This window comes from Saimiri boliviensis, chromosome 1 (genome assembly GCF_048565385.1).
Source record: "Saimiri boliviensis isolate mSaiBol1 chromosome 1, mSaiBol1.pri, whole genome shotgun sequence".
Lineage (NCBI taxonomy): Eukaryota > Metazoa > Chordata > Mammalia > Primates > Cebidae > Saimiri > Saimiri boliviensis.
The window spans coordinates 51,320,221-51,464,399 of record NC_133449.1 but is presented as its reverse complement, the minus strand read 5'-3'; the positions used below and the strand labels follow the sequence as shown (position 1 = coordinate 51,464,399).

The 144,179-nt window shown below is 42.7% G+C and overlaps 3 protein-coding genes and 1 non-coding gene across 7 annotated transcripts; 1 reads left to right on the top strand and 3 right to left on the bottom strand.

Annotated features, from left to right (window-relative positions):
• Positions 1-5,132: 5,132 nt before the first annotated feature.
• LOC120362297 (small nucleolar RNA U13) lies at positions 5,133-5,233 on the bottom strand. Its single transcript, XR_005578251.1, has one exon. It is a non-coding gene; the product is annotated as a small nucleolar RNA U13 (small nucleolar RNA).
• An 11,483-nt stretch (positions 5,234-16,716) lies between these two features.
• KRCC1 (lysine rich coiled-coil 1) lies at positions 16,717-40,938 on the bottom strand. 3 transcript variants are annotated; one of them, XM_003942518.4, is made up of 4 exons: positions 40,704-40,937; positions 25,873-25,978; positions 24,527-24,685; positions 16,717-18,091 (listed from the first exon to the last, which is right to left on the bottom strand). In XM_003942518.4, exon 4 carries the CDS (start codon positions 18,067-18,069, stop codon positions 17,290-17,292), a length of 780 nt encoding a protein of 259 aa, XP_003942567.1. In that variant the 5' UTR covers positions 18,070-18,091; positions 24,527-24,685; positions 25,873-25,978; positions 40,704-40,937; the 3' UTR covers positions 16,717-17,289. The 3 variants fall into 3 exon arrangements, with proteins under 3 accessions (XP_003942567.1, XP_003942568.1, XP_039318167.1); XM_003942519.4 differs by having other exon boundaries at positions 24,527-24,624; XM_039462233.2 differs by lacking the exon at positions 24,527-24,685 and having other exon boundaries at positions 40,704-40,938.
• A 9,001-nt stretch (positions 40,939-49,939) lies between these two features.
• SMYD1 (SET and MYND domain containing 1) lies at positions 49,940-94,828 on the top strand. Of its 2 annotated transcripts, XM_003942517.3 has the most exons (10): positions 49,941-50,159; positions 68,927-69,103; positions 71,498-71,711; positions 74,635-74,765; positions 77,187-77,225; positions 80,553-80,742; positions 84,775-84,867; positions 88,277-88,440; positions 89,786-89,954; positions 91,785-94,828. In XM_003942517.3, exons 1-10 carry the CDS (start codon positions 50,023-50,025, stop codon positions 91,941-91,943), a joined length of 1,473 nt encoding a protein of 490 aa, XP_003942566.1. In that variant the 5' UTR covers positions 49,941-50,022; the 3' UTR covers positions 91,944-94,828. The 2 variants fall into 2 exon arrangements, with proteins under 2 accessions (XP_010328657.1, XP_003942566.1); XM_010330355.3 differs by lacking the exon at positions 77,187-77,225 and having other exon boundaries at positions 49,940-50,159.
• A 9,602-nt stretch (positions 94,829-104,430) lies between these two features.
• FABP1 (fatty acid binding protein 1) lies at positions 104,431-110,130 on the bottom strand. Its single transcript, XM_003942516.4, has 4 exons — positions 109,937-110,130; positions 107,953-108,125; positions 105,928-106,020; positions 104,431-104,553 (listed from the first exon to the last, which is right to left on the bottom strand). Exons 1-4 carry the CDS (start codon positions 110,001-110,003, stop codon positions 104,503-104,505), a joined length of 384 nt encoding a protein of 127 aa, XP_003942565.1. The 5' UTR covers positions 110,004-110,130; the 3' UTR covers positions 104,431-104,502.
• Positions 110,131-144,179: the final 34,049 nt, after the last annotated feature.

Sequence of the window (144,179 nt, the reverse complement as noted above, 5' to 3'; positions counted from 1 at the left end):
CTGGAAGCCCCCATGCCTCCCTGGTCTTAGCTGGAATGTCACCTTCTCAGAGTTTTAACGACCCTCCCCATGGGACACCCTCTGCCCCTTCCCTGCTTAATTTTCCTCCATGGCATCACCATTTCTAATAGAGTGCTTTAAGATATTGAGATATCTTGAGGGTTTTGAGACAGGGTCTCGTGCTGTTGCCCAGTCTGGAGTGCAGTGGCGCCATCACGGCTCACTGCAGCCTTGACCTGGGGTGAAGTACTCGATTACTCAATTACTCCCACCTCCACCACCTGAGTATCTGGGACCACAGGCGCACGTGACCACGTCTGGTTCATTTTTTTGTATTTTTAGTAGAGATGGGGTTTTGCCATGTTGCCCAGGCTGGTCTGGATCTCCTGGGCTCAACAATCCACCCATTTTGGCTTTCCAAAGTGCTGAGATTACAGGCATGAGCCACTACACTCAACTGAGATGTTAAGATGCTGGTTCTCTTCGCTGGGCGTCGTGGCTCATGCCTGTAATCCCAGTACTTTGGGATGCCCAGGTGGGGGGATCACCTGAGGTCGGAGTTCAAGACCAGCCTGGCCAACGTGGTGAAATCCCATCTCTACTAAAAATACAAAAATTAGCCAGGTGTGGTGGCACACGCCTGTAATCTACTTGGGAGGCTGAGGCAGAAGAATCACTTGAACGCGGGAGGCGGAGGTTGCAGTGAGCCAAAATGGCGGCACCACTCCAGCCTTGGCAACAGTGAAATTCTGCCTCAAAAAAAAAAAAAAAAAAAAAAAAAGTGGGGGCTGGGGGGCCGGGCGCGGTGGCTCATGTCTGTAATCCCAGCACTTTGGGAGGCCGAGGGGGGCAGATCACGAGGTCAAGAGATCGAGACCATCCTGACCAATATGGTGAAACCCCATCTCTACTAAAATACAAAAAAATTAGCTGGGCATGGTGGCGCAAGCCTGTAGTCCCAGCCACTCGGGAGGCTGAGGCAGGAGAATTGCCTGAAGCTGGGAAGCAGAGGTTGCAGTGAGCCGAGATTGCACCACTGCACTCCAGCCTGGCATCTGGCAACAGAGGAAAACTCTGTCTCAAAAAAAAAAAAAAAAAAAAAAGAAAGAAAGAAAGAAAAAAGAGAAAAGAGAAAAAAAAATATCCTGGTTCTCATCCTGCATTTCTGCTGAGTAATGCTGATACAGCATTTCTCCCTAGCAATGCTGATACTGCTCATACCCAGACCACGCTTTGAGTAGCAAGAACCTAACAATGAAATGTTTATATTTGGTCTGTTTTCTATCCTACCACACTTGGATGTAAGCTCCTCATAGGTAGAGATTCCTTGACTGCTGTTTCCTCAACAAGTTAAATTGTGCTTGACGTAGATGCTTAATAAATACTCGCTGAGTGAATACATGAGTGAAGAATGGCCCTGACCTCTCCCGAAATGTTCAGGCCCACTAAGAGAACCCCAGATCCGAGGAGTCCTACCACTTCAGCCGTGCCTTCCACACAGCCTCCTCTCATTTACCCCTCAGCTGTCTTCCTTAACAACTAGCCATCCAAACGCTAGCACGAAAGAGAAACGTCTAGTTCACTTCTTACCTGGAATCACTGCCATGCATTAGCTTACTGAGCGAAATTTCCACAAAAAAGATGTAACCCTCACCTCCTTAAGACTAGAAGTCGTTGGGGTCGTGTAAGTAGAGGTCCTGCGGGCCCCACAGAGTGCAGAGGCCTACCTGGTTAGAACTCAGAAGGAAGTCAGGAGCCCTAGCACTGTGGAGAACGCTTTATACTCTGAGCTTCAGGAGGAGAATAATCCCAACTTCCTGAGCCGCTGCTCACCGGTCCCAGGAAGCAGGAAGCCACACCCCCTCTTTCGCCCCGCCTCTTTGATGTCAGGCCCGCTCATCCCACAGCTCCACTCTCGGAGGAGCAAATCCAATCACAGACACTAAAGTGATTTAGGAACACCCAAGTTAATCGCCTTGGAACGCAATCAGACTATAACCTAATCAGTGTTATTAAATCCTGTCTGAAGAGTTTATCTTGAAAACAATTTAATAAAACGCTAATTCTTAATTTGTGAAATACCGCATACCTGCAAAAATGTGCACAAAATAAAAATCTACAGCACAACGGTTTATCACTAAGGCAAAGTCCATCCAACCACCATTCAGGTCAGTAAACAGAACTGAGCCACATGCCAGATGCGTCTCTTTTCCCTCCTAACCTTCACTGTCTTTTTGTCTCCCACTAGCCTGTGTCTTTTAGGAGAATCTCATTGTTACTTTTCTGGATAGTTTATTACTTACATGTAAGTCTCGAAATGCTATCGTTTTGCCTGTTTTTTGGATTGTACTTTATATAAATGGAATTGTACACTGTACTTTTTTGTACAGTGTATTTCTGAATTTTACCACGTTCATTTTCATAGCTATATGATATTTTGTTCTTAAATATATATATATTTCATAGACTATGTATGTGTGCATTATGTATATATGTGTGTGTGTATATATACAGATAGATAGATGGATACTAACAGATTATTGATCTGTTCAAGGGCATTGTGATTGTCCCCAGTCCAGGCCGTTTTAAACAACACTGTCGTGAATATTCTTGTATATACTTCCTGACATACATAAAGTTGCATTAATACAGAGGGTTTACCTAGGAGTGGGATTTCTGTGCTACACAGCATGGTATATTCAGCTTTACCAGACATAGTAATACCAAAGGTTTTTCAAAAGAGGTTAATATCATTTTTTTTTTTTTTTTGAGACAGAATTTTCTCTTGTTGCCCAGGCGGGAGTGCAGTGGTGCGATCTTGGTTCACTGCAGCCTCCGCCTCCCAGGTTCAAGCAATTCTGCCTCAGCCTCCTGAGTAGCTGGGATTACAGGCGCCCGTCACCATGCCCAGGTAATTTTTTGTATTTTTAGTAGAGAAGGGATTTCGCCATGTTGGCCAGTCTGGTCTCAAACTCCTGGCCTCAAGTGGTCCACCCACCTCAGCCCCCCAAATTGCTGAGATTACAGGTGTGAGCCACTGGCCAGGCCATTTTTCCTTATCTATCTTCTATGAATGAGCCCTCTGCTGGCTCTGTGTGTTGCCCTGTATTTTCATTCCCTGGGTGGTGGTATCTTGTGGCGAACATTCTTAATTTTAATGTTGTCAGACTTAGCAATCACACTTACAGGGTTAGTGCTTTTTAATATCATGTTTAAGATATATTTTCCTAATCCTAGACTGGGGTTTCTCCATGTGGCAGTGTAGACATTTTGAGTGATATAATTCTTTGTTGAGAGGAGCTGTCCTGTGCTTTATGGCATGTTTAGCAGCAACCCTGGCCTCTACCACTAGATACCAGTGGCAACTCCCTTCCCTCAGTTATGACAACCAAGAATGTCTTCAGACATTGCCAGAAGTCCCCACGTTTCAGAAACATTGCCATAGATCATAAACATATTATATGATGCCTTATAAAGGCTTCATAGTGGGTCAGCACAATGACTCACACTTGTAATCCCAGCACTACGGGAGGCCAAGGTGGGAGGATCACTTGAGGTCAGGGGTTTAAGACCAGCCTGGCCAAACCACACCTCTATTATAAATACAAAAAAAAATTAGCTGGGCATGGTGACACATGCCTGTAGTTCCAGCTACTTGGGAGGCTGAAGCAGGAGAATCGATTGAACCCAGAAGACGGAGGTTCAGTGAGCCAAAATTTCACCACTGCATGCCAGCCTGGATGACAAAGCGAGACTCCATCTCAAAAAAAAAAAAAAAAAAAAGGCTTCATGGTGTCTGGGCGAGTTGGCTCACACCTCTCATCCCAACACTTTGGGAGGCTGAGGAGGAAAGATTGCTTAAGGCCAGGAGTTCCAGACCAGCCTTGCCAACATGGCAAAACCCTGTCTCTACTAAAAATATAAAAATTAGCTGGTGTTAATCACAGATGCACACCTGTGATTCCAGCTACTTGGGAGGCTGAGGGAGGAGAACTGCTTTAACCTGGTGGGAGGAGGTTGCAGTGAGCTGAGATTGTGCCACTTCACTCCAGCGTGGATGACAGAGTGAGACTCTGTCTCAAAAAAATAAGTAAATAAAAAATAAAAGCTTCATAAATACATAATTCAACTGGAATTGATTTCTGTGCAAGCTGTGAGGCAGGCATCCTACTTTATTTGTTTAAAGATATGGTGGGGGGAACCCAAAGGGTTTGTGTTTTTTCTGTTCTCTAAACAATCAGAAGACTTCTGTGACCAAATGTATGGTTTTTTCCCTACACACCAAGCAAACAATAAATTCTGCAGCTGACACCAGCAGGTACCTTCTCATCGAATTCAGTTCTCACACTCTCAACCTAGAGATGGCGTCAGGTCCCACAGGTTGAGGACTCAGTCCCCAAGACTGCCCCTGCCCCCCAACCCCACCCCTCCACTTTGGACGCCCCAGGCTGTTTTACTTGTGCCTCTGATCAACCAGCTATGAATTAGAGTTCCCAGGACCTCCTTCTTAGGTTCAGTTAATTTGCTAGAGTGGCCCACAGAACTCAGGGAAACACTTACTTATAGTTGCTAGTTTATTATAAAGTATATTAGAAAGGATATCTATGAACACTAGATGAAGAGATGCCTAGGGTGAGATATGGGGGAAGGGGGTGAAGCTTCCAGGTCCTCCCCAAGCTCCTCCCCAGTGTGTCACCCTCCAGGAACCTCCATGTGTTCAGCTGTTCACAAGCTCATATAAACCCTGCCCTTTTGGGTTTTTATGAAGGCTTCACTACATAGGCATGATTGATTAAACCACTGGCCAATGGTGATCAACTTAGCCTTCAGCCCCTCTCCCCTCCCTGGAGGTTGAGGGGTGGAGCTGAAAATCCCACTCCTCTAACCCTGCCTTGGTCTTTCCAGTGACCAGCCCCCTTCTAAAGCCACCTAGGGGCTGCCAGCCATCAGTCAACTCATTAGTACACAAATATATCACTTTGGAGATTCTAAGGATTTTAGGAGTTGTATGCCAGGAAAGGGGAAGAAGACCAAATATGTATCTCACATTATCATATACCATACTTTTCCAACACCATTTATTGAAGTTTGTCTTCCTCACTGCTCTGAAGTTCTTTGTTATTTTTTTCTCACATTGGGCTGGTAACAGGCAGACCTTACAAGGTTTGAGGGAGGCACATCCCACACATGAGTGTGAAAACCCAATGCTCACGCTGATGAACTGCAAACAGATCTGACTTTGTTATTCAACAAATGTCCATTTGCTCATGGTTCTGCTTCTGGTTTCTGTATTCTGTCATATCTTTGCACCAGTACCTCTCTGTCTTCATTGCTATAGTTTCATGAGAAATCTTTATATTTGCTAGAGCAAGTCATCTCCCTATTCTGTCTTTCCGTATTCAAGTATGTGTGTGGATTTCTCTAGGCATTTTGTTTATATATAAACTTTTTTTTTTTTTTTTTTTTTTGAGACGGAGTTTCGCTCTTGTTACCCAGGCTGGAGTGCAATGGCACGATCTCGGCTCACCGCAACCTCCGCCTCCTGGGTTCAAGCAATTCTCCTGCCTCAGCCTCCTGACTAGCTGGGATTACAGGCAAGCGCCACCATGCCCAGCTACTTTTTTGTGTTTTTACTAGAGACGGGGTTTCACCATGTTGGCCAGGATGGTCTCGATCTCTCGACCTCGTGATCCACCCGCCTCGGCCTCCCAAAGTGCTGGGATTACAGGCTTGAGCCACCGCGCCCGGCTATATATAAACTTTAAATCTGGCTCATCAATTTCTGAAAACACTTGTAGTTTTGCCGGGGGCTCCACTGAATCTGTAGGTTAATTTGAGGAGAACTGACATCTTTCCAACGTTACAACTTTCAATATATGAACGTGGCTTATGCCTCCATTTATATGAGCATGCTTTATTCTTTTATGATCCCAGAAGACGGACTTTGTCCACCAGACTTTTCCTAGTCCCAGAATCTTGAAAGGTCACATATTTTAAGCTCAATGCTACATATGATGCTTGTGCAATTTGTGGATTTATGTCAGATGTAATTTCTTTTAAAAAATTTTTATTTTTATTTTCATTTTGAGACAGGGTTTTACTCTGTCACCCAGGCTGGAACGCAGTGGCATGATCACTGCTCACTGAAGCCTCAATTTCCCGGGCTCCAGTGATCCTTCCACCTCAGCCTCCTGAGTAGCTGGGACCACAGATGTGTGCCACGGGCATCCATACAAGCGCTGCCCCACTCACACTCCTTAAGGCTCTTACAGCCCAGGAATAAACTTTGGTGTGGAGCATTTATATGCTAAAGAGATCACTTTCTTGCTCATTTTATCCATTATTTCCAGGGCTCTCTCTTGTCCCTAAGCTGCTCCTGTGTCTGCAGTTTCACCCTGAAGGGCCAAAAGTTCCAATAACCAAGTAAAGCCCATGCTTGCTTAGCCCACAAAGGGAAACAAGTACTGCACACTTCCCATTTCAACATTTCTTTTGGGGGTACCAGGGAATAAAACTCCCTTGTACTGGTTTTATTATTTATTTATTCATTTATTTATTTTTTAGACAAGGTCTGCCTCTGTCACCAGGCTGGAGTGCAGTGGAGCTGTAACAGCTCACTGCAGCCTCAACTTCCCTAGGCTCAAGTGATCCTCCTACCTCAGGCTCCCAAGTAGCTGGGACTACAGGTGCTGGGACTACAGGTGCACACCACCATACCTGGCTAAGTTTTTGCTTTTTTTTTTTTTTTTTTTTTTTAGATGGAGCTTTGCTCCTTACCAAGGTTGGAGTGCAATGGCGCGAGCTTGGCTCATCGCAACCTCCACCTCCTGGGTTCAAGCAATTCTCCTGGCTCAGCATCCCAAGTAGCTGGGACTACAGGCGTGTGCCACCATGCCCAGCTAATTTTTGTATTTTTTTTTTTTTTTTTTTTTTTTAGTAGAGACGGGGTTTCACCTTGTTGACCAGGATGGTCTCAATCTCTTGACCTCCTGATCCACCCACCTCCGCCTCCCAAAGTGTTGGGATTATAGGTGTGTGCCACCACGCCCAGCCGCATTTTTTTTGTCTCTAGAGACGGGGTTTTGCCATGTTGTCCAGGCTGGTTTTGAACTCCTGGGCTCAAGTGATCTCCACGCATCCACCTCCCAAAGTGCTAGTGTAGCAGGAGTGGCCTCAAGAAACAGACCTCTCGAACACTGAACTGGGTAGGAAAGGGTGATTTATTCAGCCAGGAGCAAGGTGGCATAGTTGCCTAACAGCCAAGCTCATTTAACAAAGGAAACCTCTGCCTTTATATAGGCTTACAACTCTAGATATTACATGTGAGGGTCTTGGGTTTCCAGTTTTTGAAATTGCATGTGAAAAGGTCTTGGTCTTACAACTCTAGAATTTACATGTGAAAGGGTTTTGGGCTTAGGAGTAGGCCTGGGTTATAGTGACTTAGGTGGGGGTTGATTTTAAGTAAAAACAATGCCACAAAACAAACAAACAAAACAGTGCCTTCTGGAAAGATTCCTCCACATCATGCCTGCTATCCATAGGAGGGCAATTATAGTGGCACCCAGTTTGCCAGCCTTTACGTCTATTGAAATGCAGTGTGGGCTGGGTGCAGTGGCTCATGCCTGTAATCCCAGCACTTTGGGAGGCCGGGACGGGCGGATCATAAGGTCAGGAGATCGAGACCATTCTGGCCATGGTGAAACCCTGTCTCTACTAAAATACAAAAAATTAGCCAGGTGTGGTGGTGAGTGCCAGTAGTCCCAGCTACTCAGGAAGCTGAGGCAGCGAATCACTTGAATCCGGGAGATGGAGGTTGTAGTGAGCTGAGATAGTGCCACTGCACTCCAGCCTAGTGAAAGAGCAAGACTCGGTCTCAAAGGGGGGATGGTCTTAGATGCTTAAGGGTGATTAAGGGTCTCCTTCCTTACTAGGAGTACAGGCTTGAGCCACCATGCCTGTCCTGTCCTGATTTATAACAAATGAAGTGAGGCTGCTATGCAGCTTTTCTATTGAAAAATAAGTATGCAGTTAGATTTCCCTGACTGTTCTTTCCTCAATGTGCAACTCATTTCCCCATCTCCTTTAATCTTGTCATAATGTACGCAAGGATGATTTAACCCACTTCCACCAACAGCAGAAGAAAGTCTCAAAAACACCACACTTTACCAATCAATGGCTGTGTCCTCAAGCCCATAGGAGTAAATAAGTTTTGCAAATGAAATTTTATTTTACCTATAGAAAGACTAAAGATTTAAAATCCAGAGTGCAATTTGTTGCTTCTACCCAAGATCAAAGGTAGTATCTGTGCTTATTAGTATAATATCCGACACATCCTCTAGCTGAGGACAAAATAGTAAGTGGGTTTTAGGAGCAGAAGATAGTGTAATCTTGCTTCATCCACTAGGTGTGTGGGTCCAACACTGCAGTAACAACCAGATCAACAGTGCTCCAGATAAGTGATGACTCCAGTACGGCTCTCCATTTTAGTATGAAACCTGCCTTTTTCCCTTTTATTTTATTTTTTATTTTTTGAGATGGAATCTCCCTCTGTCACCCTGGCTGGAGTATAGTGCTCTGCTCACTGCAACCTCTGCCTCTAGAGTTCAAGCGATTCTCCTGCCTCAGCCTCCCACGTCACTGGGATTACAGGCATGCACCACCACGCCCCAGCTAATTGTATTTTCGGTACAGATGGGCTTTCAACATGTTGGCCGGACTGGTCTCTAATTCCTGACCTCAGGGGATCTGCCCACCTTGGCCTCCCAAAGTGTTGGCATTACAGGCATGAGCCACCATGCCTGGCCTTTCCTTTTTATGTTTTTATTGAGATGGAGGCTCACTCTGTCGCCCAGGCTGGAGTGCAGTCACAATCTTGGATCACTGTAACCTCCACCTCCTTGGTTCAAGTGATTTTTTCTTAGCTGGGATTACAGGCACCCACCACCACACCTGGCTAATTTTTGTGTTTTTAGTAGAAATGGGGTTTCACCATGTAGGCCAGGCTGGTCTTGAATACCTGACCTCAGGTGATCCGCCCGCCTCAGCCTCCCAAAGTGTTGGGATTACAGGCGTGAGCCACCACACCCGGCCTCCTTTTTATTTTTGTTATTTTTTGAGACAGGGTCTTGCTCTGTCATCCAGGCTGGAGTGCAGTGGCACAATCATGGTTTCTCAACCTCCTGGCTTCATGTGATCCTTCCACCTCAGCTTCTTTTTTTTTTTTTTTTAAAGATGGGGTTTCACCATGATGGCCAGGCTGGTTTTGAACTCCTGACCTCAGTTGGTCCACCCACCTCAGCCTCCCAAAGTGCTAGGATTACAGGCATGAGCCACCATGCCCAGCCCCACCTCAGCTTCTTACATAGCTGGGACTACAGGCATGAGCCACTATGCCCAGCTAATTAATTATTATTATTTTTTTTTGTAGAGTGCCAGGGGCAATGGCTCATGCTTGTAATCCCAGCACTTTGGGGTTGGGAGGCCAAGGATCGCTTGAGCCCAGAGTCCAGATCCCAGGAGTTTGAGACTAGTCTGGGTAACATAGGGGAAACAACCCTCTCTACAAAAACAAAACAAAACAAAAACCATATATATATATATATATATATATATATATATATATATATATATATATTTATTTTAAATAAAAACTATATATATATTTATAAAAATATAATATTTACAAAAACCATATATATTTACGAAAACTATATTTACAAAAAACTATATATATTTACAAAAAACATATATTTTACGAAAACTAATATATGTGGGTTTCCTTCAGGGCTTGCAGCTGGATCAGGCCTGTCAGAAGCAGTTCCTGGGGTGAACTCTGGCATCCAGACAAAGGGAATTTGGTGGTGTCCAAACAGAGAAGCCCTGGACTCTGAAGCCCCAGAGGGGGTGTTATAGCCATGCTAACAGCTCTTTTAGTCCTGCTGTCAGCAGTCTGACAAACAGGGCCATGTTAACAACGAACTGGGGTATGTTAACAACTCTGTCAGTCCTGTTGCCCTGCTCCCTCTGGAGGTTCCCTGGCTGGCCTGGCCCTGCCACTCTTTCTCATGTCAAGGGGCTGCTGCTGGGTGCAGACAATGGTGAAGGAGGTGTGGAGAGCTATGGTGTTACTGCCTTCTTCATACACTTCACTGACACTGGAAGGGTGGAGAAGACATTTATGAAGCAATGTAAACAGCTCTCAGCAGAGAGGGGATGTGAGGGTGGTCACTGACCTGAAGTCAGGTGGTCTCTCTCCCAGTGTGGCTGGGTCTGGGGCTTTTATGGGCTCAGAAGTGGGGAGTGCATGCTGATTGGTTTATGAATATGTTTAAAAGGTTAAAACAGAGGCACCATTCAAAGGTGGACATGACAGTGTAGAAAACCAATTAGGGGGCAGGGTGTGGGGGCTCACACCTGTAATTCCAGCATTTTGGGAGGCTGAGGCAGGTGGATCATGAGGTCAGGAGTTCAAGACCAGCCTGACCAACATGGTGAAACCCTGTCTCTACTAAAAAATACAAAACATTAGTCGGGCGTCATGGCATGTGCCTGTAATCCCAGCTACTCAGGAGGCTGAGGCAGGAGAATTACTTGGGAGGCAGAGGTTGCAATGAGCTGAGATCACACCACTGCACTCCAGCCTGGGCAACAAGGTGAAGCTCCATCTTAAAAAAAAAAAAAAAAAAAGAAAAAAGAAAAAACAAGAAAACCAATTAGGGAAGGGTAGGTATATGTAAAATAGGTGAAGGGTGGGGATCGGGCAGAGGAAAGTGCACCAAACAGGAAAAGAGGTTCTCGATTCAGTCTGTGGATTTATCCAAGATTTGTAGCTTAGCTTTCAGTCTTTAAACTGCCTTTGGTTTCAAAGTTGGGTTTCACTGGGGACACACTGCTAGCTGCCTAGGGGTTTGTCTGCCTCCTGCTGCTATCTTTTCATTTTTTTAAATTTAAAAATTTTTATTTTTTTTAAAAAAAGATGGGGTTTCACCATGATGGCCAGGCTCGTCTTGAACTCCTGACCTCAGGTGATTCACCCACCTCAGCCTCCCAAATGCTAGGATTACAGGCGTGTGCCGCTGCACCCAGCCTCCTGCTGTTATCAAAAGTACTAAAGTAATGCATCTAGCCTGAGGGCTGCCCCTAGTCCCACCAGCAGAGGTTTTTTTTTTTTCTTTTCTTTTTATTTTGTATTAATTAAAATTTTAATTCAAAGGGACTAATATAGAGGGTTTTTTTTTTTTAATTACCACATATGTTGAGTATTCATGCTATGCCAAGCACTTCCCATATATTTTCTCATTTAATCCTCAAAATAGCAAGGGTGATAGCCTTATCCTGTAGGTGAGAAAGCTGAGGCTCAGAGAAATTAAGAAACTCACATGAGGTCATGTGGTATGTGAGTTAATTTTTGCTGCATCATAAGCCACCCAACTATTTATGATTTCAGACAGCTAACACTTGTTTCTCAACAACTGTGTGGGGGCTGGATGGCCAAGGGGCCTCATATCTGAGGGACAAGAGGAGCTCATCATCAGCTGGATGATGGGGATGCAACCACAAGTCTCATTATCCAGCAGCGCTTGAACACAGGGGTTGAGTTCCAAAAGCAGCATAAGGGCAGCAACATAAGAACCTTCCAGTGCAGGGTGTGGTGGCTCAGGCCTGTAATCCCAGCACTTTGGGAGGCTGAGGAGGGTGGATCACCTGAGGTCAGGAGTTCAAGACCAGCCTGACCAACATGGTGAAACCCCCGTCTCCAACAAATAAATAAATAAAATAAAATAAAATAAAAGAATCTTCCATGTCTCACTTATGTTATATCTGCTATTCTCCCATTGGCCAAAGCAGGTTACAAGGGCATGGCCAGCCAGTAGGGAGGGGATAACCAAAGGGTGGAGACAGGGAGTGAGAATTGCTGCCATTTTCTCCAACAAAGAATCTATCATCCATAACTTGTAAGTGTACAAATCAAAACCAAGTCTGTCTTACTTGAAGGTTCAAAACTGTCTTGGAGCTACTGTCCAGGGTTTAGGAATCCAGAACATTCCACACATTGCCTAAGTCAACAATCTGTTGCATACACACACTTGCAACTGTTTTGCAAATGTATATGGATCTGATTGTCATTGATAAAATGCAAATTAATTTAGAAGTATTAATCAATTCATAGAATAATTTTGTTGTGTTTTCTAATCAACAGATATTTACGTAATTTCAAAGCAGCTCTTCACAAAATATTTATTGGTTACAAAAGGAAGTCACTTCACAGTGGAAGAATCTGGCAGGTATCACGTTAATCAGTAACAAAAATGAACATCATCAGTAATAGGACAAATTGCAATCGTGTGTCTCCTGATAGTCCAGCAAGAAGAACACAGCATCACTTCTATGATGTTCCTAACAATAATACATAATTGGAATCTCATCCTAAAGCAACACATTCAAATTAAGAAAAATTCTACAAAATAATTGGCCTATAACAGAAATGTAAAGGTCATGAAAGTCAAGGAAAGACTGAAGAATTTGTTCCAGACTTAAGATGAAAGAGACATGAGAAATAAATGCAGTGGTGATTCTGAACTGGATCCTGACTTGGCAAAACTTGAATAGAAATGTATTAATGGTAGAAATGTATTAATGTTGATTTTCTGATTTTGCTAGCTATATTTAATTTTTATAGGAGACAGTCCTTGTTTATAGAAGACACATAGTATTTAGGGGTTATAAGGAGTCAGGTCAGGAACTTTCAAATTGTTCAGCAAAAAAAAAGTTCTTTGTACTTTAATTCCAAGACTTCTATAAATTTGAGATTTTAAAAATACTTAAATAAAAACTCCTTTAAAGTCTCTCAACATGCTGACCTAGTAATAGACTTTTAAATTTGTTTTTATTTTTATCAAGGTTTCATGTGCCCATAGTTTGAAGTGTTGAATCATTTTTATTTATTTATTAAAACATTTTTTAATGCCACTCCATTCAGAGGTAGTGAAGTCTGTCACTCAGGCTGTAGTGCAATGGTGCAATCTCGGCTCATTGCAGCCTCTGCCTCCCAGGTTCAAGCAATTCTCCTGCCTCAGCCTCCCAAGTAGCTGGGATTACAGGAGACTGCCACCATTCCCAGCTAATTTTTGTATTTTTAGTAGAGACGGGGTTTTACCATGTTGCTCAGGCTGGTCTTGAACTCCTGACTTAGGTGATCCACCCGCCTCAGCCTCCCAAAGTGCTAGAATTGCAGGCATGAGCCACTGCGCCTGGACTGAAGTGTTAGTTTTATGTCTTTTTTCTTTTTAAGAAAAGTAGTTCCCTTATCTCCACTTTCCCCCCTTTCCTGTATCTCAGAGACAACTGCTTTCAGCTGATTATTTTGACAGATATGACCTTCTTTCCGAATATTGCTTTTTTTTTTTTTTTTTTTTTGAGACAAGGTCTTGCTCTGTGCCCCAGGATGGAGTGCAATGGCGCTATTGTAGCTCACCACAACCTTGAACTCCTGGGCTCAAAATGATCCTCTAGCTTCAGTCTCCTGAGTAGCTGGGACTACAGGCACATGCCACCATACCTGGCTAATTTATTTTTGCAGAGACAAGGTCTCAGTATGTTGCCTGGGCTGGTCTCTAACTCCTAGGCTCAAGTGATCCTCCCGCCTGGCCTCCCAAAGTGTTGGGATTACAGATGTTAAATCAAGTTTAGCCTAAAGCTGCCTCCTTATATATTTAAGCTTGGCCTAAAGGTTTCTCTGTATATCGTGACAAGTGGAGGTCTAAACCGACTACACTTGTGCCAATCACTGAGTTTTGGCCAATCAAATGTAGCCAGTGGTTCAAACCATGTTCAGATAAGGCAAATGCCAAGCTGCAGCAATCCAGCTGTTTCTGTAACTCACTTACATTTTCCATAAACCTTCCACCATATGATTGCACTAAAGTGTCCAAGCCTACTCTGGCTGGGAAGGCTGCCCAATTCTCGAACTGTTTACTGCTCAATTAAACTCCTTTAATTTGGCTGAAGTTTTTCTTTTATCACAGGTGTGAGCCATCATACCAGGCTGTCCTAAATTTTTAAAAACTATTAAGTCATAGTTACTTCCTCAAGACTGTCATCATCACATACTTATAGTGTGTCCTTGCTCAATTTTTATTGTTTTAATTTAAAAATTTGAAAAAGGATCTACATGCTCTACTCAGTGTAGTTCAGTGGTGTGCTGCTAACTACTGAACCATGGAACCTATTTTGTTTTTGTTTTGAGATGGAGTCTTGCCCTGTTGCCCACGCTGGAGTGCAGTGGCACAATCTCGGCTCACTGCAACCTCCCCCTCCCAGGTTCGAGATTCTCCTGCCTCAGGCTCCAGAGTAGCTGGGATTACACGTGCATGCCACGGTGCCTGGCTAATTTTTTTGTAGTTTTTAGTAGAGACGGGGTTTCACCATCTTGGCTAGGCTGGTCTTGAACTCCTGACCTCGTGATCCACTAGCTTGGCCTCCCGAAGTGCTGGGATTACAGGTGTGAGCAAGTGCTCCCGTCCTGTGTGCTTGGCAACCGGCTCACGTGAAACGATTATGGAAACCTGAAACGACCCACAATCCGCCATCTGTAAACTGGAGAACGAGGAAAGCCCATGGTGTAATTCAGTCAGAGTGTGAAACTTGGGGGTTAGGGTGGCGCTGATGGTGTACACTCTGAGTGTGAAGGCCTGAGAACCAGGAGCACCAATGTCCAAGGAAAGGAGAAGATGGATGTCTCAGAAAAAAAAAGAGTAGGCAAATTTGCTCGTCTTCCTCCTTTTTGTTGTTTGGGGCCTCAACAAATTGGATGATGCTCACATTGGGAAGGCCATCTGCTTTACTAACTCACCAATTCAAATGTTAATCATCTCTTCTGGAAACACTTTCACAGACACACCCAGAAACATTTTACCAGCTACTCAGACATCCCTTAGCCCAGTTGAGGCAACACACACAATTAAAAATCACAGACTGTTAAAAAAAAAAATCGGGCCGGGTGCGGTGGCTCACGCCTGTAATCCAAGCACTTTGGGAGGCCGAGGTGGGTGGATCACGAAGTCAAGAGATCGAGACCATCCTGGTCAACATGGTGAAACCCTGTCTCTACTAAAAATACAAAAAATCAGCTGGGCATGGTGGCCCGTGTCTGTAATCCCAGCTACTCAGGAGACTGAGGCAGGAGAATTGCCTGAACCCAGGAGGCAGAGGTTGCAGTAAGCCAAGATCCCGCCATTGCACTCCAGCCTGGGTAACAAGAGCGAAACTCCGTCTCAAAAAAAAAAAAAAAAATCACAGATAAGAAGAGTCAGAGTATCAGAGTATACATGATAATAAAAGCTTAAATAATAATGACCTTATCCAGTATTTATGTTTTCAGGCTAAAAATTATATTTTAGAATAAAAAATGGGAAGAGCAGATAACTTTTGTTTGTGAATTTCCATCTCCCTAACATGGTAAAAGTAATTTTAGCAAAACAATTTTAATGTTAATATTATAATAGACATGTAAACACAACATTGTAGAATACAAAGATAATTTTTTCTGTTTTCTTTTTTTAAGTGGGGGTTGAGAATTTTCATTTCACAGAGTTTTCTTGTCATCCAAGGCATTTTTAGAGGCCAGTCTTTCTAGTCATATTTGATAATGAGGAAGATGAAGTAACTGACTTCCCCAAAGTCACATAACTTCATGGCATAGCTGAGACTAAACCTCTGGGATTCAGATTTCCAGGCCATCGGTCTTTCTATGACAAAATGGTGATGCTTAAACACCTGAGATGCCTATCATAAAAAAAGTCATTATTAGCATGAAAACACTGACTAGAACAGAATAATTTAATGACATTTTATATCTTATAAACTCCTCTCTCTTCAGTTTTAACTATCTGAAAAAATTGTGGGCATGTCAGAAGCATGTGAACCAGAGCAACTCCATCTTGAATAGGAGCTGTGTAAAAGGCTGAAACCTATTGGGCTGCATTCCCAGATGGTTAAGGTACCGTGGGCCACAGGATGAGATAGGAGGTCAGCACAAAATACAGATCATAAAAACCTTCCTAATAAAACAGGCTGCAGTAAAGAAGCCGGCCAAAACCTACCAAAACCAAGGTGGCCAAGTGAGTGACCACTGGTCATCCTCACTGCTACACTCCCACCAGCGTCATGACGGTTTACAAATGCCATGACAACCTCAGGAAGTTACCCTATGCGGCCTAAAAAAGGGATGCATGAATAAGCCGCTCTTTGTTTAGCATATCATCAAAAAATAGTCATAATGGAGAACCAGCAGCCCTCAGGGCTGCACTATGGAGTAGTCATTCTTTCATTCGCTTACCTTCCTAATAAACTTGCTTTCACTTTATTCTGTGGACTTGCCTTGAATTGTTTCTTGCGTGAGATCCAAGAACACTCTCTTGGGGTGTGGATTTGGACACCTTTCCTGTAACATCATTCTGACGACCACTGAAGGGAATATAGTGAGGAAATCCCCAAACCAAAGGCCAACTTGGGGTAAGTGGTGGGGTCCTGTAGCAGTCAGTCATAGATTTCTGCCTTAAAAACCAGGTTCAAATATGAATAAGCAAGGTATAACAGACAAGGAATTTTAACAACTTAGATCTTGCCTCTTAAGTATAAACTGCCAAGTTATTCTCTTCTTCTCCCAAGAGAAAAATCATTGTTAAATTGGAAAAGATTGACACAGAACAACATGTAGAAATTATAATACTTTATTATAAATATTTCCAGAATATAAACTGATTTTGTATCAATATTCTTTGAAACTTTAGAAACTCGATGTAACCTAAGCTTATTATTATTATAATGTATTTCATTTTCCACTTTCCAGCTTAGAAAATACACTGCAAGTTAGATCTAAGAAAGGAGAAAAAAATTGCCATAGAGAAAAACCAATAAACATAAAATACCCAACTCAAAACTGTAACAAACTCAATCTAGAAATAGATTCTGCAAGGTCCATTAATCCTCTTAAAATAAGTAACTTCCCAAGAGAAAATAATTCCACCATCAAAGCAATTTGATTAATAAAAGCAGAGCCACTTTCATTAAAAGAAATTACACTTGAGAAAAACGTAATAACGCTTTTAGAAAATGAGGAAAAATAATTTCTATGTTGGAGAGCAAGCATGCTAAACACTTTCTGTTCGGCCTTTGTTAGAAATTAAAGATCATATTCATAAAAGACAAGTGATATGAACATGGACATCATAAAACCATGCTCTCAACTATATTTTCAATTTAACTTTGGGAGAACCAACTTTGAAAGCTTCAAAATCCAAGAATAGACTGGTCCCAAAGCATTTCCTCCTCTGTCCTTTCTTGGCCTTGTTCCTTTTTCTTTTTCGTATGCTTACGTTCCTCTTTCTTATAGACTACATCTTGGCTTTTTTTCTCCTTCCGATTCTTAAGCTTTTCTGTACTGACATGTATGGTTTCTGTTTCTACCTCTGTTTTCTTTCTTTGGATGCTCTTGTGTTTGTCTAAATCAATTTCCTCACAACTTTTTTTTCTCTTATGCTTGGCCCGCTCCTCCCCTGATTTTTCTCTGCCTTCCTCTGGGTGCCTTTTCCTTTTCTGATGCATCTGTTTGTGACTGGCTTGATGGGTACCGGTACTGTTATCTGAGGAGAAGTGCTTATAAACTCTAGATTCTACACCATGTGAGCCACAAATATATTCTTGCTGATTAAAGTTTAAGGGTACTGGTTTTTCTGAGAAACAGTTCCTGGTGAACTGACAGTAGCTCAAAGAGTCTTGTCTCAATCTGATGTCATGGGCTGGTAACCACTGAGGCAATTGATTTTCCACTGTTTGTGAAATATTGCATGATCTTGGGTAGGTCTGGATGGTTTCAGACGGGAGTCTTTGACTAAACATTCTATACGTGCATCTGGAATCAACCTCTCCTTTGTACCCACAGGTTTCCAAATAGTCTTCTCTCATCTTTCTGAAACAAGTCTTTGGCTCTAAGCCTCTGGCTTTCTGTACTTTAATATAATCTTCAAGTTCATCTTGAAAAGAGTCATATGTCTTCTTTGAATGCTTCATTAGGTTGACAAAATAGGATGCTCTGCAAAGAAGGGAAAAAATTCTTACCAGATTATCTTGTCCTGAGTATTTCCTTTGCTCTTTTTTTAACTTTTTTGTCTGAGATTGAGTCTCGCTCTGTTGCCCAAGCTGGAGTGCAGTAAGGGCACATTTGGGTCACTGCAACCTCCGCCTCCCAGGTTCAAGCATTCTCCTGCTTCAGGCTCCCAAGTAGCTGGGATCACAGGTGCGCGCCACCACACCGAGTTTTTATTATTTTTAGTTGAGACAGGGTTTCACTATGTTGGCCAACCTGCTCGAAAACTCCTGATCTCAAGTAATCCACCCGCCTCAACCTCCCAAAGTGCAGGGATTACAGGCATGAGCCACTGCACCCGAACTCCTTTGCTCCTGAAAAGCTTTGAAAAACAAAGCAGCTCAAACAAATTACAACCTAGTTCAGCATAAAAGTTGAATATCTTGACATTATATGCCAAAACGTAGCATCAAGATGGTCAGATACCTCCCAGGTCATATACCAGTAACTTTACCCTTCTCAGAAGTGGGAGGAACAGGGCAGAAAGGAACTGATACACATGATGCTGTCATAGGGCTAAAATGTGAGACAAGTAGGGATGTATGGATCGGAACCACATATCCATGGTGGGTGGCTTGATATGAATGTAAAAATAATTTCTCAAGTTCTCATGAATTGGTTTCCTGTACATTAGTTTCTAAGAGAAGTAAAAACCACAGATAAAGAATTTGATTTTTAAAATCTTCGGTTTACTCAAGATAAAATAAACATACTCACCTGATCAGAGTACTGTTAAGACTTAACAATAAAAAGATGTTTATAGAACGGTTTGGGAAATGAAAAATTCAGTTATAAGATGAGAACTACTTTTAGGTATCAGGTATGAGGGAAGATGAAGAAATAGAGTTCTGTATCTTCTATGTAGGGCTTGGATTTCATTCCACTACTTCTGATTGGTGAAAAAAGCATTCTAGAATGCCTTTTGGTTTGTTCTCAGAGTACTGAGGAAAAAGGAAAGAAACGGGTAAAAACTGAACAGGGGATAGGACTGATGTCTAGAAAAATTTCAGAAGAAATTTACAGTAGATATATCATTTTTGTTTGCTTGTTTGATTTTTTTTTGGGGGGGGGGCAGCAGGACTGTTCCTGATTCTCTTTCTTTTCCTCACCTCGAATCCTGAATAAATACAAATATAGCAGAAAATGTACTTACTATGAGATTACAATGCCATATATATGTGTGTATATATATTTATATATATACACACATACATATACATACATATATATTTTACATACATACATATATACTCACACATTCTGTCTCTCTCTCTTTCTCTCTCACACACACACACACACACACACACACACACACACACACACATTTTATTTATTTATTTATTTTTTTGAGACGGAGTTTCTCTCGTTACCCAGGCTGGAGTGCAATGGCGCAATCTCGGCTCACCGCAACCTCGGCCTCCCGGGTTCAGGCAATTCTCCTGCCTCAGTCTCCTGAGTAGCTGGGATTACAGGCACGCGCCACCATGCCCAGCTAATTTTTTGTATTTTTAGTAGAGATGGGGTTTTACCATGTTGACCAGGATGGTCTTGATCCCTTGACCTCATGATCTACCCACCTCGGCCTCCCAAAGTGCTGGGATTACAGGCATGAGCCACCACGCCCGGCACACATATATTTTTGAGATGGAGTCTTGCTCTATAACTCAGGCTGGAGTTCAATGGCACGATCTTTTACTGCAACCTCCACCTCCAGGTTCAAGTGATTCTCCTGCCTCAGCCTCCCAAGTAGCTGGGACTACAGGTGTACACCACCAAACTCGCTAACTTTTGTATTTTTAGTAAAGGCAGGGTTTTACCATGTTGGCTAGGCTGGTCTCCAACTCCTGACCTCAGGTGATCCACCTGCCTCAGCCTCCCAAAGTGTCAGGATTACAGGTGTTAGCCACTGTGCCCGGAATGCCAATATATTTTTGGCGATATATTTTATCTCAAAAAATTAGGAGGGAGTATATCCCATGTATAACTGAACATTTCTTCCCTTTAGCAGAAACAAGCCTGGTATAGTCCTCTAGAGTCTGATTAATGATCAGCCAGTTTTTTAAATTTGGAAATTTGAGGTTAAAAAGAAAATGTAAATGAAGCCTAATTTGACAAGTTAGAAAATATAGTTCTGTTCAACTTAAATAGTATAAAAATCCTGACTAATGTAACAAATATTTGCTTAAAGATGGGCAAACTATTTTAACCTATACTTCAGAAAAGAATATACGCAAATGACCAATAAGCACATGGCAAAATGTTTAAAATCATTAATCAGCAAGTAAATGTGAATTAAAACCACAATGAGATACCACTATGCACTTACTAGAATGACTAAATGAAAGACTGATAATACCAGTGCTGATAAAGGATGTGGAACAGCTGGAACTTTCATACATTGCTGATAGGAATGTAAAATGGTACAACCACTTGAAAAACAGTTTGGCAGTTTCTTAAGAAATTAAACATGAGGGGTGGGGTTAAAAAAAAAAGAAGTTAAACATATATTTACCACATGGTGCAGTTATTCTACTTCAAGGTATTTACTTAAAGGAAAAGGAGATACAGTCATGTACTGCATAACAATGTTTTGGTCAACAATGGACTGAATATATGATGGTGGTCCTATAAAATTGGAGCTGAAAAATTCATAGTATGTCATAGCACAATGCATTATTCATGTGTTTGTAGTGATGCTGGTATAAACAAATCTACTATACTGCCATATAAAAGTATAGCATATACTATGTACAGTACATAAGATTTGATAATAACTATATTACTAGTTTATGGTTTATTTACTATATTTTACATTTTATTTTAGAGCATACTTTTTCTCCTTATTAAAAAAAAAAAAAAAAAAAAAGTTAACTGTAAAACAGCCTCAGGTAGGTCAGGAGGTATTCCAGAAGATGCCACCATAGGAGATGATAGCTCCATGCATGTTACTGTCCCTGAAGACTTTCCAGTGGGACAAGATGTGGAGGTGGAAGACAATGATGATCCTGACCCCTGTGCAGGCTTAGGCTAATGTGTGTGGTTGTGTCTTAGCTTTTCATACAAAAATTGAGTAAGTTAAAAAAAAAATACAGCCAGGTGGGGTGGCTCTTGCCTGTGCCTCTAGCACTTTGGGAGGCCGAGGCAGGCGGATCACTTGAGGTCAGGAGTTTGAGACCAGCCTGGCCAACATGGTGAAACCGTGTTTCTAGTAAAAACACAAAAATTAGCCAGGCATGGTGGCACATGCCTGTAATCCCAGCTGCTTGGGAGGCTGAGGCAGGAGAATCGCCTGAACCTGAGAGGTAGAGGTTACAGTGAGCCAAGATTGTGCCACTGCACTCCAGCCTGGGCAGAAGAGTAAGACTCCATCTCAAAAAAATACAAATAAAAACAAAAAAGAAAACATAAAAAAAGAAAAAAAAACTAAGAATAAAATAGGAAAAAGGATAACGATATAAAGAAATTAAAGTACTTTTCTTTTTTTGAGACAGTCTCCCTCTATTGCCAGGCTGGAGTGCAGTGGGATCCCGGCTCACTGCAACTTCCGTTTTCCGGTTTCAAGCAATTCTCCTGCCTCAGCCTCCCGAGTAGCTGGGACTACAGGCAGGCACCACCACAGCTGGCTAATTTTTTTATGTTTTTAGTAGAGACGGGGTTTCACCATGTTGGCCATGTTGGTCTTGATCTCTTGACCTCGTGATCCGCCTGCCTTGGCCTTCCAAAGTGCTGGGATTACAAGCGTGAGCCACCTTACCCGGCCTAGAAATTAAAGTATTTTTGTGTAGCTCGAAAACGTGTTTTAACCTGTTATTACAAAAGAGTAATGAAGTTAAAAAAATTTTTTTTTTAATTTATAAAGTAAAAACACTATAGTAAGCTAGGGTTAATTTACTACTAAAACAATAAAAATATTTAAAAAATAAATTTAGTGGGCTGGGTGTGGTGGCTCATGCCTGTAATCCCAATACTTTGGGAGGCTGAAGTAGACGGATCACCTGAGGTAAGGAGTTGAAGACCAGCCTGGCCAACATGGTGAAACCCCGTCTCTAGTAATAATATAAAAATTAGCTAGGTGTGGTGGTGGGTGCCTGTAATCCCAGCTGCTTCGGAGGCTGAGGAAGAAATGCTTGAACCTGGGAGGCAGAGGTTGCAGTGAGCTGAGATTGTACCACTGCAATGTAGCCTGGGTGACACAGAGATACTCTGTCTCAATATAAATAAATAAATTTGGCCGGGCGCGGTGGCTCAAGCCTGTAATCCCAGCACTTTGGGAGGCCGAGGCGGGTGGATCACGAGGTAAAGAGATCGAGACCATCCTGGTCAACATGGTGAAACCCCGTCTCTACTAAAAATACAAAAAAGTAGCTGGGCATGGTGGCACGTGCCTGTAATCCCAGCTACTCAGGAGGCTGAGGCAGGAGAATTGCCTGAGCCCAGGAGGCGGAGGTTGCGGTGAGCCGAGATGGCGCCATTGCACTCCAGCCTGGGTAACAAGGGCGAAACTCCGTCTCAAAAAAAAATAAAAATAAAAATAAATAAATAAATAAATTTAGTGTAGCCTAAGTGTACAGTACTTACAGTCTACAGCAGCATATAGTAGTATCTTAGGCCTTCTCATTAACTCACCACTCACTGACTCACAGCAACTTGCAGTCCTGAAAGCTCCTCCATTAATGGTAAATGCCCCATACAGGTGTACTATTTTTTAATCTTTCATACTATATTTTTACTCTTTCTTTTCTGTTTAGATAGGTTTAGATACACAAACAGTTACTATTTGTTATAACTGCCTACGGTATTCAGTATGGTAACATGCTGTACAGATTGTAGCCTAGGAGCAATAGGCTATACCATCTGTATCAACTTGTGTAGTAAGTTATATCATCTGGTTTGTGTAAGTACACTTTATGATGTTTGCACAATAACAAAATCACCTAATGACACATTTCTCAGAATGTATCCTAGTCATTAAGTGACACGACTGTGTGTCTATACAAAGACTTGCACATGAATGTTCATAGTAGCTTTATTTGTGATAGCCTCAGAAAGAAAAGAAACTCAAATGTCAATCAACAGATGAATGGATTAAACAGTGGTATAACGATACAATGAAATATTATCAGTGATAAAAAGGAACAAACCAAGTTGATACACATGACATGAGTGAATCTCAAAATAATGAAAATAATTATAATTCTTTTTTACTATACAAAATAGTGATACACTGGGCATAGTGGCTCATGCCTGTAATCCCAGCACTTTGGGAGGCTGAAGTGGCAGAACTGCTTGAGCCCAGTTCAAGATCAACCTGGCTAACACAGCGAGAACCCATTTCTAAAAATAAATAAATCAATAAATAAAAAGTAACAGAAGCTTGACAAAAGAGTACATATGATATGATTCCATTTACATAAAACTCTAGAAAATGCAAAGTATAATAACAGTAGTTGCCTGGGGAGAGGTGGGAAGAAAGCATTCTAAAGCGGCATTTTCTTAGTGGGGTGGTAATGGATACGTTTATTCTCTTAATTGTGGTGATCATTTCATGGCTATGAGGTCAGGAGTTTGAGAACAGCCTGGCCAACACGGTGAAACCCCATCTCCACTAAAAATACAAAGAATTAGCTGGGCATGGTGGCAAACACCTGTAGTCCCAGCTACTAGGGAGGCTGAGGCAGGAGAATCGCCTGAACCCGGGAGGCGGAGGTTGCAGTGAGATGAGATTGAACCATTGCACTCCAGCCTGGGTGACAAAGGAAGACTCTGTCTCAACAACAACAAAAAGAAGTCATTAATAAGATTAAAAAGATGTTGATAATTGTTGAAACTGGATGATGAACACATGAAGGGTCATTATGCAATTTTCTCTATTTTTGAGTATGTTTGAAACTTTGGTAATAAGATTTTACTTCACATCTACTAGGTGGGCTATAGTCAAAAAGGATAATAGTAAGTGTTAGCAAGAAAGTAGAAAAATCAGAAGCTTCATTCATTGTTTGTGGAAATGTAAAATGGTGCATCTACTTTGGAAAATAGCTTAGCAGCAATTTTATCAATTCCACCCAGTAATTCTACCCATATATAGCCAAAAGAATGAAAACCTATGTCCATGCAAGAATTTGTACACAAATGTTCACAGTAGCATTATTCATTACAGCTAAAAAATAGAAATAACCAACCCAATGCCCATCAACTGATAAACAGATAAACAAAATGTGGCATATTCATATAATAAATATTATTCAGCAGTAAAAAGGAAGTGCTGACATATGGTACAACATGAACGAAGCTTGAAGACATCACACTATGTGAATAAAGCCAGCTCCAAAGGACCACAGATGGCACAGAGATGAATAAAGAGGTGAATGGAACCTAACTTACCCTTATCAGGCTGAGAACTTGGTGGAGAAATCTGATCATATTCACCCAGTTTTTCAGCATGAACTTTCAAATAGTGAGACTATACAGTAACTGGTGAGCTAAAAACCATGATTCAGAAATTAAAAATCAATTTTTGTTCAATTCTCCACTCTCATTCATCTGAAATCAAACACAATCTTGTCACAAAGATTAAATAATTTAAAGTTTATAATTACATCAACACAGACTAATCTGAAAATTCCACCCTGTAATCCCGGCACTTTGGGAGGTTGAGGCAGGTGGATCACCTGAGGTCAGGAGTTGGAGCCCTGCCTGGCCAACAAGCTTAAATAATTATAAGCTTGTTTGGCTCAGAGTACACTGAACTAAACTATATTATTGGTGCAGTTAATTAGAAATCAAGTGGCAGGCCGGGCGCAGTGGCTCATGCCTGTAATCCAAGCATTTTGGAAGCCAAGGCAGGCAGATCACCGGAGGTCGGGAGTTCAAGACCAGCCTGACCAACATGATGAAACCCCGTCTTAAAAAAAAAAGAGAAATCAAGCAGCAACAGGAGGCCTAAGGTAAAGACCACCCGAGAGCACAGTAACACCTGGGAACACCTCTGGTGGTTGCAGAGCAGGTAATACTGCTCTGGTCTCACTAATGCCTTCTTAAATTAACATGGAGACTGCATGAAGGCCTTGTAAAGAGGGTTTATGCAAAGACCTCTGAGGAGGGAGGCGACCTCTGCTCACAAGATCGGGGAGGGTCTTTGCAGAAGGGAGCTGGCAAGGAGAAAAGCTATGCAGGGCAGAGATCACGGAACACCTCAGGCTCTGCCACTGTTCTCGGAATATGGAGTGATTTTAATTGCTCTATGTCCTCAATGCTATGCACTGGGTGTGGTGAGACCCTGTAGCTCCTCATCTGATATACTTCTGATGCAGCTGCACTCTGATAACATTGGTGATAAACTCAGAGCACTAGTTTGGTATATCTTAGAAGGGTCTCAAGTGCTCTTCACAGGCTATCTTACTTACTTCTTTATCCTCCCCTTCCATGCCCATAAGATCAATGAGATTATGCATATAATAAAAGTGTTTGGAGCCTAGAGCTGGGGCCAACATGGTTCCTATGCCTGCATTTGTCCCCTAGACCCATGCTGTAAATTTTATTTGTGTCTCTGTCTTTATTTCCTTTTCTCAATCCCTTGTCACCGCCAGGACTAAGGGCACCCACGTACGGGGTTGGGCTGGTTCCCAACATACTTTTCTTGTAGTGATTAAATAAGATGACATATATGAAGTTTACCCACTACATTTAAAAAGTGACATTTGGACATATTCTTTCTATTTTCAACCTACCTCATAATGTAAAATCCTTTGTCATCTGAACTGTAACACTACTCCACAGACATCTTTTATAAAAGGTATCTGTAAAAGTCCAGTCTTTGTTCACTCAATGTGATATCTATCAATAAAAGAGAGGTAAGACAGAAGATTAGTTAAGATAATATTTTCAATCTTCAACTACTATATTTCATATACCATCTCAAATCTTAATTTTCTGAGTGCTTGAAAGGACAGAGTAATACATTTTTGTTCATTAGAATGAAAATTTTAATTTGAAAATATTTAGTGAGACTCTAATATTTAATATGTTAACATATTTTTATTTAGTCTACAAAATACCATTCTGAAGAAAAAGTTACTGGGGCACCAGTACTGAAAGCTAAGAAATCCAGTCATGGCATTTTATGCTTAATGCTAACAGTTAATTTTTTTCTTTCTTTCTTTTTTTTTTTTTAACGCTAACAATTTCAAAAAATGCAGTCTATTTTAAATTAGCCAATGATTCTAGACACATTACCAGTGTCATCTAAGAATCACATGGAGGAATCACAAATCATCTAAACAGGGTCTGGCTCTGTTAACCAGGCTGGAGTGCCAACTCAGCTCACTGCAACCTCCACCCCCTCAAACCCCACCCCCGGCCTCAAGTGATTCTCCTGCTTCAGCTTCCTGAGAAGCTGGGAATACAGGTGCATGCCACCGAGACCCACTGATTTTTGTATTTTTTGTAGAGACAGGGTTTTGCCATGTTTCCCAGGCTGGTCTCAAACTCCTGAGCTCAGGCGATCCACTCGCCTTGGTCTCCCAAAGTTCTGGGATTACGAGGCATGAGCCACTGAGACTGGCCCACAAGTATCTTTACCTATGGTAGGCAACCTTCTTCCATGTTTGGTACAAATACAACCACACAAATTTTACTAAATAGGGTTCAGAAAAGCCCTTCAAAGCTACAGTCATATTCATATATTAGCTTCTACAACTTTTGCTCTAAGTGTTTCTCACTTAATAAATAATCTATGCCAAAATTATTACATTTACACTGGTGTCTATGTTTCAATCTAAAGTTCCTAACAGCTAAAATTTACTTTATAGAAGTTTACCAGTTTATACAGTGGGTGCCAATCATGTAACACCAAAATTGTACTTTTTACGCAGCAGTTTAAATGGATGAGTTAGAATCATATGCAATGCCATGGAAAAATGCCCATGATATATTAAGGGGAAAAACAATACGTAGAACTCTATTAATCAATTGTTCAATCATGAAATCCAATTTTAGTATAAGCAACCCAACATATAAAGCCCCAACTTATATATATGAATTTACTGTAGGAGGAGTTAATGCATTTGGCCTCCAATCTTCCTTTCCTGGGGAAGAGGGAGAAGAAGACAGTGACATCCAGACCTCAAGTAAAGAGCCTAATGATGGCGGGTGTTGAACAATGAGAACACATGGACACAGGGAGGGGAGCATCACACACTGGGGTCTGTTAGGGGTGAATAGGGGAGGGACAGCAGGGGTTGGGGAGGTTGGGGAGGGATAACATGGGGAGAAATGCCAGATATAGGTGATGCGGGGATGGAGGCAGCAAATCACATTGCCACATATGTATCTATACAACAATCCTGAATGATCTGCACATGTACCCCTGAACCTAAAGCACAATTAAAAAAAAAAAAAGAAAGAAATTCATCAAGAAATATAAATATGCTGTCACTTTTAAAGAAAAAAAAAAAGAGCCTAATGATATCTGCTAGGAGGAAAAGATCTTACCCCTAAAATGCCCTTAGCAAGATGTCCCTGGCTAAAGATTACCTGTAGTAAATAAACCCAGAATCTATAAGGCATCTCTCTCTGAAGAATGCCACATAAGCTATACAACTCTCTAGGGTATAATACAGAGATGAGCCACAGTTTAAATATTCCCACTGTGTGAGGCGATCTTGTGAACCTTACTGAGAAACCTTATCTATTTATTCTGGGCCAAAGACAAATGTCCAAAGTGGGAGTATTAGTCTGTTCTCAAACTGTTACAAAGACATACCTAAGACTCGGTAATTTATAAAGGAATAAATTGACTCACAGTTTTACATGGCTGGGGAAGCCTCAGGAAACTTACAGGTGGAAGGTGAAGGGGAAGCAAGGCACCTTCTTTTCAAGGTGGTAGAAAGGAGAAGTGCTGAGTGAAGGGGGAAGAGCCCCTTATAAAACCATCAGATCTCATGAAAACTCACTATCATGAGAGCAGCATGGGGAAAACTGCCCATTACCTTCACCTGGTCGCTCCTTGACATGTGGGGATTATAGGGATTACAATTCATGATGAGATTTGGGTGGAGACACAAAGCCTAATCATATTACTTGGTCTGAGGAGCCATCATTCATGTATTAGATACATTGCTTCATTTGAGTCTCCTGACTGCCTGTATTCTTGAAATAATTAGTAAACCTGATGAGTTTGATTTGACAGTCTGATCTTGTGTGTTAGCTCAGTATCCACAGGAAAAAAATCTGAATAGATATACACTAAACTCAATGGAGTTTGAGAAATGGAAAACTGGGTCAGAAAATGAGCCGGGGCAAACATTTAACATATTGCTCTTTGAACATCCCTATAATTTTTGCAAAAAACATGTATGACTTTATACTTAAAAACTCCATAAACATTTAAGTTACACTGAAGATCTTCAAACTAATCTTAATATTAGTGCCAGTGTATGGATTAAAAAGATTTGCCTAAAAATATTATGTGCTCAAGATAATTATAAATCAGAAACCTTTTAGAAAGGACTTGGAAGAGTATTAAAAATGTATCTCAGGCTGGGCATGATGGCTCATGCCTGTAATCCCAGCACTTTGGGAGGCAGAGGTGGGCGGATCACTTAAGCCCAGAAGTTTGAGACCAGCCTGGCCAACATGGTGAAACCCCATCTCTACTAAAAATACAAAAAATTAGCCAGGTGTGTTGGCACATGCCTGCAATCCCAACTACTCGGGAAGCTGAAGTACGAGAATCTCTTGAATATGGGAGGTGGAAGTCACAGACAGCCAAGATGGAACACTGCATTCCAGCCTGGGCAAGAGAGTGAGATTGTCTTAAAAAAATTAAAAAAAAAATCTCTATTATATATCTCAATTATTTCTGAGTTGTTTTAAAATATAGGACTTAATTACATTTGACTCTAAGGTCAGCAAGGTAAAAAGATTAATACAAAGCATTTTCAGAACTTCTCTTGATTCACAGTTAATGAACAAAAACTGACATGGTGATGCGATGGTGACTTTTTTATTAAAAATCTTGGTTTGGTGTGGTGTTTTGTGCCTGTAGTACCAACACTTTGGGAGGCTGAATTCAGAGCATTGCTTGAGGACAGGAGTTTGAGACCAGCCTGGGCAACACAGTGAGACCTCCGTCTCTACAAAAATAAATCTTTAATAAGAACAGGTAAATACTATCTTTCAGTGACATCCAAATCAGTATACATGGAAAGTTTACTGATGACTAATTATTTAAGCTCAAGATATCTTAAGACAGAACAATGATTTCCTTTCTGGTTTAACTCTTAATATCAACCAGACTTCCCATTTCTAAAAGGTAATGTTGTAAGCTGAGGTAAGAAACTTGGGGTTACCTTTAACTCCTTTGCCAACTAAGATCTCTGTTAAATAGCAAAATATTATCAAGCTCAAAATCTCAGCCATTTTTCTCCCGAGTCATGTCTGTTCTAGCTTTATAATAATTTCAAGGCTACTCTTTCATTTTTCAACTCCTATAACATTATTTAGTTCAAGTTCTCCTTGCTTTTGGACTTTATTAAATTTTATCACTACTTATTGATTTTGTCTTCGAGGTACTCTGTGATGAGTACTGCAGGAAAGCATAGGAAAAAAGAGATGAACTTTATCAAATGCCCACTGTACGCCAAATACATTATTATTTCAGTTTTTTTACTTCTGCAAGTTATTTTTTTTTTTTTTTTTTTTTGGCGGGGGGACGGAGTTTCGCTCTTGTTACCCAGGCTGGAGTGCAATGGCGCAATCTCGGCTCACTGCAACCTCTGCCTCCTGGGTTCAAGCAATTCTCCTGCCTCAGCCTCCTGAGTAGCTGGGATTACAGGCATGTGCCACCATGCCCAGCTAATTTTTTGTATTTTTAGTAGAGACGGGGTTTCACCATGTTGACCAGGATGGTCTCGATCTCTTGACCTCGTGATCCACCCGCCTCAGCCTCCCAAAGTGCTGGGATTACAGGCTTGAGCCACCGTGCCCGGCTTGCAAGTTATTTCTCATAAAGATTAGGATATTGGAATTTAAAGAAATTAAAATATGTTACCACATGTGCTATTTGGTAAAGCCAGATATTATTATTATTATTATTATTATTATTATTATTATTATTTTTGAGACGGAGTTTCGCTCTTGTTACCCAGGCTGGAGTGCAATGGCACCATCTCGGCTCACCGCAACCTCCGCCTCCTGGGTTCAGGCAATTCTCCTGCCTCAGCCTCCTGAGCAGCTGGGATTACAGGCACACGCCACCATGCCCAGCTGATTTTTTGTATTTTTAGTAGAGACGGGGTTTTTTCACCATATCGACCAGGATGGTCTCGAACTCTCGACCTCGTGATCCACCCGCCTCGGCCTCCCAAAGTGCTGGGATTACAGGCTTGAGCCACCGTGCCCGGCCAAAGCCAGATATTATTAAACTTTGGTTTATCTCAACCCTTTCCCTTACATACACTTAACTGTCCACACATTGGGAATAAGTGAACAAGACAATTGTTAATATTGAGGACTTTACAATTTTGTAAAAAATGAGATGCAAAAAACTATGATGCAAAACAAAAATCTGTAAAGTGCTGTAAGACCTAAGAAGATATAATGTGTTCTTGCTGAGGGGTTTGTGGCGAAGAATGGATTTTGAATGGAGCCTTAAAGAGACAGGTAAAATTTAGAGAAAAAAAATGAGTGAAGAGAGGTATTCTGGAGGAGAGGGCATTAGAAAAGGCATTTCTGCTTTAGGTAAAACAAAATATGCATAAAAGTAGTGAAAGATAGTGCTAAAGGTGGAATGATGCTAAATCATAATAGGCCTTATTGGGACATTTGGATTTAATTCCGCAGTCAATAGGGGAAGAAAAAGAGACTCAAAATGGGGATATTGACAGGAAGCTGTTACAGGCAAAAGATTATTGGGCTGCACCAAAAGAGCGGCAGAGCTAACAAAAAGAAAGGGAAAAATATGAGATATTCTAAAGGTGGAATCAAATTTGTGATAGCTGGGAAAAGAGCAGATAGAAGGAAGTGTGGGGGCAGAGACAATTCTAAGGCTTTGATCCTGGGTAAAGTTATCTTTAACAGAGAGATTAAGGAAGAGAAAGAAGAGTTGTTACTGTTGTTGTTATCTCCCAGAAGGAGGAAAGTAGGGAGTGGAATGAATAAGCATTAAGCATTCAAAAAGACAAATGAATTTGATTTTGGAACAAACCTGGATTCTATCAAATTCATAGTTTTACATCTCTCCTTTCCTGTTCCATTCTTCTATGTGTTTAATTCCTGTATGTGAAGCTGGGTTTAAATAACTTGTAGATGTTTTATGTACCTTGAAATTCCTTACAAATTAAAACAATTGGGCCCCTGAACTAACTGAACATGTATCAAACTTCAGTACACATGACGGGTAAAAGGAACTAGATGAAAGAAAGCTTGGTAGTGAACTCTAGGCGTTTGTAGAAATATTTCCTCAGAAAATTTTGACATCACCTCTCTTTTACTCATAGTGATTACTATGTATTCACTAATATAAAGGTTGCAGCCACCATGCCTCGCCTAACTCTTGCACTGTATGAAATGTTTTTCAGATCTCTTATGTTTGATGAATAAATCAACTGAATCTGAATGAAAAATTTAATAAAAATTTTCATGCCTCACATAACCTTTTGTGATATGGTATTTAATAATATGGAATAGGTTTTTTTTTTTTTTTTTGGAGATAGGGTCTCACTGTGTCTCCCAGGCTAGAATGCAGTAGCGTGATCTTGGCTCGTTGTAGCCTCTGCCTCCCAGGCTAAAGCAATCCTCTCACCTCGGCCTTCCAAATAGCTGGGACTACAGGCATACACCACCATGCCCGGCTAATTGTTTGTATTTTTAGTAGAGACGGGGTTTTGCCATGTTGCCCAAACTTGTATCAAACTCCTGAGCTCAAAGAATCTGCCACCTCGGCCTCCCAAAGTGCTGGGATTACAGGTGTGAGCCACCATGCCTGGGTAGCATAATAGGTTTTAAAATATTTATTAAATATCTTTAATCTTTGAGGAAAAAAGTTTTATGAGCAAAATTGGGATATTAATTTGGTTATATTTTAGGTGTCAGTAGCTTCTTTCTTCTTCTCCTCTAAGAAATATATCAAACTAACAACATGGTTCTATACTTTTCAATCTAACTCACTAAGATACATTGAGACATTTGGTATCTCTCCATTATTTGCACCTTGTTTCTCTCAGCAATGTTACTTCATTTTCAGTGTATTTTATTATGTATTTATTTTTTTGAGATGGAGTTTCACTCTTTTTGCCTAGGCTGGGGTGCAGTGGCGTGATCTCGGCTCACTGTAACCTCCACCTACTGGGTTCAAGCGATTCTCCTGCTACAGCCTCCCGAGTAGCTGGGATTACAGGCATGCGCTACCTCGTCTGGCTAATTTTGTATTTTTAGTAGAGACGGGTTTCAACATGTTGGTCAAGCGGGTCTCAAACTCCTGATCTCAAGAGAACTACCTGCCTCGGCCTTCCAAAGTGGTGGGATTACAGGTGTGAGCCACTGCACCCAGCCTCAGTATATTTTAAAAGTTATCTAAAAGTATCTTATTTTTTATGTGAAGGCCTATGAATGCAGTTTTGTTTTTTGATATAACAGTAAATAGTTTTTTTTTTTTTTTTTTGAGACAGAGTCTCGCTCAGCTGCCCAGGCTGGGTAGTGGCACCATCTCAGCTCACTGCAATCACTGTCTCCTGGGTTCAAGCAATTCTCCCGTCTCAGCCTCCTGAGTACTTGGGATTACAAGCACTCACCATCATGCCTGGCTAATTTTTGTATTTTAGTAGAGACAGGGTTTCACCATATTGGCCAGGGTGGTCTTGAACTCATGACTTCAGGTGAACTGCCTGCCTTGGCCTCCCAAAGTGCTAGAATTACAGGTGTGAGCCACCGTGCCCAGCCATTTTTTTTTTTTAATCTCAATTTCTAATAGCTTTTTGTTAGCATTTAGAAATACTATTGATTTTATATATGGAACTTGTATTTTACTCCCCTGCTTAACTCACTTAACTACTCTAGTTGCCTTTTCCTTGATTCTGCAGGGCTTTCTACATAGATGATCATATAATCTGCAAATAAAGACAGTATTATTTCTTAACAATCTGTAAACCTTTCTTCTTGCCTGAATGTACTGGCTAGGCGCTCTAGTACAATACTGAATAGAAGTGATGAGAATGGATATCCTTGTTTCATTCCTGCTCTTAAGGAGTTCTGTAATCTAATACTATTCTAATCTTAGGAAAGACAAGGCAGAGCACAACGCTAAGTTTTGGGAGACTAGGCAACTGATTCTGTTATCTTTGCCCAAACATGCTGTTTGATTCCTTTTTTTCTCCAGAGGTCAAATCCTATTTAAAGTGTTTTCAGAGACTTTAATTGGGGTAATAATGCAACCCAATACCAGTCAACATCATGAATATTCTTTGCTATAATATAATGCTAGTTGTTAACCTTGCTTTTTTAGGAAATGAGATTAGTACCTGACCTACAGTTTGCCATGTTCTAGCTACTTCACATTAATTACAAAAATAACTGTTTCTTATGGCATATTCTCAATGACAAAATACAAATGAAGTAACAAAATCATTAATTGGGAGTATGTTTAGTATCAAATTTATATTTTTACTTAAAGTTAAGCCTTTGAATGACAATAATCCTAAGTACTCTACGGCTAGCTAGCTCAGGAATCATGCTTGTGAAGTTAGTTTTATATGGATCCAAAGCAGATATCCTACATCAAATGCCTTCAAATGTGCACCATTCCTTCTAATGGGTTAGGTAATGTGAATGGGTTTGTAAGAAGGGGGAAGTGTAACAATGCTCATGTCCTTGGGAAGCTGAAGTAGGTGGACTGTCTGAATTCAGAGTTCCAGACCAGCATAGGGAATACCGCGAAACCCTGTCTCTACTAAAATTACCAAAAAAACCCAAAAAACAAAAAACAAACTAGCTGGGCATGGTGGCATGAGCCTGTAGTCCCACCTACTTGGGAGACTGAGATGGGAGAATCACCTGAGTCTGGGGAAGTCAAGGCTGCAGTAAGCTAAAATTGTGGCTCTGCACTCCAGCTTGGGCTATCTGAGTGAGAACCTGTCTCAAAAAAAAGCAAAAACAAACAAAAAATGAGATCAATGCTTATGTCCTAACATATATATAGAGAATATAGTAGGAAGAATTCTTGGTCATTTTAACATGCTTAGTCAATATTTTCACTTATTGACACCTAATAAAGGCAACAAATCTGAAACTAACAAATAATCATTAATGTTTCTCCATACTCCTCTCTAATCATTCTTCCCAGCTGCCAACATCAGATTTACAGTAACATAATGTGCTCTGGTGTGCTTGTAGCAAACATGTCATGTGCAGAGCACATATTTATGCAAAACAATTAACTACTCCTGATATCTTAGGAGTCTAATCCCTATTTAAAACTCCATTTTCTCCAATTACTCCTTTTCTCCCTAATTTCATTAATAAATACTACTACTGACCCTACCGACCCCTTTATTTATTACTATTTTTTTGAGACAGAGTTTCACTTTTATTGCCCAGGCTGGAGTGCAATGGTGAGATCTCAGCTCACTGCATCCTCTGCCTCCCAGGTTCAACCACTTCCCCTGCCTCAGACTTCCAAGTACCTGGGATTACAGGCCCGTGCCACCAGACCCAGCTAATTGTTTTTTTTTTTTTTTTGTATTTTTAGTAAAGATGGGGCTTCACCGTGTTGGCCAGACTGGTCTTGACCTTAAGAGATCTGCCCATCTTGCCTCCCAAAGTGCTGGTATTATAGGCGTGAGCCACTGTGCCCGACCACTACTGAGCCCTTTAAAAGGGCTGGCCTAATTCTTCTGTATACCCTTAGTACCAGGTATAGTATGTGGCACCTAACAGGAGCTCAAAAATGTTTTCTGAATAAACTTAAATTATTAGCTAGATTTTCTTACGTTGTTTGACTTGAGTCTCTGTTTAATATCATAGAAACAAAGGAAAATATTTTTAGGCAATTGCTGTGTAAACGAGTTAATTATTCAATAAGTAGCCAGAAATGTCCTTCACTCCAAAACTGAGTCAATTTTTTTTTTCTTTTTTTTCTTAAAAGCAGGTAGATTACTTGGTATATTCTCTCGAGTTTTTGTAAAAAAAAAAAAAAAAAAAAAAGAAAGAAAGAAAAAAAGAAAAGCAGGTAAAGCTGGGCACAATGGCTCAAACCTGTAATCCCAGCACTTTGGGAGGCTGAGGTGGGTGGATCATTTGAGGTCAGGAGTCCAAGACCAGCCTGGTCAACATGGTGAAACCCCGTCTCTAATAAAAACACAAAAATCAGCCAGGCCTGGTGGTACATGCCTGTAATTCCAGCTACTTGGGAGGCAGAGGTAAGAGAATTACTTGAACCAGAGAGGCAGAGGTTGCAGTGAGCTGAGATTGTACCACTGCACTCCAGCCTGAACAACAGAGACTCCAACTCAAAAAATAAATAAAAAACAGGTAACCAAGAATTTTTGTTTGTTGCAGTTTTGTTTTTACTATGGTTACTCAGGAATATCATTATTTAGTGAAACTTGTTTTAACTGTCAAAAATATTTGAGAAACTTCACTGAATAAATTACAAAGTGTCCTGGAAAATCTTGACACCACAATGATAAATTCTAAGTATGTGTAGTTCTTTTCATTTAACTATGGAAACATGGTGCTTCTTTGGGTTTTTGTGGTTAATTTTTCCATTTCCTATTTGTAACCTTATACCTTCTATATCTTCTTTACCTGTCAATTTATTTTTATTTTTGAGACAGGGTCTTGTTCTGTTGCCTGGTCTAAGGCATAGTGGTGTGATCACAACTCACCATAACTTCGAACTCCTGGGCTCAAGCAGTCCTCCTACCACAGGCTCCCAAGTAGCTGGGACTATAAGCATGCACTGCTATGCGTGGCTAATTAAAACAATTTTTTTTGTAGACAGGGCCTATTTTGCCCAAACTGGTTTCAAATTCCTGGGCTCAAGCAATCCTCTGGCCTTGACCTCTCAAAGTGATAGGATGACAGGCATCAACCACAATGCCCAACCTTTGCCAATTTTTAATCTTTACTGACATTTGCTCATTATCAAGATCAATACAGAGGAGTTCCTCAGAAACTATAGGTATAGGTGAAAATGGATTATTAGATGTTCTTCAAATCAGTTTTAATGGTCCTATCAGAATTTTGAAAGTGAGGGTAGAATTTCAGTAACTGGAAACATAATTCTTTGATACCTTTGGAGGAATCTGCTAACAAAGTCTTTAAAAAAATTCTAGCTAAGTGCCAAGCAAACTTTTTTCCATCTTGGCAATTATTTAAAACTTTTATAAATACCTAAAATAAAAATACATTGAGTCCTAGTAGTGTTTCAGGTAGTGTGACATATCAAATATTTGCCAATTGTAAAGTGGCAGTAACTGAAACTTTAATGAAGGCTATTTACCATAAGTGACAATAGGTAATTTTTTAGGTAACAATTATATTCTGTTTTTCAAATTCTAGTGAATAGTCTCAACCTTAACAGAGATTACTCTGAATGTTGCCTGAGATTACTCTTTGAATGTCAGCCATTATAGGCCAAAGTTTCATATGCTTTATGAATTACTATTTTAGTACCCAGCCATGTCAAGCCATGGAAAGAACATCAATGCAGATGTGTTAAATCAGTCCATAATTTTAAAGCTGTAAAAGACCTGAGTTTGGTTAGTGCAGGGTTCTTCAAACATGACATTACTGGCATTGAGTAGGATAATCCATTGTGTGAGTGTGGGAACTGTCTTGTGCATTTTAAGATGTTTGTGGCCTATACCAAGTAGATGCTGGTAGTACCTACATTTGCTCACCATGTTCCTTGTGGGTTTAGATGATAATCCCAAATGCTGAAATCCCAAAAGACTAAAATCCCAATTGCAGAATAGTTGCATCATGTTAGGCCAGCTTTCACAGACTATCTCTGTGCAACTGCCCATAATCTACTCCTGTAATATATTTTCTCACTTGCCAATTTTTTTTTCCACTATTTTGTCAGATTAAAAAAATAATAATTTACTATGCTATGTATTTCACCTTTGTATCATTTCCAATACTGGAAGTGTAAACTGCAGACTTTTAGCATTCTAATTTGTCTTATGCATTTTTTGTAAATTTGACTTCATGAAAGTACATTATCAGAACACTGACTTCTTTTGCCTATCTGCATTTTTGAAAGTAAAAATTTCTTGAGGTTTCAGCTCTTTGGGCAACTGCGTAAGTGAATAGTGACCCTTTGTAGTTTTTGATCTATCTCATCAAAAGACTTAGGTTGTTTGTCACAGTTTCAGATGGCCAGTCACAAAGCTGGGTGCACACAACTACCAACCATAGTGATATGCTTTTATACATTTCCCTTTTTGACCTAGTTCTTTATAAACACAGCTCATCTGCTCATAACTGTTATATGCATGTGACTGTCAGCATATTTGAAGGTTTATTTGCAAAAATGTTACTATTGCCTTTTATTCTGTAAAATAACCTATGAAGTGTTGTCATGTTTTTGTTTCTTAAATTCCCCTTTAAAAATCTAAATAAACATATTTTAAATTAAAAAAAAAAAAAAAAACTTTTCCCAGATCTATTGTTTTCAAGATTTTGGTCTTCTGTGATTGTGATTTTGGGGATTTGAGACTTTAGGAATTTCAACAAAAAATTTGGGATTGTGTCTTTTGCAATTATGATTGGCTCTTGTCCCTCTCTGCTCAGTGATGACAACCTAAAATATCTCCACATTGTTAGAGATCTTCTGAGAGGTACAATCATCCCTACTTGAGAGTCACTGGGCTAGTCCAATTCCTCCACCCACAGATGACAAAACTCAAATCCAGAAAGTCTGAGACTTACTCAGGGTCATTTAGCTACAGGAGAAACTAGCACTAGAACCTATAACTAGTCAGACTCCTATTCCATTTTACCACCTTGAAGTGGAATACAAAGGTTACTGCTAGTATTGTGTGAACTGACATCTTTTACAGTCTTTTGCACACATTTGAAGTCACTGCAAAATCAAAAACAAAAACAAATGCTGAATCTGACAAAAAGCTTTTTCCATGAGAAGCTGTTTCCAAATCTTACTGTGGTCTGGTCATGGGAGCCAAACTGAATTGCAGTCCTTAAACTGTGCAGGCTTATTTATCAGTGAGAGGCAGGAAACTTGTTGTAAAAGCAAAATATAATCTAGGAGATTTTATATTTTAAAATCTCAAAAAATGATACTACATCCAGGCTGACTGAAGACACTAAATCTAGTCTTCCAAAATCGCCTTCATAAGAGAATTTAATAGAACATCATTTGGTTGCAATGACTAATTCCCATTTTTAGTGAATAGAAAAAGTGCTTACAAAAATGTTTTAAGAAATTTGCAGTATTTTACTCTTCTGCCAGTTCTCCAAAGTCAACTGACACAAAGCCAACTGTGTAAAATATTATGGGATAACACACAAAATACGACATCATGAAAAAGGATAAAGAAGAAATTAATATTTTTATGGGGTTATTATAGTGATAGGTGTTTCTTCTGGGAAAAGGAAACTAAATTATTCTACAGTATTCTGGCTCCCATCATCTTTCACTCTGAAGACAAAAAGCAACATAAGGCACAGCAAATACTTTTTTTTTTTTTTTTTTTTTTTTTTTTAAGATGGGGTTTCTCCATGTTGGCCAGGCCAGTCTCAAACTCCTGACCTCAGGTGATCCGCCCACCTCGGCCTCCCAAAGTGCTGGGATTACAGGCGTGAGCCACTGCGCCCGGCCAAGGCACAGCAAATACTAAAAATTTTGATATTGAACATGGCTGAATGTTTAGGTCTTCTGCAGTGGAATCAAGCAATATCAACTAAAATCATTCCCAAAATTGCTTTAAGCCTTATCTCATAGTTTGCAACCAGAAGGCTCTTTGTAGACATATAGAACTATTACAGCAGGAACTCAACCATCTTAGATTAAGATGATTAATAGCCTTTTCTGTTAGGGAATATGTGCTGGAGAACTACAAAACTCTCCACACCCCTGGAGAATTGACTAAAATTTAACATGGCCTCTAAGCCTAAGGCCAGATCAAGCCCACTTTTGAGTTCCTGTTGGAAAAGCCAGGCTGTCAAAAAAAATGGTAGTGTTTGTTCTAGCCAACACCTAGTAACAGCTCCCTGACTTCCCTTTTAAAAAGCATTTACTAAAAAGGGCTCACAACCGCGAATACTCCTCTGTTCCTTTGAGGTGTCTGTACCTGTTATAACTCAGGAGTGTCGTCAAGGACCTGGAAGCCATTGCTCTGAAATGTAACCAGGAAGGATGGGGCCTGACTCCCAGTCTCTGCGGGAGGACAGTATTTTATCTTAGATAATGTCCAGATAGGAGACACAGCTGGCCTACTTGCATTTATACACTGACCAGCCCTTTGTAATTTTTCACCTCCCTGACTCTACTTGAGCCCTCTCTTCCCCCTCCCTACGCTCTCCTTCTCCCTTTAACTCGGAGTCACCTCTGTGAAAATCGGAATGGCCCTCACTCTTTCCCCCACACTGTCACTAGTTTCGGAATAAAATCCTTTTTCAACGCTTTCATGTCCAGCTTTGTATATCTCTAACATGGGTAGGTACATATTAAAACTCGGCTGGGCGCGGTGGCTCTCGCCCGTAGTCCCAGCTACTCCGGAGGCTGAGGCAGACGGATCGCTCGAACCCAGGAGTTGGAGGCTGCAGTGAGCTATGATCGCGTCACTTCACTTCAGCCGGGGCACAGCGAGATCCCTGTCTCTAAATTAGAGGATTAAACACATACGCACACAGACACACACAGAGCGAGATCCCCGTCTCTAAATTAGAGGAACACACACACACACACACACACACACACACACACCCCCCGTGAATCAAGATGGACCTCTGAATCTTAGGAGCTTGTCTTACAGGGTCATATCCTCAAAAGCCTAGGCAACTATTCAAGGTGATCCCCTCAGATCTCAGCCCCTCTTCTCTTCCCCCAGGGGCCCCGCCACGTCCTGCTCTCCCCGGGGCCGAACTCCACCTCTCCCTACGTGTCCTACGTCGAAGCCTCTGCTTTCCAGGATGTTGAACTTCCACGGAGGCTTACTCTTGTCCACGTCCTGGGCTTTTGGGCTTTTTTCTCCGTATCCCTCGCCCCTCAATGGCTGAGTTTCCTCCTCAACCCGCCTTTCCTTCCCCTGACGCTCCAGGTCTCGATTTCAGCCTAGCCGCCCCTCGTTTCCCACTCCAACCTCGGCTTCCTCCGCAAGCCGAGCGCCCCTTCCCTCCGCACGCCACTCGGAAGCCTTGGCGCCCCGTTCCGGGTGCGGCGACCGGTGAGGGGTGCGCGGGACTCCGGCCACGCCCTGGTCGGCCATTTCGCACACCCGGGGCGCACCCGGCAGGCTGGGCGCGCGGGCCTGTCCTGTGGCGCAAGAGTTGAGGGGCTGAAGACCGGGCCGCCCCCGCCGCCGGGGCGGGAACTCACCTTCTCTGAGGCAGGGGCGGGCGTCTACAACTACTGTCCCCCGCCCCGCCAACGCCGCCGGCCAGGGGATAAGCCGCGGTGGAGGTGGCGGAGAGGCAGGAACAACCGCTGCCGCCGCCGCCGCCTCCGCCGCAGAGCAGGCGGGATGGGAGGAGGAGGCGGAGACCCGGCTTCCTGAGGGGAAGTCGCGGCCACTACCGGCGGATGACTGGACAGCGCATTCGCCATGGCGGCGAGGCGCGCTACTGCGCTTGCGCGGCCGGCTCCCAGGAGGCCCCTTGAGCCCCGTCTTGCCGCTGGCTCCGCCCCTTGCCCGGCAGTTCCTGGCACTGTGGTCTCGCTGGCGCGGCTGTTTTTGGTCCTATCCCTCTGCCCTCCTTTTGAGGGGCAGGAAAAGTTCGTAGGGCCGCTCACCTTGGGAGAATGAATATAAAGCCAACTGATTAAAAAAAAAAAAGTCTGGAAATTTGCGTTTCATCCCCAAAGTATCTCAAAAATACATCATCTGTTGCCTTATCAACGCCCAAATATAGGTTCGTATACCAAAAGCACAGTAAGCCAAACACCGACACATTCAGTGCTTAGGAGCGGGGGAAGGTTTATTGCATTTGGCCAAAGCGAGAGGGTGAGAGAGGCAGTCTTTCAAATACCGACATGCCTTTGAACGGAACGGGGGGCTTTTATGAGTAGGGTAAGAATACAGGGGGTGGGATCCCATGATCAAAGCTGTTTCCTCCCTGGGACTCCAGATCTCATTTGTCCCAGTCAGACTTCTGGACCATCAAGAAGGTCTGCGTGACCTAAGGGTCATCGTTGTTTTGTTTTGTTTGTGATAGGGTCTCGCACTGCCGCCCAGGCTGGAGTGCAGTGGCGCGGTCACCGCTCATTGCAGCTTCAACCCCCGGGCTCAAGCGATCCTCCCACCTCTGCCTGCCAAGTAGCTGGGACCACAGGCACGCACACACGACCGCCTGGCTGACTTTTGCTTCTTTTTTATAGAGATTGGGCAGGGAGTGGGGGTGTCTCACTATGTTACAGCCCAGGCTGGTCTCGAACTTATGGGCTCAAGTGATCCACTAGCCTCGGCCTCCCAAAGTGCTGGGATTACAGGCGTGAGCCACCGTGCCCGGTTCATTGTTCTTTAAAACAAAAACAAGTTAATCAATCTTGCCTGCAGTTCCGGGGTTAGGCTCTGAAGTTAATAAATTACTAGAAATGACTACATGCAAGCAAGCATGCATGGAGGAAGAAAAGGACAAAGAAAAGGAAAATAACTAAAACAAAACATCTTATGATCTTTACAATAAAGCCTTGGTTATAATCTTTCTTTCCTTTGTTATGCTCTAAATACACAGCAGATTAAGCACAGTCCTTGGTCATGATACATTGTCATCGTTGGTCCATAAATGACCTTTTTCTCTCTCCATCTTACTCTTTCAGTATATACATCTGTAATATATATTATACATACAAGTATGTATGTATGTATGTATGTATATATATGTATGTATCTTATCATCTCATCCTCTGTTTCCCAGAGAAATCACTACCCTGGTTTGTATTGGTCATTTCCTTTCCCTGTGTATTATCACACACAGGCATGGCTAAAACACATTTAGATTGTTTTTTTTTTGTGTGTGTGTGACGGAGTTTCGCTCTTGTTACCCAGGCTGGAGTGCAATGGTGCGATCTCGGCTCACCACAACCTCCGCCTCCGCCTCCTAGGTTCAGGCAATTCTCCTGCCACAGCCTCCTGAGTAGCTGGGATTATAGGCACGCGCCACCATGCCCAGCTAATTTTTTGTATTTTTAGTAGAGACGGGGTTTCACCATGTTGACCAGGATGGTCTCGATCTCTTGACCTCGTGATCCACCGACCTCGGCCTCCCAAAGTGCTGGGATTACAGGCTTGAGCCACCGCACCCGGCTTAGATTGTTTTTAAACTTTCTAAGATTTACACCTTTATGCAGTATGCTGGGACTTGTTTCACTTAATATTTTGAATATCGTCTAAGCTGTGGAAGACAGCTTAATTTGTTCATTTCACTGCTAAACATGACTCTACTGATTTTCTTGTTGATGGACATGTCTCCTGGTATACTGAGCAAGAGTTTCTTTTGGGTAGTCTCTACTTTCCTGTCACATTGCTGTTGCCTTATTTCAGAGTCTCATCATCTCTTGCTAGAAACATGCTAAGATCTCCCTCTGACTTCAAATGCTCCAGTCTACTCTCCATATTGCTGCCAAAGGGTTTAGTTCTATCTAAAAGTCATTACTGGTTCCACATTGTCTGTTGGAAAAGGTCAAACTGAGTACTATGAGATTTCTGTGCACCTCCCTAATCTCATGATCTTTCCACTGCCCTTACCTCCCCACCCTGCTTTTACTTTATGATTCAACAACATTAAACCTATAGTGATTCCCATAAATACCACACTATTGCAAAACTCAACTCACAGTACTGTAGTACGTTTCTCCCTCTTGCTGGAATTCCCTCTCCTGTACTTCTTCATGAATTCCTGTTTCCCTCAGAAATAAATAATATTCTAAATTCAGCATTTTTAATTTCCATGTATTTCTTTATAATTTTACTACTAGGTATATATCCTTAAGTAACATGAAATATTGCATTGCATGGTTTAAAACTTTGCATAAGTGTTATTATACATACTGCTTATTCATCTGCAATGTTTTTTACATGCCCTTTTTAATATTAACTCATGCTGTTATGTGAGGTTCTCATTCACTTTCACAGTTCAATAATCCATTGTGTGAATGCACCACTACTTATCCTTTCTCCTAGACATTTTCGATAGACACTGAATTTGTTTCCTATTTTTGCTCTTACAGTTGGTGCTGCTTTAACATTCTTGTGCAGTCTCCTTGTGCACATGGATCAGTTTCTCTAGGTTTTATACTTTGGAGATGTTTTTCACAAGGAGATCTCAGACGTATTTCTTACTTCTCTGAACCTCCATTTCTTCATCTTCAAAATGGCCACAATATCCACCTCAAAGGGTGCTGTGAAACTTGTGGTAATGTAAGCAAAGAACAATGTCACACATTCAAAGAGATGTTGCTGTTAGAATAGCTTTCAATTGTATATGAAACACTGGGACATAAAAGGCAGTAGTCTGGTGCCAGAATGCTAAAGAGAAGTATACTACTTATGCATCTGTAGCTCCCGCAATATAGTTGTTGAACATGTCATGCTGTTTCTTGGCCTTCATGTCTCTGCATATGCTGCCTGTCCTTGGGCCTGAAGTGGTCTCCTCTGGTTCTGAGGTTCTGGTCACCCTCCCTACTTCTCTTGTCTGTCACTTCTCCTAAGCTTTCCCTGGTTCCTCAGAGCCCTGGATACCCTTCCCCTTAGCCTCCTATCTCTCTCACATTTACATGCTCTTCCATAATTCCCTTTAAAGATCAGCATCTTGAAGACAGAGCCTACATTTTATTCATTTTTTTTTTTTTTTTTTTTTTTTGAGACGGAGTTTCGCTCTTGTTACCCAGGCTGGAGTGCAATGGCGCGATCTCGGCTCACTGCAACCTCCACCTCCTGGGTTCAGGCAATTCTCCTGCCTCAGCCTCCTGAGTAGCTGGGATCACAGGCACGCGCCACCATGCCCAGCTAATTTTTTGTATTTTTAGTAGAGACGGGGTTTCACCATGTTGACCAGGATGGTCTCGATCTCTTGACCTCGTGATCTACCCGCCTCGGCCTCCCAAAGTGCTGGGATTACAGGCTTGAGCCACCGCGCCCGGCCATTTTTTTTATTATTATTTTTTTTTTGGGAGTCTCACTGTGTCACCAGGCTGGAGTGCAGTGGTGCAATCTCGGCTCACTGCAACGTCTGACTTCCTGGTTCAAGTGATTCTCCTGCCTCAGCCTCCAGAGTAGCTGGGATTACAGGCACACGCCAGCACACTCAACTAATTTTTGTATTTTTAGTAGAGACAGAGTTTCACCATGTTGGCCAGGATGGTCTCGATCTCCTGACCCTGTGATCCACCCACCTCGGCCTACCAAAGTGCTGGGATTACAGGCGTGAGCCACTGTGCCCAGCCTATTTTAGTTTTTGAGAGAAGGTCTTGCTTTGTCACCTAGGCTGGTGCAAGGGTATAATTGCGACTACTGCAGCCTCCTCCTGCGCTCAAATCATCCACCTCAGCCTCCTGAGTAGCTGGGACTACAGGTATGCACCACCACACCCAACTAATTTTTGTATTTTTTGTAGAGATGGGGGTCTCACTAAGTGGATCAGGTTAGTCTCGAACCCCTGGACTAAAGTGATCCTCCTGCCTTGGTATCTCAAAGTGGTAGGATTACAGGTGTGATCCACCATGTCCAGCCTTACTCATCTTTATATCTGGGGCACTGGGCACAGTGCCTGATATATGGGCCGATAAATGCATGTGGGATGAGTAAATTTAGGAATTCTTGGGAGTAAAGGACTGTACAACTAAGGATTTCTTGGAGCCAGAGAGAGAAAGAGGGAAGCAAGAATGCTGTTTTGGTAAGAACACAGGGACCAGAGTGTGAAGTTTTGTCAAGGATGTAATTATGCAGGATATCATGGATAATCAAGGGGGCACCTGCTCCTATCATCCTGGAATGTGAGTGGTTGGTGTGCACAAGAGCTTCTTCCTTGATCAGGCTCCTCACACAGAGTATGAAATGAATGAATGAATCAGCAGTGAATGCATTTGAAAGCAGTGAGCTTCTCCCCAACCCTAGGCCTATTTAACATTGCCAGGTATTAAGCTACTACTAGTCTAAGCAGGGTTTGGCAAACATCTTGTGTGAAAGGTCAGATAGTAAATCTTTTCAGCTTTGTGGGTCATATGTTCTGTGTTGCAAATATCCAACTCTGCTGTTGCAGTGTGAAAGCAGCCATAAAAAATATGCAAAAACTGAGTGTGGCTGTTTTCTAATACATTTTTAATTATGGTCTCTGAAATCTAAATCTCATGTAATTTTCGTGTGTTATGAAATAGTCTTTTTTTTTTTTTTTTTTTGAGGTAGGGTCTCACTCTTACCCAGGGTGACTGCAGTGGCACAATTTCGGCTCACTGCAGACTTGACTTCTGGGGCTCAAGCGATCTTTCCACATCAGCTTCTTGAGTAGCTGCGACCACAGTCGTGCACCAATATTCCTGGATAATTTTGTTTATTTTTTTATACAGATGAAGTCTCACTATGCTGCCCAGGCTGGTCTCAAACTCCTGGTCTCAAGTGATCCTCTTGCTTTGGCCTCCCAAAGTGTTGGTATTAACAGGCCTGAGCCACACGACACCTGGCCAAATAGTCTTTTAATTTTTTTCCCCAACCATTAAAGAAGGTACAAACCATTCTTAGTTTGCAGGTAGAGGAACCTTACTCCTGATCTAATTAAATCTTAGCTCTGGGTACAAAGGAGGTCAAATCTAGTGGTAAAGGCTGTTCTTTAAAGTAGTCTTCAGATTTAAAATCTTGCAGTTCCTTTGATTTGTCACTAGATGGTGATCACTGCAGGAGTGTGGCTCAGCCAATGGGTCTTTCAAGGAGATGATTGGAGCTCTTCCAGTGTATGATAGATTAACAGCTACAGCATTAATACACACATACAAGCTGTCCCAGTGATTCCAAATATGTCACAAACCACATAGATTTAAATTCTCTACACTCCTTCATACTTATTTGTACATATTCCCTGAATTGCAACATACAGGGGGAATGTACTCACTCTCTCAAGGCCTCTGAGGTTATTATCTCAAAGGCTCAGAACAATAATACAAACACAGACTATAGTTAAAGATTTGGGGGCTGCAAAGAGGCATCTGGGAACAGATGCTATCCATGATGCAATTTAACAAGTAGAGCCCCTTCTTACATTGAGGATACTTAAAACCCATGCCTAGCTTTTTGATGATATACTGATAACCCTCCCAAAACAGCCCCCACTTCTGGCCTTTTCATGTCTCTTTCTTCTACCCTTGAGCTGTGTGATTAGGAACCCAGCATGACCCTTGCTTTGTAAATCCTGCATCAATTTTCTCTCACATTCTTTAGGGTGAGGGAGTGCTGGGTAGCCATTGGAATGTTCTTGGCTTGTATGTGTGTGTTATGTGTTAGGGGGCGGGGAAGTTCAGCTGAAATAGAGGCAGAGCAACGACCTGGACATCCTGTTCCATAGTGGCAATCTCTGTCATCTTCTTGTCTGAAATTTCCCAGCTTAGCCTCTCTCCTGGATCAGGAGCTCTTTGGCTTCAGCTATATCATTCTTCTCCCTTTCACACCTCCCTTTTTTATTCAGATACAAAAAAAGAAGGAGACTGGAGGCTTACTGTTAAAACGCTCGCTTTGAATGAAGAGACCCCTCAAACAAACTTTGTGTGAGCAATATGGCTGTTTATTCACCTGGGTGCAGGTGGGCTGAGGCTGAAAAGGGCGTTGGCAAAGGGTGGTGGGATAGGAGTTGGTTTTATAGGTTTGGGGTGGGCAGTGGATAGTTACAGAGTAAGATCAATTACAGTGGTAGGGGTAGGGGCAAGGAGTATACATGACCATAAGTTCAGTTACAATGGCGGGTGAGGTAAGGCTTAAGAGTAGTTAAGATGGTGGGGTGGAGCACAGGGATATTCACAGAGCAAAAACAATTAAGATGGCAGGGTGGGTTGAGGAGTATTCACATTATCCTAATAACGGTTAAGAGGGCAGGGTGGGAAGAGAAGCTTAATGTCTGGTGGAAACTCCGCTGAGTGATCAGGGATACTGTCTGCCACACTTTAATAATATCATAATCATTGTTCTGATAAGATTGAGAACCACAGGTATAATTAAAGCCCTCCCTTGCTCCTTATGGTCTCCGGGTAGGTTAATTTCTTTCTGGACTATGGTTTGGGCTGAACTTGCTCCAAGAGTACGGAGTCTAGAGACCAAGCTCATCCCAGCCAGGCTGAGCCCCTGGGCTTCAGGGCAGACTAGGTGTTGCAAGACCCTGAATTGCCAGGCAATGTGGATACAGGGTATTCATCGGAAGCTAACCTGGATTAAAAAAACCTTTTTAAAATTTCCTCTCCTATCCCTTCCCGAAAACACCTTTTTAAACTTTCTTCTCCCCTCTGCTCCCCTCCCCTCTCCCTCCTTTCCTTGTTTTCTGAGACAGGGTCTTGCTCTCTCACCCAGGCTGGAGTAACAGTGGCATGATCATGGCTCCCTGCAACCTCCACCTCATGGGCTCAAGTGGTCCTCCCACCTCAGCCTCCTGAGTAGATGGGACTACAGTCATGTGCCACTATGCCTGGTTTATTTTTTGTATTGTTGATAGAGACAGGGTTTGCCCATGTTGCCCAGGCTAGTCTCAAACCCCTGGGCTCAAGTGGTCCACTCGCCTCGGCCTCCCAATCCTGTGACTACAGGTGTGAGCCACTGTTTCTGGCCTTCTTTCTCTTTTTTAACTATTTTGTAGAATTGTTTTTCCCCTTGGGAGCATGCAGTGTTTACTTTTTGAGGCACCTAACTTTACATCCCTTAAGTTATTTGATTCTTCAGGATACGTCAGAAGCCACGGAGATATTCTCCTGCTCTTACGGCTGTGTATTCTTACCTAAAAAGCAGAATGTGTGATCAGGCAATGAACTTTCAATGTGCTTCCAAGAGTCCAAGGTGTTTTGGGAGATTCAGTTGGTTGAAGACATGTTAAAAGTTCTGGTACATCTTGATAGTTTATGGAGGATAATGTGACAGAGTAAATAAAATAAACTAGCTATCATTTAATGAATATTTTATGAAGGGGTAAGTGCTGTGTTATGTCCTTTCTGCATTTTACCTAACTCTCAACAACAATCCAGCGAGGCAGAAATTATCACCCTTGTTTCACAGGTTCCATCTCAAGTGGTAGTGGTAGGCTCAGAATTCAAACCCAGATACATCTGTCTCAGAAAGATCCAGGAAATGCAGCCCTACCCCGGAAATAGATGCATCCCAGAAACTAAAAATCTTACATGGAAGGCAAGCCAGAGGTCCAGATATGCAAATGTCTTTGTTAAACCTCAGTGAGAGCTGCCTGACAACCAAGAACAGTGGCAGTTAGTTCAATGGGATTTTAGATTAGTCTCTCCTGTGTCCTCATTCCTGAGTAAGAAGGACAGAGCACATTGGTATTTTCCTGGCAGCAGACACATGTTAAAAGGAAATTTGATAGAAAGATAGAGATGGGGGGTTGCTATTTTTAAAGCCTGCCTTTTCTGTATCCAGCCTGCCTCTAGCATACCAGTATCACCAATGGTGCTAAGAACAGGGAATTCCACGCTGTGGAGTAGGGGTGCTGTGGGAGCTCCAGGTGATACTGGAGAGGAAAAATGCCCCTTTGGAGCCTAAATGGTGCTGTTATGTATATGCCAAGGGCTCAATTTAGCTCCTTTTTTTTTTTTTTTTTTTTTTTTTTCAGTTGGAGTCTTCCTCTGTTGTCCAGGCTGGAGTGCAATGGTGCAATCTTGGCCCACTGTACCCTCTGCCTCCTGGATTCAAGTGATTCTCCTGCCTCAGCCTCCTCAGTAGCTGGGATTACAGGCGCCTGCCACCACACCCAGCTAATTTTTGTATTTTTTTGGTAGAGATGGGGTTTCACCATGTTAGTCAGGCTGTTCTCGAACTCCTGACCTCAGGTCATTCACCCACTTTGGCCTCCCAAGGTGGGGATTACAGGTGTGAGCCACCGTACCGGGCCCTCAGTTTAGCTTCTGCTGCTTCCTGCAAAACAGTCCACTCTTGAGAGAGAGACTGAAAGGGGTGGGGTGAGAGGCCCATCTCACTTGAGAAAGTGCAAGCCTGACAGCTGAAGGGTCCCAGAGCAGCAAATATCACCTTGTTTCTTCTCTTGGACCATTCCAGCTGTCTGCTTTTGATTGACAGAGGCATCTGGCTGCTAAAAATACTCTCCTGACCAAATGCTCCCTACTCCAACTACAGCCTAACAGGATTGTTTCAGTTCAGAACTTAGCACATTTAGATAGCTTCTGTTTGCAATGGAATGTCTCAAAACTTTTCAGGCCCTATCCCAGAACCATATTAACCCATGGTCACTTTCTGCTGTCAGCTTCGCTGGGTGATGAATGAAACCTTTCCCAGATCTCTTGCTCTCTTGCTGGTCCCATCCCCACCTCCAGGAAAAGTAGCAGAGGGGGAGGTGAGGGCCCAGTGGCTGAGAGAGAGTAGGGAAGGGGAGGTGGCTTGTCCATTTATAGTCTTGCTCTTTGGGATGCTGGAGGTGCTGAAATAGCAATGACAAGAGACTTGGCTCAGTGTTAAATATCTGCGGCGCTGGCCTGACACTCTGAGATGACAATAGGGAGAATGGAGAACGTGGAGGTCTTCACTGCTGAGGGCAAAGGCAGGGGTCTGAAGGCCACCAAGGAGTTCTGGGCTGCGGATGTCATCTTTGCTGAGCGGGCTTATTCCGCAGTGGTTTTTGACAGGTATGAAATGTGGGGAGTTGCCTTCTCTCCTGTTGGTTTGGCTGGTGCCAAACTCTAAAATACTTTGCTCTCAGAAATCATCAGGGGAAGGGATAAAGATTCTTTTTTGAATAAAATAGCACTTCTGAGAACTAATTTTTGTGGCATAAATTTTTCTGCAAGGGGTCATTGCCAGTGTGATTTGCTGTGGCTCCTAGAAGGATGGTGAAGGTGAGCAAAGGCTTTGGGGGCACTTTCTCCCAACACCGGCCAACTTGGCTGGGAGGGTGTGCTGGGGGTGGAAAGGTGGGTGTGGTGCTGTGGGAAACATTTTCTGATAGAAAGCTCTATGTTTTTAGTGTTTTTTTGATATTATAAATATATTACCAGATAAAATAATTGCTGAGATTTTAAAAAATTATAAATTATTTGTATGTTTATAATTATGACTAACCCAGGAATCCATTTACCCTTGAAAAATCAGAATATCACCCAATCCCAGTCCCCTCTGCTTTTCCTCAGATATTGCCCCTGCTATTACTTCAATGTATTTCCTTCTGGAATGTTACTGTGCTATTACATATGTATATCTGTACTTGTCAAAATGGATGGCTGTAATTTTTTTTTTTTCAGAAATGGTATCATACTTCAGATGTCATTTTAGAACTTGCTCTTTTCCCTAAACAACACATTTATGATGTCTATGCTTGCAGAAACTATAAATCTATAGACACTTCTTTAAAATTCCCAAAGATCTATTTCCTTTAACTCCATGTAGAGCTATCCATATGTATTCATATGCTATATGGATCACCAATCTTAATTTTAAATATTTCACCCTATAAATATGTAACATTTTATTTATCCACTCTTCTATTGAGAGACATTTGGTGGTTTTTAATTTTTCATGAAAACAAGCAATGAAAATCCTTGATCATGTCTACTTGTACATATATGTGATTGTTCTCTAGGGCATATGACCAGAAGAAGAATTGCTGGGCAATAGGCTGTGATGTTTTCAATTTTATAGGCTCTCCAAACGGGCTCTGTTAAATTTACATTTCTGTATTCTCACGACCTTGGCCACACTTGGCTATCAAACTTATACATTAGTAATAAATCCTAATTTTAATCAAACCTACATGGTGATTACCTTAAAATGACAATATTTTCTGAGATCAAAGTTGGGGTGACCTGCTTGACATCTGTGTGGTTTGAGTCTGATAATCTAGGCTTTGTGGTTGGCTTGGCTGCACTGACCACCCTGGGAAAGCGCACTGCTTCTCAGAGATAACTTAATTAGCATTCACATTCTCTTTTCTTCCTGACCACTAAGACCTTCAGGGAAAAGGGTGTGAACTGGGGCATAAGGCTCACTACCACCAGAGGAATATAAGGGGCTGAGGTGACCTTTTCAGGGGAAGCTGTCTTATTGTGTGTGTGTGTGTGTGTGTGTGTGTGTGTGTGTGTGCGCGCGCGCGCGCGTGTGTGTCAGGTGAGGGGTGAGTACGGTTAGGGAACCAGCTGGAACCAGAGTGAAAACACAACCCAGAAAAGCAGGGACTGTCAACACTAATCCTGGTGCTGCCAGTGAATTACTGCCTTGCCTTGTTAAGAACATCTCCATTTGCTGCCTCCAATTCCCCAAAGTCAATCTAGCCAATCAGTTCCATTTCAAGACCGTTAAAGTTGAACGGGCTTTCATTCCATTATAAAAGCAAGGCATTGTCATTTTAGAAAATTTAGAAAGAAGAAATAAGACATCACACAAAGATAACCACTCTTAACACATTATGTTTCTATTTTCAACTTGTTTTAAAGTTTCATTTGGCTATAATACACTCATTATACAAGCTATTATGTTTTTTCATTTAATAATTTTGACATCTTCTTTATAAACTCTTCAGAAACATAGTACTTAAGGGCTGCATGTTCTTCTATTGCCTGCTGATGACTGGACATTTGGATTGTTTCCAGGTTTTTGTTATTAAAAATAATTTGTCATTCATTTGAAGTAAAAACTATGAAAACAACCTTCATGTACATTGCAGATAAATGCTACATAAAATCATATATTATTTTTACAATAGTAATAAAAGTAGGATAAGTAGTATAAATGAACTTTAAAATGATTGAAAAAAAACCAAAAGAGATAGGGTTTTTTTTTTTTTTTAAAATGCTTTACCTAAACTTGTCACTGCACAGATGAGGGAGCTGTGCTTTCTTTGGTTATACCAGAGACAACCTAAAGAGGCATTAAAGGAAAGTTTTATGCATTTTAGGCTCCTGGTGAGGCTTAGCCACCATAGATGAGAAACTTAATTGCAGAGATGGGACTGAGTCACCCACAAAAGTCACTCTACAAAACTGGCTTGTTCTAATCCACGTTATTGCAAGACAGGCTTTCCTACTCTTCCACATAAATGTGGAGAAAGCTTTTATTTTTAGATGAGCACTGCATTAAATGAAAATTAATTCTTTCAAATAATATGTATCATATATTCTAACATATGTATTATATATTATATGGTATATATTCTAACATATGCTATATAAAGCATAGCAATAAATCAATACCAAACCAATGTAACTAGAATATTCCAATATATTAAATCTTCTCTATCCTGTCCCATATTGACCCCAAATGTAATTATCCTAGGTTTTGTGTTGCATATTCTACCGCCTTTTAAATAATAGTTTTGTCCAGGAGCTCGGAGGCTCACTACTGTAATCCCAGCACTTTGGGAGACCAAAGCAGATGGATCACCTGAAGTCAGGAGTTCAAGACTAGCCTGACCAACATGGTGAAACCATGTCTCTACAAAAATATGAAAATTCGCCAGGTACGATGGCAGGTTCCTGTAATCCCAGCTACTTGGAAGCCTGAGGTAGGAGAATTGCTTGAACCTGGGAGGCAGAGGTTGTAGTGAGCCAAGATCGTGGCACTGCACTCCAGCCTGGGTGACAGAGTGAGACTCTGTCTCAAAAAAAAAAAAAGAATAGTAATAGTTTTATCACAGTCATATATTTCTAAACAATATATAATTTAGTTTTTATGTTTTGTTTTTGATCTTTTAAACAAAGGTATAATATTATATGTGGTTTTATGCCTCTTGCTTCTTTCACTCAAATGTTTATTATTCATCTGTATGGTTTTGTGAAACCAATAAAGCAAATAAACTTTGTGTGTGTCTGTGTACCACAGTTTATTTTTCCATTCTCCTGTGAATGGTTGCTATGAACATGTTTGTTCCTATCTCTTGGAAAGCAGATACACAAGGTGTGTATCACAGGAGTGTAATTACTGGGCCAGTAATATATGTGATATTTGGCTTTAAAATATAATGCCATACTGTGAAATGCTGATTGGTAAACCTGAATTGTGTTTTTGCTAGAATGGGCTTAGTTTAGCGTTAACAGTAACAATCTAGGCCCTTAAATTACAGTCCTTAGTCTGGTTAGGTTCGCCTCACCTTTGATGGTTGGAAAAACAGGTGCTCTTCTTAAAGATAAGAGAGCAAGAATAAAGCTAGGAAAATTCTTTCAGCCTAGCTAGTAGCGCTTGGGTTAAGTGCTAGGCATGACTGATCAATCAGGTACACCTTCCTCCTGTACTCCAACTTGGCCTCAGAATCCCTTCCAGCAGGTCCTCCAGGGGGCTGCTACCAATCAATGGGAACTAGCATTTATTTGCCACCCCCTTAGGTGTTACGGTTGGTTGCTGGAAGGGAGTGAAGTACCCTTACCAAGGAGTTGCCTTTTTTGGACACGGTATTTTACAGTAGTTGAGATACCGGGGGTGATGCATGAGCTGGTAAAGGTTGCTCTCTGCCCCTTTAACTCTCCACTCCGAGGGTTCCCAGTTCTCGGGAGGACGGTGAGTGGGAGCTCTGCAGTACCTTAGCCCAAGTGATCCTGTTAGCTTCTACATAGCATGGGGCCAATCTGGGAATTTGCGCTGCTAGTTTTTGTTGCTGTTGTTCAGGAAGAAAATAATTCTCTGCAATCTTACAATTTGGAAAAAAAGCCCAGCTATTAACATTCTGGTGTATGTCCTCCTTGTTGTCTGATGCAAATACAATGCATATAAAATATTTTCTTTTCTTTTTTTTTTTTTTTTTTTTGAGACTGAGTTTCGCTCTCGTTACCCAGACTGGAGTGCAATGGCGCGATCTCGGCTCACCGCAACCTCCGCCTCCTGGGTTCAGGCAATTCTCCTGCCTCAGCATCCTGAGTAGCTGGGATTACAGGCACGCGCCACCATGCCCAGCTAATTTTTTGTATTTTTAGTAGAGACGGGGTTTCACCATGTTGACCAGGATGGTCTCGATCTCTTGACCTTGTGATCCACCCGTCTCGGCCTCCCAAAGTGCTGGGATTACAGGCTTGAGCCACCGCGTCCGGCCTCATATAAAATATTTTCTTGATTCTGATGAGTTCTAAGTGGGGTGAGGGTCCTGGAAGAAACGCTACATTATTATTATTATTATTTTTATTTTTTGAGATGTCCTAGATTATGTACAAAATCTAAATTTACCTCAATGCTAAAAATTATCATTCCAACAAGTATATTGCTACCAATGACATGATTCTCTAAAAATTCTATAATCTGAAGCAACATGACTACCCACAGCCTACTCATCGGCCTCACTACCCTACTGTTTTTAAACCAATTCAACAATAACTCATCAAACTTCTCATTAATCTTCTCTTCTGACCTGATGTCACCCCTTCTAATCTTAACAGCCTGACTGCTACCTCTTATAATTCTAGGAAGCCAATCACCTGTCCAGTGAATCACCCCCATGAAAAAACTCTATGTCTCTATGTTGGATTTTCCCACAGATTTTTAAAATTATAACACTCACAGCCACATAACTAATTATATTTTATATTCTCTTTGATGGAGTCTTGCTCTGTCACCTAAACTGGAGTGCAGTGGTGAGATCTCAGCTCACTGCAACCTCTGCCACCTGGGCTCAAGTGATTCCCCTGCTTCAGCTTCCCGAATAGCTGGAACTACAGGTGTGTGCCACCACACCTGACTAATTTTTGTATTTTTAGTAGAGACAGGGTTTCACCATGTTGGCCAGACTGGTTGAAATCCTGGCCTCAAGTGATCTGCTGTCCTTGGCCTCCCAAAGTGCTGGGATTACAGGTGTGAGCCACTGCACCCAGCAGAGACACTACATTAAATGTATACTTTGATTGTAAGCTGCATCTCTAAATTACAGATATTAAAATATGGGAAAAGAAGTTTATTTCAGAATGGAAGGAAAATGGGACATATATAATGTGCTATATTCATAAATTCCAGAATATGTATTTTATTTTAACATCTCTGAAATCATAATGTATCATAAAACCTATGGCTCATTATGGTTTAATTGGTAGATTTTTTTTTTTTTTTTTTTTTTTTTTTTTTTTTAAGAGATGGGGTTTCACCATGTTGGCCAAGCTAGTCTTGAACTCCTGGCCTCAAGTGATCCACCCACCTCAGCCTCCCAAAGTGCTGGAATTGCAGGTGGGAGCTAACGCGCCTGGCCTAATTGGCAGATTTTTAATGATTTCTTAGTACTGAATAAAAATGGTGCATTTAATTATTTTAGGTTCAATGTAACTGAGTTGTATATACTTTTTCTCTCAAAAAAGTTGGATTATTTTGTGATGTGTTTTATTTACTTCATGATATGTTATGAACAATTTTCTTTTCTTTTTTTTTTTTTTTTGAGACGGAGTTTCGCTCTTGTTACCCAGGCTGGAGTGCAATGGCGCGATCTCGGCTCACCGCAACCTCCGCCTCCTGGGCTCAGGCAATTCTCCTGCCTCAGCCTCCTGAGTAGCTGGGATTACAGGCACGTGCCACCATGCCCAGCTAATTTTTTGTATCTTTAGTAGAGACGGGGTTTCACCATGTTGACCAGGATGGTCTCGATCTCTCAACCTCGTGATCCACCCGCCTCAGCCTCCCAAAGTGCTGGGATTACAGGCTTGAGCCACCGCGCCCGGCTACAATTTTCAAAATAATATCCTTCTACACCATTTTAATGGCTTCATGGTATTAATTTTGTTGACTCATATATTAATTTAATTGGATGCCATATTTTTATTTTAGATTTTGGGGGTACATATGCAGGTTTGTTAAATGAGCATATTGTGCAATGCTGAGGTTTGGGCTTCTAATACCCAAGTAGTGAGTATAGTACCTTATAGACAGCTTTTCGATGCTTGACCCTCCCCCACCCTTACCCCGTTTGGAATCTCCAGTGTTTATTGTTCACATTTTTGTGTCCATGTGTTCTCAGTGTTTATCTCCCACTTCAAAATGAAAACATGTTATTTGGTTTTCTGTTTCTGTATTAATTTGCTTAGAAGAATGGACTCCAGTTGCACCCATGTTGCTGCAAAGGACATGATTGTGTTCTTTTTTAATGATTGTGTAGTATTATATGGTATATATGCACCACATTTTCTTTATACAATCCACCGTTGATGGGCACCTTGGTCGCTTCCATGTCTTTGCTATTATAGATAGAGCTGTGATAAACATAGGAGAGCAGGTGTGTTTTTGGTAGAATAACTTTTTTTCCTTCAGGTAGATATTCAGTAATGGGATTGCTGGGTCAAATGATAATTCTAGTTTTAGTTTTTTGAGAAATCTCCAGGCTGCTTTCAACAAGGACTGAAATAATTTGTAGGTGCTATGTTTTGGATATCAAGGGTTTGCTCTGCTTTTTCCTAATAGATCTTCCCATATATCACTGATTATGTATTAAAAACAAACTCCTACAAGTACAAATTTTGAATTCAAAAGACATTTTTAGGGCTTTTGATATAGATTTCCAAATGACCTCACCAAAGGATATCATACATTTTTCTACTAGAGCACAGGGGTTGTCTGCTCATTTCAATACTGGTCAACAAAGAAAACTACTTTTTACTTTTTCATGTTTGTCAACTTAATCTGTTAAAACTTATTTTAGTATTGTTTTAACATGAATTTTTTATTATTAGAGTTAAAGTTGTTTTTTTTTTTAACTGGTCATTAACATTTATTCTTTTATAAATGTCTGTTTTCTTTTGATGCTCTCAATTTTTAACTACATACATAACTCATTTATTATTCCTTTATGTCTAGTTCTTCTAAGGTGTTTAAATTCTTTTATTTTAATTTTGGTTGCTTTATAGTGATCATTTTGTTTTGTCTTTTAAAAATGTTGCATATTTTCTTTTATCTCATTTTTATGTATACCTTTTAAAATAGTATCTAAGCTTTAAATTTCTTTTTTTGTCTCACTAGTTTATTTTTATTCTAGTTCCTTATTGTCATTGTAGTCTTTCATTTTTCATCTTTAGCTTATTTAATTCATTTCATGTCAAGTAGAATGAGAAGATAGATGATTTTAGCCTTGCAAGTGCTTCATGCTTTCAGCAGGGAGACTTGGATCAATGTCTTTTCTCTGGCTGGTCCTGGAGGATTTCTAGACTCCCAAAGTAGAACCTCCATCCTTTTCAAACTCTGAAATCAACCACCTAGATCACCCAATTGATCCACAGACTAAAATCCATTAAAGACAATTTATTCTAAGAGAATAAAGTTGCATTTTCACCATCACCATCATTACCATAATAATTATTACCTTCAAACAATATCCATACCTCATAGATATGTGGCCAAAATGCAGTGGGTTCAGAATCAAGCAAGTGAAGGCATTTGAAGCATGGTACAGTAAGGTAAAGTTGGCGAATCTCTTCTCCTAATAGCCATCTACAAATAATGAACTGTCATTTGGAAAGAAAAGAGCATTCTGAACTTTTTTTTTTTTTTTTTTTTGCTGAAGGACTAGAACTATGTTCCTTAAACAGAAGTTACAGAGTCAGATTTCAGGTCAAAATAGGAAGAAAAACAGCCCTAAGAGTCAGAGCTCAATTGCCCAATGTATAAAACAGGTCTGTCAGTGCTGTCTGGAGATGGAAAGGGCTATTTTCAAGGCTGTTATTCATTTCCTGGTGAAGACGTGGCAGGGATGCCATACAAGGAGAGTGGGCATTAAATTAATATGACTCTGAAGCTCTCTTTCAGCCCGAGTCTTTGGTTTATATGATTTCTTCAATGCATGCAAAGGGCTCCAGTGAAGCAAGAGAGGAATGCTAGGCTAGGTGAGGAAGGGAGCTTATTCTGATGATTATTTTATTTTAGCATCAAATCAAGAAATGACACAGGAATGGTGTTTGTGGGCAATGCTAGGAGCCAAAGTGGTATTCAGTTATTGCTTTTTAACAGTCACAGAATTTAGATTTTATCTAGTTTGTCTTGAATTTAGGATTTATCTAGCCTGGGATTCCTAACCTGGATCCATGGATCCTTAACTCAGGAAATACCTAAAATTGAAGAATCAAAGCGTGTGTGGAGGTACATACATGCTTCTTATTTCTGGGGAGAACATGCATAGCTTTCATCACTTTCAAATCGTTCTTAACCCAGAAGAAGGCCAAGAACCACTGAATTTATTCAGTTCCCTCTTACAGATGGGGAAACTGAGGCTTAGAGAGGTCATGGCCTTCCCTAGGTCACACAGGGATGACTCAGCAGGACTGAGTCTCTTGCATCTTGTCTAAGCATCACTTCTCACTGCCCCAGCAGCCTCACAAGTGGGCTTCACAGCATTGTTTCTTAATTTCCTTTTGTTCTTGTCCATTCAATTAACAATTTTTTTTTTTTAATAAAAGGAAGAGCATCCATCCATCAATTTCAGAAGGATCAAAAGCTGGTTCTGGCCTATGGGTTAGATCTAGAAACTAGTAGGTAAGAAACAGGAGTATACATGTGATTAAAAATGAAAAAAAGTGGTAATAAAATAATGCATTAGTTCCTTTTGTTGTTTTTTTGAGGCAGAGTCTCACCCAGGTCTGAGTACAGTTGCACAATCTCAGTTCCCTATAACTTTGGCCTTCTGAGCTCAAACTATCCTCCTGCCTCAGCTTCCCAAAGTGTAAGTTCCTTTTGCTGCTGTGACAAACTACTGTAACTTCAATGGCTGAAAACAACACAAATTTATTATCTTATAGTTCTGGTGGTTAGAAGTCTAAAACAAGCTGACACTTCTGATTTTTGCTATCTCCATCTTCTTGAGGCTGCCCACATTCCTTGGCTTGTGGCCCCCTTCCTACATCTTTAAAGCCAGCAGTGTAACATCTTGTCCCACTCTGACCTCCTGCCTCCTCTTATAAGGACTTGCAATTATGTTAGGCCCACCCTGGTAATTCGAGAAACTGTCCTTGTCTCAAGGTCTTTAACTTAACCACACATGCAAAGTCCCTTTGCCATGTAATGTAACCTATGTACAGGTTCTGAGGATTAGGACATTGACAATTTGGGGGGTGGGCTATTATTTAGTGTACCCCAACCAATAAGAATTTTCTAATTTCCAATTCATCACAAAATATGTTAAGAAGGAGCAAGGACAGTTAGTGGACTTTTTTTTTTAAAGCTCTTTAAATAAAATATCTAAATTATTCTGGTCGTGTGTGTGTGTGTGTGTGTGTGTGTGTGTGTGTGTGTATGGGGAAAAAGATAGTGGGGAAAAGTTGAGTATTTGTAAAGAAATTACTATCAACCAGGCTTTTTTGGAAAATGAAACCAGTTATGAGCTTTGTTAGGTGCAGCAGAGCCAGTGGGGTTTAGCCAGTGTAATATTGTGTGAGCCTGTGGGAACCGCAGGACTAGCCCTGGCAGACACACAAACACAAATGTGGCCTTTAATCTGATAACAGCTGGTGGTTGGTTAGTGGGGGATAAATGATGCTATAAATGGAAATAATTTAATAGAAGGATTAGAGAAATTCCAGAACAATTAGTTCAGAAAATGAGTAAGTGTTAAAAGTATTCAAGTGACAGCCTTAAATGTTTGCATTGGATGTTGAGAATAACCACAGTCGATTTAGAATTCTGCCCTTAATTTGGCACTTCTAGCTCCCGAAGCAAGACATATCGACAAGTGACACAACCTGCTGTGAGCTGTATTGCTAAGTATTGCTCAATAATTCCTAAATTCAAAGGTCTGAAAATAACTGCCTTTTAAAGATGGATTAGATCAAATGGCAGGTTGTCCCTATAAGGATGCTATCTTTATTCACTTGCATCCAAGGATGTGTTCTAAACGTGAATTGAGGGGTCATGTAAATGTACACAGCTCTTCATGGGGTGTGTGAGCTGTGGCAGAGAAAATCTTGAGAGTTGGTGTTTCAATAGAAAAGGGATTGGCAATCCCAGGTTTGATCCAAGAAAACAGTACCTTCTAACTGTTTTTTTCTTTTTTTGAGACAGGGCCTCACTCAGTTGTTCAGGCTGGAGTGTCGTGGTATAATCATGGCTCACTGCAGCCTCTACCTGCTGGGCTCAAGCCATCTTCCCACCTCAGCCTCTAGAGTAGCTGAGACTACAGGTGTCTGCCACCATGGCTGGCTCTTTTTTTTTTATTTTTGTTTTTTGTAGAGACAGTGGTCTCACTATTTTGCCGAGGCTGTTTTCAAACTTCTTGGCTCAAGTGGTCCTCCTGCCTCGGCCTCCCACAGTTCTGGGATTACAGGTGTGAGCCACTGCTCCTGGCCCCCCTTGACTTCTCTTATGTCAAGGTATTTAATAGTCAGTGCAAACATGAATCTTGCGATCTCATCCAACAGCTACTTTTGTTTCCTATATGCACACACCCACATGGACACATTTGCTTCACATCAGTGCCTCTTTCTGGAAGACCCCCACTTTCTCTGAGTACTAACTCAGCCCATCTCTTGAGGTCAGAACAATGCCTTCTCATCTCCTAGGTAACTGCCTTTCGAGATTGCCTTCCCTACCTCAGCTGAAGTAGTCTCTCTTCCTTGAATCTTACAGCAAGTTACCACGAGTGTGCCTTGCCTTATTTAGATGTGTTTATGTCCCAGCCCAGCCTGGGGACTGCTTGAAGGCAAGGTTGGTGTTCCCTTTATCTTTCAGGCCCTCTTTTACCTAGCTCAATACACATAACAGATGCTCAATAAATACTTGCAGAAAGAAGCAGGGAGGGAGGGAGAGAGAAAGGGAAAGAAGAAAAGAAGAAGAAATGAGAAAAAGATTTAAAATACTGTGAAGTTATCTGGGTACTTGAGGGATGGGATTTTCTTTAAGACACCTATCCCCAGGCTGAGTGCAGTGGCTCACACCTGCAATCCCTGCATTTTGGGAAGCCAAGGCAGGCAGATCGCTTGAGCCCAGGAGTTTGAGACCAGCCTGGGCAACAGAATGAGACCTCGTCTCTACGAAGAAATAAAAACAAGCTGACCATGGTGGTGTGTGCCTGTAGTCCCAGCTACTTGGGAGGCTAAAGCAGGAGGGTCGCTGAGCTCAGAAGTTCGAGGCTGCAATGAGCCGTGATTACACCATTGCATTCAAGCCTGGAGGACAGAGAAAGACCCTGTCTCTTAAAAAGAAAAAAAAAAAAAGACGCTTTCCTCTAATTTTTAAGGAGAGAACTTCTGGTAGGCTGGGAGTTTGTAAGCAGCCCTGAAAGACAGAACTGTTGAACTGTTGGTACAGTCTTCTCTGGCTGAGGTTTTGGAGGGCTCATCCACCATGCAGGCATCTTGTCTTTGCATTTATCTGTTCATGAGCAACTATTTCCATACAAGGAGCTGAGCAGCAGCTGCCCTTCCAGCCCTCTTCACTCTGACAGATCACAGAGTCCAGCAGGGCTGCAGAGCAGAGTGAGAGGGGACCAGCTGCTGGAGCTGGGCACTTCAAGGCTGCAGGCCAAGCAGGTGGGCTTTGTAGCTGCATCCGCCCTCTGTGCTGGGAGCAGCGTCCGGCGTCAGGGATATGAGAGTAATATCCCTGTGAGGATAATGATCATGGCTACTTTAAAGGGTTGCTGTGAAGATTTTTTTTTAAAAAAAGAATCAACAAAAAACATCTCTTTGAAATGGCGAAGTGCTGTGTAAATGGGAGTTGATAGCTTCTTGTGTGAATAGAAATATGAGACTGAGAGAAGTGAGATTTGCTGAAGATCATTCAGCTAAGCCTGCCTGGGACAAATGCTCTTTCTCCTGGAATCCAAAAAGTCCTGGCTTCAGGACTTCATGTCATTTGGACACTGTCCTGCACTGGGGGCAGTAAGGGAGGTAAAGGGATGGGCATTTCTGTCAGGGGAATGCCCTTGTCCCCATATGATGTTCTCCTGTAGCTGGGCTGTCTTCCTCTCCAGCAGCTGCCTAAAATGAGCTCGGTGATCAAACTGGCCCAGCCGTCTGTGAGTGACAGGCAGGATGAGTGGCCTGGGCTGATGTCCGCTGAGCACTTATCCAGTGCCTGGCTCTGTGCTGACCACCTTACACACGTGATTTCTTTTAATCCTAAAATCACTCTGAGAGTGGTGAGATTTCAGAACTTCTTTGTCATTTCCTTCTTGCCTGCATTTCTAAAATAGTAAGTACAATTCATTAAAAGTAACGGCCCAGTAGTCTAAAAGATAGCAAGATCTAGGCGTTGCTATTCCCATTTCCACGTAAGGAAATAAAAGCTTGGAGAAGTTAGGTGACTTGCTCAAAGTCACACGCCCAGTAGATATTGGAGTCAGGAGTAGAACCCAGCTCTGAGCAATGCTAGGTTTGACCTTCCGTAATACCCAATCCCAGGCCAATGAGGGGAGATGGGAACCAGAGGGACAGGCTTAAAAAAAAATCTGTCTAGATTTGAAAAAAAAAGCCAAAAAATTTCCCTTTCCTGTCTACTTGACACATCTCAGCGTATCCCACCAGAAGGAGCAGGATTTGGGTTTTCTCTCATCTCAGCATTCTTGGTACTCAAAGTGGAAGCATCAGTATTGCCTGGGAGCTAGAAATGCAGAATCCCAGCCCCCACCTCACATGCGAAATCAGAACCCGAGTTTTAACAAAATTGCTGTTGATGTGTGTGCACCCTAAAGTTCCTGAGCCCGACTCTCTATCCTTCTTTTCCCCAGCTCCAGCCTTGCGGCTAAATCCTACCAGAAGCTCAGAGCATAGAGAGAAGGTCAGCTTTATCTCTAAGGAGACCTAAATTTAAGTAAGATAACTCAATGCTTCCTGGGTTTCATTGACTTTTAAAACCTGGCTTTAGGCTCTAGTAAAATTATGGAATGGGATATAAAACAGATTTGTGATCCTGGAGGAACTATTTGGTGGTTCACATTTGGAACCCATCCAAGTTCAGTATGGGAAAAAAAATCATTGATCACATTTTCTTTCTATGAAAAGCATTTGAAGTTTATTACAGCAAAAAAAATCTCATGAGATAACATGAATTCTTTGATAGCAAAGAACCTCATGAGATATCATGAATTGATCCAAAGCCCGATAAAATGATTATATAAGTGTAATGTTCTCCCTGTCACCCAATCTGAGATACAGTCTGCTTTGCAGCTCTTTAAGGCTCTGTCTCCAACCTTCTCCTGGTCACAGTGGCTATCAGTGACTTTGAGAACATGAGGGTCATGCCACTGGAATTTATCCTTGGGGACCTAATATAGCTACAGTTAATAGCAGATAGATTGTCTTATAATCAGGTCTTATTAAAATTGTATTAAGTTACTTCATGGGAGCTTGGAGGCAAATGCCAGGCCAGACGTATTCTTTCCCTTGGAGCCAGGTTAGAAAAACTTGCCGTAATAAAATTCACAGGCAGTGTGGACTAAGTAAGGACAGGGCTGTGCATGGGGTCCATCCCTGATGTCAGTAATAAAGTCATTGAGTAAAGGGGTCTTTGCACAGAATTTAAAAACAAGAATAAAGTCGATCTATTTTTTGCTATCACCATCCTCAGCAATTCTAAACAACATCAAGGTTAAAATACTTCTTCTCACCCCCAAATCTGTGTGCGTCTAAGTTCTGAAAAACCGCTGTTGGGAAAACCTATTTCAGCACATTTAAAAATCACCTATCTTTTAATAAACACTGTATTCTTCCTGGAAGTTAATTCTGAGGACCTTCGGTTATATAGTCCACCATGAAGACTCACCTACATGTGTTCATTGCAAGAGTAAGTTCTTAAGCTTCAGAGTTATTCCCAGTTTCGTTGGCCACAGTCTATGTCTCCAATCCTTGTGATACCACGTATTCCCACATTTTAAGTAGATTAGAAATAAGCGGTGATTGGGCTGGGCGCGGTGGCTCAAGCCTGTAATCCTAGCACTTTGGGAGGTCGAGGCGGGTGGATCACAAGGTCAGAAGATCGAGACCAACCTGGTCAACATGGTGAAACCCCGTCTCTACTAAAAATACAAAAAATTAGCTGGGCATGGTGATGCGTGCCTATAATCCCAGCTACTCAGGAGGCTGAGGCAGGAGAATTGCCTGAACTCAGGAGGTGGAGGTTGCGGTGAGCCGAGATCGTGCCATTGCACTCCAGCCTGGGTAACTCTGTCACAAAAAAAAAAAAAAAAAAAAAAAGAAAAGAAATAAGCAGTGATTGTAAAGAAGAAGATTCAAAAGTTCCGTTATTCTAGGTGTTCACCTAGGTGATTAACTGCAATTTTTATTTGTGTTTGAAATTTAAAACAATGAAACAGGGAACTGTGAAGTATCATGTTTTTGTTTGGTAGGCACACATGTTAGTGTGTACATGAAATCTTAATGTGTGAATATATGTATATAAATAAAAAGATGAAGCTATTGTACGAGGCTATTCTAAAAAGTCAATTTGGGTGTAAAATATTACAGCAGCTTTAATGTGCGGTTGCCTTCTGATGGGCGACCTTGGAACAGACAGGCATGGAGTTACAAGTGGTAGGTTACAAGGAACAGACAGCATGATTGTGTTTGCATCTGTTTCCTCTCCAGACCATCTCCTGGCTCTGCTCCCTTTCTCTTCTGCCTTGGGTTTATATGCCTGGTCTAAACTCTGATATTCCAGAAATGGGCATCTGCTCCTCCATCCTCACTCCTAACCTAAGACATACTCTGAAATTTGCAAATGACTCAGAGATTAGTTTACCAATATAAAAGATGACAGAATAAAATTCAAAACGACCTTGACATTTTGGAATGCCACACTGAAAGTCATCAGATAGGGCTAAAGGTGAAGACTCTATTTCAAGTTAAAAAAGTTCAGTGTCACAAATGAGCTTTTGGGCTGATGGATATGTTCATTATCTCTCTCTTTCTCTCTCTTTTTTTTTTTTTTTTTTTTTTTTTTTGAAGGAGTCTCGCTCTGTCATCCAGGCTGGAGTGCAGTGGTGCAATCTTGGCTCACTGCAACCTCTGCCTCCCTGGTTCAAGCGATTCTCCTGTCTCAGCCTCCCAAGTTGCTGGGACTATAGGCACATGCCACCATGCCTGGCTAATTTTTGTATTTTTAGTAGACACAGGGTTGGCCAGGCTGGTCTTGAACTCCTGACCTAAGGTGATTTACCTGCCTCAGCCTCCCAAAGTGCTGGAATTATAGGAATGAGCCACCATGCCTGGCTTGGATGTATTCATTATTTTGATTGTGATGATGATTTTCTGGGTAGATGTATATCTCAGAACCTATCAAAGTGTTTTTTTTTTTTTTTTTAACACTTGTTGTATGTCAATCATACCTTCATAAAAATGTCTAGAAAATGCAATGCTGCGTGGATAGAGTGGAAACTCCACTTGACTGCAGCACCTTTGAGAAAGCTTGGGAGGTTCTATATTTGTAATTTGACCCTAACTTTTTTTTTTTTTCAGACAGAGTCTTACTCTGTCACCCAGGCTGGAGTGCTGTGGTACATTCTTGGCTCACTGCAACCTCTGCCTCTTGGGTTCAAGCAATTCTCCTGTTTCAGACTCCCTAGTAGCTGGGATTATGGGTGTGTGCCACCATGTCCAGATAATTTCTGTATTTTTAGTAGAGACAGGGTTTCACCGTGTTGGCCAGGCTGGTTTCAAACTCCTGACCTCAGGTGATCCACCCATCTCAGCTTCCCACAATGCTGGGATTACAGATATGAGTCACTGCACCTGGCCATTTGACCCTATATTAATGTGAGTTTTTCACTAAAGAAACTAATGGAAGCACAATGTGGAGATCCACAAGTGTACATAGCTTTGCAGTTGAATAGTACACTCTGTTCTGGGCACCATAATTGTAAAGTGTTGACACTCAAGGTCTCACCTGTGTTTGGTCAGGAGACAAGATTTGGAGCCTCCTTGGAATCCAATTTACTTGGATTTTTTCAGCAGTCCAGTTCCTGCTAATGTACTGCATATTCCTGCCAGAAAATGCAATCCTGACCTGAGACAGATGTGAGAAATTCATAACTGTCTATCTCCAGGGGTTTAGAGAGTTCACTAAGTGCCCAGGGTTCCATGTGGGCCCCGTGTGCTCTATTCTGCTGGGGCACTTATGACAAATGACCTTCTCAGGAATGGGTACACCCTCTGTGGCTTAGTTATGATGGGCTGCATAGTTCTTAGTATGCTAGTGTAATTCTACTCTTCCTCACTCACTGGAAAAGCTTAAGGGAAGGCAAATGTAAGAGTAAGGAAGCTGTTACTATGAGGATAACCTCGAATCGGCTCTAAATTAGAAATAAGCCCTACCTAACCTTTCATGTCCTTGAGTACTTTATGATTTTTTTTCCTTCATCATTCAACTGGAGGTTGGCTAACAAATTACTTGCAATGCATGTCCTAGCAGATGGGGACACAGCAATGTGTTGAGTTGGCCAGCCAGAGGCTGAAAACTGCCTGGACTTTAGGAAGCCCAGGATGTAGCATACAGCAGTAGCCCCTACAATGCTCTCAGCTGGCTGTGCACCTGTCTATCCCCTTCTTGATGTCATGCTGGGATCTGTGCTAGGGGATCAGGCTCAAGGGCCAGGCCTTGACCCCCTGGCACTGGCCCCCTGTCACTGGCCAGGAGTTGTTGCTTGATTTCTCAGCTAAACTCACCTTCCTTTGGCTACAGGGATCTCTATAGGCATATCAGAGGCCACCAGAAAGGTGTGAGAATTCTAGAAACCATGTACAAGGAATTGTTTAAGGATCTGGGAGTATTTAACTTGGAGAAAGACAGTGAATGGAAAGCAAGGCAGTAGTCTTCAAATTCTTGAAGAACTGACCTGACCAGGCTTGTTCTATTGGGCAAGGACCCTGAAGGCTAAATTAGGGTACAAGAACAGGTTTTCTGGGGAGGCAAATTCAAGTTTAACACGAAGAGGAAGTCTGCAAATTGGGACTGGCCAACAATGAACTGACTGTTCTTAGAAACAGTGAGCTCCTTTTCACTGTGGAAATTAGAATATTCATGGCCAGGGATGGACACAAAGGATTTCTGTGCTTGAATGTTCTGTGGAAGTTTCTCCCTCCAGCCTCTAGAATTCTGTGACTCTAAAAGCGCCTGTATTCTTACACTTTTGAGGTTCCTGTTTAGACTGTGGACTCCTACCTGAGTTTACCCATCCACTCCTTCCCAAGGGAGCTCAGCGCTTCCCTGCACATCACTGAACTGGTTTTGATCATTTCTTTGCTTCAGTGGTTGGGATTTCTCTTCCCTACATCGCAGGAACATGAGGTTGAGGCCCAGAGATTCTGTGCATCATACCAGATTTCCCTTACTCTGGGTGTCAGGCTATGTCCTGAAATATATTTCCTACAAAGTCTATGCCCTTTTCTGTTTGAACGATGGGCTTAATGTGGGGGACATGTGGCTCTCTAATGGGAACACTAAGAGGCTGGAAGCACAGGGTAGGGATTCTCACCTTCCCACATCTCTCTGCCTCACCGATTGAATGGGCATGCATTATTCCTCCTCATCACTTCCACCCTCTCTCTGAGCTGGGAGAATATGTCAATGACAGTGAAACCAGTAACCTTGTCATTCTTACTGTTGCAAAACACACAGAACTGTGACATATATCATAGTGTGTAGATATTCTTTTGTGTATGATACTATCATGCTCTTTTCCCATCATATTGTAGATTATTATGATTTGTTGTCTTTGGGGAGGGGGACACTACATTCGACAATGAGAAGGACATGTCACCAAAATGTCCCCTCCAACACAGTGCCAATGACCTTTGACTCTGGGCAAGGAAACCGTAAAGAATTCAAGTGTCTTCTCCAGTGTGTCTGGGACCCCCCTGCTCCCGTGTCATCGTGTTCACCACACTGTGTGATGACTGCATGTTCAATTGTTTCTCTGGTAATTTGTGGTATTGCCAGTGCCTAACACACTTAGGTCATGAATTTACCCTTCCTGACTTGCATTGATGGGCTTATATGCAGAGGGTAAGAGTGTCCTCCACATGGGGGTCACTTAAAAGTATTTGCTAGGCCCGGCACGGTGACTCACGCCTGTAATCCCAGCACTTTGGGAGACTGAGGCAGGTGGATCACTTGTCAGGACTTAGAGACCAGCCTGGCCAACGTGCTGAAATGCTGTCTCTACTAAAAATACAAAAATTAGCTGGGCACGGTGGTGCATGCCTATAATCCAAGCTACTCAGGAGGCTGAGACAGGAGAATAGCTTGAACCCAGAAGGTGGAGGTTGCAGTGAACCGAGATCACACCATTGCACTCCAGCCTGGGCAACAAGAGCGAAACTCTGTCTCAAAAAAAAATTGCTAAAGGAAGGGTTATAGCTGGGAAGGGCCTTTGGAAGCCCAAACTCCTCATTTTGGAAGGTGGAAATCTGAGATTTAGAAAGACAAGGACCCGCCTGCTGAACCGGTACCGGAACTGAGTTCTCCCCTTGGCTGCGTGGTACTGTTTCCACTGTGACCCCAATCACGTGTCTTCTCTCTCCATTTCCAGCCTTGTTAATTTTGTGTGCCACACCTGCTTCAAGAGGCAGGAGAAGCTCCATCGCTGTGGGCAGTGCAAGTTTGCCCATTACTGCGACCGCACCTGCCAGAAGGATGCTTGGCTGAACCACAAGAATGAGTGTTCGGCCATCAAGAGATACGGGAAGGTGCCCAATGAGAACATCAGGTGAGAGCTGGGCCCCGTGATGGTGCTTCGGATTCCCAAATGTCAGGCTGGAATGGTGGCAGCAACTGCATTCCCAGAGCTAAGGAAACCAAGCTGAGTGCAAGTCAGGAAAGAGCCTCAAAGACTGGATATGGTCACGTCTGTTCATTCCTTCAAGGCATAAGAGGGAGAACTGGCTGTTGGGAGCCGTGATTCCAAACTGCAGCCACTGGCTGGAACTGGCTTGCAGACTCTTCTGTAGGACTTCCCAAAGTTTAGTTTATTTATGTATTTTGGATCCAGGGTCTTGCTCTGTTGCCCAGGTTGGAGTGCAGGGGCCCTGATCACAGCTCACTGCAGCCTCAACCTCCCAGGCTCAAGTGATCTTCGCACCTCAGTCTCTCAACCAGCTGGGACCACAGGCACGCACCACCGTACCTGGCTAATTTTTATATTTTTTGTAGAGATGGTGTTTTGTCATGTTGCTCAGGGTAGCCTCGAACTCCTGAGCTCAAGCGATCCACCCATCTCAGCTTCCCAAAGTGCTGGGATTACAGCTATGAGCCATCATGCCTGGCCAAGGGCCAAGTATTTTTAAATTGATCCACCAATGTTTAAAAATTGGGAAATTTTACATTTTAAAATTAGAATTTCTGGATTCTCTTGAAAAATAAAATGAAACAAAACTGAAGATCTGGCAAAATAGGCTAGAACTGAGGAGTATCTGCCCCCTTTAAAAAAATACGGAGCTTTCTAAGTCACAGAAGCACCACTCTCCCCGCGGTCATACACGTTACACAGAGAGTGCATTCGAGTTTGCAACTAATAGCCTTTCTTGGTGGCCATTGTCAGAAATCTCAAGGCCAGTAGTTCCAGCCTAAGGGATTCCTTTGAACTGTATACTTCAAAATGGTTAAAATGATACAAAAAGAGGTGGGGGGACAGAAGGGACCCTTGAGGTGATGGCACTGTTTAGTATCTTGAATGTACAGGTGGATACATGAAGCTACACGGGTGATAACTTTGTATATAATTAAATACACATGCACATTTACGAGTGTAAGTAAAATGGAAGAAATCTGAATAATAGAAGTGGGTTATCAATGTCAATTCTGGCTGTGATATTAGTTTTCCAAAATGTTACCACTGGAGAAAACTGGGCAAAACGTACGAGGGATCTCTTTGTATTGTTTTCCGACTGCCTATGAATTTGCACTTCTCTCAATTAGAATTTCAATTAAAAAAAAAAATGAGGAGAGAGCCTATGCTTTGCCAACCAAGTCTCTCCTCAGGGACAGGATCTGTCCTGGACCACCATCCCGTCCCCAGGTGCCTGAAAAGTGTGCCCTCAGTGGGTGGCAGGGACATTCAAGTGTTCCTGGGTCATAGGCTTCATCATAGGCAGCCTAATAGTTAACAAAGAGGCCTCCGGGATGAAGTACACCCCTCTGTCTCATACTCACATCGCTGTGTCTCTACAAGTCTCCTCCTGTCCCACCTGGCCTCCCCCACTTCCCCCAGAGCCCCTCTCCAGCCAGACCAGGCCCCTGCCTGCTTCCTGCACGTGGCATGCCCGTGGCTACCAAGGTCTTTGCTCACACTGTTTCCCCACCTAGATTGCCTTCTCCACTTTCTCACTACCCAGTCATCAAGAATACCAATACGTTTACACATAATGCAGACACCTATTACCTCACTTTGTCTTCTGAATACCTCTGGAGGTTAGCATAGCAGGGAATATTTTCCCTATTTTACTGGCCACCAGATAGGTTCAGAGAAGTCAGGTGACTTGCCCAGGCTCACACAGTAAGAAGTGGAAACAGGTCATTAGACTCCTGATTCAGGGCTCATTGCTGTAGGCCACACTGTTAAGAGAGACCCAGGCTGCCACACCTCTCTGTCCCCAGAACCCCTGGGACTTGGCTCCTGCCCACACCTCTACCTTTATCTGGTCTCCATTTCTTGCTCCCTGTGTTCCAGCCCCTCTGCCTTCTTGCTGTTTCTCTATCATGCCAAGCTCATTCCTTCTTCAGGGCCTTTGTACTCACTGCCCTCTCCGGAAGCACTCTTTCTCCAGTGTCACAGAGCCAATTCCTCCGCCCTTTCCAATTTCAGCTCAAATGTGCCTCCTCTGTGACACCTCCCTGGATGGCCTTAGCCTCCCCACCCCGGTGACTCTCTATCATGCCACCCTGTATTATTTTTTCTACCCAGCACTTTCTATGGAAAATGTTCTTGTTTACTTACCTGTCCCCCGCTCTATGATGCATCACGATAGAACAAATTCCATCCATCTAGTTTAAAACTGTTACCTGGGGCCCAGCACTGTGCCTAGCATGCATGAGACACCCAGTCAATGTGTGTTGAATGAATGAACGCGGCTGTAGTGGCCCCCTGATGCTGCCCTTCCCACAGGCTGGCGGCGCGCATCATGTGGCGGGTGGAGAGAGAGGGCACCGGGCTGACCGAGGGCTGCCTGGTCTCCGTGGACGACTTGCAGAACCACGTGGAGCACTTTGGGGAGGAAGAGCAGAAGGAGCTGCGGGTGGACGTGGACACGTTCTTGCAGTACTGGCCGCCCCAGAGCCAGCAGTTCAGCATGCAGTACATCTCCCACATCTTCGGAGTGGTAGGCCCTCCGCGCCCCTCCTCCACCCTCCCTGTCTCTCTCCTCTTTCCTTCCCTCCTCCCGCTCGGGGAGGGTGGGGCTTCTCAGAAGTGACCTACGAGACAGGAGCCCTGTCTGCCCTGGACCCTGGTTTCTATTTCCATAATGGCTTCCTCTAGCCCAGGCAGCCAGAAGCTCTGGAGAAACTGTCTTTTATTTACTACATGTAGCAGATATACCTACCGCCCCTTCCATTTCTGAGCCCAGGGACAGGCCTCTAGACAACACAACTAATACAATCTAGAGATTCTAGATCATGATTCCTTATAAAGGAGGGGCCACGGTGACAGCTGGGATTGTCCAACTAAGAAGTTTCCAGAAGCTACCAGGCCGGAGTTGGGAGGGGAGGCCAAGAGGACCGAAGGAGGACAGGAGCTTGAAATGAAGAGCCCTCATCCTGGACTCTGTCTTCTGGCCTTGTTTACTACGAGGTCATTCCTGCTCTATCTGAATTGGCATCCTACATACAAATGTTACTTATTTATCCATCTCTGGATGGTAGATTTGGATGGTAATTTATCTTCTTACTTGTCTGCACTTTTTACATTTTTTCCTCTCCACATTGGAGAATAAAGATCCCCAATCACTATCCCTCCCTGCCCACCAGTTACTTGGGAAACCTTTTCGCAGGTCTGCCAGGCAGGACTGACGGGGAGCCTGGAGCAGTGCGGGGTGTGAGCTCGACAGGGGAGTCAGGGCTTTGGGGTGGGAGCAACAAAGCCAGGTGAGGCCCTAAGAGTCCTGGAAGTGGGGGCGAGAGCCGGGTGGATGAGAAGGCTCAGTTCCTGGCTTTGGGGATGGATGTCTTCCATCTGGCAGGCCAGGCCCTTTATGTGGTGAAGGTGAGCAGGCTGAGGAGGAGGACAAACATCACACTGACATCTCCCGAGTCCTCATCATGTTGCGGGGCGAAGGGGGAGACATTGATTGATTCTAGGGATTTGGCTCACACATTGGTGGAGGCTTGGTAAGTCCAAAATCTGCAAGGTAGGCCAGCAGGTTGGAGGTCAGGGAAGGGTTGCAGTTTAAGTCTAGAGGCATTCTGCTGGCAGAACTCCTTCCTGCTCAGGGGAGATCAGTGTTTATTCTATTGAGGACTTCAACTGATTAGATGAGGCTCAGCCACATCCTAGCACGCACTCTGCTTTACTCAAACTCCACCAATTTAAATGTGAATCTCATCCAAAAACACCATCACAGAAGCATGCATTATGGTGTTTGACCAAATATCTGGGCACCATTGCCCAGCCATGTTGCCATACAAAATTAACCACCACAGCTTTCCATATATTATTTCACCCAATCTTTACAACACAAGGTAAGGTCTATGCTTTCAGCATTTCCATTTTATAGAACAGAAAACCTAGGCCCAGAGGGGTTACATGACCTCCAAAAGCCACATGGTTAGCTTGTGCTAACTATGGTCTAGAAGCAGTCTGTATTGTCTGGAGCCAGAACTTCTACTTTCTTCTTTTTTTTTCTTTTTTTGAGATGAGGGTCTTACTCTCTGACCCAGGCTGGAGTGCTGTGGTGTAATCATGGCTCATTGCAACCTCTACCTCCCTGGCTCAAGTGATTTTCCCACCTCCTGAGTAGCTGGGACCACAGGCACATACCACCATGCCTGGTTAATTTTTGTATTTTTTGTAGAGACAGAGTTTCACCATGTTGCCCAGACTGATCTTGAACTCCTGAGCTCAAGTGATCCACTCACCTTGGCCTTCCAAAGTGCTGGGATTACAGGTGTGAGCTACCGCGCCCAGCCTAAGTTTTTGCTTTTAACTATTATGTTCTACAGCCTTGGGGTGAATTGGTGTGTAGAGAAATCTTGGGCATCACTAATAGGTCTGGGGACTAGGGCTACAGATCATATAATTATCAAAGGTTAGAGCTGAAAGGATCCTTGGAGTTCATCTAGTCCAATTTATTCAACCTATAGAAGGGCAAACCAGGGCTCAGAGAAGAAAGAGATTTGCCCCAAGTAGTACACCTTGTTAGTGGTACTCACAGGCTTAACATCATGAACTTGCTAAATGTCTGATGAGAATAAATGGAGAGAGTGACTTCCTCCATATCTATGATAAATATCCATGTGAGGACATAGATGTATACTGTATTTCTGTTATGTACAACATTATTCTTAGATGTATTTATAGATGAAGTGGAAATTTGCATGCAGTTACTAATGTATTCTAGGTAATATTTATCCTTATACATTTTTCATGCTCCGAGAGCAGATATTTGGAGTCTGTTTCTGCAAAGAACAATTTATTTTTAAGGAAAAGAAAATCACTTAGATCCCGCATCAGTAGTAACCAACTTGATTTGTCTTGAATCTCAGAGATAAATGTTAAATATGGCACTCACCAGATTTAAAAATTGTGAGCAGGGAATATAAAACTATTCACCAGATACAAAATAACAAAAAAAGACGTCAATTTTCTTTTATGAACAGGTGTTTAAACTGAGTAGGCAGAGGAAACGGGAAAGGAAAGCTCACATGCGCGCGCACACACACACACACACACACACACACACACACAATCAGAGTACTGAGAGAAAAACCAAGCCAGACTGAAGAATACTCATGTAAGACCCAGATACAGAAAAAAAGAAAACATTTCCATCTTTGACTGTTTTAGAATACAGCCACAAAAACTTTTAAGATAGGGTTGCATTTTTTCAGATATGGGACTGTGCCATGGCACTAATCTTGTAGGTCATTTGGAGTCACGCAGAGAACAGGGACTAGTTGTTCTGTTTCCAGTCTCCCGAAGAATCCCCCGGGGTAAGACTGGGTCTTCTGTTTTTCAAAACTCCTTTCGACAGCTAGGATTGTGTTCTGTCCATGTCTATTGACTGTTTCATCTTTTTCCCTGGGTAGATTAACTGCAACGGTTTTACTCTCAGCGATCAGAGAGGCCTGCAGGCCGTGGGCGTGGGCATCTTCCCCAACCTGGGCCTGGTGAACCATGACTGTTGGCCCAACTGTACTGTCATATTTAACAATGGCAAGTGAGTATGTCTTTATCTGGGGGTGTGTGTGATGGGAATGGGGAGGCCTATGGTGTTTTCTCCACTTAACAAGCCAAAGTCAACCTGCTCATCCTGAACTAGCATAGATTTTAAATACGTAGCACATAGAAATCTCATTCCAGAATAACTGTGAAGGAGAGAAAGGCGTCATGGAGGATATCAAAGAATTCAACCTGGGTGATTTCTGAGTGTGCATGTTTTTGGGGGCTGCCTGGATGTGTTAGATAAACCTTTACTATTTTAAAACTTGAAGCCTTGAATTATCTGTCTAGAGGTCATTTAGTCAAGGTCTTAGCAGGGATCAGGAGGCACACTGAAAGAGGTTTACCCAAATAGAATTGAATGAAGGGACAATTTACAGAAGTGTGGGTAGGGTTTAAGATACTGTAGGGGAGTGAGGCCTGAGCAATCTGAATAGCTTTTGCTCTTAGGGATGAGCTCTTGTGACAGCTCTTGTGACAAGGGGCAGGGCCTGGTGGCTCATGTTTGTAATCCCAGCACTTTGGGAGGCTGAAGGGGGTGGATCACTTGAGGTCAGAAGTTCAAGATCAGCCTGGGCAATATAGTATTACCCCCATATGTATAAAAAATAAATAAATACAAAAATAAGTTAGTCAGGCATGGTGGTAAATGCCTGTAGTCCTAGCTACTTATGAGGATGAGGCAGGAGGATCACTTGACCCCTGGAGGCTGAGGATGCAGTGAACTATGATCATGCCACTGCACTCCAGCCTGGGGTTGGACATGCGAGACATTATCTCTGAAACAAAACAAAACAACAACAAAAATAAACTAACAAGGAATGGTGAGGTGCCCAGGGACCAGCAACACGTGAACCATCACCACCTCTAGGCTTGGAAGGGCAGGTGAAGGAAGCACTGTTTCTGCAGCTGGTGAGAGCTGGAGCCATGCTAGGGGGTTCCCCCAATAGCTCAGCTGTGGCTTATAACTATGTCTAGAGAAACCAGCCAGCTGGCACCATGGCTTGGCAAAGAGGAAGCCAAGGGATTAGATAGTCCAACCCCTCATTTCCTCCACCTTCTGCTCTCCTACCATTGGCCAAACCCCAACCAGAAGCCAAAGTGCAAAGAAACCTGGGTGATGCAACACTCAGAGGTCAGCCCCTTTTCTCAGAAGGCACAGATGAGGGGGGAAATAAGGGCAAATGATGAATTTGGGGGTGGGGCACAAATGGAGAAAAATCAGCAGATGGAACGAGCCCCTGTTTGTCCACGGCTCAGGCTTGGGGGATGTGGAGGAGTGAGGCCTGAGCAGTCTGGATTACTTTTGCTCTTAGAGATGAGCTCTTGTGACAGATACAAGCTGACTTTGAGCCATCAGCAGTGAGCAAGTTCCCCCAAAAAACTTCCTAGAAGCCAGATAACGGTGTCTGGTTCTCAGCTGAGAACCGGGGCTAACCTTCAATATGCCAAGTACTCTGATTTCCCTTTTTCTTCCTATTTCTGAAACCAGGCTCTCAAGCAACTGAGAAAGTCACTCAAGATGGGAAAGTTTATTTTGGACTCAGATGATAATCTTTTCTCAGGATTTGTGTTTCTTTTCTGAAGCCTTTTGGGGTCATTGGCCTGGACCGCATGGAATCAGCGGTCCCTAGAGGGGCTGTTGACTGAGCTTGACCTGGTTGGCAGAGAGGATCAAATTCAGCCACATATGGGCCTGGGCTTTCTAGACGGCCCTTTTCTAAGTGGTGGTGACCCAAGGCTCCTCTTGTCATGGGGTGTAACAACCACAGGAACCCAGCAACTCTTTCTTCTATGTCTGCTCTGGCTTCCTTGCATCTACTAATTTCTAGCAGCCACATTTTATCCAGGCTTCTTGGCTTTTGTGCAAGAGAAGGTGACTTTGCATTTCCTGTCTAGCTGCCTGCCATAGTGGAAAGAACCCTAGACTTGGGGTTAAGGGCCCAATTTGAACCCCAACAATTTTTGCATACCATCTATGTGACCTAACTCCATGTGCAGTTCAAACTCTTCCCAAAACAGACATCCAAAGAGACAATGTTTATTCATCTGGGATGCTTAATAGAATGATAATAACAACATTGTGTATGTTTTTTCAGCACTCTGTTTTTAAGTGCATTGTCTCATGACAGTGTCATTACAGGTGGGAACACTGAAACACAGGGAAGGGAAGGAACTTGTTCAGGTCAGGGCTGACTACCTTTGAACCCAGAACCTCTTGTTCCAAATTCAGTGCACTTTACACTATACCAGGCTATGTCTTGTCCAGTGAGTCCAGCTAGAAGGGGCTGGGATAAAGTTTGTTGTGATGGCCAAAGCTTTGATAGTATGACCCAGAATTCTAGGCACCCTTGCACTGGATCACACCTGATCAGCCAATGATAATGATTTCCATATGGGTGTCTGTTTTTTCTTTCAGTCATGAGGCAGTGAAATCCATGTTTCATACCCAGATGAGGTGGGTCAGTCCTTTCAAGCATCCCTGCTCCTCTGACCCATCTCCCTCACGTGCCTGGTTTGCTGGGGCCGTCCATTCCTGAGACTCCTTGGCTGCCATCTGTCCATAATGTCCTTCTGCATCCCAGTGTCTCGTCTTTGCTGAATGGTGTACTTTTAATGCATTTAAATTAATCATTTTTCTTACCTACATAACACCTGCTTTGCTTTGCTTTATTTTTCTTCCTTTCTTCCTCCTGTTCACTCCTCTTCCTCTGCTCTTCCAACCTTGAAGCATGAACCTTTTAGTTCACATTGTCTTCGCAAAAGCCTATCTTGTCTCCCTAAACCCTCCTTACCATGAAATGGGGACTGTGACTGACCTACTAAAGGACTGTCTGTTTATAAGCTCCAACCTCTCACCCAGACTGGGCTCCAAAAATGGCATCTATAACTGATATTTTAAATAAATGTTTATTCATAGTATTCTGCTTACTGCTTCTGACCAATTATGAATTAGCAGTTTAGGTTAAATTTTACTTCTCTCTTTTCTTAATGACAACCAAATGGTCCCAGATGGGTCTTTTTCTCAGGGTGGGGTTACCGCCCTTGAAATGGTCTTTGGATTAAGAACAAAATGCTGTGTGGGAGTTTGGGCTTTGGGAATGCTGGGGTAGAAGTGGCCGGTGTACTTGAGTCTGTATTGATGTGCACTGCACGTGACTTTGGATGATTCACGTCATCTCTTGGGCTTGGGTTCCACATCTGAAGAGAAAGGTCAAGAGGAGAGTGCTCCAGGGACCTTCCTAGTTCTAAGTCTCTGTAGCGCTGGGCTCTGTCTCTAACCTCCATAAGAAATAATTAAATAGGCTGCCTACTTGTGGCTGAATTAGCTGAACTATTAAATTGCAAATTGTTGGAGGTAGAAGGGGTCTGTGGTCCAGGGTAGGGGTGAAGCTTGCCCAAGGAAGCTGGTTGGAGGGAGAGCCAGGGCTAAAACCCTCATCTCCTGCCTCCTGCAGTGCTTATTTCAGGCTGGTCACCATTCCCCTCTTCCAATCTCCAGTTTCAGGTAAGGTAAAATGAGGCATACATATATGCATTTTTTCATATTTAAATGACATTAATTTAATTTGGTTTTGAAAAATGTCTAACACCATTGAAATAATCTGAGACACCCTGGGACAGTGCAAAAATTGGCACAATTATGTTGGGAAGAAAAATTACTGGAAATTCCAGCCCAATTGGCCAGTGATTCACTGTTGAATTAGAATATGTCACTATGGTGAGCTGCCTCTGTAAAAGGGACTCGTGGGGGAGGAATTGGTTACTTACCCACCAGTGTTAAACACCAGAGATCCACACTCTATCCTGGCCCAGGAGTTGCTCACAAAGAATTATTTAGGACATTAGTAGAGTCCTAAAAGCAAGAGCTAAGCCGGGCGCGGTGGCTCAAGCCTGTAATCCCAGCACTTTGGGAGGCCGAGGCGGGTGGATCACGAAGTCAAGAGATCGAGACCATCCTGGTCAACATGGTGAAACCCCGTCTCTACTAAAAATACAAAAATTAGCTGGGCATGGTGGCGCATGCCTGTAGTCCCAGCTACTCAGGAGGCTGAGGCAGGAGAATTGCCTGAACCCAGGAGGCGGAGGTTGCGGTGAGCCGAGATCACGCCATTGCACTCCAGCCTGGGTAACAAGAGTGAAACTCCGTCTCAAAAAAAAAAAAAAAAAAAAAAAAAAAGCAAGAGCTTTGATGCATCTTAATTCCCATGCACTGAAGACCCAGGAGGTAGCCTGAAAACAACCAGACAAGGCTACTAAGATGAGGGTAAGAAGTTCTAATCCTGGCTCTGTTCCCAAAGTGTTGTGGGACCTATCCTTCTTGTGTCACTATGCTCATTTGTGGAATGAGTGTCCCCTGAAGCTCAGACATATTAGGATTCTAGGCAGAACTGTGAGCAGAATCACCTGGCCTTCCTCTCCTACTGGCTTTTCATTACTTCAGTAACCGCTGCTGCCAAAAATTGGGGTAAGGAGCAAAGGAAAGGAGGGACAAATGGTGAGCAGGCACTTCAGGAGTTATTTTTAGACATATTATCACATTAATAGGCATATCAGTGTATCTTGCTTTGGGAGGATTTTGATCTGTAAGTGGTCACCTCAGATGCCTGAACATGCATGTCACTACCATTCAGCAGTTGCTCCCTTGATTGTCATCTCAGAGTACAAGGAAGGGGCTGTCTTTGACCGGGACTCTTCTTGGGTGCTGTGTCTTGCCCTTGCTTTTGGACGGTGTCTAACTGAGCCTTTCTGGGAGGTAAAAGAAATGACCACGGATCTCTGTGCAGGCACTCTCCTGGGCCCTCTGCCTCTTGCCACTTGCTGTCTGGATGATGGCTTCCCATCAGGCAGGGGAGCCCCAGGATTCTGGGGAGATACAGGAGCATGGTTTAGGTCCCAGCCTGCAGGGCCCACCACTTGTTTTCTGTAGCTGTCTGGCCTTGTGATGGAGGATGCATGGCTGGAGAGGTCCACAGGCTGACGTCCACCTGTTTGGCTCAGCTGGAAGTCAGTTCTGCAGTGGGTTTTTACCTTCAAAATCTTCAATACCTATCACATTAGATCAGATGGGTAGTGCTGTAAGTAATTGAGGGTCAGATCTAGGCTAGAAGGGAACTGAAATGCCATCTGCTCTTGCTAACCACCTTCAACCGATAAGCCACACGTCCCAATAAACACAAAAGTGAACAATGCAGTAAGCTAACACAGCCAACCTTTGTTTATTTGCCTTCAACGATCTCCAGTGGGCTAAGTCATCTTATGTAATCTGGCCTAAACCACTGGACTGAAGGTTAAGTGGTAACTTCAAGTTAGACACAGAATGGGCCAAGGTTGTGGGTAATCGAATGTGTATGTTTCTAAGAGAGTAGTCCCCAAACTAACCAGAAAAGATTTTCAGGTTTCTCTTGTTTGGAGTTTTTGCCTTATTATTTCTCCCTTTCATTGTTACAGATTATCAGTAGCTAAATGTAAAGGGAGACTTACAGGCATAGACATTCTGCCTGGTTTTATGACTGAGCCTAGCTCTCTGGTAGAAATCTATCTGAGCTGCTTCCAGAGCGGTTAACTGAATGGAGTGGATAAGACTGTTCTAAGGATTAGAGTAGAATTATACAGAAAACCATCCTTTAGGTCACATTACTTCTTCTGTGGGGGCAATGGAAGTTTTCTGAGTGCCAGTGAAAGCCATTGTCTTTGAGACCCAACTCCATAAAGCCTTGGAGAGCACAGATCCCATTTCGGTAGGCCTGGATTCAATTCACCTTTTCCTTTCACTCTGCTCCAGAATTGAGCTCCGGGCCCTGGGCAAGATCTCTGAAGGAGAGGAACTGACTGTGTCCTACATCGACTTCCTCAATGTCAGTGAAGAACGCAAGAAGCAGCTGAAGAAGCAGTATTATTTTGACTGCACGTGTGAACACTGTCAGAAAAAACTGAAAGATGACCTCTTCCTGGGGGTGAAAGACAACCCCAAGGTACACGCAGCCCTGCTGCTGGGGTGTTTGTGTCCATCTTCTCCAGGAGACAGTCACAGGTGGCTTCACAGCTAATCAGTGTGCCCTGCCCATGAGCTTCCTAGGGGGCAGCTGTCACCCTGGGGAGGTGGCAGAGGATGAGAGCAGAGCACTATATGGGTAGGTCCCAGCTAGGTCCTGGCACTGCCACTTATAGTGTTTGAATTTGGGAAAGTTGCCCAGTTTTCTCAACTGTAAAATAAGAACGATGGCCCCAAATGTAAGAGGTTGTTATAAGATTTAAAGAAGCCGATGAGTGTAAAAGGAGTGGCATGCAGAGTAGACACAGCAATTTCTGGTTTCTCCTTTCTGAGTTGAGTGATGCTGATAAATTAAGATGTTGAGATCACATGGGCAAAGAGATTTGTTCTCTGGCTATCAAAAAAACATTCCTAGTCCCGTGGGGATGGGCAATGTGGAGACAGGGCTATGTTTAAATTGGTCACCATCTTGAACTCCTGGGTAGCTGTTGCCAGTTGATGGTGAGTCTATTGAGCAGCGGAGGAAGGCTTGATGAGGGGAGGTTAGGAACCCCGCTGAGCTGGGAGAAAGAGCTGAGCCACCAGGTGTCAGAGTAGCCTGTTAAAGCAACAAAGCAGAAATGAGAGTGAAGTATTTAATTAGTTTAATTAATTAGATTGCAGTAGTATAAGCAAGAAGCTAAAATCAAAGAAAGCGCTGACCCCTCTTGTCCGTTTCCTCTGCTGAAGCTGTGCTCAGGGGGAGGATGAGGGAGATCAGTAAAGGCATGGGGGCGTCTCCCATGGCATTCTCTTTTATAAGGGTGCCAGTCGTATTGGGTTAGGAGCCCACTCTACTTCAGTATGATCTCACCTTAACTAATCACATCTGCAGTCACCCTATTGCCAAGTAAGATCTCATTCTGAGGTAACTTCTGGGGCTAGACTTCAACATATGAATTTTGGGAGGATGCAATTTAACCGCTAACACCATGTATGCTACCATTTATGAATGTTAAAAGACACATACATACACACATACACACGCACGCACACCCACGTGCCTGCAAGCATACTCTGTCCATACAGACAGAAGCAGGAGGAGGGAGCTGTGTGACCAGTGATGCCTGGGGTGAAGAGATTGAGTCACCCCTCCCAGGCAGAGACAAAGCAGTTGGGGCCCAAGGATTAATAATGTTTTCTATGGGAACAACCTTTTCAGAGAATCAAAGGTTTTGTATTCTAGGAGATGTATATTGGATGGACGTGAGAGGCATCGGCACTGCATCATGAGCACTACAGAAGAATTTGTTATCGCACGCGCCCTCACCCTGACTTTTCAGAACCTGCAGATAACATGGCTTCTCTGTGAGCCAGCCAGACTTCCCTCCTGGAAACTAGCCCTGAGTATTTGTTTCATAACTTGCTTCCACACTACTTAATTTTTTTTTTTTTTTAAGAGGCCAAACCCTCTTTTCTCCTACCAAAATAAAACAACCATGTGGTCATTTCTTTAGACTTTTTGGATGTTTACCTGGCAGTTTCAATAGTTCAGTAGGCTACGTGTGGCCTTTAGTTCCCATCCCTTCACTTCAGATATGCTGTTACCAGCTGGTGATGATACACACGTCTTCAGTATGAATTGCAGAGCTGGCATTTCTCTTGATATAAAAGATTGATGATTTCTGCTGGAATCTACCTGAATTCAAAGCAAAAGCTTTCTATTATATTATATATCAAATTGGATTTCTCTATGAAAATAACTCAAAATAACTCACCTATACTAACTGAGCAGAAAACAATTGAGTATATATTTTTAAATGCAAATACTTTTTTTTTTTTTTTTTTTTGAGACGGAGTTTCGCTCTTGTTACCCAGGCTGGAGTGCAATGGCGCGATCTCGGCTCACCGCAACCTCCGCGTCCTGGGTTCAGGCAATTCTCCTGCCTCAGCCTCCTGAGTAGCTGGGATTACAGGCACGCACCACCATGCCCAGCTAATTTTTTGTATTTTTAATAGAGACGGGGTTTCACCATGTTGACCAGGATGGTCTCGATCTCTTGACCTCGTGATCCACCCACCTCGGCCTCCCAAAGTGCTGGGATTACGGGCTTGAGCCACCGCGCCCAGCCGCAAATACATTTTCAAGCATTAAGAAAAGGTCATTATAATGTAGTAGGGAGAATACTAGAAGAAAAATTATGAGGCCTGTGTACTAGTATTGGATATGACTCTAAACGTCTGAGCTTGGCCAAGTCTCTTCCTTCTGGGCCTCAGTTTTCTCATCTGTAAAGTGGGGAGTTGGACTAACTTATTAACCATTTCCATAAGCTGGACTATCTACAAGGTCATCACAGTCATTTTCTTTTCTCTATAATGCTATATTCCAGCCTGATAAGCCTCCATCAGTATACCAGCCCAAACCTTCAATTGCCATCAGAATCTTTCCTAGCTCCTTAATATACATATATATATATATGTAAACCTATGTAGAAATAAAAACTTTTTTTTTTTTTTTTTTTTTTGAGATGGAGTTTTGCTCTTGTTGCCCAGGCTGGAGTGCAATGGCATGATCTTGGCTCACCGCAACCTCTACCTCCCAGGTTCAAGTGATTCTTCTTCCTCAGCCTCCCAAGTAGCTGAGATTATAGGCAAGCACCACCACCATGCCCAGCTAATTTTTTTTTTTTTTTTTTGGAGAGACGGCGTTTCTCCATGTTGGTCAGGCTGGTCTTGAACTCCAGACCTCAGGTGATCCGCCCTTGTCAGCCTCCCAAAGTGCTGAGATTACAGGTGTAAGCCACTGTGCTCAGCTGACATACCCAATGTTGATGGTCAGTGTCTTTGTTTTGATTGGTCAATGCTTTTCCTATATCAGTCATTAAATATTTTAGATATTATTTCTGCATGCATGCATAGGAAAATGTTCGCCAGATACTAACTGTAGTCTTTAGGTAGGTTCTAGGGATTTCTACTTTTTTCACCATACTTTTTAATATTGTTTTAATTTGCACAACTTGCATATGTCAATTTTGTAGTCAAAATAAACGATAAAGTTATTTTCCTTTTGGAAAAAAGTTATATAAGATTTGCTTATGCCAAAAAAGAAAAAAAAATTCAGAAAAGTCCTTCTGATAGGAATTATCATAGCATGGAAACTTCTTGGACTTTGAGAAATTTGGCTCTTTTTCTTTAAAATTATTATGTCCTTGTGGGAACTGGCTTCTTAATTATGGCACTTCCTTGCCTCAAATATCAAAACCTAAAACCTTTTGTTGTTGTTGTTGTTGTTTTCTTTCTTTCTTTCTTTCTTTCTTTCTTTCTTTCTTTCTTTCTTTCTTTCTTTCTTTCTTTCTTTCTTTTTTTGTGGGATCACTAGGCCACTTAGGCAAATGCAGCAACCCTAATGAGTCTAAAACAGCTGAGATATTCTCCTGACATCCTTTTGGCCAAGCCCAGGAAATACGGGCTGGATACTAAGACATTGGGAAGGGCTTGAATAATTATTATCACAAGAACCCTCTTTAATGAACTCCAAGACAAACTGGAGTGTGATTTTTGGGTCAAGTCCTTGGCCTCTGTCTTTAGCCCTGTGCTGGCCGGTATTTACATCAATGACTTGGATGAAGACAAAAATGCAAAGGTGTACCTGTGGAATATGTGGTTGACTTGAAACAAAGAGGGAGAACAGCAAATATTTTGGGTGATAGAATCCAAAGTGCCGGAGAAAACACAACGGGGATCGATGTCAGGTTCTGCTCTGGGGTTCAAAGGCCCAGGAATGAGCACAGGCTGGGGTGACGGGCTGACAGCAAGGCTCTGGGACTTGGCTTAATAGAAAACACGAGTCAGAAATGTGATGAGGGAACAGGAATAGCTTCAGGATCTTGGGTAGCATTTACAGGAATGAGGCATTTAGAATGAGGAAGGCATTAACCTTGCACAATATTGAATGCAAAGATGGCAACTATTCAAGGGTAGAGCGGCCTGCCTCAAGAAACCATCTCTAGCTCAACATGTCTCCCTTTCCCAGCCCTCTCAGGAAGTAGTAAAGGAGATGATACAGTTCTCCAAGGATACACTGGAAAAGATAGACAAGGCTCGTTCCGAGGGTTTGTATCATGAGGTAAGAATTCACTTGTTATGGAGGATGGGGGTAGAGAGGATGGTGGAAACGTTCTCTAGTAAGGGAGGGAAATGGGGTGAGCATGGGCTCGGGGGAGGGTGGCTGCTAAGCAGGTTGTTTTTCTAGAAGACGCCCCTTGGTCCCTAAACCTTTAGCATCTCCTAAGAGTGTGTTCTTAGTGACTGTTTAACCCACTGAGATCGGGTCTGAGGGGAGCAAATGCAGCCAGAGACTTGTCCCTGGGGGATCTGTGATATCTAAAGCTGGTATCAGAGATGGGGGAATGCAGATGGCAGTGGACGTACTGGGAGTGGGTTGCCTGCTTTCCCATAATTGAATGCGTGTGCTGGCTACAGTTTTCAGTCTCTCCCAGCTGTGCATTCAGCCTCGGCTCTTGAAGCACCGGGATTCTCAGCTGGCTCTATACTAGAATCATCTCTGAAAAATTCTGATGCTCAGGCCCCCACTCAGGACAATTTCACCAGAATCTCTGGCCACGGGACCCTGATATCAAGATTTTTAAAGCTTTCGGGTGATTTCAATGTGTAATCGAAGCCGAGACCCACTGCCAAACACTGGGCTACAGGGCATTTGCATTGAATCAACCTGGGTGGCTTGTTGCAAATACTGATTTCCATTCTCACTCTCTAGGATGTGACTCATTCATTCTGCAACAGAAAACAGGGAACATGAATTAGTATTTTTGTTCCCCAAGCTTGTTAAGCAACTTGAATGCTTAATGCCACTAGGGCATGTGGATGCGGGAGATGAATTTCTACTCATTTCTATTTCTATTTCCCTTCTTCCTCCCTCTTTTTTTGTTTGTTTGTTTGTTTGTTTGTTTGTTTGAGGCAGAGTCTCTGTTGTCCAGGATGGAGTGCAATGGTGCAATCTCGGCTCATCACAACCTCCGCCTCCTGGGTTCAAGCCATTCTCCTGCCTCAGCCTCCCAAGTAGCTGGGACTATAGGCACGTGCCACCATGTCCAGCTAATTTTTGTATTTTTAGTAGAGATGGGGTTTCACTATATTGGCCAGGCTGTCTCGAACTCCCGACCTTGTGGTCTGCTCACTTAGGCCTCCCAAAGTGCTGGGATTACAAGTATGAGCCACCGTGCCCGGCCCCTCCTTCTTTACTAACCCATTTATTGCACATTTCTAAGTCCTTACTAGAGTGGCCAACACAAGACACTCTCCTTGCCTGGAAGGAGTTCTGTCAGGTGGGGAGACAGTCACATGAACAAAATGTTATTGTACAACATGGAAAATCTATGTCAGAGGCACGAGGTGGGAGCTGGAGTAAACAGGAGGGCCCCACTGCTTCTCTTCTCTTTATTTCTTCTCCTTCTCCATTCAGACTTGGCAGGCCCAGGTGTGGCACGGGACACTGCGCCCATGGGTTTAAGAGGATTGTTTTCAGGATGAATTGATTGCCAGCCATGATTTTTCCACTCCCTGCTATTCCCTCACCACCTCAGGTTGCCTCATGAACTCTGGGAAAGTCTCAGAGCAAAATTAGTTCTCACTGACTTTAAATGGAAGGAATTGTATGGCATTTTTCCCATGATAGCAGCAAAGAAAGGAGAGGAGAACCATGAACACCTAAAATCTAAGGACCACTGGACTTTGTAGGGTAGTGCCTAAGCCTCTGTCTACATAAGAGTCAGTCTGAAAAGCCTGAGTCCAGGACGACTGAGGTCAGGCCCATCTTTTCCTTACCAGGGCCAAGGCTGCATGCTTCCAGGGATGTTTCCCAGCTTCCCGGAGCCTCCTTCTCTGCGTGTCCATCTTGTATACTTCCAGTAGGACATAATTATTCAAACTCATTGAGCTTAAGGACCACCAGCAACTTATACAAACTACACATCCAGCGTTTTTCTCTCAGATATTTGGTTTCAATTGGTCTGGGGTAAGACTTGAACATCAGTGTTTTAAAAAAGCTTTCAGATGATTCCAAAGCACAGTGAGTGGAGAATCACAGGAATGGTGGTGAAGATGGAGCTCAGCGGCTTGGTTGCAGTGCTCGATCTGTTGCTCACCATTTGTGTGACTGTGGCAAAGTACTTACCGTCTCTGTGCTTCAGTTTTCTCATCTGGTAAAGTGGGATTATTAGTAGTACTCATCTCAATGTGCTATTATAAAATATATATTTGTATACGTGTATATGACGCATGCATGTATGTCTGCATGCATATATGTGTGTGTGTATATATATATCTACATATGTGTATATATATATATATATACACACACACACATATATATTTCTCTCGGTATCTGTAGAAAATTGGTCCTAGGACCACCACAGATACTAAAATCTGCAAATGCTCAAGCCCCTTGTATAAAACAGTGTATTTTTGTATACAATGTATGTATAGCCTTCCTTAAATCATCTCTAGATTACTTATAACACCTAATACAATATAAATGCTATGTAAATAACTGTTATACTCCATTGATTTGTTTGTATATTTTTGTTGGTGTTGTATTGTTCTTTCTTTTAAAATATTTTTGGCCAGGTATGGAGGCTCATGCCTGTAATCCTAGCGATTTGGGAGGCTGAGGTGGGTGGATTGCCTGAGCTCAAGAGTTCAAGATCAGCCTGGGCAACATGGTGAAAACCCATTTCTACTAAAAATACAAAAATTAGTTGGGTGTGGTGGTGGGCACCTGTTATCCCAGCTACTCAGGAGGCTGAGGCAGGAGAATTGCTTAAACCCAGGAGGTGGAGGTTGCAGAGAGCCAAGGTGGAGCCACTGCACTCCAGCCTGGGCAATGGAGTGAGACTCTTGTCTCAAAAAAAAAAATATATATATATATTCATATATAAAAAATATATATTTATGTATACATATACATAAATATATTTATATAAATATATAAATATTATATATATTTTATATATAATATAGAAATATATATTTTATATAAATATAATATATAAAAATATATATATATAAATATATATTTATATATTAAAATATACATTTTATTTTAGATATAGATTATATATATATACATATATATATATATATTTGATCTGCAGTGGGTTGAATCCACAGATGTGGAACTTGTGCATACATAGATCTGACTGTACATATTTATGTGTTTGTGTGTTTATGTGTGTGTGTGTATGTATGGCTTTCATAGCTTCCTGCTACCTACTGATTTTGGAAATTCCTCGTTGTGCTCTGTCTGCCATACCTCACACCATTACCCTTCCCATCTTTATACCTTAGCCAATAGAATCACTTTGCAAGTCACACCCCAAACCTGTGCTTTCCCACCTCTGTCAGCAATTAACCCAATTTAAAAAAGAATGAGTGTCTGGTATCACGACGGTTGCAAATGTGAATTAAGCCTGTTGTCTGGTGCAATGGTAATGGGCAGGACCTCTGTCTCACTCTAGGTTGTGAAATTATGCCGGGAGTGCCTGCAGAAGCAGGAGCCAGTGTTTGCTGACACCAACATCTACACGCTGCGGATGCTGAGCATTGTGTCAGAGGTCCTTTCCTACCTCCAGGCCTTTGAGGAGGCCTCAGACTATGCCAGGAGGATGGTGGATGGCTATATGTAGGTGACGATCCTGAGTCTCAGACAGTCTCCTGGAAATGTGTATATTCCAGGGATGGCAAATAGATGGCACATTTACTGCTGCCTCCCTCCTGTACCCATGGCAGGCATCGGTAATCCATTATGGTTCTCTTTTTGACTGAGCCTTTTTATCATGGTGCTCCAGTGGTAATGACCAAACAATCAGAGTTGGTAGTTGAGATGAAATCTATTTGCCATCCCTGGTCTTTTCCAAATTCTCCAGCTCATCTATCACTTGGGTGGCATGTTCTGCTTTTGATTTCCTTCAGGCTAACTCCAGCTTGATTTTAAGTGATTGGACCCCCGCCCCCACCACCCTGTAACCAACACAGGCAATTCTGGGAGCTTTCTTTTATTTGTTTATTTTTAAAAGAGCCTTCAACTGGGGCTGGCTGCGGTGGCTCACGCCTGTAATCCCAGCACTTCGGGAGGCCGACGTGGGCAGATCACGAGGTCAAGAGATCGAGACCATCCTGGCCAACATGGTGAACCCTGTCTCTACTAAAAAACACAAAAATTAGCTGGGGATGGTGGTGAATGCCTATAGTCCCAGCTACTCGGGAGGCTGAGGCAGGAGAATTGCTTGAACCCGGGAGGCAGAGGTTTCAGTGAGCCAAGATTGGGCCACTGCACTCCAGCCTGGCACCTGGCGACAGAGCAAGACTCTGTCTCATGAAAAAAAAAAAAAAAAAAAAAAAAAGAGCCATCAATCATCTTTGCAAAAAAATTGTAAAATTTGATTCTCTTGCCTTCCATTTGCCAATACCCTCTCTTGCTTTCTGTGTCCATGTTGTTGTGCCAATTTGTGTTTCTGACCAAATAAGTTGACACAAGTTCATTTCTTTGAGAGGATGTTAGTCATAAACAAAATGTAGATAAACTGTACAACATGCTAAGGAAGCCCTGCAAAAGTGTGCCAAGCAGGTGAAAATACCAATGCCGTCTCAACAATGACATTTAAATTATTTTTTCTCCCTTGACCTTCCTACCACTTTCCAGGGAGAGGTCTGAGGTGCTCCTGAGAGCTGTGAGCTTCCTTTGCTCTAGCTCAGATGGTACACTCCTGGCCCCTTTTCCCCAGAAAGACTTGGCTGGGCAGCTCAGGCCAGAGTTTCAGCTGTCACAGCCTTACTGTGTAGGAGGTTTGGCAACTCATTCCATGTCTCTGTGCCTCAGTTCCTCCTTGGAGGGCTGCAGAAGCCTCACAGCACTGAGGGGAGGAGCAGATGGGCTTAACTGATGAGGGCACTTTATACATCATCAAATTAAGTGCAGATATAAGGATGATTGGTGTGATGTGTGATTATTTGGTATGCTCCTGCAGGAAGCTCTATCACCCCAACAATGCCCAACTGGGCATGGCCGTGATGCGGGCAGGGCTGACCAACTGGCACGCTGGTAACATTGAGGTGGGGCACGGGATGATCTGCAAAGCCTATGCCATTCTCCTGGTGACACATGGACCCTCCCACCCCATCACCAAGGACTTAGAGGCAAGTAGTATCTTGGGGCTGGTGTTCCCCTCTGGTCTGAGCTTTTTGAGGATGACAGTGTGAGTTCAGGAGGAGTCTGCTTTAGAAAAGTCTGCATATTGCCAGCTGGACAGAAGGGAACTCAGAAACGCTTTAGCCCACTACCTTGTGTGTTACATCGCTTGTGTTGCCACAAAGGAACACCTGAGACTGGGTAATTTATAAAGAAAAGAGGCTTATTTTGGCTCATGGTTCTGCAGACTGTATAGGAAGTGCGGTGCTAGCATCTGCTTCTGGCGAAGACCCCAGGAAACTTCTAATCATGGTGGGAGGCAAAGGGGGCCAGTGTGTCATATGATGAGAGAGGGAGCAAGAGAGAGGCAGAGGTGCCAGGCCGTTTTAAACAAGAAGATCTGGAGTAAACTCAGGGCGAGCACTCACTCCTACCAAGTGGATTGCACTAAGCCATTCATGAGGGATTTGCTCCTGTGACTCAAGAATGTCCACCAGGCCACCTCCAACACTGGGGATCACATTTCAGTGTGAGATTTGGAAGGGACAAATATCCAAACCATATCACCTTGCTTCACACATGAGGAAATTGAGGCTCAGGGAAGGAGGGTAATCTGTCCATAGTCACATAATGAGTTAATGGCAAAGCTGAGACTTGAAGCCCGCATCTGTTGAATCTTAACACCCCAAGCCTGGTCTGAGGAAGTGTAAACAATGGTGTGTATGTGTGTGCATGCATGCGTGTGCAACCATTTACATTAGAAAGTATTCTGTGTAACACGGAGTGGAGTTTGGGATCACAGGCTCTGGAATCAGACCTCCAGTGTTGAGTTCCAGCTTTACCACTTTCCGGTTGTGTGATTTTGCAACTATTGAATGTATGGGCCTCAGTCTCCTCATCAGTGAAATAGAGGGAAAGGGTAGGGTTGTGATGAGTGTTCATGAGTTACTGTGTGAAATGCACTTAGTGCCTGGAAAATGGTGTTGCTGGTGTCCTTGGTGCTTCGAAGGGCTGCTTTATTTGAGAGTGACAGGGCTGTCCTCAGACAGTTCAGTCTAGGGAAAGTGGGCAGACTTTGATGTTATAAAATGTAGGGTGACTATGACATTTAAGACTGGTGTGGTCTCAGATATGGATGTCCTTTTTCTATTCAGATTCTAGGTTTCCTCATTTATAAAATGGAAATAATATAGTAGCCCCTCAAAATTGGCAGGAGGACCAAGGGAGGGGCAGAAAAGTGGGGTAACTAGCTTTACGTCTAGGGTATCGAGCCTGTCAACGGCAGACCCTTTGTCAATCTTATTCACGCTGCGTCCTCAGCCTCTTGAGAAATATTTCTTGAATGGGCATGTGGGAGAATGAGGGTTCTTCTGTGTGTCACACACTGTAATCTTCCCAACCCACTATAAGGTATGAAGCCACAAAACGGGTGAGAAAACTGGTAGCTGAAGTGGTTACACCACTTGCCTGAGGTCCCACATTAGTACCTGCAGGGGCCACGGTTCAAATCCAGGTCCCCACTGGGAAGTTCCTGAGAACAAACATTGTTTTCTGAGAATGGTTCCTCCAGCTACTCTCCCAGGGTTCTGACTCCCTTTCCTTGATAAAGTGGGCCCACTGCCAGGACATTGGGCTATCGATGAGTGTGTGTGTGTGTGTGTGTGTGTGTGTGTGTGAGAGAGAGAGAGAGAGAGAGAGAGAGAGAGTGTGTGTGTGTGTGTTCTGAGGGGGTAGAGTTGAATCTCTGTGGCTGGAAGTAATTTATCCCAAGGTATGTCAGAGACCAGCATGTCCTAGGGGTTTGCCATCACTGTTAATGGTATATTTGTGTCCCACAGGCCATGAGGGTGCAGACAGAGATGGAGCTACGCATGTTCCGCCAGAACGAATTCATGTACTACAAGATGCGCGAGGCTGCCCTGAACAACCAACCCATGCAGGTCATGGCCGAGCCCAGCAATGAGCCAGCCCCAGCTCTGTTCCACAAGAAGCAATGAGGACTGCCAAGTGGAGGAGGGGCAATGTGGCTGGGGAGCTAGGGAGAGACTCTGGAGGTGGTGGGTCTCTGGGGAGATCCCTGATGAGGAAGTTGAGGTAATGCTTAGCCCTGTTTCTGTGGGAATTTACTGCCCTGTGTTTCCCAGTGCCATTTTGGCTCAATTCAAGTCAATTCAATTCAAGTTAACTCTATCCCAACCCAAACCAACTCCTCCTACAAATATTATTGGATGATAGGCCCTAGAACCCAATAAAGGAGCTCCAAATGTTATTGGGTGGGGAAGCAAAATGTACAGAAACATTTAAAGCACACTGCAATAATAAATGCAATTGTAAACTATATGGAGGAGGGTGCAGGGGAGAGAATGTGTCTGGTGTGTGTTGTGTGTGTACAGTGGGGGTATTACAGAGAGGGTGACATCTGAGTTGAGGGTGGCAGGTGCCTAGAGTCTCAGATGAGCCTGGAGTCTCATCTGTGTAGGTGTCTCTGGGGCTGCTGGTCTCACCTGTGGTCTGCAACAGACGCAATTGGCTGAGGAGGATATGTGATGCTGTTTCCTTAGGTTGGTGTGGAGTTATGAAGAAGGGGCTGTGTTAGGGCTACTTAGGCTCTACTCAGAGACCTGAAACCACTTCGGAATGGTGCATATGCAGGAAATGTCGACTGGGTGCTTTGCCCAAACCACTTGAGATCTTAAAGTCTGGGAAAAAAAAAAAGTCTGGGTTCCAACTAGAGCTCTAGAAATATTTCCAGAACACACAGAGAGGGAATTATTCCTTCCATCACCACCCTCATCACCAAGCCTTGTTGTTCCCTGTGATTTTAGATCATGTCTGATATTTTCCTGGCTATTTGCCTAGTAGGATGTAAAAAATATTTTCAGAATGAAGAACAGAGGGAAACTTGGAAACACACATACCTATTAATCCTGGGCCCTGCAAAATTGGCCCTTGGGAGCTTTGGTTACATGTGCTTTTTTTTTTATGTGGTCTTTACCAGCTTAGACTTTCTCATGGCCCCACATGAAGCTCCATTCTCAATACTGAATAATTATTACTTCCCTTGCTGAACTTCTTTTTCTGTGATGCCCTGGGGGCTTCTGCTCTTCTCACCAGAAACAGCATTTGAATATGGATTATTGTACACCTAGGTTAGACTCTCTTCAGAGGTGTGGCCAATTTATTCTGATCTCCCAAAGGCTGTTGTGATTTCCACCTGAGAAATGAGGATCTTGAGAATCGACCAATCTCAAGATTAGCCTGTTATCCTGTTATCTTCTGAGACCCCAAATTTCTCATCAATGTTTTGGGAGATCCTGGAACAGAGCCCTTCAGTTGGGGATGTCACCAAGACTTCTATACAACCCAGGGCTACCACTGACCTCAGAGCTCTCCCTCACATCCTGAAGTCAATTAATCCCACCGTGTCTTATGTTTGTCATCTCTGCCTAAATGTTAGCTTCTCCATCTGCACTCTCTCATCCACATGCTGACCCACTGTGTCCCTCTGAACACTGCCCAGTGGTTGAAAGCTCTGCAAATGGGCCATATTTTTGCAAAATACTTGTGTCTGGCATTTAGGTCTTCTTTGAAGATTTTCCTTTCTAGAAGGTTTTACAAGAAGACTGATAGTCTTTCAAGCTCCCACACCACAGGCTTAGGGACAGCACTGACATTCTCCCAGGAATCTAACTGGTGTGTTCAAATTATCGCTCTTCTACCTTCATATAAAACTTCTCTCCCAAACCTTTTCCCCTTCTTTGTCATTGTCATCTGCTGAGCCACTGGTCATTTCCCCATATTCATGGCCTTTTTTCCCCATCCTATCTTTCTAATATTTGTTGTCTTTAACAAACTGAGCTCTATGTCTGTGCTCCTTCCCTCTCAGACCATTGGAACGTGAGTCCTCCCTGCCGCAGGTCCTCTGGACTCCTTCCCCTCCTTCGACCCCCAGACTTTGTTCCAGCTATTATTGCTTCTGCATCCTGGATCCTTGACATTTCTCACCCCACTGGCCTTCTCAAGTGCAATGAATAAGAATGCTGAGAACTCTTGGATTGTAATCTTCACGACTAAGTTTTTTTAGTAGTATAGTTATTATCCGCCTTTCTTCACTTTGCATTTCTTCTTGAATCCATTGCAGGTTGACTTCCACTCCCACTCCTCCACTAAAAGGGCTCTTAACCAAGATCAAAGCTAGTGGGTACTTTTTAGTTCCTATGTGATTTGGCCTTTCGGTGTCAGTCAACACTCCCAGCCCTCGATTTTAGTGACCCACTTCCTTGCAATGATCTTCTGATGTGGTTTCTCAGGTTCCTGCACTGGTCCTTTTTCTTTCCCTGACCCTGATATATTGACATTTCCTGGAGTTGGTTTTGTGCTTGATTCGTTCTCATCTTATTCTACACACACTCCTTGCATGAACTCAGGCAGGCCCTTCATTTAATGACCACCTTAAGGCTGATGATTCTCAAATCTGTATTCCCTGATGTTGCTTTTGAGTTCCAGCCCCACTCATCCTCTCAGATGTTCTTGCAGGCCCAACAGACTTGTCATGTCCAAAGTGAAACTTCTTCTCTTTTCTCTCTCCTCTCCCTTGATCTGTTCTTCTTTAGAAAACCACACAAGAACTTCATCTCCTCCATCAGATTGTGAGCTCCTGGAGGGCAGGAGCTGTGTCTCTCTATTCATCTTCCTATCCCCAGAACCTTGCATAGGTCCTGGAACATGGCAGGTGCTCAGTAAATGTGTGTTGAATGAATGAATGAACAAATGAATGAATTTGCTTACTTAAGAGCAAAAGAACCATGAAACTGTGTTTGGAGTTTTTATGTTATAGCAGTCAGCAAATCCTATTAAACACTTTGTGTTTCCAAGCAAATAAGCGTGGCTTCTTTCTTTCTGACAATCTTTTTAGAGCAGTACCGTCTTTTTTTTTTTCTTTTCACATCCGAGAACTTTATTGGACACAGCTCCGTGCAGGGCCAAGGGCCCCGGGGCGAGGGCGGCTCCATCCAGGAAGTCTCAGCAACAGGAACCCACAAGGCGACACTCTAGCTGAGGTTATAGATAGCTGCGAGATGGGGGCTGCTCCGCAGATGCAAGAACAGGACAGATCTTTATAAATAAACAACCAGTTAAGAGAAGTGACAACTCTACATCATCCGCATACACAAAGCACTCTAGTGGGTGGGGCACCGGGGGCCTGGAGGGGCAATGAGTGGGCCCAGATGTCCACGGCACGGGGTGGGCGGGGGCAGGGCCGGGGCAACAGACAATGGACACTAGGACACTGTGCATGTACAAGACCAACTACTGCGGGCGGTGGTCCTGTGTGTGTGTGTCAGGCTGATGGTCTTTACATAATATTCTGTGGGTGGTGGGTTTGCAGAGGAGCTACTTTGTGGAGAGGATGAGGGCGACGATGGGACCATAGAGGCCGAGCACCTCGGCGGAGATGAGGATCAGGATCATGCTCGAATAGTCGGGGCTGCTAGGCGATGCCCCGCACACCGGCGTCCCCCACAATGCCGATGGCAAAGCCAGCTGCCAAGCCAGAGCAGCACTATCTTACGGAATTTTCTGTGATGATGGAAATGTATTATATCTGTATTGTCCAATACAGTACAGTAGCCACTAGCAACTTGTAACTATTGAGCTCTGGAGTATAAATGCAGAACATAATTTTAAATGTTATTTAATTTCAACTAATTTATACTTAGCCAATGGGGTTAGTGACTACCATATTAGACTGTGCAATTTTAGAGAAATACTTCAGTGTCGTTTTAAAGAACATGGACACTAAGAAAAACCATCTCAGTTTGTCTTTATCCTAATCTTATCTGTGTGACCTTGGACTTTCCTAATCTTATCTGTGTGACCTTGGACTAGTTATTTTACCCATGCCTCAGTTTCCTGACTTCTACCTACTGCCTAAGTTTGCTGTGAGGACTAATTTTTTAAAGAGGAAAGCCCTGAGAACCCAGCTCATCATAAGTGCTTAGTGACTGTCACTAGTATTTTATTACACTTTGAGCATTCCACCCTTGCTTCTCCTGGGGTGTCCCTTCTCCCAGTTAGAAGGTGAAGGTGAAGGGTAGAAGCAACAGCAGTGTGATGGAACTAGCTCTTATCAGCGTGGGAGAGCCAGCAGGGCACATCTCTTTCCAACTCCGCATTCATCAACATCACACTGATAACTTAAAATTGGCCATGGTGGGAATATTTACACCACAGTAATGGCCTAACTTCAGAACACATTAAGTTCCAGTGTTGTCAACCTGTAAAGAAGCTTCACTACATGAGAGTAGCAAAATAGATAATAGAAAGACCATTAAAGAAGTCTTCACTTAAACTGGGCTGAAATCTGCATCCTGAAACCTCTATTCCTTACGGCCATGCCAAACAAGTCTAAGACCTCTGATTACTGTGTAGATGAAGCCGTCTGCCCACTGCACCATCGATGTATTGACAAACACATGTATTAAAGGGCAGACATAGCCATTGCTTGGGTGAGTCACCGGGTGTACTTCTCTAAAGGATACCGAAGGGAATAACATAGCTGGGGCACATAGCAGAGAGAATAGCAACATTTCTTCTTATAATTTGTTTTGAGACAGGGCATCCCTTTGTCATCTAGGCTGGAGTGCAGTGGAGTGATCTTGGCTCACTGTAGCCTTGATCTCCTAGGTTCAAGTGATTCTCCCACTTCAGCCTCCCAAGTAGCTGGGAGCACAAAGTGTGTACCACCACGCCTTGTGGTCCCAGTTCTCAACACCTTCAGCCCACCTGGGTGGGATTCTCCCTACCGAGCTGGTTTTTAGTAGGGGACTACAGTTTGAAGCAGCAGATAGAATTCCAGATATGTGGTTTGTGTCCTTCAGTGGTACTTACATTTGGCCTTGGCTGACACTTTCTAGCTCTTTCTCTAGGGACACTACTCTGCACCATGAGGCTCTGAGGAGGCGGTTCAGGACAGGCTGGTGCAGGATAGAGCCTGACCTGTCACAGCACAGCATTTCCTGACACACAGTGATGACCCATGAGTCAATGGAGTGCTGGTAGATATTTAAAAACAATGTGAAGAAGAAGCCCTGATTGGTAGCAGTTGCTGATTTCCCTGGTGTAAATATTCCCGTGCAGGCCCATGTCAAATACCAAGCTGTATACGGAATCGGGACCTGGGACGAGGTGGCTCCAACCATACTGCTTATGACCCAAGCCAGGCAACTGGACCCTTGTTGGGCAACCCTTTCGCTTCTGAACTAGAGGAGTCCTTGCTGTTCTCTAGGAATACAAGCTCTCAGTTTGCGACCCTGGAGGTGCTGACAAGCATACTCTCTGCCATGTGGAGAGGCCCAGGAGACCAAAGCTTGTATTGACGGAGAAATATTGCGTTGTTATTCAGCTTCGGATTCACCTGTCCTTTCTAGTTCTATGAGCTAGTGAACCATGTTACCCCTGCCCCATTTTTATTTTTGGCCTAACCCATTGGGGTGAGTTTCTTTCATTTGCACCTAAGTTCCCAGTGTGCTAGTTTTTCTCCAATTCTCCTGCAGGCCTTCTCCACTCTCCTCTGCCTGGCTTTGTGTCAGACAGACTGACTTCTTTCTCATTTTACCAGTAAGAAGCAGGAGACTGGAACGCAGAAGGACACCCGCTACAACTGCCCAGCCAGGGGTTCAGCTCCCACTGGGTGGCCCTTCTACAGCTCTAGGTCTCCCTGGGCTCCAGTAACGCTGCCCCCTCGGTTGCCTCTTCAGGTCTACAGACGGTGGTGGCTTCCTGCAGTTGCTGGCTGGGCGCCTCACCTACTTTATGGGTTCCCTTTAACCACATCTTTGTAAACAGCCCTTTTGTTAGCGGTGGCAAATCCGAATGGGTCCGCAGCAGTGTGGAAAACATTGGTCTGAGGGGGATAGGGCAGAGTGAAAGACTAAGGCAAGTTTTAGCGCAGGAAGGAAAGGTAAAGCACACTTGGAAGAGGGCCAGGCGGGGGACTTGAGAGATCCAAGTGCTCCGTTTGACATTCGATCTGGGGTTTTATATGTTGGCATGCCCCTCGGGTTTTGGGTCTCTCCGCCCTTTTTCCTTGGGGCAGGCTGTCCGTCTGCGCAGGGGCCTGCCAGCACTTGGGCGGGGCCGCATGCGCAGTGTGTTACTGGGGGCTGCGCAAGCTCATTTGAGGTGTTTTTTTTCTTAATAGTTGTTTCCCTAGAGGAAGGTCAGTTATCAGTTAAACCCCACCATTTTACCTCTTAATGCGCATGCTTGAACTCACTTGTCCAGCTCCGACCTCTTATTGGGCAGCTGCTGACCACTATCTTCAGGAGTTTTCTATCTGTTGGGAGGCTGCCTTCTCCTGGCGCTGGCTGTGCATGATTATTACTTTAGAGAGACAGTGGAACAACCACCTGACTGTCACCTGACTCTTGCCTGACATTTCTTGGTGGGGGTGCCATCTCCTGCCCTGCCTAGCTACCTACTTTAATACTTTCATTAAATTCTCACAGTGTGCCTTATTTTCCGCTAATACGTCTTCACTGCTGCATCTTGCTAATGCACATCCCACGTCTAGTAACTAGATCTCATCCATTCTAATTCCTAAATATGCTTAAACCTTTTGCTACGTTCCGACCTCATGGGCACTACCTTAGTTCAGGCACCCAACATCTCTTGGCGGGACCATTGCCACAGCCTCTGAATTGTCTCTCTCTATTCAGCTCTGCTTTTTTTCATTGGTCCTTGCCACTGTGGCCAGAAAAGTGTGTGTGTGTGTGTGTGTGTGTGTGTGTGTGTGTGTGTGTGTCTGTTTTATAATGCTTTTAGTATCATATTACTCTTAGAGCTTAAAACCCCTCAATGACTCTCTACTGTTTTCAGGATTAAATTCAAATTCCTTGCTAGAGTCAAAGGATTCTCATAGTAGAGATTCTGTTCCTTCTCTGCCTCTTCTGCTAAGCTCCACTTATACCACATCTCCCTGTGAAGCAAATACCCTTGGTTGCTTTCATACCTCCTCTGAGATGTTTTTCTAGGTACCACCCCTACCCCAGTCTGTAGCAGGGGCTGGAGCTAGTACCTACCTTCATCACAGTGGGATAACATTGTCACACGTATGGTCCCCCTGACAGTGAGTCTTCTGGGGATCACTGTATTCTCAGGGCTTAGCACTGCCCTGTTCTGCTTTGGCTAAATGAGGCTAGGCTATGTGAAGAAGATGCATTTAATTTCAAGTCTCTTTGTTTTTCTAGTAAGAAATGCTACAAAATCATGAGATTGTAAACATGCCTCTAGGTATACAAAAAAAGTGCTCTAAAGATAGAGTACAGACTAAGTTAGGCAGCACCATGCCCCTTCCCCTGCCCACCAATCACTGTATTTACTCTAATGGCAGTCAGTTAAAAAAGAAAAAAAAGAAAAAAGAAAAAATTTAAAAAAGGAAGTCTACTTTTGTGTGGATACTGGCTGTTTGCGAATCAATGGGCTGCCACTGGGAAACAGCACTCTCTGTTGGTGGGATCCCCACAGGACAGGCAGAGGGGAGGAATAGAGAGGCCCAAAGTGTGGAAGGGGTCAAGGTAAAAATAACCCACACCATCAACAGCTGTTTATTCCATTTATTTAGCAGGCTTCTGGCCCAAAGTTCTCTGGCACCTGTACAAAATCTAAATTAAACATCCAAAATTAATTCTCCTTTTCAGGAAAAAACACAAACAATTCCCTCAAAAACCCAGAGTTGTTCTCAGAGGAAGAATCCATTTAGGGGGAGATTGGGAATTTTGTCAGGTCCCTGGAAGCTTTGCTGAGAAGACCTTGTCTGCACTGCTTTCTCGTCCTGTGGCTCCAGAGTCAAAGCACCTCAGTGCCACTGTCTGTTGGCTTGGTGGGCCAGAGCAAACCTCTTTTCCTCCCTAAGCCTCTGCACTGCTCTCAGAGGTTCACTTCTCTGGGCACAGCAGAGTTTCTGCTAATGGTCCCAATATTAAACCCAACGGACACTCCCTGAGGAATCTGAGAATGGAAATAATGATATATTTTACTTGGATGGCATTTGGCTTGTATCAGTTCGTGGGCTCCTCTTGAAAGCCATGAAGGAAGGGATTGTCTTGCCCATTTTACAGGAGAGAATGCTGAGGTCCACAATTACAGATTAGTTAGCTAGAACCATGCCCAATATTTTAACTTTGTCATCTGCCTTAAAAAATTTAATGCTCGTTAAAAATAATAGTTTCACAAAATGTGTTCTTTGTAGAAGATTCAAACAATACAAATAATGCTCCCACCAGTTCTGTTCCCAGAGGTAATGGCTATTATCTGGTGTTCTGGATAATGGAGTCCAACCATCAGATTTTTTTCTATACATTCACATCCATAGATGTACATACATAATTTCGTTTCATGTTTTAACAGCATTTACTTGAATGATAGTATACTGTCAATAGTATTTCTAAAACTTACTTTTTAAAAGAAGTGCTTTGTCTTGGAGATATTTCTATGTCAGTACATACAGATCTACTTCACTCATTTACTCAACTGATTCTTTCAGAGTATGGCTATACCACAGTTGATCAAAGCCTTTTTTTACTGATGAGCATTTGTTTCCAGTTTTTGGCAATTGCATCCTTTATACTCTTCTTGTGCATGGGCATAAACTCTTCCTTAGGGAGACACAACAGTGGCTTCTCTAGGTGTTAGGGACTTCACATTGAAAATACTAATGGATATTGTCAAAGTTGCTCCATATGGAGCTCATCACTTTATATCTTTACCACCAAAGGCAAAGCTCATCACATCCTTATAAACCCCTGGTATTATCAACCCTTTTACTAGTTTGATTTTTTATTTTTATTTTTATTTATTTTTATTTTTATTTTTTTGAGACAGAGTTTCACTCTTGTTATCCAGGCTGGAGTGCAATGGCACAATCTCGGCTCACCGCAACCTCCTCCTCCTGAGTTCAGGCAATTCTCCTGCCTCAGCCTCCTGAGTAGCTGGGATTACAGGCACGTGCCACCATGCCCAGCTAATTTTTTGTATTTTTAGTAGAGACGGGGTTTCACCATGTTGACCAGGATGGTCTCGATCTCATGACCTTGTGATCCACCCACCTCGGCCTCCCAAAGTGCTGGGATTACAGGCGTGAGCCACTGCGCCCAGCTAGTTTGATTTTTTAAATGGTATCTTATTTTGCATCCCTCCTTCCTGGTTACTACAAGACTAAATATATTTTATATTGTGAGATGCCTATTAATGTCATCAACTCACCTTTCCATTGATTTGTTGGTTTTCTTATTGATTTGGGGGTTATTTTTATATTCTGTCTATTAACCTTTGTTGTGTAAGCCACACTTTTTTTTTGAAACTCTGTTTATGGTGCCTTTTTTCATATAAACCTTTAAAATTTTGAGGAAGACAAATTTATTCATCTGTTCCTAGATGGTTTTTGTATAAAAACTCTAGTATAAAAAAGTCTTCTATAGTTGGAAGCTATCTACAGTCATATTTATCTCTAACGTTTCATATTTATTGATTTAGCTATTTATTTATTATTTTTGAGATGGAATCTGGATCTGTCCCCTAGGCTGGAGTGCAGTGGCGCCATCTCTGCTCACTGCAACCTCTACCTCCTGGGTTTAAGCAATTCTTCTGCCTCAGCCTCCCAAGTTGCTGGGATTTCAGGCTTCTGCCACCATGCCTGGCTAATTTTTTGTATTTTTCTGTAAAGACAAGGTTTCACTATGGTTGGTAAGGCTTGTCTCAAATTCCTGACCTCAAGTGATCCGCCTGCCTTGGTTTCCCAAAGTGCTGGGATTACAGGCATGAGCCACTGCACCTGGCCAATTTAGTTTTTTAGTTCATCTGGAGTTTATTTTTGTGAATGGCATATCATAGCGTGCTGTTGTTTTCTTGCTCCCTGGAACTCCCGACTCTGATTTCTTACTGAAGTAATACCATTCTCTAAAGGCATACTGATACTCTTTCCCTCAGTCTGCCTTAGTTCTTCAAATAATGGATCTGTTTTTTCCCCAAGGCTCCACTCCAGGTGAGAGAAGGAGCGCAAATCTCTGGAGAAAACAATGGTGCAAGGCAGGAGGAGCTGCATTCTAAAGACTGGTCCAGGTAAAATGGCAGAAAGAGGAAAAGCGTTCTTTCAGCTGAGCAATTTGGGAAGACATCTCGAAGCAGGTGATGCTTGAATTGTGAGGAAAATGGGAGGTTGTTTAGTTTGATTAGGATGTATATTACAGGCTGAAAGAGGTTGGACAGGTTATGGTTGCAGGGGTCAGCATCCTACGGTTGGTTCACAAGCCAAAGCTGGCTGCCATCTGTTTCCATACAAGGTATAAACTAATAATGGTTTCCACATGTTTAAATGGTGGAAAAAATGAAAAGAAGAGTAATAGTTTATGACGTACAAATGATACGAAATTCCCGTTTCAGTGCTGATAGGGTTTTATTGGAACACAGTCACACCATTTGGCTGTGGCTGCTTTTGCACTGCAATGGCAGAATTAAGTACTTGTGACAGAGACCAAATGGCCCGCAGAGCTGAGAAAATTTATTCTCTAGATCTTTACAGAAGAAATTTGCTGACCCATGATATAGGGACTTGGATGCCGGGTTTAGGAGTGTGACTCCTGCGTGCTGTGCAGCGAAGCAGGAAGCATATGATTGGTGGCTTGTTTAAGGAAGACGATGCTGCCATAGGCTGGAGATTTGCAGGTGAGAGCGGGGGCAGGGAGGTGCTACAGGTGGTCTGGGAAACAATCCCAGTAACAAATAATAGTTTCAACTCTAGAGTGGAAAGTGAAGAGGGGGAATGTGAACAATTCAGTTCACATTGAGGCTTACTGCAGTCTGCATATGTAACATGGCTAGCCTAAAAGTTAGAACCTGAGAAATGCCATTTTATAAAAGACAAAGCTGTTCTTAAAATAAGCTGTAACGGCTTCCCCATTCTCTTTGCAATAACTGCTGACCTTGGCTTCTATGAAAAGTGCTTGCTTTTGCTTATCAATAAGTGCTGAAAAGTTGCTTGCCCTGCATCCCCTCACCCTGAAACCAGGATGTGGTTTTTCAGCTTAAAGACCCCGCTCCCCAGAACTTGGGGCCATGGGTTGGAGAGATGCGAGTCCTCTGTGGTCGCCGGCAATAAATGACCCTGAAATTTGACATACTTCTGTCTTGGTGTTGACTTTCTATGCTCAGTCCTGTACAACACATATAGTTCTGGGTGCCGAAAGGTCTTATGAAGGTAGAAATGGTAGCTCTGAGAGGTATGGATACTGTATTAGTTTGCTAGGACTCCCATTGTACCACAGACTGGGAGGCTTAAACAACAGAAATGTATTCTCTCACAATTCTGGAGGCCATTAACTGAAGATCAAGGTGACGGCAGGGCCATGCCCCCTCTGAAGGAGTTAGGGAAGGATCTGGTCCAGGACCCTCTCTCAGCTTCGGACAGTTCCTTGATTTGCGGCAGCATAGCTCTAGTCTTCATGTGGACCAGACGTCCGCGAACTACGGCCCGCAGGCCACATGCGGCCCCCTGAGGCCATTTATCCGGCCCCCCACCACACTTCAGGAAGGGGCACCTCTTTCATTGGTGGTCAGTGAGAGGAGCACAGTATGTGGCGGCCCTCCAACAGTCTGAGTGACAGTGAACTGGCCCCCTGTGTAAAAAGTTTGGGGACGCCTGATGTGGACACTCCCCGTGCACATCTCTATGTCCAAATGTCCCCCTTTTATAAGGACACCAGATATAGTGGATTAGGGCCCACCCTACTCCAGTATGACATCGTAACTAATTATATTTGCAATGACCTTATTTCCAAATGAGGTCACATTCTGAGATACTGGGGGCTAGGACTTCAATATATAAATTTTGGGCAAATGCAATTCATCCCCCAACAAGTACCTAACAGTTTGGCATAAAGTAGTGTTGAGGGGACTCCTCTCCTTCCCCTACCCTCTGCCCCTGCCCAAAGCATGGAGAGAACTTCCACTGAGCCTCCTCTGTCCCCTTCTGGTGCCTCTCACTAAGCCCCTTGCTCAGCCTCCCATAGGAGGAAAAGTTTATTTGGCGAGTCAGTGCCGACCTTTCTGCACCCATCTGCTGGTGGGCTGGCACTGTGACCGTGCTTGTGGGTATAGCTCTCCTTTTCTGCCCAGGCTTTCTGCTCCCTGTCCCCACAGAGAGACACCCTCGAGGCCAGCCCACTGCACATCCTCTGGCCCCAGCTCCTTGCCTGTGTGTCTGACAGGGAAAGGGCATTCCAGGGCCTTCCTGCAGACCTAGCCACACCTGGCTGTCCTGGCAGGGACATGTGAGTGGACAGTGTGGGTTTTGTGTTCAGGGAATTACTCTTCAGACCTGACCTGGGAGTGTGGATCATGTGGATTATCAACATTTATGAAAATATGGTTGGGAGAATGTGGTGACCGATAGCACCATTAATGAAAAGCCATAGAGAAGAAAAGACATTTTTTAAAAAAACAAAGTTCACTTTATTACGTTAATTGTACACACTAAAGCAATATGAAATGCAGACTTGTTTAAATTCTCTTGCTGATTCTCTTGAAGACAATGTTGCCCAATGTCATGGTCTGAAAGCCAGAAAAGAAATTATGAAATGTTCATCTGATGTTGTATTGTAAAAATAAAATAAAATAAAATAAGCTTAAAAAATAGCACCAGATATGTTGACATATGAAACAATTCAAAAATTCGTCTGGTTGTCTGTAGGGCAGGAGGAAGGGTTGGCAATTTTTTCCAAAATCCTATGCCATGTCTTTGTCACTTCTCCTTCTCACCTGGAAAGTCCTCCTGCCTTTTACTGAATTCTTTTCTACATCAACAGCTGTTATAGCAAGATCATCCAAACCAGCCCAGTCCAATTTCTCAAAGTTTCATGGAGTACCTACTATACACCAAATACATGTTGAGCACCAAGGATATATGTACATGGGCACAATGAAGCACACAGCCTGGAAGGCAGTGGGTAGTACATAATTGTCCTCCTAGAGCTGTGAAGCTTATAAAAACAGTGGATGTGTCAGGTTTGTTTTTTCAGGATGTTCCCTCCACCTCTGCCAATTCTCTTGAATAATTCTTCTGGAATGACACGGCATGTCATCAGGGTGAAAAGGAGCCCCTTAGCTTCATCAGCAATGCAATGGTTGCTGCTTGATGGGTTCAAGCCCTGGGTCTATCATTTATTAGCTGATGACTTGGACAGGTCAGCCTGTCTATTGAATCCCTCATCCAGCCTCCCACAAGGAGACAGGAGGATTAGGTGAGATGGAGCCTATCAAAGGGCATTGGCCAGACTCACTACAGAACGGCTCATCTTCTGCTCCCCCGCTCTCCTGAGAATGTGCTGGCGGGGAGCTGGAGACCACAGATTGGGTGGGTGATGCTTACATTCTGTCTAGTTTAAGAATTTTTCCATTTGAACAGAGTGATGACAGCTCCCTGAGGCAGGGTTCTGTTGTTTGTGACTCCCTAACGCATATATTGGGGGCAAATAAGAATCAGGGAGACATACCTGCAGGAGAAACACTGCACTGTTCGCCCCCAAATAGGGGATAGGACGTGGTTGGCAGCCAGGCATGAAGGCTGACTGAATAACTGGACTGTGCCAGGCCTGTAAGCTGCCATAAATCACGATGAATGGGATTCTCTTTATAAATGCTAAATGGGCAAAGGCACTCATAAAGCACCCTGGGCATGCAGGGCAGGTGGAAGCCTCTGTGGCTGGTTGGTTAGTGCTGAGCAGAAGGGATTAGTGACAATGTGTGTAAACTGCCTGGGACATCATGGATCTGCAGTAAGTTATAGCGGATACTGACCACAGGAAAGAAGTTTGGGGGTTGGAGGGTGGAGAGGTGGGGTTAGGGTTTGTGACCTGCTCCCCATCCTTCACCTTTCCTCTCCCCTCAAGCACTGGGAGCCACATGCTCAGAGCACCACCAACTTACACTGGTGATTATGTCGCCATTGAGTTCGGTCACAGACTTGATGTTTTTGAAAGTTGTCACCAGTTTATTGTCACCTTCCATCTGAACCACTGCCTGCAGGAAACAGAGAGGTAGCTTGTGATGAAGAGGTGGGGGGGGGGGCAAGAGCCTTGCTAATGAAGTTGGTTCTTCTGCACAGGTCTCAGCTCATATCAACCAAAATGCTCTGGTTCCTATGCTCCCAAGCTTTCAGTTCTCTGGCTCTAAAGAGAAGCGAGGGCATTTAAGAACTAAATAAAATGTCAGGACTTCTTTTGTCTTATGGCATGTAATCTAGAAATGACCATGGAACACCTAAGTGGCCCCAAATACAAATGCTAAAATCAAATCAAGTAAAATCTCAATTCTCCCAAGCTAATGGAGGGAGTTAGTGGCAAAATTCAAAATACTGACCAGTAGAGAATACATATTTTCCTTTGGTATGTATTCGTCTTCTTTTCTTTTCTCTCTCTCTTTTTTTTTTTTTTTTTTTTTAATGAGACGGAGTTTCACTCTTGTTACCCAGGCTGGAGTGCAATGGCGCGATCTCGGCTCACCGCAACCTCCACCTCCTGGGTTCAGGCAATTCTCTTGCCTCAGCCTCCTGAGTAGCTGGGATTACAGGCACGTGCCACCATGCCCCCCTAATTTTTTGTATTTTTAGTAGAGACGGGGTTTCACCATGTTGACCAGGATGGTCTCGATCTCTTGACCTTGTGATCCACCCACCTCGGCCTCCCTAAGTGCTGGGATTACAGGCTTGAGCTACCGCGCCCGGCTTCTTTTCTTTTTTTTTTAAATTGAGGTGGAGTCTTGCTATGTTTCCCCAGGCTGGTCTTAAACTCCTGGGCTCAAGCAGTCCTCCCACTTCGGCCTCCCAGAGTGCTGGGATTGTAGGCGTGAGCCACCATGCCCAACCAGGTATGTATTATTCTTTCTAGCATGTTAATCTTTCCTATTGTGGCCTCCTTCCAAGCCCTTATACATTCCGGAAGAGATGACAGGAACCCAGCAGGGAGCAGAAGATCCTGGACAACGTTAAACATTTTGCCTCCAAAAAGAAAATTTGGAAAAGGCCCCTGGTTAAATCCCTTGACCATGAGCACATCAAGACAATTTTCCTCGTAAAAGCATCCTGACCTGTAATGTTCTAATTGTAGAGGCAGAAATAAAGAGCGACCAGAAGAGAGAAAAAGATGAACATGCCCAGCTCAATGCACAGAACTGTCTGCGGGGCAAGGGGTGGGGGGAGTGGGGGGAGAAGAGGGGTGCAAGGGCATGGAGTGTTTCAGAGGGAGGAGGAGACAGTCACTCCCATTGCCGGGATACCCCTGCCTCTGTCTGCCAATCGCTCACACAGCCCACACCCAGCTCTCATTGCACACCTTGAGTTGTGCCCAGCAGAAGTAATGCTGCCCTGCCCACTGCCTTCAGTCTAGGGGGATTGACTGTTCTTATTTTACAGATGTGGTGGCTGAAGCCAGGGACTTTGTGACCACCCCTGAAGGCTGAGTCAGAGCACCTGCCTGGGACCCTGGTATTCTGGTGTTGTCAGCACCTACTTCAAGAAGTCTCTCCCCATTGCCACCAGCTCTAGGTTCAGTGAAGGACAGTTGACTTTGGGTTCAGTTAAGGGTTTTTCACAAACTTCCACTTGCCCCACTCCTGGGCCCTGCTTAGAGGACTCTTAGTGCCAGGAGCACTGGGCCTGGGAGAACCTGAGACTTAGAATCCTGCTCTATGCTTGGCTCCCCCATATCCTCCATATGGGAGAACTCAAGACTTTGGGGACTGGAACACCCCACAGACAGTCCCTGGGAAGTGGAGAGCAGCTTCCCTATGAGATTCTTCCCTAAGAACTCTTTTTCTCTCTGCCTCTCCCACATGGGAGGTGGGTTCAGAGATGGGGTATCTGTGGGTGGAATTGTGAGGTTTGAGCCTTGAGGAAGGAGGCCCCAGGGCCAGGCTCCAGGGAAAGTTCTGACAGCAGAAGGGATGCTCTCCTACCTTGACCTTCTCCCCTGTCATTGTCTCCAGCTCACATTCCTCTCCCAGGGTGAACTCATTGTTAATCACTTTGGACCCAGTGGTGATGGTGAGCTTGAAGTGCTTCCCATTCTGCACGATTTCCGACACCCCCTTGATATCCTTCCCCTTCTGGATGAGCTCGTCTGGCAGACCTGGTGGAAACCATCTGAGGTTTAGAGACAGGCAGAGGTGGAAGTTTCATCAGGTTGCAGAGGTGGACATAGGCTTGCCTGGCACAGCGCTACCACCACCGTGGTAGGTAGAGGAGAGAAACGTTATGGCATGGAGGGGCAGAGAAGGGCATCGTTTTTCCCAAGGGGCCACAGAAACTCACTGGGGGCTTGTGAGCAGCATGGGCTGTGGCCTCAGGAAGGAAGGAACAGTGGCCTAGTCTGGCCTGCTTCTATCTTGCCAGCCAGTTTATAAAAAGGACACTCTTGTGATGATGAGCATTTTTTCATATGTTTGTAGGTTGCATAAATGTCTTCTTTTGAGAAGTGTGGATGCAGCAAACCACCACGGCATGTGTATACCTATGTAACAATCTTGCACAATCTGCACATGTACTCCAGAACTTAAAGTATTAAAACAAAACAAAACAAAGGACACTCTTCTGGCCTGAAGAACTGGTCCTCTTGTAAGTGCCCTGGTTCTTGCTCACTCTCCTTCCTCATTCCCTCCTCCTTTGAGGACTTTGCTCTTGGAGTATGAGCATTTCATTGCTCATACCCAGGGTGACCAGAGAGTTGATCTTCCAAGCTAGGTCCCTCCTGAGAGCGACAGGGGAGCTGTCGATAATTGTGACAGGTCAACACACACAAGGCAGTGCTGTGCCAGGCAAGCCTGTGTCCACCTCTGCAGTCAAGACTCTGGAGGAAGATGTACCAGCAATCCCTTGCCCTGGGATAGAGCTTTACAAATTTCAGAATTTGTCTACACTGTTATATAAATTGAGGTTGACAAAAATTACGTGGGTGGGCAGTGAGCATGGAGGGTCCTGTTGCATGAGTGGGAGATTTGACACACAGAGGTGGCATGATTTGCCTGCGGAAGATCCAAGCTCTCCGGCAACGCTGAAGGTCCTCCTCTCCCTGCTTCTGCTGTCTTCGGCACTCTTCTCATTCTTGGCACCTTCCCTTGCCATACAGAGGGACTCCTTTGCCTGTAGGGGTCCCTCTGCCTGGAGCCCCCTGGGGCACACCTGCTCATCTTCCAAGGCTCAGCCTGAGCCTTCTCTTTACTTCCACTGAGCCATCCTCCTATGCCCTCCATGAGTCACACTCTCCTGTGCATGACCCTGGGAGGCACAGGGGTTAAAGCAAGGTCTCTGAGAACCAGTGCCTGCTTCCATTCCTAACTTAAACACTTCCTACTTGCACAATCTTGGTTGTGATTACTAAATGTTTCTAGTCTTCCATTGCCTCAACTGTAAGGTGGGAAAATACTGGTACCCAACTTAGTGTTTTGGTGAGGAATAAATGAGGTATTGCATATCCATGGTCAGCACGGTCACCTGGCACAGTTGGCACTCCGTACACCTTAGGGAATGCCTTATTACCTTTATTTCTTCTCTTCTCTCTCTAAACCTTGGAAATGTGGCTCATGATCATCTCTCTCTGATATCTATCCAGCACAGTGTTCAGTGCGTGGTTGGCCTTGAATCACTGTTTGAAGAATGAATAACTGCAGGAATAGGATCATGCAATGAAGTGCCAATGACATGGCCATCAATCCAGACCACACCCTAGTTCAGTGCTCTTTCCACTTCCCTATGGGGTGGGCTTGTACAGTGAGGACTCGCTTCAAATAACTCCAGAAGTCAATACAAAATGCCCCCCTAGTTTCAGTATATAGCCTGAATCTCTCCTCCCGTCTCAACATCCAGACTCTGAGTAGCCACTGCTGGTGGGGCCAGACCCTCATTGCTGTGACCCACAGCTTTGCCGTTCAGTTCAGCACTCACCGATTGCCTTCATGAAGGGTTCAAAGTTTTCCTGGCTTTGCAGTTGGTACTTGCCGGTGAAGTTCATGGTGGCGCTAGAGCTCCCTCTCCACGACTGGTCTGTAGCTCTGCAGCTCTGCTGAACAGACTGTCCACTGTGGGCTGTTTTATAGGGGGCTCCCTTCCCTTCGAATAGCGGCCAGAGGTCAGTGGCTGTCAATTCCTTTATGGCCAGGTTCAAACATTAACTCCTGAGAGCAATGGTCAATGATAAAGAACAGGATGGGCACAGCAGAGGTTTGTTGTAATTCAGCAAACATTAATGAACATCAGTCAAGCACGAAGCCCTATAGTCCTGCAGCCTTTAGTGACTCTCCACTTTCCATGAAATGTGTGTGCATATGCATGTATATGTGTATGTATGCACACATGTGTATGTATATGCATGCACACATACATATGTGCACATTTGTGTTTATAGATATGTATTATGTATATAAAGATGTATGGATGTGCATATATGTAATGCATATGTGTATACACAGTATGTATATATGTTTATATATGTCTATACACATATACACACATGTGTGTGCATGTGTACGCACAGAAAAATACCAAAGAATTCCTTTGAACTCAAAACCTCACTTTATTTACATAACCTTATGATGTCTTCTCATCCCAATTATTATACAAACTTAATTTTTAGAGTTGTCATCAGCTGCTAGTGCTATTTTGTATTCTGGGAATTCCTCCTGGATGACTCTAGGCTCCTCTGCAGTCCTGTTTTTTGAGGTGTTAAAGCAGTCCATGCTAAATGGCAGGTGTAAACCGTTGGAACCAGCTGTGCGGAATTGAGACGCATTTTATTAGGCAGAGACAAGGCAGGGGAAAGTGGCACCTGCTGACTTGCTCCAGCCGTGCTGAGAAGACAGGACAAGGGATCTAGGGTTACGTGTGGGAAACTAGTCTTGCGGAGCCCCCTGACCAGCACTGGACTTGGGGAGACAGCCCAGCAGGGCCTCTAGTGGCCTTCGGATACGCTACTTTGTTGTGAAACACAGAGAGACATGGCGCCCAATGGGTGCACATGCCCCACTTCCTGCCTCTGAGGCAGCTCTTGACAAGCACCTCCCCACCCCTCCACCCCCACCCCCCCGATTCTCTCTCTTCTTTGTCTGGACTTTGGTTTCAACCTTTTCACCTGCAGCCTCCAGCCTTCGTCCTCTGGGCCTCCTCTACTCTGTGGTTAGACAGATCGTCCGGAAGCATAGGCTGAGTCAGGCCACTGCTCCAGGCATGAGCCTCGGTGATTCCCATCACTTCAGAGGCCACAGGTCCTGGATGGCCCGGTGTCACGTATCAGGTCACAATGGCCACCCCCAACAACACTCCCGTTTCCCTATCATGAGTTCTAATTTTTGGCTTGGAAAATAACTCCCACTGGCTACACTTCTAGCAGGGCTGCCAGTCCTCAAAAGGCAGCTCCAGTCTGCCTTTCCATTCTTCTTTCCTTCCTTCTCCCCAGGCCACAGTTCCAGCCACAGGGCCTAGTGGACACATCAGGGGCGTCCATGCTGCTCTCTTTGCCCTCCGTGGTCTACAGCATTTGGACACACTGACCCAGCAAATCACCAGAAGTTCTCTTCTCCACTCACGGTCCCAGGGCCAGGGTCCTTCTACCACATCCCTGACAGGTGGTGTTAAGGCACACCCTGCCACAGGGAGGTCCCTGCCTTTGCAGCAATGTGGGCAGAGAGCACACTCACTAATGGAGTGTCCCACCATGCAGATTGTCCTGCCATGCACCAGCAGACCTTTCCCTCCAGCACAGAGGGGTGCTCTGGCCCTCCCTGCTTGGCCCTCCTCTGACAGTGTCTAGGACACAAGGTGCCTCCCAGGCCATGAATTGGGGCTATCCCTGCAGGAAGTGAAGTGGGCTTGCATGATGAGAACTTATGGCTTTTTATAATTACCACGACTGCCTGAGTAGCGGGCGGGAAGGGACAAGGTGGCTCAAAGAAGGCTGGGCACACCCACAGTCCCTCTCTTATCTTGCTCTGAGCTTTGATTATGCATCTTTTAACATGTCTCATTGTACTGAAGGGGCCCATATTAGACTCCGTCTCCAGGTGGGATGCTGATTTTTCATTTTTGTATATGTAAGGAAGTAAAAAATCCATTATCTTAAAAACTGGCATGAGAATTCCTCGTGTGTGTGTGTGTGTGTGTGTGTGTGTGTGTGTGTGTCTAAATGACTGGATTAGCTGCCTGGGAGACAGAGTGTGTGAGACCCCAGACCTCAGACCCGTGTGTTAGTGAGAACCAAGCTGGTGAAGAGAAGGGCAGCTCCCTCTGCAGGAGACCAGGAGAGGCCAGGTGTGTCTTTCTCTCCCTTGCCCAGACTGCAGAGAGAAGAGAGAGGAAAGTGGCAGGGAGGCAGGAGTGGGGCCAGTGAGAGGGCGTGGGGTGATGGGTCACTGAGATACCCCCAGTGACCACAAAGCAAGAAAAGCTCCAGAATGGCATTGGCTTTGAAGCTGCTCGTTTGCTCTAGTGAATGCCCATCTTTCTTTAATTCCCACCTCAACTATTTCAAAAGCTTCAGTAAAATATAGTGCCTAGATCAATGCGCGAGCAAGTGGAAAATGATCAGGGCTGAGCTTTATTTCTGGCTGATGTGATGGGGCTGAGGTGGCACATGCAGAAGCAGTGCTGGGAAGCAGAGTGTCCAGGGGCTGCATTCCCCACAGGGTTCCCCAGGTCCCTGGAAATCCTAGGGAGGGCTTTGGAGGAATTCCAGCTCATTTTATTTAGATCCCAGATGGCATCTGGGTTACATGTGACACCTAAAGCCTGGGCCAGTAGCTGGCATGTGTCTGTCTAATGACCATGCGAAGTTTCAGCCTAGGGCTGAATTCAGGTCTATACCTGAGACCCTATTCACCACCTACCTAAATAACTCTTCTAGCATTTGTCTAGGAAGGAATACGTAAATGCTTGCTTAGCTGAGAAGTTTAGGAGCTTTGCAGCCTAAAATCAATGAAATAATCACCGAGGAAAATGACCGTGATGGAGTCACTACCATGCCCAACTCCCAGCCCACCCACCAGTTGCTTAGTTTGGGAGAACCTGCTGGAAGTGCCCATGTTGTCTCATGCCCCCAGCTGCCTGCCTGACATCCTACTCACATAAGGGGATATCTGGCTTCTAAATTCCATATCCAGGCCCTCTCCCCTTGATTGCAAATGTCAAGTATCATGCCCCATACTGCTGCTTTCTGGGGTCTACAGAGGGGAGCAGGAAGGAGTGTCATTCAAGTTTCTCCATAGAGCAAGTCAGCACCATCCCCTGAGGCCTCAGGAGAAGTATAAAACAGGTGCACCTTTCCTGGTGTCTGAGGAAGAGCAGGACCCATGAGCTGTCTCCTTGGGGACCCCTCTGCCTGGCCTGCACTTCCTGCCTACCCTGTCCAGACTCAAAACAGCATTGGGAATGCAGCTGACCCAGAGGCTGGTCCAGGGCCTGGCACAGCCAGTGAAGCCTTGACGGTTTCCCTGGCAGATGGGCAGCCTGGCAAGTAAACTGAGCTGACCTACACCGGGCCAGGACTCCCTCTTTCACCCAGATCTGAGATATGGCCGTTCTTAGGCAGCCTCCGATGATTCCCTTTTGTCTTTTTTTTTTTTTTTGGTGAATCTTGAGGGCACAAAGATTAGTAGCCATTTCAAAAATTAGTACTCATGAGTTTTCCGTAAAATTAGGAGAGGGTAATGACATCTTCCACCCACTAGCTGAGCAAACACAAGAGATAAGCTTAATTGCAATGACAAAGTTCAAGTGTTTTTCAAGAAAAAAAAAAAAGTCTTCCGTTCTATGGGCACAGCTTAGGAGTGTTTAAAGACTCTGGCCCTGCTCACTCCACACCAGACATCTCTTCTCACACCCCTACTCAGATGGGCAGCATGTAGGTGTGGGAAGGGAGGAGAGTCACCTCTTGGTGGCCAGGATATGACAGGCATTCATTTTAGAACAAGTGCCTTGGACCTCAGTACCTGCAGTGTTGGTCTGCCCATCTCCTGGGTGTTCTGAACACAGGAGGTGGCCCAAGGAGCCCATACTTCTGCTACAGGCGGGGCTGTGGAGGGAAAGGACTTGGGTTTGGGCCCAGCTCTTCTTTATACATGATGTGGAGCCTTGCTGAGCCTCTACTTGCTTATCTGTTAAATGGTCATAACATGTTTTTGCCTTGTGAAATAATGATGTAAACTAATCACAACTATAATGAGATTCTATCTCACACCAGTCAGAAAGGCTACTTTTAAAAGTTAAAAAATAACAAATGCTGGCAAGGTTGCAGAGAAAAGGAATATTTCCAGACCACTGGTGAGAGTGTGAATTAATTCAGCCACTGTGGAAAGCAGTGTGGGGATTCCTCAATGAACTTAAATCAGTATTACCATTTGACCCAGCCATCCCACTACTGGGTGTATACCCAGAGGAACATAAATTGTTCTATCAAAAGGACACATGCATGAGTATGCTCACTGCAACATTAGTCACAATAGCAAAGACACGGAATCAACCTAACGCCCACCAACAGTAGACTGCATAAAGAAAGTATGGTAGCATACATGATGGAATACTATGCAGCCATAAAAAAGAATGAAATCATGTCCTTTGGAGCAACATGGATGGAGCTGGAGGCCATTATTCTAAGCAAATGAACAGAGAAACAGAAAATTAAATAGTGTGTGTTTCACTTATAAGTGGGAGCTAAACATTGAGAACACATGGATACTAGCAGAGGAACAACAGACACTGGGGCATAATTGAGGGTGGAGGGGGAGGAGGGAGAGGGTCAGAAAAATACCTATTTGGTCCTATGGTTACTACTTGGGTGATGAAATTATCTGTACACCAAACCCCTGTTACACGCATTTTACCTATACAATAAACCTGCACATGTATCCCTGAATCTAAAATAAAAGTTTAAAATTTTTTTTAAACTTTAAGTAGTTATTGTAAAAATAAAAAAATTTAAAAAAGAATTGTGTAAACTGTCAAGTCTTTTAGAAATGCAACACTCGTACCACAGGGGATTGGAGCACTTTGCATTTGCATCTGTCAGATGTCCCAGAGGTATGACCACTGAGGACCAGTTTTTCAATCTCCTGGCTTGGGAACGAGCTTCCTTCCCATCTCCCTGGGCCAGTGGGTAGCACCTCCATTCCCCGGTTTCCTGATGGTGCAGCTGTGTCTTGTGCAGTGCCAATGCCTCATCTCCTGCTCCAGATAGCAACAAAACCCAAGCACCTAGCCATCTGAGTCCTTTTCAATTCTGGCAACCACCTCAGGTGCCCCAGACTCAGCTCACTGCTTACTGCTCTGACTTTTAGCTCCTTCCATGTTCCTGGCATCTGGGGTTTTCCTTTTTTCTTGTGACTTCAGCTGAAAAATTATTATTTAACTTGGACACTCAAGAATTTGCTGTGGGAAGAATTTGCGTCATCTTCATCAGCCCCGTCATTGGTCCTGGAAGTCCTGTGTTTTTACCATGTGCTTTTTCCAATCTTTTTGGTAGAATTTCAGGATGTACATACTTCAACAAAAAACTATTTAAGGATATATATATAAAAGACTTATTTTATATATACCGATTTTGTCTTTTAAATCATGGTAAGTTCCTTAAAGAATTCCCCTGTAACAACTGTACAATATTTAGAATGAGACCTGCTCTATAATGAATCATTCAATATCCTTAGCATTTTTGGAGGCTTACCTGCTAGAAAAACCCATGGGGAGGAGCAAAAATAAAAATATGCTAAACAAAAATTGTGGGTGGTGGCTTGCACTATCAAAGGAATCTTACTACATAGAAAAGTGTGTTGAATGAACAATCTTTTCCTTTACATGATAACTTGTTAGGAATGTCCTTGTTGTATGACACGAGACCTTCCCATAATTTACCTTAGGAACCCCACTAAGCTCTCCTTTACATGGTAGCGGGGGAGAGCCGTGGGTGGTGTGGCAGGCAGTGGCGATCATGTGTCGACTGACGTAATCAAGACAGAACCCAAAACTTACCTGCAAGCCTGGTTCATTAGGTTCCTATTTTGGCTGTAAAAGCTAATACTGTTTATTTGCCCCATGTCCCCTGCCCCCGACGGTCGAATGTTTGCCCAGCTGGTGGTTTAATGTCAGACTCACACTTTAAAGAGAAATATCTCCCAAGCAATCCTGGACCCGCTTATCACCCCCACCCTGCAACCTTTCTCCTCTCTGCTTTAGAGCCATGGGTAATCAACCCTTCAGAGCCACGGTGGCACTGCCTTGGCCTCCTTCAAAACTCAGAGGCTTAGTTCCTCTCCAGGAAGCCCTCCTGAGGTCTCTGCCTTCTCTGTACCCCTAGACCAACATCACCAAAGCAATTTCTATTCTACTCTAATATAGTAATCATGATAACAGCTTTCATTAATTGAACAATCAGTGCTTTCTCTGTACTATCACATTGAATTCTCAAAATAATACTGTAAGACAAGCAATATGTTCCCATTTTTCAGATGAGAAAACTAAGATATAAAGAGGTCAGTAACTGCTTCCATTTGCCCAAATAAGAAGTTGCCAAGTAGAAACACAAATCCAGCCTACTGGCCTCCAAAACTTGTGCTTTTGACTTTTATTATTTCTATATATTATAATTTTTAAAGATAAAGCTTGGGCATTCTTCTAAAAATTCTTCTAAACTGGAGCTTAGCACTACACTTTCCATGGAGTATATGCCTAGAAAATGTTGACAGGACAATAGTCTAGGCACCACTGACCTCTTGAGTCATTCATTGATGGGTTACTGTTGGTTCAGAAATGTCTTCTTATTCCAGAACAAAGACCCTGACAGTTCATGTGCATGAAGACAGGTCTCATGAAATCAAAGATCCTAAGGTAGCTACTAGACTCTTGTGTTTAGCAGAGGTATGGTGTAAAGCATATCTACTGAATCCCAATTCTTTAAAGCAAGGATTTACAGTTCTTCCAATACTGGATTTACTGGAATACTCCATCTGGGCCACGCTGTAAATATGTATCTGTGTTTCATCATAATCACAAGCATCACCCTGTTCCCTCCTCTTGGGTTTCCTTCTTCAACTTCAGATCCTGCTGAAGCCACAAGACATCAGATGACCTATCCACTGCTTAATTATTCACTCATCAGCATCCTCCAACCTATTATGTGAGCTATTGTGCTGGGCTAACATTTTGAATCTATGAAAAACTTGCTATCTAGGAAACACAAAGGGACTTAAAGCTGCCGTTTAAATAGGATGAAGTTTGAATAAAACTTCAAAAATATAGAGAAGGTTTGAATTAAGAGAAAGAATAAGTTTTCTGGTCAGGGAAGAAGTCAGCTTTCATGAAGAGACAGCAAAGCATGTAAAAGCAAAAAAAAAAAAAAAAAAAAAAAAATGCTGCAGAAGCAAGACACTTGATTCAGAGCAAGACAGAGAGGGGCATGGGAAAGTCTGAGAAGGGAGATGGATGTGGGAGCTGCAGAGGGGACCACACCAGGTCGTGAGAGGGAGGTGAACTGCTCCATGCTTTCCCACAGTGGGCAAAGTATCAGTACTTGAGATGGTTTTAGATGGTACATGGATGAATATTTTCAATATTAATAATTAAGCATTTAGTCTAAGGTGTATTAGAAAAATATAAACCAACTTGTGATCTTATGATAATTGAGAGAAAAATAGTGCATAAAATAGTACAAGAGCATATCAGTCAGTGTCCAATATGGAAGACAGATATTAACCTAGGCATTTCAAACTAGGGAATTTAATACATGAGATTGGTTACCAAGAGTGGAAACAGATGAAAGAGCAGAGGAAAAAGGGATTTGAAGCTGCTAATGCCGGGGCTGGAACCCAGGGTCTACAACTGCTTCTACGTCAGAGGCTGCTGGTGCCTTCAGTTTTGTATTCAATAAAACGGCGCCACCTCTACCACGGTTTGAACCATGGAAAAGCTGCTTCCTGTGCTCAGGCTGCTGGGATCTAGATCTACTGCCTGGCTGCAGCCGCAACAGCAACCACTAGAATTTCCAGCAAAGCTGTAGAAGGAAGAGTGTCTCTTCTGACTTCTATTTCCCTCTGAGCAGGTGATTGGCATATTCTAGTCCTAACAGAGACACAGCTAGCAAAGAAGCCTGTAAAACATATTGTGTACACACCATGCTCCCCAAATACAGAACAGAGTGATGAAGTGAGGGTAGGTAGCTGAGACATGCAGGCAAACAACTGGCACAAGGACATACAAAGATATGACAAACCTAAAATAGCTGATATGCCAGTGACAAAATTTTGGATTTGCTATACTAGGTAATGAAAAGTCAGCCAAAGTTCTTAAGCAGAAGAGTGAAATGGTCAGATCTGTGATTTTTGAAGATTACTTCCAAGGCAGCAGGAAATATGGGATGGAGGGGAGATCTGGAGGTAGAAAAATGGGTTAGGAAACTCTTACAAAGGTTCTGGCAAGAGAGGATGAGGACCTGAATTTGGGAATAGGCAGGAGGGCATGAATTGGAGAGATATTCTGTAATTGCAACAGAGAGCATTTGGGGGTCCATCATAGCGGGGTACGAGGGAAGGGGAGAAGCTGAAGATGCCCCTGGAAGCCCGGCTTGGCTGACCATGAGGATGTTAATGGCACCCACTGAGAAGAGCAACGGAGGGAGAAAGTCATCCCTGCCCCTCCTCTTGCCCCCTTCTCCTAGCGGGAAGCATTTTTCTTCACTCTAACCTGTCCTGCTCTAGATCACTGGGCCTCTTTATTTTTTAGACCACTGTATCTTACCACCTCACCTAGGCTATACCTTCCTTTCCTCTGGATGGTAAGGTGCTCAGTGGCAGGGTGCAGGGATTCATTTTGTCTCCCCTACTGGTCTTTCCTGGTCCCTGGCATGGACAGGCTCAATATATGTTTGGTGAATGAGGCAATGGCTGTAATATTGGGATGATGGCTACTTGTGCATTTGCATGCTAAGCCTCCCCCTCTTCTCCAGTAGATCAGCTGTCCATTGCCAGGTGCCCATGGTGTCCTTAAAATCCTGAGGACAAATCCCAAATCTATATCGATAGCTCAACAGAAATAGATAAAGTCAGAAGAAAGTTGTTTAGCAGAATTCATTCAGGCTGCCGATCCCTGTGCCAGGCTCCCTTACGTGATGGGATTCCCTGGTTTCTGAAGCTCAGGACAAAATATACATAGTATGGGCTCAGTAAAAATTTATTAAGTTAAAGTGGATCAGTATCTGCTTAAAAATGTAGCATATTCTCATTTAAACAATCGCTTTAAGGATCTGTGGCTGGAGTAACCAAGAAGTTTGAACGTATTTGGGTTCATGAAGAAATAGCCTTCACACTGATATTCTCTCTGTAGTGTTGTTTAACATAGCAGAGGCTGGGGGCAGAAAACCAAAATATCTATCATGTTTTTTCATTTGTTTATTTTTTAGAGACAGGGTCTTGCTCTGTTGCCCAGGCTGGCTGGTAGCAGTTTTGATTACAGGTAAATTACCTAGATTATGGACCATCTGTGATTTGAATGGCTACTGTGTAGCCATTACTGAGAATGAATGAGTTCTGTTGGTAATGACTTGGAAATATTTTCCAAAAAGTGTGCTGTTAAGGTAACAAAAGGTAGTTACGGAAAAATATATAAAATGATTTTATTTCAATTAAAAACTCAGTAACCAAAATTATATATGTCATATTCCCATACACATCCCCAAAGTCTGGAAGAGCAAATCCCAGACTATGAACAGCAGTTACCTCTGAAGAGAGCAGTGGGAAGGGAAGGGAATGGGAATTTAAAGGTAATTTTTACTTGTTTGATTTAATTTTTTTTTTTTACAATATCTGCATGTACTTCTTATATGATTAATTTTTTAAAATGAGGCAGTCTTTGCTACGTGAGAAATATCCAGTCCACTCTCTCCCTCTTCCTGAGAAGGATAAATGTGGCTCCCACCTGTGGAGATGAGAAAAGCCGCTGCCCAGTCTCCTTCCAGACCTGGACTACAGTCACTGTCTCACTAGGACTCAAAGCCACACTGCTGTAGAGTCACCGCATTCCTCCAGCAGGTCCTTGGGTGTTACAGCCACACACACAGCTACTACTTGCTGGATGCGCACTGCTATTAGGCACACTATATGAACTTTCTCATTTACAGTACATTATAATCCATTTTAGAGATGAGTATTCTGGGCACAGAGAAGTAAGGGAACTTAGTCAAGGTCTTTCAGGGCAGAAACAGAGGAGCCAGGATTCAAACCCACAGAGTACAGCTCCAGAGTCTGGGCCCATCCCCACCAGTCACACTGATGCAAGATGAGAAGTCAGAATCAATTCGATTTCCCAGGTGGATTATAATCCATGGGGAGCCACACTCACCAAACTCATAGGAAACCTGTATGGAGACCAGGGCAGATGGATCCATTCATGTCAAAGCTGCTCCGATCTTCTTCTCTTTATTAGTACTGGACCTAGGAGTGATCCCACTTAGAAGAAATCACCATAAATCCTTCATCAGGATGCTTCCCATAAATGTGCCAAACATTTGGGACTACCTCAATAAATGGTACCTCACCAAATGCTCTGTATAGTTTTTGATCTGTCAAGGTCTCAGAGTGGAAGGTTTCATAACTGAGCTTTCCTGCAGCATAGCCAACAGGCACAGAGGTACTGCAGGCTGCATTTGGTCTGAGGTTGAAGGGAAAATCTTGAGGTTCCCTGAATTATTGTCTCTCCCTTTGTGCCTCAAACTCTGGTTGAACTGTTAAATTTAAAATATTAGAAAAAAAGTAAAGTTTTCACAAAGTACAAAAAACAAATTTTCTACTGCTTACTTTCAGTCTACTGATCCATTACCAGTAGGATTTCAACTTTTAGGAAATACTAATCATAATATTAAGTCAAGGGTACAATGATAAAATTGGACATGGAGGTTTTGGGTTTGTAATGACATTTCTTTTTCTATTTTCATCTGTTTATTACTTGTGTAAGTTTCTTGAGGGCAGGAACTGTTTTTATTTGTGTCTCTGGAGCTTAGCAAAGTTGCTGAGATTAGAAGGCACTCAGGATGTCCTTACTGAATGCCTGAGTGCATGGATAAGAATAAAACAAATGTCTCCAGTTTCATCTACAAGTGCTTCTTGCAAGATGTTTGATTACACACAGAAACAAGTGCCTTGCAGAGTGAAGGTGAGAGAACAATTAGAGATCTATGAGATAGAGCCAGGACTCTATTTGGCAGTATTCTTATAAGCGTCTCATAGAAACTCTAAAGCCCACTGCCCTAGATGGGAAGTGGCCCCAGGAAATTGCCTGGGAAGTACAGGATTGCATGATGCAGGCAGATCTCACCAAATGCATATTGTCCATTGAGAATAGAAGTGAGACAGATCACCCTATCTGCTGAGAGGTGTGTGTATGTGGGACGTGTTAAATCATAGGTTCAACTTTGACCCCAAATTCCTCTTTGACCAAAGCTTTTGACAGTTAGGTTAAATTTCAACTAATATTATTTGACTAAACTGCTCCCTTATAATTTACAGGACTGGAGCCTGTCAGCCTTTTTTGGATGTCTTTGCTGAAAGTAGCTCTGATGGGAATAGTTTTCTAATGTCAGAGCAAAGTGAAACCCTAGTGTTTTGGGAAAGGGCAGGATTAGCCATGATAAGTGGGATTCAAACCTTTATTTACAGAGATATGTGGGCCAAATGGGACCATCCACAGGTTTCAAACCATTCACTTGACTCCTTTTCCAAATAAGCCAAAGTGGACCAACTCCTGACCCTGGTTTTTGTTGATATTTTTGATTAATATAAGTTGGAAGACTGATTCAAAGAGACTTCAAATTCCCGAAGACCATAATAAAAAGATGAACCCTTATCCTACGTAGCACGGCTCACCGAGATTTACTCACTTCCAACTACCTATTTGGCAGACACAGTGTATACACTGAGTTTCATTTTACCAGAAAGAAAACTAAGACTCAGAGAGGGAAAGTGTCTTGCCTGAGGCCACACAGCAGGAAACAGCAGAGAAGGCAGGTCTTCTGAGAGCAATGCCGAACTGTCTCCACTACACTGGAGATGCCTCTCTTTCATATCTTTATCCTAAATGCAAGGCAACTACTGACCCAGGAATATATTTCCGTACATACCTGTTAATGCAGCAGACACTTTGGTTGCTTCCTAGCATCCAACCCCACCCATCTTCCTTACTAACAAAACCTAATCTTTTTCATATACCAGCAGTTTATGAGGGCTCTAATTTTTCCACGTTTGCCAACTGCTATAACTCCATCTTTAGTGTAGCCATTCTCGTGAGTGTAAAGTGGCACTGCATTGTAGTTTTGATTTCTATTTCTCCCATGACTAACGGTCTTGAGCATTTATTGGTCAATTATATATCTCCTTTGAGGAAAAGTCTATTGAAAATTTTTTGCCCATTTTAAAGTTAGGTTGCCTTTTAGTCACTGAGCTGCAAGAGATTGTTACATATTCTAGACACAAGTTCCTTATCAGATGTATAATTTGCAAAGATTCCCTCTCACTTTGTGAGTTGTAATGGTGTCCTTCGAAGCAAAAGAAAAAAAAAAGCTTTTAATTGGAATTGAATTTAATTCATCATTTTTCTTTTATTACTTGTGCTTTTGGTGTTGTATCTAGAAACCACTGCCTAAATCTATAGACCATAAGCTTTTAAAGTGTTCATTGATAACAGTCAGGTTGAACTCTGTCACCTTGTTATTTGTTTACTATTTGTCCCATTTAATGTATTCTTTATTTCTTTTCCCCATCTTCTTTTGGTTTATTATATATAAAATCTTTATTATTTTTGTGATTCCTTTAGGGTTTAGAGTACACATCTTAACTTATCACATGTTATCTTTAAGTGGTATTATGTCATTTCAGGTACAGTAGAAGAACCTTAACAGTGGTTTTTAAAATTAATTAATTAATTAATTAATTGAGACCAAGTCTCATTCTTGTTGTCCAGGCTGGAGTGTAATGTCACAATCTCAGCTCACTGCAGCCTCCACCTCCTGGGTACAAGTGATTCTCCTGCCTCGTTCCCTGAGTAGCTGGAATTACAGGCATCTACCACCATGCCCACTAATTTTTGTATTTTTAGTGGAGACAGGGCTTCACCATTGTGGCCAGGCTGATTTCGAACTCCTGACTTCAGGTGATCGACCTGCCTTGGCCTCCCAAAGTGTTGGGATTACAGGAGCGAGCCACTGTGCCCAGGCCATACAGTAGCAGACTTTAATTTCTTCCCTCTAGACCTTTGTGCTACTGTTATCATGCATCTTACCTTTACGTATGTTATAAACTCCAGACTACATTGTTATTATATAGGTTTAAATGGTTGATTATGCTTTAAAGAGATTTAAATAGTAATTAAAGTTTCATCACATAGTTACCACTTCCTTTGCTATTCATTCCTTTGTGTGGATCTAGACTTCCATTTGGTATCATTTCCTTTCTTCCTATAAGACTTTAATATTTCTTGTAGTATGGCCCTGGCGGTTTTAAATTTTTTCAGCTTGTTTGTCAGAAACAGTTTTTATTTTGCCTTCATTTCTGAAAGTTATTTCTACTGATATGAAATTCTAGGTTGACAGAGTTTTTTTTTAAATTAACTGCTTTAAAGATGTTGCTTCACTCTGTGCTTGTGTTGTTTTCTATGAGAAGTTTGCTATAATTTTTATCTTTATTATTCTAGGTAACATGCCTTTTCTTTTGGTTGCATTAAATATTTTTCTCTTTATCATTGATTTTGAACAATATGATTATGATGAGCTGTAGCATAGTTTTTTCATGTTTCTTGTGCTTGGGGTTTGTTGAGCTTCTTGAATCTACATGTTAACAGTTTTTGTTATTATTTCTTCAAATATTTTCCCCATACCTCCTTCTCTCTCCTCTCCTTTAAGGGCTCCAATCAGACTTCTATTAGGCTACTGGAAGTCTTATAGCTCACTGCCTCACAGCTTAGTAGAGAAGGCATAAAAGCAAGTTGGCTCTTCCAAGTGCAAGGCATCATATGCTGAACAAGATAAATGTCCAAGGGGCTATAGGTACAGAGATAAAGGGCAAATGACTTGCCTGAAGGAAAGCTGGTAGGATAAGTCAGAGAAAACTTCACAGAGGCAGCTATATTTATTTTTAAAATTCTATTTGTTTCTGTGTTTTGGTGTAGTATTTATTGCTGTGTTCTCAAGTTCACTAATCTTTTCTTTTATAATATCTAAGGTTTTTTTCTTTTTCTTTTTTTTTTTTTTTTTCCTTGAGACAGGTCTTGCTCTGTTGCCAGACTGGAGTGTAGTGGTGCTATCATAGCTCACTGCAGCCTTGAATTCCTGGGCTCCAGTTATCCTCCTACCTCAGTCTCGAGTAGCTGAAACTACAAGTATGTGCCATCACGCCTGGCTAATTTTTAAATTTTTTGTAGAGATGGGGTCTTGTGATGTTGCCCAGGCTGGTTTCGAACTCCTGGCTTCAAGCAATTCTCCTGCCTTGGCCTCCCAAAGTGCTGGAATTATAGGCATGAGCTACCATGCTTGGCTGCTAATATTCTTTTAATCCCATCCAGTGTATTTTTCATCTCAGACATTCAGACATTGTAGTTTTCATCTCTAAACATTCAATGTGCTTTTGTCTGTTTGGTTTTTAGATCTTTTCTATCTTCACTTAACATGGTAAACATATAGAATACAAGAATAATAACTGATTCAATAGATTTTTTTCTAATTTTAGCATCTTTATAAATTCTGAGAAGGTACAATTGATTGAATTTTCTACTTTTTATGGCTGTTTTTTCCTGTTTCTTTGCATGCTTGGTAATTTTTTATTGGATGCCATATGTTGTAAATTTTACTGTATTGAGTGGAGGATAGTTTTGTATTCCCGTAAATATTCTGGGTCTTTTACTCTGATATGCAGTTTAGTTATTTTGAAGTACTCTAATCTTTTTAAATCTTGCTTTTAAGAAATGATATGCAGGACTGAAACAGTGGTCTGGCTAGGGCTAATCCTTCACCTAGTACTAAGACAAGATCTTTCAGCACAATGTATTCAATGAGCATAAATCATGAGGTTTTTCATTTGTGCAGGTAGAAACAGGCACTATTCCTGGCCCTATGTGAGTACCAGATACTGTTACCCTCTAATCCTTTTGGTTGGTTCTTTCCTTAGCCTTGGATAATTTCCTTGCTGATCAGTTGTCTGGGGACTACTTGAAGATCTGCAGACCTCTGGAGTTCTTACCTATGCAGCTGTCTCTTCTCCAGTACTCTTTTATGTAAACTCTTGCTGACTTGGTCTTCCTGAACTCTCAGCTCTGTCTCCTCAACTCAAGGAATTCACCACAGTCTGCCTGGGTTTTGTCTAACTGTGCCATAGCCTAGAAACTCTCTCAAAGCAATAAGTTGGGGAAATTGTAAGATTCTCATAACTTATTTCTAGTTTCTTAGAGATCAGTTTCCTTCATTGTATGATGTTGTCTAGTGTCTTAGAAACTATTTTTGTTTGTTTTTTGGTTGTTTCATGCAGAATGATTGGCCAGAAACAGGAGTTAACTTGTTTTTGATAATCATATTATCTTCAAGTAATGATAATCTTAGCTCTTTCCTTCCAATCCTTCATTTTGTTTTCTTGTCTTTTAGTCTTGGCTAAAACTACCAGAACTGTGATAACAATAATGGTAATAATGAATTATCTTGTTTTATTCTAAAATTTAAAGTTTCCTTGCATTTTCAACTATGGTGGTTGGTGTTGGTTTTAGCCAATCAATTTCACTTGCTTCCTTATGTTTTATTTGAGTCCAAGGGATCTACTTAGTGCAAATGTATGTCAAGCATTATACTTTAGGTGCTGGGTATAGAAAGAGGCAGGTGATGGAGTCTTTGAGGGAGGGAGATCAGAGTTTAACAGGGAAGGCAGAAAATCAAGTTGGCTTTTTCAAATGCAGTGTGTTAGATGCTAAACAAGAGATATGTCCAGGCTATTATGGGCACAGAGAGAAAGGGCATATGACTTGCCTGAAAGAAAGAGGGTGGGAGAAGTCAGGAAGGACACCACAGAAATGGTGATACTTAGGCCTGATATTGAAGATGAACAGGAGTTCAACAGTCTGACGAAAGGGGAATGGCACTACGGCAGAAGGAAAAACATATAGCAAGCAGAGAGGTGTGAAAGCAAACAGTCAATGTGACTAGAGAACTGAGTGCTTGAGGAAATAATGGGAATAAAGTCAGGTCTTGATGGTTTTCAGATAATTTTTAACTTTTATTCTGGAGGGTACCTCCTTTCTGAGTTGATCTGTGAATCATCTCTATTTAAATATAGAGCATATAACTATGGAACATATATTGCTTATTCTTATTGCTTTATGGTTTTTTTTGTGTTAGCCAAATGAACTAACCACAAAATAGTCTAGCAGAATAAAAAGACCCGGGCAGGGTGCAGTTAAGAGGGGCATTTCAGCAATCCTGCTTTATAGCCCAGTGTCTTCAGTTTTTATAATTCATAAACCAGTAACATTTTAAAAAGAATTCTGGTTACAGAAATGTTAAAATATGAAAATAATAATTACTATAGATGATCATATCATAACACGAATAACAAAAAAGGCAAGAAAGGCATAATCTGAGCCCAGTTGGCAACCTGATTCTGATTTGCTCTGTAACCCAGTCACGATGCAATAGTTGGGTTTTCAGTTTGGCAATGAGAAGAGAGAACAGCAGGCTGATGACAAAAATGAGTATCTTTGGCAGGTAAGTCTTCTTACGTGTGCCTTATGGTCAAACCAGGTCCTCCCTTCTTCTCTACTTCCATGTAGATGGCCTCCCACTCTAGGCTGGGGGGAATGGTGAACAGAGGTCAAGAGCCTGGTGCCAGCATGTATGTCCCAGTGGGGTGGCTCACAGCTTTACTGGTCCTGAGCCTACTTTCCTATCGAAAAACTTGGCCCTGTGATCACTGACTATCTGGGCATGAGCCATATATCATATTAATCTTATTTAGATTGGGAAGCAGTAGTCTAATCAGTGGCTCCTTTGATTAGACCTGGATAGTATGAAGTCAACACTTGATCCCAGAGGCTTCCAGTGACCCTAGATAATGGGCAGAGCTGTACCATGGCCCCCCAACTGGGTGAAAGGTCTCGTCAGTCTTGACAAAGCTGACTAAGGACCTTTGAACCTATGACTACACAGATTGCTTCACCCCTTCCCAGCAAATGTGAACTCTCCTAGCTCAGTTTTTCATTTATGTGTCCATGGATGGAATGAGAAATTAGCACCATAGCCATTAGCAAAATCATTTCTATAGGAAATTTTGTACTTCTCTAGAAAGGCCATTTATTCTAGGATCTGAAGGAGAAGAATAGAGCTCAGGTCACTTCCTTAGGCTGATCCGTTTATCTTTCTTGATAGTCAGTTTCTGATTAATGCAACTCTTTTGAGATATTCTGCTTTTTTATTGCACTGGATGTCCTTGATCACTCAGCATGGCCCAGAAGGCTTAGCTACCATTATCTTGGTGAAGGTGGGGGAGATTTGTTTCCTGTTTGTATCTGCCAGGTTAGTGACCAGCTCTTCATCCCTGTAAAAGGCAGCAGGAGGTACTGATTCAATGTATGTCAGGAGACCACCCAAAGGCTGGGATTCTAAACCTGCTGTCTAAAGTGAGGTCTGTCCTCTCCCCAGCCAGCTTGCCCACAGCATCCAGGATCCAGATCATCCATGAATGTCAAAGTTGACAGATCTTTGAGGACATTTATTCTAAGAAATTATAACTAGGAGTCTTTAGGAACCTAGAGAGCCCAGAAACACCTGAATTAAGCGCAAAATTTCAGATTATATTTTTTGGATAAGGCTTTCAATAGATTCGCAAACTGAAGCTTCCCCAAAGTTTAAGAATCCTTGACTTAATGCAATCCCTTGTTAACTAACGAGCAAATAGAGAAGTAAAGTGATCTGCACAAGTCACACAGCTAGGAAGAAGTGGAGCTGGAAGAGAAGTTGGAGTCTGCTACATTCCACTCTCTACTCCCACTTGGAATCTAGAGCAGAATTCCCCAAAGTGGTCCACTCAGCTTTTATATCAAGTTAAAACATTCAGATGTCTGCATCCATCACAGAACTGCTGAGTCGGAATGTCTCAGGACAGGGTCTAAGTGTTTAGCAAGCTCCCCTAGTGTTTTGGGGACACACTAAAGTTTGGCAATCCAGGACCCTTCCCCAAATTAAAAAACACATGAAAAAGATAAAATAATGAGATGGCTGTAACCAGCTGCAACTCTTTTAGCTACTTTTCTGGTGCTTTTCTTCACATTTCCAAATGACATGTTTTTATAAGCTTTCTTTCCTCCTCTTCTTCATTTTCCTCCCCATTTTCCTTTTAGCTTGAGATATTATCACCTGATTTATTATCATGGACATTAAGGATCATGAGACTGATTTGGTGGTTTTCAGGTGCCCACCTTGGCACACCTCTATTATCTCTATTTTCAGGGAATGCTCCAGAAGCACAACTGACTTGCCCCACTTCACCCAGCAGATTCAATCTCTGCTTATCTGGGAAGGCACTGGAGAGCTGGTCAGTGACCCATGTTCCCAGCTGCCTTCCACAGCTTCCCTGAGCCCACAGCAAACTTAGTAATCATTAATAAACCTCCATAGAAACATGCAGGTGAGGGAGGGGATCTTTGCATTCTCCTGATTTGCAAGGTCCACCTGCAACCTCGCTGCTACCCTCCCCTTAGGCTCCAGTGTTTTCATTCCCCTGCCCGCACACTTTTCACTGTATATCATCTTCCCAATTCTTCAGAGTTGATAAAATACTCCATAATTTTTTATTGGTTGTTCTTTCATTTGTGTTCACTTGAAAACAAAAGTCATTCCTCTGCTAAGGACTCAGTCATGTAATATTCTTTGTTTTCTTCACTTAGGATGGGATGGTTCACATTCTCACCACAAACATCTGCAATCGTAGCTACAGGAGAGCTCCCTGGCCCTTGCAGGCCCTGAGTGTAGTAGAGAGAGCTGCCTAGTGTCCCAGAGAAGGAATTCACACTGGGTCACATCCTCCTCCTGGGACCCAAATGCTGCATGGCAACATTCTGAGAGTGGAGCCAACACAAGACTACATCCTGCCCTGGGGTACATATCCACTCAGAGGGCTGCAGCATTACAACCTTGGCTGGACCCAGCAATACAGCTGTGTCCCTAGCACCTACGCCCATGCAGTGGGCTACACCCCAGGGAAGAGAGAGTTCAGTATCTCAGAGAGGCTGCTCCTAGGACACAGGGAGCCAAAACATATGCTACACAGAGTTTGAGAGCCACCTGCTTGGGACCACTGCCACTGACAGTGATCCCACTCCCTCCAGGGGAGAGCCTGCTGTGTACCTGTATGAGCCATCTCGGGACCCAAAACTCAGCCTGACTAAGCCACCAGTGCCATCACAGGTGCTCATGCATGCTGCTTGGGGGCCTGAGGACTGACTGGTCTGCCCAGACCACCACTGCCACTGCACTGTACATGTTGCCTAGGAGCCAAAAGACTGGCCTTCCTGGACCACCACTGTCATTGCAGACACCTGCATATGCTGCCCAGGAGGCTGAGGATTGGCCTTCCTGGACTTCTACCACCACTGCTAACACTCTCATGTACTACCTGAGGGCTCAAAGATTGGCTTGCCTGGCCTGCTGCCACAATCATGCCATCACCACTTCAGGCAATCATGTGTGCTAGCCAGAGTCCCAAGAACTAGCTCATCCTAACTGTTGATGTCATTTTAGTTGCCTGATTTGCTCCCTGGGGGCCCAAGGACTGGCCTACCCATCTCACTGCTATTGCCATCTGTGTGCCCTGTCCAGGGATCCAAGGACCAGACTGATCAGGGCCTGCCACCATGACAGATGGTGCTCAGCCACACCACTCAGGGGCCTAAAAACTGGTCTGCCTGGCACCCCAGTTCCCAGGAAAGGCTCACCACAGCCTCTACAAACAACAGTAGCCAAAGCCACTGAGAAACTCTCCGACACCACTGACATTGATTACACCCAAATAAATCATGGAAAGTACACTATGGTGCCTACCTAGAACCATAGCAAAAGTACCCTACCTAATCAATACTACGGATAAATCTATAGGAAAAATACTTTTCCTATGAAGGCTACTCCACAAAATTGGAAGAACCAACTGTTACACCAGATACACAGATTTCAACATAAGGACAGAAGAGACATGAATAAGCAAGGAAACATGACATATCACACACACACACACACACACACACACACACACACACACACAAACGCATACACTACTTCTTCAGTAACAGGCCCCAAAGAAAAGGAAATATATAGAATGCCTGAAAAAGGAATTAAAAATAATGATCTTAAGGATACTTAGTGAGATACAAGAGAACACAGATAGACGATACAAAAAAATAAGGAAACTATTATATTATTTAAATGGGAAATTTTTAAAAGAGCTAAAAATCATTAAAAGAAACAAACAGGAATCCTGAAACTGAATAATTAAATGAATGAAAAAATATATAAATACAATTTCAACAATTGACCAGATCAAGAAGAAAAATAAATTTCTGAACTTGAAGACAGGTCTGAAATAACACAGTCAGACAAAAAAAAAAAAAAAAAAAAATGACTTAAAAAGAGTAAAGGACCAAACATAACATATAACATACCATCAATAGAATAAACATTCAAATTTGGAAGTTCCAGAAGGAGAACATATAGAGAAAAGCAGAGGAAATCTATTTAATGAATAATAGCTGAAAACGTCCCAAGTCATGGAAGAGGTATAAACATTCAGATGCAGAAAGCTCAAAGGTACTCAAATAGATTCAGCCCAAAAAGATATTCTCTGAAGCACATTACAATCAAACTGCCAAAAGTCACAGACATAGAGATAATTCTAAAATAGCAAGGGAAAAATGTCAAATCACATATAAGGACATTTCTATTAGACTAACAGCATATTTTTTATCAGAAACATTGTAAGTCAGGAGAAAACGGGATGACATATTCAAAGTACTGGAAGAAAAAAAGTGGCAGCCGAGAATACTCTACATAACAAAGTTATCCTTCAGAAATAGAAAAGAAAAAAGGTTTTTTTTCCAGACAGGCAAAACCTAAAGTAATTCATCACCACTAGACTGGTCCTACAAGAAATATTAAGGGACTCCTACATTTGGAAGTGAAAAAAAAATGTCTACCACCAGGAAAACACACAAAAGTACAAAACTCACTAATAGAGCAGATACACAAATAAGAAAAATAAAGGAATCAAACATCACTACAGAAAATCACCAAATTGCAGAAGTAAATAATAAGGGAGAAAGAAAGGAAGAAAGGATATATAAAACAATTAGAAAACAATGAACAAAATGACAGGAGTAATTTATCACTTATCAATAATAATGTAAATTGTTTAAATTCCTCAATTGAAACATAAAGACTGGTTGAATGAATTAAAAAAAAAAAAAAGACCAAACTTTATGCTACCTACAAGAACTCACTCCACCTGTAAGACACAAATAGACTGAAAGTGAAGAGATGAAAAAAGATATTCCATGCAAACAGAAACCGAAATTGTCCAGAAGTAGCTATATCTATATCAGATAAAGTAGTTTTTAAGTAAAAAAATTAAAAAGACAAAGAAGATCATTATGTAATAGTAAAAGGATCAGTTGAATAAGAGGATATAACAACTGCAAATACATATGACCCAAACACTGGAACACCCAGATATATAAAGCCAATATAACTAGAGCTAAAGAGAGCAATAGACCCCAATACAATAATAGTTAGGGATGTTAACACCCCACTTTCAGCACTGGACATATCACTTGGACACAAAACCAACAAAGAAATATCCAACTTAAATTGCACAACAGACCAAATGGACCTAAGGGACATTTACAGAACATTTTATACATTAGCTGAAGAATAGACATTCTTCTCACGATCATATGGAACATTTTCTAGAATATAGCATATATTAGGCCACAAAACAAATCTCAACAAATAAAGAAGCAAAATCATATCAAATATTATCTCCGACAAAAATGATATTGAACTAGAAATCAACAAGAGAAACTCTGAATACTGTACAAATATATGGAAACTAAATAATGTGCTCCCAAATTATTATTGGTTAATGAAAATATTAAGAAGAAAGTCAAAAGATTATTTGAAATAAAATGGAATCACAAGATGCCAAAACCTATGGGATACAAGAAAAGCAATACCATGAGGGAAGTTTATTGCAATAAACAGCTACATCAAAAAAGAAGAAAGACTCTAAATAAATTGCTTAATAATCTACATCAAGGAACTAGAAAAGCAAAAACAGATCAAACCCAAAATTAGTAGAAGGGAAAATAAAAATAATAAAAAATAATAAAAATAATAAAAAAATCAGAGAAGAAAAAAATAAAATAGAGACTAAAACAACAATCAAAGAAGATCAATGAAATGAAAAGTTGGTTTTTGAAAAGATAAACAATGATTACAAGTTGTTAGAGTAACCAAGAAAAATGAGAGAAAAGCCAAATAAAGCCAGAAACAAAAAGAAGACATTAAAACTGATAACAGAAATTAAAAGGATCATTAGAGACTTTTATGAACTATATGCCAACAAATGCCAACCTAGAGGAAATGGACAAATTTTTGGACACATATAACCTACCAAGATTGAAAAAGGAAGAAATACAAAACCTGAATAGACCAATAATGAGTAACACTGAATAAGCACTTTAAAAAAATCCCCCAAAAAGAAAAGCCCAGGGCTAGGTGGCTTTACTACTAAATTCTACCAACATTTTAAAGAACAATTACTTTCAAACTCTTCAAAAAAATTGAGGAGCAGCGAATTCTTCCTAACTCATTCTATGAGGCCAGCATTACCTTGTCACCAAAACCAAACAAGAACACTGCAAACAAATAAACAAACAAAAACTACAGACCAATTTCACTAATGAAAATTTAATCTAACTGATGCGAAAATCCTCCACAAAATATTAGTGAACTAAATCCAACAACACATCAAAAAGATAATGGGCCACGACCAAGCGGAATTTATCTCAGGAATGCAAGAATAGTTCAACATACAGAATCAATAAATGTGATATATCTCATCAACAGAATGAAGGACAAAAATCACATGATCATGTCAATAGTTGGAGAAAACGCATTTGATAAAATGTAATCTTTCTTCATGATAAAAACTCTCAATAAATTAGGTATAGAAGGAACATACTTCAACACAATAAAGACCATATATGAGAAACCCACTGGTAACATCATACTGAATGGGGTATGCCTACTTTCACCACTGTTATTCAACATAGTACTGAAGGTCATAGACAGAGCAATTAGGCAAGAGAGGAAATAAAAGGCTTCCAAATTGGAAAATAAGTTGATTTGTTCCTGTTTGCAGATTATATAACAGTATATATAGAAAAATCTAAAGATTTTACCAAATAACTCTTTGAACTGATAAATAAATTCAGTAATGTCACAGGATACAAATCAACATACAAAAATCAGTAATATTTCTATACACCAATAACAAGTTGACTGAAAAAATAAATCAAGAAAGCAATCCCATTTGAAATTTCTTAAAAGAAAACAAAAACAAAACCCATAGGTATAAATTTAACCAAGAAGGTGAAAGATCTCTATGATGAAAACTGAAAACTGATGAAAGAAATTGAAGAGAACAGACAAAAATGGAATGACATTCCATACTCACACATTAGAATAATTAATATTGTTAAGCCAGGTGCAGTGGCTCAAACCTGTAATCCCAGCACTTTGGGAGGCCGAGGTGGGTGGATCATGAGGTCAAGAGATCGAGACCATCCTGGTCAACATGGTGAAACCCTGTCTCTACTACAAATACAAAAAATTAGCTGGGCATGGTGGCGCGTGCCTGTAATCCCAGCTACTCAGGAGGCTAAGGCAGAAGAATTGCCTGAACCCAGGAGGAGGAGGTTGCGGTGAGCCGAGATCGTGTCGTTGCACTCCAGCCTGGGTAATAAGAGCAAAACACTGTCTCAAAAAAAAAAAAAAAAAAAGAAAAAAAGAAAAAAAAAGAATAATTAATATTGTTAAAATGACAATACTGCCCAAAGCAATCTACAGATTTAATGCAATCCCGATCAAAATATCAATGGCATTCTTCACATTAATAGTAAAACAATCCTAAAGTTCCTATGGAACTACAAAAGACACTGAATAGCCAAAGCGATTCTTAGCAAAATAAAAAAGCTGGAAGCATCACAATATCTGACTTCAAAATATATTACAGACCTATAGGTCTAGGCAAAGATTTTACAGCTAAGACCTCAAAAGCATGGACAACTAAAACAAAAATAGGCAAATGGGACTGTATCAAACTGAAAAGTTTCCATACAGCAAAGGAAACAAACAACAAAGCAAAGAGACAACCTGGAGAATGGGAGAAAATATTTGTAAACTACTCCTCTGAAATATACAAGGAACCCAAACAACTTAACAGCCAAAAACCCAAATAATCATATTTTAAAATGGGCAAATGATCTAAATAAGCATTTCTCAAAAAAAACCCACATCAACAAATACATGAAACAATGCTCAATATCACTAATTATCAGGGAAATTCAAATAAAAGACCCAAGGAGCTATCATCTCAGTCCAGGAAGAACAGCTATCAGCAAAAAGACAAAAACAATTATAAACACTGACAAAGATGTGAAGAAAAGGGAACTCTTATACCTCGTTAGTGGGAATGTAAACTAACATAGCCATTATGGAGGACAGTGTGGAGGTTCCTCAAAAAACTAAAAATGGAACTAACATACTATCTAGCAATAATACCCAGTATTTACCCGAAGGAAAGGAAACTAGTGTATCAAGGAGATACCTACACTTTCATGTTTATTGCAATATTATTCACAACAGCCAAAAAAATGGAATCATTCAAAGTGTCTATTGACATATGAATGGATAAAGAAAGTATGGTGTACGTATACCGTGGAATACGAGTCAGCCATAAAAAATGAAATCCTGTCATTTGGAGCCACATGGATGATCCTGGAGGACATTATGTTAAGGGAAATAAGTCAGGCACATGTCCTGTGATAAACCTCACATGTCCTCACTTATATCTAGAAGCTGAAAAAATTGAGCTTATAAAAGTAAAGAGTAGAATTGTGGTTATTAGGTGCTGAGCAGAGTAGTACAGAGAGGAGGATAGGGAGAGGTTGGTTATGCCTACAATGTTATAGCTCCATGGGAGGAATAAGTTCTAGCATTTTGTAGTACTGTAGAGTGAATATGATTAATAATAATTTAGTATATATTTTCAAAAAGCTAGAAGAGAAAATTCTGAATGCTTACAACATAAATAAATGATATGTGCTTGAGGTGATGGATATGCTAATTACTCTGATTTTATCCTTACATTGCATATACAGGTATTGATCGACTTATGACCTATGCAACTTACGACCATTCGACTTTATGACCACAATCGCTAGCCACGACTGCTCCACGTCTGGCAGTGCAAACATTGTCCAGCTGGGCGTACGACAGTGCAAACCAGCTTCTGGCAGCACTACCATCTCCGCGTGCACCACATCAACTGTTATCCCAGACTCGGTACAGCAAACTCAACTTACGACCAAATCGTGTTACCACCGGTCTGTCGGAACCAATCACGGACGTAAGTCGAGCACTAGCTCGACTTGTATTGAAGTGTTCTGTATCGCATAATATGTACAACTATTACACATCAAGTAGAAATAAAAGAAAAAAATAAAAATAAAAGAGAAAAAGAAAAAAGAATATTTGTGACTCATGGGAGAAGGTAAAAAGACCAACATTAATAGGAGTTTGGAAGAAGTTAATGGCAACCCTCATGATGACTTTGAGGGGTTTAAGATTTCAGTGGAAAAAGTAACTGTAGATGTGAAAATTAGCAGAACAAGAATTAGAAGTGGAGCCTGAAGATGTGACTGAATTGCTGCAATCTCATGCTAAAACTTGAACAGATGAAGAGCTGTTTTTTATGGACGAGCAAAGAGAGTGATTTCTTGAAATGGAACCTATTCCTTATGAAGATGCTGTGAACATTGTCGAAATGACAACTAAGGATGTAGAACAGTATATAAATTTAGTTGATAAATTACCAGCAGGGTTTAAGAAAATTGACTCCAATTTTGAAAGAAGTTCTACCGTGGGGAAAATGCTATCAAACAACATCCCATGCTACAGAGAAATTTTTTTATGAAGGGACGAGTCAATGGGTGCTGCTAACTTCACTGTTGGCTTATTTTAAGAAATTGCTGCAGCCACCCCAACCTGCAGCAACCACCACCTTTATCAGTTAGCAGCCATCCTCATTAAGGCAAGACCCTCTCCCAGCAAAAATATTAAAACTTGCTGAAGGCCCAGCAGACCACTAGAATTTTTGGCAATAGAGTATTTCTATTTATCTATCTATTTTTATTTTTATTGTGAGACAGGGTCTTGCTATGTTGCCCAGGCTTGACAGGAACTCCTGGGCTTAAGGAATCCTCCTCCCTTAGTCTTCTAAGTAGCTGCAACTACAGACACATGCCACCACACCTGGCTTTAGAAATTAAGTATTTTTATTTTTTTATTTTTCTAAACTTTATTTCCATAGGTTATTGGTGAACAGGTGATATTTTGTTGCATGAGTAAGTTCTTTAATGGTGATTTGAGAGATTTTGGTGTACCCATCACCTGAGCAGTATACACTGAACCCAATTTGTCATCTTTTATCCCTCACCCACTTCCCAACCCTTCCCCCGAATACCCAAAGTTCATTGTGTCATTCTTATGCCTTTACATCCTCATAGCTTAGCTCCAAGTTATGAGTGAGAAAGCATAATATTTGATCCATCTTGGGTGGATTTTTGTATAAGATGAGAGATGAGGATCCAGTTTCATTCTCCTACATGTGGCTAGCCAATTATCCCAGCACCATTTGTTGAAAAGGGTGTCCTTTCCCCACTTTATGTTTTTGTTTGCCTTGTCAAAGATCAGTTGGCTCTAAGTATTTGGGTTTATTTCTGGGTTCTCTATTCTGTTCCATTGGTCTATGTGACTATTTTTACACCAGTACCATGCTGTTTTGGTGACTATGGCCTTATAACATAGTCTGAAATTAGATAATGTGATGCCTTCAGATTTGTTCTTTTTGCTCAGTCTTGCTTTGGCTATGAAGGCTCTTTTTTGGTACCATATGAATTTTAGGATTGTTTTTTCCAGTTCTGTGAAGAATGATGGTGGTATTTTGATGGGAATTGCATTGAATTTACAGATTGCTTTTGTCTATATGGTCATTTTCACAATATTGATTCTACCCATCCATGAGCATGGGATGTGTTTCCATTTGTTTGTGTCACCTACGGTTTCTTTCCTCAGTGTTTTGTAGTTTTCCTTGTAGAGGTCTTTCACCTTCTTGGTTAGGTATATTCCTGAGTTTTTTTTTTTTTTTTTTTTTTGTAACTATTGTAAAATGGGTTAAGTTCTTGATTTGATTTTCAGCTTGGTTGCTGTCGGTGCATAGAAGAGCTACTGACTTGGGTACATTAGCAATTAAGTATTTTTAAATTAAGGTATGTATATTACTTTTTTTTTTTTTTTTTTTTTGAGACCAAGTTTCGCTCTTGTTACCCAGGCTGGAGTGCAATGGTGCGATCTCGGCTCACTGTAACCTTCGCCTCCTGGGTTCGGGCAATTCTCCTGCCTCAGCCTCCTGAGTAGCTGGGATTACAGGCACGTGCCACCATGCCCAGCTAATTTTTTGTATTTTTAGTAGAGACGGGGTTTCACCATGTTGACCAGGATGGTCTCGATCTCTTGACCTTGTGATCCACCTGCCTCTGCCTCCCAAAGTACTGGGATTACAGGCTTGAGCTACCGCGCCCGGTCTTGTATATTACTTTTTAGACATAATGCTATTGCACACTTAATAGACTACAAGATAGTGTCAACATAGCTTTTATATGTACCTGGAAACAAAAAAAAAATTATATGACTTGCTGATTTCACTTTATTGTGGTGGTCTGGAACCATCCTGCAGTATCTCCAAGGTATGCTTATACTGAAAAAGGAGGCAGGTGACCTTGAAGATGAACCTTAGTTCTATTTGTTGCATCTGTAAAATGTAGGGGAAGGTCCAACCTACCTTCTGATTCTAATATGTTATAAACATTTTAGACAATTGCTGCTTTCCGATCATCTACTTAACGGAGAAGCCAAGGGAAAAGGAAAAAGTGATAAAGTCACTGCTACTGGAGATCAAGGAAAAAAAATTAAATATAACATCACTAATGTGGGTACACAACTAGTAGTTAACCACTTACTATGTCATAGTAAGGAAAGGTAATTTTCATAGAAAAAATTCCAGTGCTGATAATTTTCTGGGAAAACATTTATTGTTTCTTCTCCTTCTTCCCTTCCTCCTCCACCTCCTTTTTCTTCTTTTGTTCTGGCAATAATTTCCAATCTACTATGGCTATAGCAGCCTATACACTCTAGTATTTTTTTGATTTTTTTTTTTTTTTTTTTTTTTTTTGAGACAAGGTCACACTCTGTTGCCCAAGATGGAGTGCAGTGGTGTGATCACAGTTCACTGCAGCCTTGACCACCTGGATCACAATCTCCTGAGTAGCTGGGACTACAGACCCATGCTGCCATGCCAGGCTAATTTTTGTATTTGATGTTCCCCATGCTGGTCTCAAACTCCTGGCCTCAAGTGATCTGCCTGCCACAGTCTCCCAAAATGTTGGGATTACCGGTGTGAGCCACTGTGCCCAGCCAGTATTTGCTTGATTTTTAAACTCTTTTGGCACATGAATATATATATGCCTTATGCAATTTAATGAATTAAAGAAAATTTTCTTTGTAATCTGTACAATTCTATTGCCACTCCTAAGGATTTCTTTCTCCCTCCACACCAAAACCAGACTGCAATGAAACCCCAGTTGCAAGCACTTTTGACCAAGTACTGCCATCTAGTGGCAGTGAATGTAACTTTTTTGCCGGAACAAGTTACCAGAAAGTTTGGTCTTAGGGTGCCAGTACTATGCAGGAAAGAAGGCTGTCAAACACCGCATCCGCCAACTTTCTGCCCGGTGCAGGTGGGTAAACAGAAATCCTCTTCAGTTCCACCTATGACGGCAAACCAAGTCACTGAGGCTAGTTCAGAGGTCACCTCCTCTGTGACGCCTGCATTGAGTCTCTCACAGGCCGCTCTATTCTCTGTGCTATGCCAAAGCCTGTGCTTGTTTCCCTTAGAGAACTTCTCAGCTGGGCTATGTCTGTCTGTCTGTCTGTCCCTTTCCTGCTCTCCAGACTATGAGCTTCTGGAGGGAAGAGGTCTTGTATCGTGCTTTCCTTTATATGCCTAGAGCCTTGGCATATAAATAATATACACAAGATTATACATCATACATAAAGACATATAATTATACAATTTATGGAATAAAAATGAGTGAATGAGAGAGTAAATGTCCATTACTTTAATAATGTCAATTCCAAAAAATGTGACATTTGCTTCTCTTAAATTATTTTGTAGATGTGGCAGATGCTACAAGGCTTTGCGTCAAGGTTCCTGCAGGAAGAGAGAGCTTCTTCCCCAGCTGCTGGGAACTGCTGGCAGAAGGTCCTCAACTATAACCTTCTTTTGAAATTGTGTCAGCTGAAGAAACAGCCTCGCCCAAGGCCAGCCCTCTGCCTGGGGCAGCCATATCCAGTACCTGACTAGTGTGGCAGTATGAGGGCCCACAGTTAGAGATTCACCTCTATTCCTGAAGATGCTGTGATGTTTCTAAGGCCTGCCCTCAGGGGCTTAGTGTGTCTTCCTTGTGTCTCCTTCCCCAGGCCCTGAGTAATCTGCCCCATCCCTGCACCTGCAGAAACATGCCCCTCCCATGGCACAGGACACACCTCTAGTGTCCCTGCTCCCGCACTCAGGCAAGCACAGCTGAGTACTGTGGTTTAATTTAAAATGTTACCCTGTTTTCAACTCTACCATTTGCCTCTGTATCCCTTTGTGTCTTGCATTGTTTCCTTCCTTCCTTTCCCTTTCCCTTGACAAATAAACACCAGACTTTGTCTTGTGGAGTCCCACATCATGAGAGATACAGAATCCACAAGTTGTGAGTCTCCCCCAACATTGTTCAAACAAATGCTGCCCATCTTCACTTTGCAGACAGTAATTGTACCAAGGAGAGAGCTTCTAGACCAGAACCCAGCAAATTTTTTTCTGTAAAGGGCCAGACAGTAAACAATTTAGACTTTGCAGGTCACGTGGTCTATGTCGCAACTATACAATATTGTACTGTTGGAGTACAAAAGCAGCCATAGGCGCTACTCAAATGGTTCCAGTATAATTTTATCTACAAATCAGGCAGCGGGCAGGATTTGGCCCATGGATCATGTTTGCTGATGCTGTTGTAAGCAGTCATCATCTACTCCCAGCCTGGGCTTAACCTATGGCTGTCTTGCCTGACTCATGACTTACGTCTTCCAATGAGTCTCTGCCTCGTGTAGTCTCAGGCTTGTTCTTTGTGACCCAGAACTGTGTCATCCAGATGGCCTGCACAGTACCTGTGTCAACTTGAAGCTCACCTGAAGTTTTCCATGCACATGAAGTAATAAATTATATGCTGACCTTGCCCTATTTTATGGTGAGAAGAAACCAGTTACTCTCCAGTGTCTGATAGTGATAAGCCTATGCAGAAGAATTAAGCCTGAGAAGAGGGCTGTTTTAGACAAAGTGCTTAGGGAAATCCTTTCTAAATAGGAGAACACTGAGCAGAAACCTGGCTGCACTAAGAGGGAAGACCTCTAGGGGAAGCCCATTCCAGGTAGAAGGGCAAGAGAGTGAAAAGATGTGAGGTGGTCATGTGTTTGTCAAGTGGAGGAATGGTCAGATGCCACGTGGCTTGAGCAGAGTGAGCAAAGGAAGGGTTGTTTTGTTCTCTCAGTGGTAGCAATGTGCTCCTTCCCAGGACTCAGTCTACCCTGCAGGCCTTAAAAACCTTCCTCTCTGGGCAGCTGTTTTGGATAATGCACCCTGACTCCCAGCCACTTGGTTTTTATATTTTTTGCAGATTTCAAATACAATATAATTCACATAACATAAAATCCACCTCTTCAAAGTGCACAATCCCGTGATTTTTTAGTAAATTCACACCAATTTGTACATCTATCCCCACTATCTAATTCCAGAAATTTTAATCACCCCTAAAAGAAACTTTGGAATCGTTAGCAGTCACTCCCTGTTTCTCTCTTGCCCAGCCCCTGGCAACTACTAATCTACTTTCAGCCTCTTATAGATTTATCTGTTCTGGGTATTACCTATAAATAGATCCATACAATATGCAGCCTTTTGTGTCAGGCTTGTTTCACCTGCATAGTATTTTCAAGGTTCATTCATGTCATAGCATGTATCAGTATTTCATTCCTTTTATGGCTGAATAAATTTTCCATGGTTTGGATAGATCACATTTATTTTTCAGTTTGTGAACATATGGATCATTTCCCATTTTGGCTATTATAAATAGTGCTGCTACGAACATTCTTATGCTATATTTTGCATGAACCTATGTTTTCAATTCTCATGGGTACGTACCTAAGAATGGAATTGCTGGGTCACATTCTGAGGAACTGCCAAATGGTTTTTCCAAAGTGGCTGCAGCAGTTCACATCCTCACCAGTAATGTATGAAGGTTCCAATTTCCCCATATCTTTGACACTTGCTCTCTGTCTTTTTTGATTCTAGTCATCCTACTGGGTGACAAACAGTATCTCATTGTGTTTTTGATTTGCATTTACCTAATGACTGATGATGTTAAACATCTTTTGATGTGCTTATTGGCCATTTGTCTATCTTCTTCAGAGAAATGTCTATTTATGTTCTTTGCCCATTTAAGACTTAGATATTTTTATCATTGAGTTGTAAGAGCTTTTCGTATATTCTGGATACAAGATGCTTATCAGGTATATGATTTGCACATATTTTCTACCATTTTGTTGACTGCCTTTTCACTTTCTTAATATAATCCTTTGATGCACAAAAGTTTTAATTTTGATGAAGTTCAATTTATCTGTTTTCTCTCTTGTTGCATGTGCTTTAGGTGTCATAACTAGGAAACTGCTGCCTAACCCAAGGTCATGATGATTTAAACCTATGTGTAATTCTAAGAGGTTTATAGTTTTAGTTTCTATATTTAGGTCTTTGATCCACTTGGAGCTAATTTCTGCATACGGTGTGAGGCAGGGATCCAAACTCACTCATTTGTGTATGGATGTCCAGCTGTCCAATTATAATTTATTTAAGATTATTCATTCCCCATTGAATAGTCTTGACATCCTTGTCAAAAATCAATTGATTGTATGGGTATGGATTTATTTCTAGATTCTCAATTCTATCCTATTGATCTGTTTGTCTACCCTTTTGCCAGTACCAGGCCATCTTGATTAACATAGCTTTGTATTAGGATTTAAAATTAGGAAGTGTAAGTCCTCCAACTTTGTTTTTCTTTTTCAAGATTATATTGGCTACTCTGGGTTCCTCGCACCTCCAAATGAGTTTTAGGATCATTTCTGCAAAAAAGGCAGTTGGAATTATGCCACTTTGGGGCTATTTATTTGGCACTCTTGTTACTGAGTCAGAAACTCAAGAAGTGAGGGTGATTCAGGGTACTTAAATTTAAATATTACCCCATTTCCTCCAACACCCACCACATATATTTGGTAAAATGATGAATTATCAATTTAGGAGTTCAAAAATGCTCAGAGAGAACAGTGTGTTCTGACTTGGAATGTCATCTTCTTTCTTTTCTGCCCTGCTGTCCTTGCCCAGCTTGGATATTAGAAGCAGCCTGCATTCTGGCCTCTGCCCTGCACAAAATCTGGAGGACTTTTAGCAGGTTGCTTTCTTCTCCAGAAGTCTAGGCCCTAATCTAATTCTTAGCAAGGGCTCTGGTTCTGTCGCATGGCAACAGAGGTAAATTCTCCTGCACAGGCTTAGAGAAGCCTCTCTAAAGATAGCTCTGCCTGGGCCACACAGAAGAAACAGCACTGCATGGATCCCAGGGCTCTGCTTCAGCATTGGCTGGAACATTGTTGGTTTCAATGTTACAGACAGCTAAGCACTCTAATCAATAAGGTTGAAAAGAAAAAAAAAAAAAAACAAGTGGTTTCTAATCCTATAAAAACTGAATGTTGACACCATGTAGAAGTCTCTGAGAACTCCACATCCCTACTGTTGCTTGGCATTCAGAATTCTGCCTTCCTCATGGGCTATGCAGAAGTTTCTGTTCTCTGTGGCTGCACTGTTCTTTATGTCCCAGACAGAGACTCCCAATGAACCCTATTGCTCCCTGAGCCTTTTGCTCCTCTCTTTTCTGGGGAGTCAAACTACAATTCACAGAAGAGTTTCTGGCCACTTCTCCTGCCCACAGAATTGCAAAGGCCTGCAGGCTTGTGTAAGTGTGGCAGAGGGCGTGTGGGAGAGCTCCATGGAAGATGTGTCTGTCCTTATGCAGACTCCACTGATTGGTTATGAGTGCTGTAACACACGCTGCTGAATCTTGCAGCATTTTTGCCATGGACCTCAGTTTCCCTGACCTCTGAGTGATTCAGTACACCTGACAGAGGGGATGAAAACCCTTTGGGGGTCCTTGCCTGGCCTATATCCATCTCTCTTGGAATGGCCCCTCTGACCCCTATGTGAATTCTGTGACAAGTCCTCAGCCCCAGCTTGGGACAAGAAGGCCAATCCCATTTAGTTGAGCAGTGACCAGTCAGTCTCTCAGTCTCTCTCTGTCTCTCTCTGTCTCTCTCTCTCTCTCTCTCTCTCTCTCTTTCTGGAACTGAGACCCACCCAGACTACGGTCATGGTAGCTGCATGAACCTGTGTGGATATGTCAAGTGGGCACCATGTATGGGCAGAATTTTGGAGAATAAAATTCGAACAGGTAACTTGAGTAAGCAGAGACCACAAACGTAGGACGATGTCAGAGATAGGAGGAAGAAAAAAGGGAAACAGGCAACAATAGAGGGCCGCTGGAGGCCCAGCCAGGACTGCCACAGTGACCTGACCCATCCAGGACTAAACCTTTGCCCGCGCTTGTCTGCTCC

Bases quoted from the DNA above. Each gene is read 5' to 3' on its own strand.
- SMYD1 (XM_003942517.3), top strand. From the start codon at position 50,023: ATGACAATAGGGAGAATGGAGAACGTGGAGGTCTTCACTGCTGAGGGC. The intron at 84,868-88,276 runs GTAAGAATTCAC...GTCTCACTCTAG, and splicing joins CCGAGGGTTTGTATCATGAG to GTTGTGAAATTATGCCGGGA. The intron at 89,955-91,784 runs GCAAGTAGTATC...TGTGTCCCACAG, and splicing joins CCATCACCAAGGACTTAGAG to GCCATGAGGGTGCAGACAGA.
- FABP1 (XM_003942516.4), bottom strand. From the start codon at position 110,003: ATGAACTTCACCGGCAAGTACCAACTGCAAAGCCAGGAAAACTTTGAA. The intron at 108,126-109,936 runs GTGAGTGCTGAA...GGTTTCCACCAG, and splicing joins ACCCTTCATGAAGGCAATCG to GTCTGCCAGACGAGCTCATC. The intron at 104,554-105,927 runs GTAAGTTGGTGG...TCTGGCTTTCAG, and splicing joins ATGGCGACATAATCACCAGT to ACCATGACATTGGGCAACAT.